This window comes from Suncus etruscus, chromosome 5, assembly GCF_024139225.1.
Source record: "Suncus etruscus isolate mSunEtr1 chromosome 5, mSunEtr1.pri.cur, whole genome shotgun sequence".
NCBI lineage: Eukaryota > Metazoa > Chordata > Mammalia > Eulipotyphla > Soricidae > Suncus > Suncus etruscus.
Genome location: NC_064852.1, coordinates 112817210 through 112960944, shown reverse-complemented (window position 1 = coordinate 112960944; position 143735 = coordinate 112817210). Strand labels below are relative to the sequence as shown.

General features: G+C 46.4%; 1 protein-coding gene and 1 non-coding gene across 2 annotated transcripts; one reads left to right on the top strand and one right to left on the bottom strand.

Annotated features, from left to right (window-relative positions):
- Positions 1-22743: 22743 nt before the first annotated feature.
- On the top strand, positions 22744-142262 carry NRP2 (neuropilin 2). Its single transcript, XM_049773181.1, has 17 exons — positions 22744-23643; positions 38963-39140; positions 60877-61058; positions 68057-68287; positions 69312-69467; positions 70318-70487; positions 73416-73571; positions 89468-89612; positions 91105-91454; positions 93476-93620; positions 97332-97448; positions 100746-100886; positions 111753-112015; positions 113678-113774; positions 114766-114786; positions 139364-139414; positions 141871-142262. The coding sequence occupies exons 1-17, from the start codon at positions 23571-23573 to the stop codon at positions 142173-142175; spliced, it is 2781 nt and encodes a 926-aa protein (XP_049629138.1). The 5' UTR covers positions 22744-23570; the 3' UTR covers positions 142176-142262.
- LOC126010645 (U6 spliceosomal RNA) lies at positions 62093-62199 on the bottom strand. Its single transcript, XR_007496663.1, has one exon. It is a non-coding gene; the product is annotated as a U6 spliceosomal RNA (small nuclear RNA).
- Positions 142263-143735: the final 1473 nt, after the last annotated feature.

Here is a 143735-nt window from a genome sequence, read left to right as displayed (position 1 = left end):
TCCATCAGGGCCTGGGCTTTTGTTTTTGGGTAAATTTTTGATTACAGTTTTAATTTCCTCAATAGTGATGGGGGTGTTTAGATATGCTACCTCTTCTTTATTCAACCGTGGAAGGTTATATGAGTTCAGAAATTTATCCATTTCTTCCAGGTTCTCATATTTAGTGGCATAGAGTTTCTCAAAGTATTCTCTGAATACCCTTTGAATCTCTGCAGTATCTGTAGTGATCTCCCCCTTTTCATTTCTAATACGCGTTATCAAGTTTCTCTCTTTCTTTTGCTTTGTGAGTTTTGCCAATGGTCTATCAATCTTGTTTATTTTTTCAAAGAACCAACTTCTGCTTTCGTTGATCTTTCGGATTGTTTTTTGGGTTTCCACTTCGTTGATTTCTGCTCTCAGCTTTGTTATTTCCTTCTGTCTCCCTATTTTTGGGTCCTTTTGTTGAGCACTTTCTAGTTCTATTAGCTGTGTCATTAAGCTACTCAGGTAAGCTCCTTCTTCCTTCCTGATGTGTGCTTGCAAAGCTATAAATTTTCCTCTCAGTACTGCTTTTGCTGTGTCCCATAAGTTCTGATAGTTTGTGTCTTTATTGTCATTTGTTTCCAGGAACCTTTTGATTTCCTCCTTGATTTCATCTCGGACCCACTGGTTATTGAGTATGAGGCTGTTTAACTTCCAGGTGTTAAATTTTTTCTTCTGTGTCCCTTTGCAGTTCACATCTAACTTCAGAGCCTTGTGGTCAGCAAAGGCAGCCTGCAAAATGTCTATCTTTTTTATTTTATGGAGGTATGTTTTATGTGCCAGCACATGATCTATCCTGGAGAATGATCCATGTACATTGGAAAAGAATGTGTATCCAGGTTTCTGAGGATAGAGTGCCCTATATATATCTACTAGGCCTCTTTCATCCATTTCTCTTTGCAGGTCTAGTATATTTTTGTTGGGTTTCCATTTGGTTGACCTATCAAGTGTTGACAAGCCTGTGTTGAGGTCTCCCACAATTATTGTGTTATTATTGATATCCTTCTTCAGATTTGTCAACAATTGTATTAAATACTTTGCTGGACCCTCATTCGGTGCGTATATGTTTAGGAGAGTGATTTCTTCTTGCTGTACAAATCCCTTGATTAGTACATAATATCCATCTTTGTCCCTTACAACTTTTCTGAGTATAAAGTTTGTGTCATCTGATATTAGTATGGCCACCCCCGCTTTTTTAAGGGTGTTGTTTGCTTGAATGATTTTCCTCCAGCCTTTTATTTTGAGTCTATGTTTATTCTGACTATTCAGGTGAGTTTCTTGTAGACAGCAGAAGGTTGGCTTCAGTTTTTTGATCCATTTCGCCACTCTGTGCCTCTTAACTGGTGCATTTAGTCCATTGACATTGAGAGAAATAATTGTCATGGGATTTATTGCCATCTTTGTGTAGAAGTTTGGTGTGTTTTTTGTTCTGTCTTGTTTTTAGAGTAGATCTTTCAGTTTTTCTTTTAGGGCTGGTTTTGAGTCTGCAAAGATTTTGAGCTGTTGTTTATCTGTGAAGCCGTGTATACATCCGTCAAACCTGAAACTTAGTTTTGCTGGGTGCAATATTCTTGGCGAAGCATTTATTTCATTGAGTTTTGCCACTACGTCCCACCACTGCCTTCTGGCCTTGAGTGTTTCTGGTGACAGGTCTGCTGTAAATTTCAAGGATGCTCCGTGGAATGTAATTTCCCTTTTCGATCTTGCTGCTTGCAGTATTCTATCTCTATCGGTGGGTTTCATCATGGTGACTAGGATGTGTCTTGGGGTGTTTCTACTGGGGTCTTTTTTAGCTGGTACTCTTCGGGCATGCAGGATTTGGTCACATGTTTTCTTTAGCTCTGGTAGTTTCTCTGTGATGATGTTCTTAACCATTGATTCTTCCTGAAGATTTTCTTCTTGGGTCTCTGGAACTCCAATGATTCTGAAGTTGTTTCTGTTGAGCTTATCAAAGACTTCTATTTTCATCTTCTCATATTCTTTGAGTAAATTTTCCATTGTCTGATCATTTGATTTGAGGCTTTTTTCTAATCTCTTCTGCTGTGTAAAGTTGTTATGCATCTCGTCTTCTAAAGCACTAATTCTATCCTCAGCTGCTGTTAACCTGTTGGAAAACTCATCCATTATGTTCTTCAATTCGTCTATTGAGTTTTTCAGACCTGTTATCTGATCTGATATTTCAGTTTGGAGTTTTCTGATTTCTATCTTCATATTCTCTTGATTTTTATTAGTGCTCTGATTTATACTTTCTTTGATATCTGTTAGCAACCTCCATATTTCGTCTCTAAACTCTATTTCTGAAAGACTGCTTAGGTAGTTGGTCGTTGTTGGGTCATCAGAGTTTCCATCTTCATTCTCTATGGTTGAAGTTGGTCTGCGTAGTCTCCCCATTGTCTCGCTTATGCTGTGGGTTTTTCTACGTGTTGTGGTGGTACTCATTGGCGAGGTGGAGTGCGCAGCCGCAAAGCGCAGCGGAGCGGCTGCGCTCCGGCCCCCAAACACTCACCTCAGCCGAGGCAAGCCGTCAGGGGATGCCTGGGGAGGCCCCCAAGTGTCTGCCAAGCAAAGGAAACCAGCACAATCCACAACTCCAACAGAAAACACAGCCTCAGCGAGACACGCCTCAGCCGAGGCAAGCCGTCAGGGGATGCCTGGGGAGGCCCCCAAGTGTCTGCCAAGCAAAGGAAACCAGCACAATCCACAACTCCAACAGAAAACACAGCCTCAGCGAGACACGCCTCAGCCGAGGCAAGCCGTCAGGGGATGCCTGGGGAGGCCCCCAAGTGTCTGCCAAGCAAAGGAAACCAGCACAATCCACAACCCACTTTTCTTTTTGACTCATCTCCAGGCTTTTGTAGAAGCATTAGAACCCTCGAACCTCACTTGCTAGCTGACCTCATTCCCTCACCCAAACTGACTAGCAACTGAAGGTGCTATTTCTACATTCTCCTTCTTCTCAAACTGTGCCCTCTATGTTTATCTGCACAGGGCTATAATAAAACATAGAATGTATTACTTATTCATTTATTCATGCCCTGATTTACTCCTATAAACCATTTGATCTGATTTATTTATTTGGGGGGCACACCCTGCAGTGTTTGGGGGTTACTACTGTTTCTGTATTTAGGAATCACTCCTGGTGGGCTAGGGGACCATAAAGGATGCTGAATATCGAATCCAAATAGGCTGTGAGCAAACAAGCTCCCTAACCATTATGATATTACTCTGGCTCCTTTATCTGATTTTAAGGAATAAAACATAAAAATCTAATATTTGTATTTCCAATGAAGTTTTATTTACTTGCCCTAATTAAGTTATTTTTACTTCTAATGTCATTGTTTATAGTGTTAAATTATATATTACTCAATTGGACATACCAGAGTTTGAGTCGTCAGGCAATCTACCAACACTTCAGCCATAACTTGCTCACTAAGACAGTTTCTTTTCCTTTTTTTTTTTTTTTTTTTTTTTTTGAGGTCACACCCAATGGTTCTGTGGGCCACTCCTGTTTCTACCTTCAGAAATCACTCCTGTAAGGTTCACAGGGGCCACATGGGGTGTTGGGATCAAACTTGGCGGTTGGCCGCTTGCAAAGCAAATGCTGTACCACTGTACTATTGCTCTGAGTCCTAAGAGACATTTCTTTCACAGCATTTGAACAAATTACTAAGAAACTTGATGAAACTTTTTTTTATATACAATAGACCATGAGACACTATGTTTTCTGAATGGTTGGTGAGTTTCCCAATAAAGAGAAGTTTGAGTCAACTTGGCAGCAATAATAATTCATGTAATTTCCCTCCACTGCCACTATCAATTAAAAAACAAAGCTGTGAAGGTGCTTGCCTTGCATGCAGCTAACCCAAGTTTGCTCTAAAATATCCCATATGGTCCTCCAAGTCACTAGGAGTGAACCCTGAGTGCAGAGCCAGAAGTTAAGTCCTGAGCAGCACCAAGTGTGCCCACCCAAAAATAGGTCACTTTCCGTGGCAATACGAAGGATTTTTTTAACATCTTTCAGTCTTCTGCCTTGCTAAAGTTTCCAGGAATGCAAGTTTACTTTCCATTTCTCAGCTTCAAGACCTTCTGAAAACTGCTCCTCTCTTTGTTTCCTCTCTTCAAATCTACAGGATTTCCTCAACCTTCTCCACACTGCCTTCTTCCTAAACTTCCCCTTTTTTGTACTAGTTCATCCTGTTATTTCTGCTTTAAAGATTTGGTCACCATGAATAAGGCACCACTTCCTCACTCTGTTTATATTAGTAATTTAAAGTAAATCAGATATCTCACATTATGTGAGTTTATCTCCAGCCAATGACACCCCTAATCTTACGAATGAAAATTGTGTTCTTCCTACTACCAAAACTCTGAAACCTTCATGTGATGAAAGAATTTCTATCGCTAATAGAATGCCTGACTCAAAGACAGTAAGAGGGTGGGGGAAGAGGGAAATGGGGAACATGGTGGCGAGAAAGTTACACTGATGAAGGGTTAGTGTACATTTGATGACTGAAATCCTATGAAAAATTTTGTAACCGTGGTGCTTAAATAAATTATTTTTAAAAATTATCTAAACAGGCATATACACACCTATGCTCACTACAAAATTGTTTATAATAATAATGATCTGGAAACAAATAAAAAGAATTTCTGTCTTTACAATCTTTGATTACATATAAAAGACTTTTCTGTGGGGCATCCCACATGAACTCCTGAGCACAGTCAGGAATAATTCGTGAGTGCAGAACAGGAAAAATCCCTGAGTGCTGCCAGGTATGGAATTCCCCAAAACAACACAAAACAAAACAAAATAATTTTGTTATTGTTGAGAAAGTTATCCAGTGATTCTCTTTCTAAGTTTTTTAAATGTGTGTGTGAGAAAGAGAGAGGGAGAGAGAGAGGGAGAGAGAGAGGGGGAGAGAGAGAGGGAGAGAGAGAGAGGGAGAGAGAGAGAAAGAGAGAGAGAGAGAGAGAGAAAGAGAGAGAGAGACTAGGAGGTGGTTTTGATTTCTTTTCAGCAGTAGGTAAAATCAACATCATCCATAGCATTTGAACTTAAGATGCTACCCACACACTCATCACTCCTAACCCAAGCCCAAGACCAAGGAGCACTTTTGAAGCCTGATGTCCAATTCTTCCCTAACACTGCTCTGTTTCTTACTGCTCCATGATTTCGTTCCTGGCCTTAGCAAGCCCAGTTCATTTTAGGGAAATAGCACTGGATGGTTACCCTACATTGGTGCTCTAACTTGTCTCCCCAGCAATGCTCTCATGCTCAAGGACACAGATTTATCTCTTTGTACATTGTCTTTCCAGAACCACTTAAAAAAATATCTTCCAAACTTCCACTGCCCAGTCTCCCAGGACTGTGACAAGACACTGTCCCAAAAAAGAGACCCTGTGAGTCCTAGTGCCACTCAGGTATGCAGTGTCTTGGTTTCAACCCAGAAAGGTCATGACCTATGACCCTGAGATGTTTGCCTTCCTGGCCCTGTGTCTAATCCTGCTGTCGGAGGACAAAGGGTACTAACCTATGAATCAACTGGAGCTTTCTTCTAAAGTCAGGCTGACTGTTGGGAAGCTTGTAAGGCCGACCCCCTCTTGAGAGGACACACGTTAAGCTGAGCAAAGGCTGTTGGTTCCAATGTCCCAGGAACACCACAGAAACACAGAAGAGAGGAGGGATGATTTCTAGAGTGGGTGCTCAATTCCAGCTTCCTCATTTCATTTTCTTTTTTAAAAATAAAACTTTGGTGGCTTGCTCTTCAAGTCTTTGTTCTTTCTTGAGTTCAGTCTTTCTCCTTCACTTATTTCCATTCTGAAAAAAACTGTTCTCTCTCAAACACACACTTCTCTCACCTCACCTCTTTTTAAATAAGTTTCAAAAAAAATCTTCTTTTGCAAAAAAAAGTAAAACCCCTGTGTGCTCAGGGGTTTTAATTCTTTCACTGTGCTTAGGGATCATTCCTGGAGATGCCGAGGAAATCATGTGTGGTGCCAGGGATTAGATTTAGTTCAGTGGCATGCAAAGCAAGCACCTACCCTCTGAATTATAATGTGGTCCCTCAGACACCTCATTTTTCTAGAGGAAGAAACAGAACCTTGTGGGACGGTGGAGGAAAACTTGTTTTTTTTTTTTGTTGTTTTTTTTTTTTGGCAGGGCGGGGGTTACACCTGATAGCGCTCAGGGGTTACTCCTGGCTCTATGCTCAGAAATCGCTCCTAGCAGGCTTAGGGGACCATATGGGATGCCGGGATTCGAACCATCGACCTTTTGCATGTAAGGCAAATGCCTTACCTCCATGCTATCTTTCCGGCCCTGGAAAACTTGTTTTCAAAGGAGGTGAATGACCTAACAGAGACTTCTGATTAACGTCGGCCTCTTTAGCTTTACCATTCTCCTTCTTGGGCTGTCTTACTTTTCTATAAATTACAAACCAGCAAGAAAGTATTTATGACTATTTCTAATTTTTAAGAAGTTACATGACAGGAATGACCATTCTGCCTTATTTAGATAGTTCATTTAACTTAGTTTCCAGTGGAACAAATAGGAATAGCATTCACTGGTTCTCCCCATTCAAGTGCACCCTAACTCCTTATTTCTATATGGAGTAGCAGCAACAACAATAGCCTAGTCAGTGCCCAGGAATGACTATCTCTTGCACATCCAGGCCATTCTCACTTTTCTCCTAGTCTAACTTTGTTATCTGTCCTTGTTTGATGTGTTGAGAAAGGAATTGCTCTTGCACAATCGTCTCTCCCCATGAGCAATTAGGTAGCACTAGTAAACACTTAGTCAAGACCATTGTGGGGTGACATGTTTGTACTCCAGTGCTGATGATCATTATTTTTTTCAAAGCTCAGCATTGTGGTAACAGCCACCAGCTTGGCCAGCTGAGGTGAATTTGGAGTTTATCGCAAGATTTCTTTTGGAAACTTTCTCCCCAAGGTCTTTTGCAAACGAGTGAGTGACCACTTGAACAGACTTGGAACAGGGACTCTGAACACGGTTCTGGCATGAGAGTACAGGACTCAGTGTCAGAAGTTTAAAGTTTAATTTCCTGCTCAGCCAACAGCTCTGTGTGCTAAATAAACAGACATCCCTGTTGGTATGGCAGAAAGTGGTCTGTACAGCTCTGTAGTAGGAGACCTCTGTTTACTTTGTAACTGGAATAGGGAAAGAATCTTGTTAGGAACTCTTAACCATCATCCCACCTTCACACATGCCTGTGAGACATCTTTCTCCTCTTTGATCTCTCCAACAATTTTAAAGAGGGGTGTTGTAGTAGTAGTTGTAGTAGCAGCAGCAGCAGCAGCAGCAGTTGTTGTTGTTGTTCTTGTGGTTGTTGTTGGCGGTGATGGCAGTGGTAGTAGTGGTTTGATTAGAGTCATAACCAGTTACCTGATGCTGGACTTTGAGATCACTCCTGCCAGTGCTTGAGTGACCATATGCAATGCCAGGGGTAGAACATGGGTAAGCCAAAAACAAGGTTAAGTGTCTTAACTACCAGACTATCTTTCCTGTTCCAAAAGTTAGACAATTTTGATTTTACCAGCTCTACTGTAATCATAATAATTTGATTAATTAACTTTTAAAAATGATGTTCACTGGATCTGCAGTTTTTCGGACCATATTATTCTTGAACAAAAAGAATCAAAATACAAAGATGATTACAGCTGCCTTTCTGAAGGAATTTCCAAGTGAATATTTTTAAATAGCAGTAGAAGAGACTTTGATTTATTTTTTCTTCACTGTTTTGCAAGGGAACTGAATTACAACTTTGCGTTTGTTTAACTGAAAGCTGCCAGTTCTTGATGTGGGTTGAAGGTCCCATCTCTCAATGATGAACACAATCAACTTTAGCTTAAAAAAATGAGTATTTATTAGCTTATCTTCACATTGTTACAATGATTCTATAAGAGATTCTGCAAGGAGAAAAATGTACAAAACCCTTAATTACTCAGACTACATGACATAGGTTTGCATTTATATGACATATTTGGAGGAAAAAGAAAAAGAAAAAGAAAAAAGAAAAAAGAAGAAAGGGAGGGAGGGAGAATGAAAAAGAAAAGGAAAAACAAAAGAAAAAGAAAAAAATGAAAGAAAAAGGAAAATGAAAAAAAAGAAAGACAACTTCCATGCCTCAGGTAAATTTATAATTCATAGTGGAAATAAAAGTGACAGCTATGCAGATGCAAATAAAAACCATAAAACAATTCAAAGGCCTTTCATGATTTTTTACACTTTCTAATTCTCACAATTTGTGTTCATATGGAAAGTTTGCTTTTACCCAGTTTACCTAAATAATCTGATCATTTTAGAACTGATTATAAGCAACTATGCTTTGGGTAATGTGCTACATAAAACAAAACTCACTGGGATTTTCAATGTGGGGAGCATGTTCTCATTTTACAACGTTGGCTTGATGGGTCAGAGAGATGGTACAGTGAATAGGGCACTTGTCTTTCAAATAGCCAAGTGGGGTTTGTGTGCTAAATGAATAATCCCCAGCAATATGGTACCTGAGAATCTCTCTGAGTGATATCTGTCACTGGTTGGTGTGCCAAGACCAAAACAAAAAATAGAAAATTAATTAACTACTTAAAAACATGGACTTTGGGGCCGGGCGGTGGCGCTAGAGGTAGGGTGCCTGCCTTGCCTGCGCTAGCCTTGGATGGACCGCGGTTCGATCCCCCGGTGTCCCATATGGTCCCTCAAGCCAGGAGCGACTTCTGAGTGCAATAGCCAGGAGTAACCCCTGAGCGTCACCGGGTGTGACCCAAAAACAAAAACAAAAAAAAAACCAAAAACATGGACTTTTTGGGGGGTTGGTGTCATATACCTTTTACATTTTTTATTAATTTAAAGAAAATGTATTGACATAGTTGATCATAATATATTTATTTCCAGATAAGTGAAAGAAGTTATTTTAAAATAGAAAAAAAATAAAATGGAAGAGAAAATAGAAAAAAAAAGTTAGCAAGCTCATTTGTGAAAATTACTGTATCACCAATGAAGTCTAATAGAGTGGCAGCAGGTTTAGTAAGCTCTTGTTATATGTCCATTCTGTTAAGTTGAGGTATTTCTTTAGGAATGACAGCTTCAAACAAATGAGGTTGTCCAGAAATTCAAAGCTACAATACTATGAATTTTAGGAGCATATACTCAGCTGTGGGACTTCCTGGAAGAAGGCCAAGTTTGAATATGGTGACTGAGTTTGTGGGTGTGGTTACAGCTGCCAGGCTTTTCTGGAAGAAGGAAGATGTGGGGAGGATGCCTGCATTTGCTCAAAAAAAAAAAAAAAATCCCGGTACACCAAAAGTGTGGTCAGATGGTCCCTGTAGGGAATCATAGTGGGTCACTGATGAGGCAGGACCAATAGGGAAATGGTGATTCTGAGATGGAGGCAGCAACAATGACTTTGGCAGGATAGGGACTTGATCTGCCCTCTCCTCCCGAAATGGCCAGCTTTCTGCTGTGTGGGCAGTGTAGCTATAATCTTTCACTGCTCAGTTTACATCTCAATCAAGAAAAGAGTGATTTTTTGGAGCTGGCCCGGTTTAAACATGGCGACTGCGTTTGTGGACGCTGTTAAAGCTCAAAATCATGAACATTTTTGATGGTGCCTTCTTTTAGATTATCTACAAAATACTTAGGTTCGCAAAAATTTGATTTTCTAAGTGCTCAAGAGCACTTTTGCATGAACTCAGGGTTCAAACAAAACTTAGGCTACTCTGTAGGACTTTTCTGGTCTGTGTCTGGAGGCTGCTAAAATGGATGTTGGCTTTTCTCTACTCCATCTTTGCTCTTCTTTGCTCTGGGGCAGGCCAGGTGGAGCCAGAGAGAAAAGGTTGGTGTAGCAATCCCAAACTCTGAGTCAATATGCCTGGTCTGGTGGTGGATTTTCAGACCATTAGGGAAATGGACTTGAAAATTAACCCATGGGCAAGTGTTCTGGCCCTGAGAGGGGCTCATTGACTCTCGTCCTTCTTAAGCATAATGAATCATTGATTCCTCAATGAGATCACAGCCTGATTTCTCCCTTTTCTGTGAACTATTATGAAAAAGCTCCAAGCAAAGAGGGACAGAAGACTTGGGTCATCTATTTCTAATCAAAGCTATGGTTTTTTAAATGAGATTGTAGGAACTACTGCTGAAGTCATGACTGACAAAGGAAAACAATCTGAATTAAGAGAGAGAGGAAGAGGGAGGGAGGGAGAGAGAGAGAGAGAGAGAGAGAGAGAGAGAGAGAGAGAGAGAGAGAGAGAGAGAGAGAGAGAATCCCTGTGTTCCATCCCCAGCTCCCCAACAACAACAAAAAAGGAAGAAAGAAAATTTTACAGGTCAATTTTAGGAGGGCAGATTTATGTGAATTCCCCAAGGATAAGAAATAGAAATACTCCCCACTCACTGTCTTCTTTCTGTAACCATACTAAAGGCTTATTGAAGAACAGTTCTTAATGAGAAGAAGGCAGTGTGCCCTACTTGAGACAAGAACATGCTAAGTTCTTTTTTAGAATTCTTACCCGTGTTTCTGAGAATTCTAAGAAAAGGCACTTCCTAGCACCACAAGGACAACATAATTTTGAATCTGGTCTATAAGTCTGGCTGTTGTGAAAACACAATCAATGATTGGCTTGTTGCATTATTCTACAATGTAGTTCAGAAATATCATGTTTACATGAACTTATAAAACAAAATTTACTAAGTGCCAATAATGTGCCTGAAACTGGGTTAACCCCTGGGATTCTCTAGTGAGTAACACACTTCTGTTTATTGAAGAGTAAATAAAGTCAAGCAAAAATTGCTGAATTGCACCCTTGCTCTCACACTGAACAGAATCATGGAATTTGAGCTTACAGAAAATTAGAGGTCATCTAATGTACTGTAAACTATAAAGAGAAATACTATTCTACAGGTTTCCAGAACACCTGTGAGTGTCTATATGAATATGCTATGTATATAAACTAATTCATGGAAACACTATATATTCTTTTGCTCTAGTCTTTGACATTTTTTAAAATGTTAATCACAATCCTACAATCTGATTTAACAAATAAGGAATCACAATGTAAATATTGAAAAATACTTTCAATGTATTTTAATCCTTTCCCTTTAAGCTAGACTGAGACTAGGTTATTAGCTAACGCCAGACTCATGGTCTGTCAAAGGGCTAACCCAGATTTCTCATCTTATAGGTTAATCACATTATCTTAGTTTGTTCTCTTCTCAGACTCACTATCACCATTGAAATAATCTCACCCAGTGTTGACTTATAATTTATCTGCTTCTTTTCTAACAAGGGAAGCTCCTGAGATCAGTGTGCTCAATGATAAACTCCTAATTTTCCGCATGCAAAGCTTGACATAGAGTATGTTAAGTAAATGAATTTTTTTATTTAATGAGTACTCCAAACTTGGCCCCTTCCTTCATATCAAGTGAAAATTTGCCCGAATCATTTGGTGAGGCTTTTGCCTTTTATGAATGAGGAAACAGAACCAGAGACAAAGGATTTAACACATAGGCCTCTACACCATCAACAGCAACAATAACAAAATGCTATCAGTATATATTATTTTTCCTGAGCCCTATTCAAGGCTTTGGTCTTCCTCAGATACATCATCTTACATGATTAACCTAATTATTAGCTGACTTACCCTAGAATATTTCTCTTTCCCAAAGTGCCAGATTTTCCTTTTCGAAAGACTAGGGGAATTCAGTGGTGGAAATGCTGCAGTCTTTGCAGTAAAACCCAGAGTTGGGTATTGCAACAGGAAAATATACTTCAAGATGCATTTAAAGGTCAAAAATTACATTGACTTCTTCTAAATTATGATCAAGACCAATGGGAAATCAAAGTAGAACTGTTTTTGCATCCCAGATTCTTGCCAACTTTAAATCAAGGGAAAACCTCCTTTGTAACATAACTATGGAGGAAGGACTCATAAGAGGAAAGTCGACTGCTTTTGGTTTTCTGGGCAGAGGAATGTTATCAGATAGAATTTGCAATATGAACTTGAGAACTACCTAGAAGCGAAGTAAACTGGGGTGAGGGGGGCCCAAAGAGAGAGTATATCAAAGAGAAGGGAATTGTAGAGAGCATCTGAATTTCAGTTATAGGGAAAGCACCCAATTCTACAAAAAATAACCACTGAAACCATGTCACCACTGACTCAGTTCCTCAAAACTCCAGAGCCCTTTGAGAAAGCCCCAACTTAAGCATTTCTTATTGCTAATGTTCCTCAAACTTCAATAAAAAGCAGCAGGCCCAAAGATGTTGAACTCATCCTAGGCCTTGCTAAATAGATGGTTTTAATCATTGTGAGAGAAAGACTGAGAGCATAGCCTTTAATTTGGAATACAAGTTTTCACTCCATTTTGAGGGACCAGAGCGATGCACTGTGGATAGGGTGTTTACCTTGCATACATCTGACCCGGGATCAATCCCCAGCATCCCATATGGTCCCCCAAGCCTGCCAGGAGTCATTTCTGAGCACAGAGCCAACCCCTGAGTGCTCCTGGGTATGGCCCAAAATCAACAACAAAGTTTTCATTCCACTTCGAGGAGTGGCACTGGGTCAAGGGTTTGGATTGGCCCAACCACTTGCTTTCCTCTGTCTGCATTGCTGCAGCTGGTAACACACAGGATGTTCATACTTTCCATGTTTTTTAGGATGACCCTAGACCAGGGGTCTCAAACTCAATTTACCTAGGTGCCACAGGAGGCAAAGTCTGGGTGAGGCATGGCCGCACACACAAAAAAAGTCCTCAAATGTCATTATTAACAGTTTTAATTATTTCTTCCGAACATGAATAGAACATTGAGTGAAGATCCTGAACAGTTCTTCTGAACATGGCATATTTTGCTTATTCCTTGCTGCCAGAAACTTGACAGTGCTTCTTCTCACAAATCTAAACCATATTTGGTTTTAGAGAGGAAGCAGTTGAGACCCTCAGTATGGCTTGAAGATGATCATCATTAAGTCTAGACCTGTACTTTGACTTATTGAAGTTCAATGTGGAGAATAACTTTTCACATAAATATGTGTTCCCAAAAAGGCACATGGTGTGCTTGAACATTCGGGAAAGGCTCCAGGGAAGCTGGAGGGCAATTCTCTCAAAAATTGCCCATGCATGTCTGCTTTTCCACTAATCTCCCTGAACTTGGCTTTGAGATCAGAGTTGCATTGGTGGTCAATGAGCTCCACTTGAAGCACAGGAGGGGCATCTTGCACATCAAAGAAAAAGGGGTCCACAAAAATTTGGAAAGTGGCTCTTTGCTTTCTGAAGTCTGCAAATCTGTGATCAAATTCCTTCTCTAGCTTAAAAATAGCATCAACATATTTCTCATCACTGAATGGTATGCCTGCATCCACAAGTTCCTTGCATGCTGGGAAATGGCAAAGGTTTGTCTGAGAGAGCTGGGATTTCCATAACACAAGTTTTGTGGAGAATGCTCTCACGTTGTCATAGGTAGCACTGATAAGCTGCCCCGGGCCTTGTAACATCTTGTTTTGTACATTCAGTTTATGTGTAATGTCAACAAGAAAAGCTAAGTCCACGAGCCATTTGTGATCACTCAACTCAGAAACAGCATTCCCATCCTTCTCCATGAAGGCTTTCACTTCTTCTCTCAACTCAAAAAATCTTTTCAGGACATTTCCCCTGCTGAGCCAACGTACCTTGGTGAAATAGTGCACATCTCCATATTCTGACCCCATTTCCTCTAAAAAAAAAAAAGCACGGAACCTCCTGTGCTTTAAGCCCCTGGATCTGATTTGATTGATGCATTTTACAACAATAGACATCACATTGTCACACGGCAGGCATTCACTGCAAAGGGCCTGCTGATGGATAATGCAGTGAAGAGCAATGGCCTTCTCTACACCCTCCTCTTCAAGTTTTTTTGAACAAGTGCCACCAGTCCACTTTTCCTCCCTGCCATCGATGGCGCTCCATTGGTTATTATTCCAACAAACCTCTTCCATGGCAAACCTGCATCCTCAATGGCATCACACAGATGCCCAAATATCTCATTAGCAGTGGTCTGGCCATGCATTGGAATTATTGTGAGCAACTCCTCTGTCAATTCAAAATTGCAGTCAACACCATGGACATAAATTGTGAGCTGCGCGGTGTCTGTTATATCTGTGCCCTCGTCAAGAGCAACTGAGTATGCATCAAAACATTTGTCTTTCTCTCACAGTTGATGATAAATGTCACTTGACATGTCAGAAATGTGCTCTGCCAGTGTTGGCAGAAGGCTGATTTTGCTAAACTGACCTTTCTTTTCCAGACAGATAATACTTGCAGCCTGTAACATGTATTTTTTAACAAACTCTCCTTCTGTGAATGGTTTCCCTGCCTTAGCAATCATCTCACTAACCATGTAACTAGCTTTGACTGATGCGACATTCTCTTTGGTTGCTTTCTTGAAGAAATCTTGTTGCCTAATTAAACATGCTTTAAGACTGGCAACCCACTTGGCTCTCTCATTTCCTTGATATTTTGCACATTCCTCAGCATGTTTAGTTGAATAATGGCATTTCAAGTTGTATTCCTCGTGCACTGCAACTTTCTCTGAGCAAATAAGACATGTGGGGATGCCCCTGTGCTCAACAAAGAAATACTGCGTCTCCCACTTTTCCTGAAATTGTCTGTGCTCGTCATCAATCTCTCTCTTCACTGCAGGCTTTGATGAAGTCATGATGAAGGTATGACAAAATCTAATTCTGTAATAAACTTATCTCCCTTCTCTCCCTTAGGCCTCCGATAATGCAAGGGACCGCTAGCGGGCAGGAGCAGCAGAAATGATGTCTGTGCTAGGCGCAAAGTATTCGCGATTATTCACTTACCGAATATTCGCAATAAAAAATCTCATTAGTAAAAAAAAAAATCACAAAAAATCGCATTAAACATTTGCATATCCTGAACGGAACTGCTCGAGGTATGCGAATGTTTAATGTGATTTTTTTTCTTACTATTGCCATTTTTTTACGATTATTTGGTAAACAAATAATTGCGAATACTAGGATATTTGAAGGCCTGCCGCGGGCCACAAAATGTTGTACGAAGGGCCGCAAACAGCCCGCAGGCCACGAGTTTGAGACCCTTGCCCTAGACAGTTGCTTTAAGTTTTGTTGTCTATGTTAAAGCTGGAAAGAAAATTGTGGTAGTAGAGAAAAGAAGACCAAAAAAGACAACATAGTTGTGCAGTTAAGAAGCCATGTTGGGGCTGGCGAGATGGTGCTAGAAGCAAGGTGTCTGCCTTGCAAGTGCTAGCCAAGGAAAGACAGCGGTTCAATCCCCAGGCGTCCCATATGGTCCCCCCAAGCCAGGGGCAATTTCTGAGCACTTAGCCAGGAATAACCCCTGAGCATCAAACGGGTGTGGCCTGAAAAACCAAAAAAAAAAAAAAAAAGAAGAAGAAGAAGCCTTGTTTTCCTGCATTCTTTTGCATTGCAAAACATCAGGAGCCCCAATTTCCCAAAGGGCTTGTTTTTGCCTAACGCATATGTTGAAGGATGGAGATGTTCTGTAGAAAACCTAGAAAACATTAAAGCAGGAGCTAGATGCTTGAAGGAAGTTAACCTACTGAAACCAGGGAGATTTGCCTTAACTAGCCTGAAAGCACTTTGACTATGGCCAGCTTCAAAAGAAACCCCCTTCTCTCACTGCAGAGCTGTGCCCTGAGAAATAGAATTGTACCTTTATATTCAGGCTAGCTAATGTCTTCCTTGCTCAGATCTAAGAGGATTCTGAGGCATACTGAAAGTGTAGCAGACTGCTTCTCTCCAGCCTTCTAATTCCCACCTCCCCAGGCCCAGCAAACAGGCTATTTGGAACCTGTCTGCTCTGTAAAGAAACTAAGAAGGCTGATCCAGCTGCTAAATGCCTTTTCTGTTCCAAAACACCAGAGCCACCCGCTTTCTGCTAATACTGAGCCAATCCAGTATCTACAGGTTTGCATAAAACTAGAAACAAACAAACGAAAGGAACCTCTAGAATAATCCCTGGCTTTTGCAAATTTCTCCTTTCTTAAAACATACTTCCTATAGTTTTTTTCCAATTCTAACTTCCTTCTCTGTTTCCTTGGGTGACTTCATGCTTTGTCTTGTTTGTTTTGACATTTTCATTTTGCTCTTTTGCTGATCTCTCCTTAGCCTTCCTTTTTTCCTTCCTTTATCTCTTCCTCTAGGATTCGAGGTTTTTTTCCCCTCTGGTAGTTTCTTTTTTAGTCACAGCTGCCCCCTAACGGTTTGTAGGATCATTGCTGCTTTGTGACAGGAAAAAATAAATAAATAAAAAAGCGCGCAGGAAGTAAGTTGGAGGAATCAAGTCCAGAGAGAACATAAAATGTACCTTTACTTTGGCCTTGGAACAGCATCGCCATGTATCTAGGATGACATCCAAGACCTGGGTTGATAAGAAAGGTGAACATTGATGAACACGGTGACCATTGAATGGCTTACTTGGTGCTGTTGAAAAAAAATTTTAATGATATACATGATCCACTTCCTTTTTTTTTTTTTACTTAGAAAATATATCTAAACCAAGTCTGGAGATGGAAACTGAGATGACCTTTACAAATGAGTGCTGGGGTCTCTGCAGAAAGCTAGCTTCATCATATGCCCCTCCTCTGCTGTGCTTTCTGCAAGGTAGGAAGAGTTGATTGACAGCTCAGTAAACTGTGTGGGAGTGAATATGAAGGGAGAGCTAATGACCCTGGTTGGTGTGAATGAAGCCAGCCCCAGAGCATCTTCAATTGCCAAAGGTCAGCCTCATGGCTCCTGCTTTTCCAAAGGGACTCTCAGGCTCAAATTAGCAACTATTGGCTTCCTCATGTAGATGTCTAATTAAGGCCCCAGAAGTCACAGGTTACAAAGCCAAAAACAGCAACTACAACAAAGGACACACAAACCTGTGTGGAAGTTTGAAAGGGTGCCTGTGAATCAAGGAAAAGCAATAGACACTCAGGAAAGAGTCAAGTTACCAAGTAAATGAATGCCTATGGATTTGAGAGCAAATGCATGATTTGGGGGGAGGGGGAATCACACCCGGTGGTGTTCAGGGTGTTCCTGGCTCTGGGCTCAGAATTTGCTCCTATCAGCTCTGGGACCATATGCTGGAATATGAACCGGGTCTGTCCTGTTGTTGGCCACGAGCAAGGCAAAATGCCTTATCACTGTGCTATTGTTCCAGCCCCCAGATGCATGATTTTTATGAAGTCCTATAATGATGAGTAGTAACCCTAGAATTTCTAATCACATCTCTTATACATGCCATAAAATTGCAAATGAGTTTTCCGACTTTGAGATTACCAGTAGAATCTGGATTTTTTTTTTCAGTTTGTTGTGAAGGACTCAGGAATGCCTTTGTAGAAAACAGCTCTCTTCTAGGGGTTATGTCAAGATACCCAAGATTCTCACTCGGAGAACAGGTACCCACCCACTGCCAGTCAGCTGCATCTCTGTCTGAAAAGGGATGATGAGCTTCAATTATTTATTATGGCCATGTAATTCAAACCAGTGTACAGTTGATGAGTCAGGAAAGAAACATTGCCAAAATACAAAACTTCAAGCCAGTGGAAACCCCTCGTTTAGGGGCAGGGAGGTGGATAGTGGAAGAGTATTTATTTGCCTTGCATGTGTGAGGTTCTGAGTTCTCCTCTAGAACCCCCAGAGCAACTTCCAAATCCGAAGCACCAAGCCCAGAGTAGTCCTGAGCAGCAGTGGGTGTGACGCCCCAAACTAACAACTTTGTCCTACTCATCCTTTCTGATTGCTTTAGTGCCAGATACACACCAAATCATTTTCAGTAATGCTTCTGCTGATACTGAGATTCCCTTAGGAGTGACCAAGAAGATAGCCTCAAAGATATAATACATTGGTGAATTTGTAGGGAATTCTGGTGAAAATCTTCCACTCTAGTCTTCCTGTGTTCTCTAACAGAGTTGGTGTTAAAGACATGTGAGCTCTATGTGTCTTTGAAGAACTAAGAAATTATGTTGACTACAATGAAATGCCATTTTCAATTCAGTGACTTTGTCACATGAGACACATTTCAAATGACCAATATCCATGGGAATAGCAAGGTATTGCCACTAGTACAGCAAGTTATCTGGTAGGATGTAGGACTTATGGGCTACCTGGTAATTTTGGAAGCAGTAGTAGCTCCAAGATATACAAGCTCAGGCAATAGAGGAAGGTCTCTCTCTCCTCTTCATCCCAACCAGAGCCAAGTAAGCAACATGGCTTCTTTAACTTCTTTGCTTAGGACCCAGGGATGTTTACATAGAAAAAAATTCTTAAAAAAAGTTATTAGTATATTTCTTTCCTACCCAACTTAGTGTCTGTGTCTGAGAAAGAAACAAGACAATTAAGGGAGCAGGAAATTTCAACACTTCATGGAAATCTATAAGGATTCTGGAAGTGAATTCTACTGCTAGGCAGTGTTCAAATTATTGAAAAGAAAAAAGTCAGTGTTTCAAGGGTAAATTGGGGTGGGGGAGCTATTGACCTGAAAGCTGGACTTCAGCTTTAAACAAAAGAGAGAATAAGAAATGAAGCTTTGCTTCAAAGACAGATGCAGCTAAATATTAACTAGGGCAATGTAGTAAATGACAGATTAAGATGCAATTATGCCTCGACTCGCCCCTTTTCGGGGTGAGAGCTTGTCAATGGAGGACTCAGATAAGGGGAAGGGCCCTGTGACAGGTGGCATTGATCGTGCAAGCAGGCAACTTCGAGAGCTTTTAGATCCTGGACTCCCAGGAGGCGAGACCCAACCGTCTTCCTTCCTTGCACACCTCCTGTATTGCAGTCATGCTTTTGTGAGCATTTAATAAGAATAATGCCAAGGACAGAGATGGAAAAGAGTACCTGCAACCAGCTGCTAGTACCCATAGATGGATGAGTGTGCCTGTGGGGGGAACAAACACCATTCCATAAGTTCTACCACACACGCGCGCACACACACACACACACACACACACACACACACACACACGCACACACGCACGCGCCTCACTCACATTCCTGCAAAATTCCTGCCTGCTTGAGAGATGTTCTATGCTTTTCCAATAGGCAGAGTACTAGTGCTATAAAATAAAGGTCTATGAAATAAAAGCACATTGGGAAGTCCACTACTCTGGCATCTTCGAGGACACCTTGCTGGTGGGTTCCTCCAAATCTCCAAACACCCACTTCCTAATAGAACAGTGCACAATGGTAAAGAAATACATGTCTATGCATCATCCAGATAATGAAGGTTCTGTGGATACACTTGAGAACATAGGCTCCCAGTTACTAAGCCCATGAGCATTGGTGTTCAATGTGTGTTGAAAATACAGGCTCTCTAGCATGACTCTTAGTCCTGAGAAATGTGGATGTCTAGGAAGGTACTACCCAGGGAGTTGCATGTCTCAACTTCCCTCACTAGTTCTGGCATCTTAAGTCTAAGGCCGCCCAGGTCTGGCCAGGTAGTCACTTCCTCTCAGCACCTGTTCTACATCTTTTATCTGGTCCACAGAGTGGACCTGTCACGGGAACAGGTGTAGGATGGGCTCATCTGTTATAACTACCACTAAGGATAAGGAGATAAGATGACCTGGGTGAGTCCAGGAAGCTGCCTGGAATTTCCACTTCCATGGCAAGTTGGTGGGAAGTTTCTGGGGAACAAGCCCATTGTTTCTGTTAATGCCACCAGCCCCTTCAAAGGCAGGCTGCACCCTGAATCAAAGGTGCGGACTAACAAAATAATGACAAAGATGGTGACTGGCTGGTTCCTTGCCCTTCCAAGACTGGTGGAGACCAAACCAAACGCAGCCAAACCCCTGAGATTCTAGTCTAGACAGGTAACCAGAGCCAGGAGATCTGAGCCAGCCCCAGGCTGCAGAATTTCCCTCAAGATTTGTTTTCCAGTAGGTCACATGTTCTGGGACACCGGTTCCCCAAAGCACTGAGAAATCCTAGATTCAACAATGCTGAGCCTTCCCAGGTTGAGCTATGATCTCAACTGTGGTCAGTGTGGCTGCAGGAGACCTGATCTCCCTTGAACTCCTGCCTGGTCTGATGAAGGGCTTGGAGCTCCTGCAAAAGCAACACCTCAGGGACCATTATTTATTGAGTGCTGCCCCCTAGAGGATTCCAAACGGTCTTGCCACTCGCAAACTATAGACGCTTCCTCAGCGGGAAAATAGAACCTCTACCTACCCTTCCTTCTTTCCTTCGCTCCCTGCAAACCAGAGGGCCGAAAAGTCTGCAGCTACCTTGCTGAGGACTTGGGGGAAGTAAAGCAGCTCCCTCTTTAGGACTCCTCTGAGAACTTCAAATCCATAGTTGAGCTTAGAAACAGATCACAAGGTCCAGAACAGGAACCGAAGCTTCTCCTTTTTTAGCTCCAGGACTCTGAAACTAATTGCATGGGATGAGAGCAAAACCAGAAATCTAGTATCGTCATTCTCATGGTTTGGTCTCTATCTCTGTCTCTGTCTCTATCTCTGCCTGTCAGTCTGTCAGTCTGTCTGTCTGACTCTTCTCTCTCTGTCTCTCCTTCCCTCTCTCCACCCACACCACACTTACACAAACACACACACATAAACACACACACACACACACACACACACTTCCTGCTTTTCACCTAAACTCTGGCTAAACCAGGTTTCTCTATGCTGAGCACTTGCCAGAGGATTAGCACCCAGTGGGTGTCAGGGAGAGGTAGGACATCAGGGAAACACTCTGGCCAGTGTGAGTGTTTTTGTCCATTCCAAATCCAGACTGTTTCAGTGGTGTGTGTGTGTGTGTGTGTGTGCACGCGCGATCTGATAGCAACACCTAGACGTGGCATTTGCAATAATACAGCTGTGTCCAGGAGTCCAGGGAAGGGAGAGAGGAAGAAGGAAAGCAGAGAGGGAATGAAAGGAATGAAAAGCCTCCAGGCCTGCCTGAAGAACTGCATCCTGGAAGAACTCACCCACTGGGCCTCTGTGAAATGCCCTTTTAAGCCGGCATCTGAGATTAGCCCTGTGATATGCAGGCTGTGGGTTTATGCAGCACCCTGCACAGGCTTGGCTCAACTCTTTGCAAATCACTTCTGATTCAATTTTGTTTTGGTTATCTCAGTATAAATAACAGTTAAGTGGGAGTTGCAGATTTTTCAAACACTATAAGTGATAAACAAAGCTAATGGTGAGTCCAGATAAGGAGGCAAACCACCCAGAAGAATCCCCAAGAACAAGCAAAGAATAAATGAGAGCGTCAGCTGTGTGTGTTTCTTGTCACTGAAACTTTATTTTTCTTCATCTGCAGAGTGGCAGGAAAGGTATATGCTGGGTGTTATTTAGACTGTTGCTGTTAGTCTTGATGATAAAGTAGTCCTAGGTGCTTAGTGAAGCAAGACAGTCTGGAATCCACAGAACCAACGGCAAACAAAGTTCTAAGTGTTCCCCCCAACTCTTAGTTAGCTGACAGATCCCACATCTAAACAGTTTCCACGGCGGTTTCCATTTGAAAATAGTTGGCATAATGCTCTTTTCTTTCTCTGCACGTTGTGACCCTATTTCCAAGGGTGGGGTATGTGTGATAAGAACAGAAGTAACCCAGGCATGGAGAAGCCTTCAAGTACCTGTTAGCTTTTGAGGCATTCTTGGCTCCAAAAAGTGCTTCTCCTGTATGTGAGAAGTAAGGGTGCTGAGGAGAAGGAAATGCTCTCCAATAGAGGAGAGAGGGAACTGGGGGTGGTGGTGGTGGTGGTGGAGGACACTCAACAAAGGATCTGAGTGGCTTTGCGAGCGAAGGGAGTATTTGGGGGTTGCTAGGGCCTCTGTGGCTGCCCGTGGTGTGTGTGTGTGTGTGTGTGTGTGTGTGTGTGTGTGTGTGTGTGTGTGTGTGTGTGTGTGTTGCTGCGCCGCCGCCACGCACCACCGCCTGCGCCTTGCGAACGCACCCGGCTCCGGGCCGTCAACCCCACGCGCCACCCAACTCCTCCTCCGACAACGCCTTTGCTCCTGGCATTGTGTGCGCTGCTACGTGTGTGGCCACCCGGAACGGGGTGGGTGGGAAGACAACAAGGATCACCCACCCCACCCCGTCACCACCCTTTCCTGCGTAGTCTTCCTCGGGCGGGAGCCACGCGGCCCAAGGCAGCGCGCCCCGGAGGTTGCCCGGCCCGGGGGGCACACGGTTCCCCGGGGCGCACTAGCCGTGCGAGCCCAGGGCTGGAGGGAGGTACGGGATGAGAGAGGGAAGAGGATCAGCTCTAACTTTGCTCCCCCGGGGCCGAGAGCGGGGCTGAAGGGGTTCGTGTGTGTGTGTGTGTGTGTGTGTGTGTGTGTGTGTGTGTGTGTGTGTGTGTGTGTGTGTGTGTGTGTGTGTGTGTGTGTGTGTGTGTGTGTGTGTCGGGGGGTATTCAGCCTTTTAGCCCCGCCCGGCCAGACCCGGCCCTGCCCTGCCCGGGTGCCGCTGCGCTCGCCTGTGCGCCGCGCGTCCCCGCCGCTGCCTCTTTAATCCGGAACACAGAAGGGGCGGGCCCAGAGCCGGCGCGTAATCGGATCGCGGGGCCGCGGCGCTGACATCCACATGCGGCTCGGCCTGAAAAGGGAAGGGGGGAGCCCGCGGGGAAGCAGAGCCGGCGAGCCAGGCACCCGTCTGCCACCCGCGCCCTGCGCTGCTGCCTCGGGCCCGCGGATCTCCGGCGAGGCGCTGGAGGGGAGCGCGGGCGCCCGCGAACTCAGAGAGGGGCTCGCACGCAAGCTCGCTCTCGGCGGTCCCCGCGCACCCGCACCCGCACCCGCGGCATCAGCCGCAGCCGCAGCCACAGCCACAGCCACAGCAGCAGCAGCAACAGCGGCGGCCGCGGCTTCCTTCCACGCATCGCCCAGGCGAGGCAGCCCAGGCGGGTGTAAGCACGGGGAAAGCTCCCGCCCGGGGAAACCCGCCGGGGTAGACGCTGCTCGGTCGCCTCCTCCGAGCGGAGCCGTCCGGCTCTTCGTCCCTTGTGCCCCGGGGATGTTCGTCCCTTTCCGCCTCTGAAATCACACAGCAGCCTGGGGGCCATGGGGGATGCCCCAGGCAAGTCTGGACTTTGATTTTTTTTCTTCTTTTTTTTGAATTTGCTTTTGGCTTTCGGGAAACAGGTGTGATGTTTGTAGGATAAAGGCAAGACTTTGAGGAACTGAGAGGACCTACAGGCGGTTTTTTTAAATTTTATTATTATTATTATTATTATTATTATTATTATTAGTTTTTAAGAGAGGAAACCCGTGCCCTGGTCGCGGCGCGTCTTTGCAGATTTCCAGCGCCACCTTCTTTCCTTCCTTCCTCCTTCCCTGAAGGGTGGGGGATCCAGAGAGACTAAAGGTGAAGACGGACCTCCGCCGGGAGACCGGAGGGAAGCACTCACTATTTGAATCCTTTACCGAACTCACTACACTGTCAAGAAGAACAGACGCGCGAGAGAAAAATAAAACGCACACACACACAAAGACTTAGAATTATCCAAGAAGCCGACAGACAAACCGTGCGCTGGAGAAAACGCCTTTCACGCCGGCATGGAAATGTTCGCTTTCACCTGGCTCAGCTTAGCCATCCACTTTTTAGGACACGGAGTGGGAGGCCAAACAGGTAAGACCTTGCAAGTTGGTTTGGGGTTTATTTTCCTAGTTATTTTCAACATGCTTTTCCCTTTAAAAGGCTACCACTGATGCAGGGATTGGAGGGGACACGCAGAATGGCTTAGAAAAGGGGGTCTCCTGAGGTCCTGAATCATTTAAAGCAAGCCCCTCTGCCTATTCGGCTGCACTACCACTGCCACCGCTGCTAAACACCAACTTTTCTCTCATGTTAAGTGTGTGTGTGTGTGTGTGTGTGTGTGTGTGTGTGTGTGTGTGTGTGTGTTTTGAAACAGACAGATTTTGGCGGTGTTCAGATGTCACATATGGACTGAATCAAAGGTTTAAAAATACTACAAAGCCTTCGCCTTACAGTTTTGGGGAAATTTTTTTCCTGTCTTGAAGCAGAACACATCTCTCTAGGGTTGCTTCAAACCTAGCCAGCGAAATATAAATCATTTGCATTCCCTCCACTTAGCTATATTGAGCAATGTTAACTCAACTGCTGGGGAGAGACCAGAGGGCTAGTAGGGGTTTTCAGTGCTGTGGATTTTTTGCAGGACGTGTAAATCCAGTTCAGTGTCACCAGCTTGGAGCATGCCTGCTGCTGGCTGAGCGAGGGCAGTGGGGCTGGGTGCCTGGTGTTGTCCCCTGCTGCCTTCCAATCTCGAGTGTTTTCGGGAATGAAAATCAAGTGGTCTTTTACAAAATGATGATGATGATGATGATGATAATAATAATAATAATAATAATAATACAAACCTAATTGTGTAGCCCTCCTAGGTCACTCTTGAAAAGCGGTTGGAAACTTTTGAGTGGAATTTGATCGTAACCCACGACCAAAAAAAGGTTGTTTGGACAGACTGCAGAAACAAGATCTACCCAAAGGCCCAGCACAGGCTGGGGCCGGTATCAGTGGGGGGATTGAACTGGTAGGGGCAAGTTCCCAGGGACATGGGGTCTCTGTTTCCCTTACCCACACCATCCTCCTGAGCCAGCCTCCCTGCCTGTAGACTACAGTGTCTGGCATCTCTGTTTCTGAGAGCTGACTACAGGTGAAGGAGGAATGGGAGAACCATCCGTGGGTCAGTGCGGGAAAGAAAAGCCTTTCTTGAGTGTGCGTATGGCCACTCTTCTTCCTGGCTACAAGGCCAAAGTGGCAGGGCCAGTTCTTTGCAGCCTGGCGGGCACCCCTCTCTCACTGCAGCGACCTAGTGGAGCTGAGGAAGGACTTTGACTTGACTAAAGGGGTAGCTTAGCTCCCACTCGGCTGGTTTTTCATCTCTCAAACCATCCACCACGCGCCTGACTGTTAATTTGCTTGGGCAGCAAGAGATAGGAATGTCTTTGCTCCCGAATTCGAATCCGCAGACTGGCCCTGCCTAGCAGGTATTCTAAGTGGTCTTCAGGGCAGCAGCCAAGGGTTTTCCAAAGCCTTGGGTGCTGGAAGGACCCGCTCTTCCTATTCCCTCCGGCCTTAATTCTAAATTCCCAGCTTGAAGAGAAATTAAATTACCTCCCACGGTCCGGGAGGTTGCATAAATTATGGACGTTTGTGTGTGAGTCGCTCTAGTGTGTCAGTCCGTTTGTGCACGCGAGGGGGGTCGCGGGTGAGCGCCCAGGGTTTCTTCTGACATATGCACCCCGGTAGGCACCCCATGGCACGAGCCCACGGTCGTACCCCCTCCCTCAGTTCAGCTTCTGGCGGCTGCAGGGATCAGGGTTGGGGATGCCTCTGACCCAGCTGTTCGCACATCTGTCCCCGAGCTCGGCGCGGACTGAAAAGGTGTGTGTAGGCGACAGCCCCGTGGCTCGGACCCTTTTTGGACTCTCCGCAGAGCCCCGAGCCCTGGTCGGGCTGCGTCACACGAGTCCCTCCCGCAGCCCAAAGAGAGGCGCACGGGGCGCTGGTGGCATGACAGACCACCCCCCGCTTCGGCGCTCCGGGACCCCGAGTATGAGACCTCGGAGTGGCCTCGGGATGGCCTCGGGTCTGGGTCCTGCCCAGGGTGGAGGACTCCAGTGCGCGCCCCAGCCAGGTCGGGCTTTGGAGCCCACTGGCACCCGGGGAACGCGCAAAGGGTGGCAGAGGGCGAGGCCCTGGAGACGTCTGAGTCACCCCAATGCGCGCCCGGGACTGGGGCCAGCTCGGGGGCGGCGACGGGAAACCCTTTCCCAGAACAAGTTCCCGAAAGGATTGGGTGGGGAAACAGAGGATGGTTGTGGGGAGCAACTGAGCGAATAACCGGGCAGCCTCTGTGCGCGGCCCCGCGGGTGTCCACCGAGCTCTCCACTCTCCTCCCCACGCCACGCCGACCCCCCCATTTCCCCCGCCCCGAAAATTGCAGCTCCAACCGCCCGAACTTGGAGGCGGCGCTGGTGGGGGTCCAGCCCCAAGCGCCCCCTCCGGCCTAGCGCGCTCCGCACCGCGCCGCATCGCGCCGCATTCCCAGCGCCGGGTCCCTCGGGAAGCCTGAGCGCCGCGGAGCCCGGAGCCTGGAGCCTGGAGCCTGGGGTGGGTTGCGGGGCTGCGGAACGGGAACACACGCACCCTGCGCGCTCCGCGGGCGCGCCCGAGGAGCCCCAACAGGTGAAGAGCACAGAGCACGCGGGGTGGGGGGACATATCCACGTGTACGCGTGTTTGGGGTATGTGGGAGCTCCCGAGTGCCTCCCCCGCCGCTCGCCAACGCCACCTCCATTTGTTTGGGCTCCACAGTAGAAAGTAGCCTGAGCCACCCATAAACATCCTATTAAGCAAAAAAGAATTCTATGTATAATCTATGAAATATATATATATATATATATATATATATATATTTCTAGAGAAAGCAAACCCGAGGCGCAAGCGTGACCCATCCAAATCCTCCCTCCAGCTTGTCGGCTCCCGAGAAGAAGGATGCCGCCCCCGCCCCGGGAGGAGCCAGGACTGCGCCTTTCATCTTGGGGACCCTCCGGGATTGCGGGGTCCCATCCTTGCCTTGCAGTCTTACTCTGGACTTTCCACCCCCTACCCCAACCTGAGCCAAAGACCGCAGCAGGCTCATCTTCTCAAACTGATTTCTTATTTGTTTATTTATTTATTTATTTATTTATTTTTATTGTGGTTTTTGGTCCACTCCCAGCGGCGCTCAAGTGTTATTCCTGGCTCTGCGCTTAGGAATCACTCCGGGCGGGCTCGGGGGAGCTTGCGGGATGCCAGGGATCGAACCGGCTCGGCTTCCCTCCCCCGCTGTGTTCTCGCTCTGGCCTTCGGCCTGATTTCTTTTTCAAATCAACACAAGTTCCTGGGCGCTCAGGGAGCCATGGAGAGGCCACTGCCCACCCCACCTCCAACCCTGGGACTGCCTTCGTATTTCCCCGGAGGCCCTGGGTGTTATCCCCCGAGGTTCCAGGCAGGTGGTTGTGAGCTTGGAGGGTTATGGGGGTACAGAGAGGGGCAGGACCGCTGAGCTAAAATCCTGGAACCCGCGGGGGGAGAGTGGAATAAGCCCAACGCCGCTCTGGGAACCTCGGGGGCTTGGGGAGCAGTTTTACAGCTGAGTTGGAGGATATGACCCAGCTGTTGAATTTCTCCAGGAAAAGGGAACCCAGCTCTGGGGTCCACGGCTGGTGCTGACTGCCGCTCCTCTGCCTCCTTGCTGTGTGTATCCCCTCCCCTGCATCCTCCTTCCCTTTTCTCGCAGAGCGCAGAGCCCCCTGGCGCCAGTCCTGCCTTCCTTCCGCGCTCGTGCCTGCCCAGAAAATTTAGGTTTGCTGGTCCTCTGGATTTGACTCAGGAAATTATTCAGACCCTGACAATAGGTTTCTTTAGAGGGTGACAACTCCCAGCCCTGATGTTTGCACCTCCAGGACACATCAGAACTTAGATCATAACTTAGGGCCTACAAAAACTCAGAGCCCGTAGCCAGAACCCTCAACACACACACACACACACACACACACACACACACACACACACACGCACACACACACACCCCTTGGATCTCTCTTGGGTTATAAAACACACACACCTTGGATCCCTGCTTGGGTTGTAACACACACACACACACACACACACACACACACACACACACACACACACACACACACACACTTGGATCCCAGCTTGGGTTGTAACCCCATGGATATGGAGACATTGTGGATTCTACCTGTGTCTCCTGGGAGCAGTGATCAGATAAGAGGTGTGAATGGGCTGGAGGCAGCCCTAGGTTCCAACTAGTCCAGAAGGAGAAGGAGAAGCTGGGGTGCGGCTGGCAGGCCTGGGGGCAGGTTCCTGTTTAGCAGGTCTCCTTAGAAGGCGGGAAGGCAAAAGGTTTGAGAGCGAGACTGGAGACTCCTGGTTTTTACACAGACAATCTGCCTCCGGGTTTGGCGCTCCTGCTTGTTTTCATTAGGTGCTGTCAACTTTGCCCCATATGCAGCCTAGTGAAGTTGTTACCAGCTGCCAACAGAGCACATAGTGAAAGAGGTGGTAAGAAGAGGGTGCATGCCCCAGGGTGCTCCAAGGCCAGCCCCTTCTGGCCCCAAATATGGGGGGGCACGTTGCAAATATCTAGGCAGCATCGCAGATTGGGACTTTGGGGTCCTGCTGAGAACCTCAGATTAAGCCCCATAGCACCCAACTGGCAAAGTGAGAAGGTTGGAAGAATCTCAGCTAGGTCCAGACAGGAGCCCTGCTGCCAACCAGGTGGGTCTAATGCATTTGCCACCCAGTGGACATTCTACCCCAGAAAAGATTGTTTTCTGCCTTGGGAGTCAAGAAAAAGCCAAAGTTCCAATGCTGATGATGCCTTTGCCCAGAGAGGTGCATTTGAGGAAGTGTTGGGGAAGGCCCCCCCCCCCCACCAGGGTCTAGGGTTGGGTATCCCGAGGAAGAGACACTAAGTACTACATGGTGCTGATGCTCCCAGCTGGTGTTCTTTATAGAATTTCAATGATCCTTCAAGCTATCACCAGGATGAGGTGCAATTTGGGTGGCCCAAGTGCGAAACCCATTCTGAGTTGACAGACTCATTGGTAAGGAAGTTCCTGAATCGATTTTCAAGCAGCCCTTAAGAGATAGCAATGAGATTTTCTTTTCAAAAAAAACAGAGGAAGAAGAAGAGAGTGTTATCCCTTTTTGGTGTCTTACTTAGACTAACTGGAAAGGACTTTTAGCAAGTGTCCTCTGGGCAAGAATGGATGCTTTTATTAACCTCTGTGAAGCATGTTGTCACCTGACATTCATTAGTTTCTGGATGATCTTCAAGACACACACTCTGACTTAAGACACTAAGCTCACAGTTAGTCTTTGGACTGTACCTTCTTGATCAGGAATTTTAAGTTAACCCATTCCTGGAAGAGAGTGAGGAAGTTTCAAGCTTCAGAACACACGTCACACTCTGGTTGCCTGCATGAGAAATTGAAGCTAAGGGGTTTCCATTTCATTACCTCAATTCGTATACCAGGACAGGGTGGCCTTGTGGTGTGTCTGGACGTTGGGGAGAAAGCATCTTCGGAAGGTTTAGGAAGCTGTCAAGTTTAGATAAGGCTGAGATCCAATCCTAGGGGACCTTGGCTGTATTAATAAGGAGAAATTAATTTTTAACCACTGGGAACATTGCCAAATTATGTGACCTTTGGCAGACCAGCTGTGCTATAAAAATAAATCCCCCATTTCTGAAAATGCTGCTCCTACCCAGTAGAACAATAACAACGTGGCATTTAGGATGGGGAAAGGGGGTGGGGCTTGAGGAAAAGGGGAGCCCTGGGAATTGTCAGCAATAATAATAATTTAAAAAAAAAATCCTGCAATGTGGGGCTGGGGAGATAGCAAGGAGGTAAGGCATTTGCCTTTCATGCAGAAGGTCATTGGTTTGAATCCCGGCATCCCATATGGTCCCCTGTGCCTGCCAGGAGCAATTTCTGAGCATGAAGCCAGGAGTAACCCCTGAGCACTGCCGGGTGTGACCCAAAAACCACACACATAAAAAAAAAAAATCCTGCAATGCAAAGACCTGAGCAACTCTACTCCTCAGTGCCTTTCTTCCCTTACTACTACTACTACTACTACTACTACTACTACTACTACTACTACACACACACACACACACACACACACACACACACACACACTTTTCAAAGTGGGCCAGCATCTGCCTTTCCTGAAATCTTAGTAAATAAGTCCATTACTGAAAAATTTTTGGTGGTGGGGAACTGTCATGAAACTTCCCAGCTTTGGAAACATGAGGGCCAGATGGCCTGAGTTAAAATATATCTTCGGCACTTTTCTGTGTGATCCAGGATACTTCTGGCTCCCTGTACCTCAGTTTCTCTATCTGTCAAAGCACCTGATAAGAACAGTGCCCTCCTAGGCTCCTGGTGGGAAGGTCCAAAACACTAGTTAGTTGAATCTGGAAAATAGCTGCAGATTTGCTTAACTGTTTCCCAGGATTGTAGTCAGCTCTTACCATTGTGATTAAGTTTATGTGATTTCATGAAGATTTGAGGATAAGGAATTATTCCTTCTCATATTCTACTCCACGGAGCTTTAGAAGAAGCATCAGATTAGCTCTCCCCCTGCTGTTTGCTGTTCAGAGGCAGAATTCTCTAGATTTAAGCCTCCTTTTGGCATTTTTTCCCCTTTCCTGTTCTTCAGCTTTGAGTGTTCTCACCTTTCCTTTAAAAAAAAAAAAACTCTTCTGCTTTTCTTTCCCACTTCCATCTTTTATTCCTGAAAATGTATTCAGTGGGAACATTTTACAGAAGAGCTCCTTCCCCAACATCTAATAACTTCTGCTCTGGCATTAAGGCCCCTCTGCAAAAAATAATGTCATCATAAAGACAAAATAACTTTTATCCAGAAAGACACTTAAAATCCCATTTCCCTCTGGGTCTTCATAAGAGTCTGGCTCTAATATGGGGGTGAAGAGGAGAGTGGAGGAAGACAAGGAGTCCTGAAAACAAAGCTCTCAGGCCGTGTTCAGTGGAAAAGAATTCTGGCCCACTGAATGCACCATCCTGGGTTTTCCTGCCTATGGCCTCCACTGATTCGTTGATAACCAGACATCCAGCTCCTAGTCCCTCTGTCAGCGGAGTAGATAAAGGGAATTGCACATTACCAAACTGAGTGGTAATAATAATTGCTTGATAAGGGGGAAAAATAAAACAGATGTGCCCAAAAGGCATCTGGAGGCCTAAAGAAAGTGAAGGGGGGGGGCTTTGGGGGGGGGGGATGAGGAGAGATGAGTGAGCTGAAACTCAGCCAGAGACAATGTGGAACCAGTAAATAGGGTTGTGATTTAGGAATGATTTGGCCTTTCTGCAGCTACTGACAACAAATGGCTAGAACTGGCCATTGAGTGGGGCAAAAGGGGGTGGGTAGAGTCAAGGGGCAAGAAAGCCCTTAGATAATTTCATTTTACCAGTGATAGAACTCCAATGTGGATATCTTCTCTGCACCCAAGGAATCCTAAGAGGCCAAGTTCCTTCAAGTTTTACCTTGACCTTGAGCTCACTGTTATCCCAGAATAGTTATTAACAATCTTGACTCATCACTAAAAAAACATGTGCATTGACTAACAGTAGCTGAGAAGGAAGGAGAGAGAAGAGAAGGACCAGGCTGTCCTGGGACTCTTCTGTCTCCAAGTTCATTGTTAAGTTGTTCAAACCCTACTGACTCACTTTGGGTGGGGGGGAGATTTTGGCTCCCCCTCCCCCGCAAGGTTCTCCAAAGTAGAATCGAATCCGATGCAGGAACTTCTCCCAGTAGGTGATTCAACAGTGTCAGATCATCCTGGGTCCTAACTGACTTACACACACTAGAAGATGCTGAAGAGCATAAGCCTTGGTGGGGAGGAAAAGCTTTATTATTTCTACTGTGGGAAGCCAGGGAAACTATACCAGGGTATAAGAAGGAAGAGGCAGGGAAATAAACACTGGGGTTGTCTGTGTAGAATGTGAGGAGGTTAATAATGTGGGGAAGAACTTGAATTCCGTTCCAGGTCTCAGTGGCCTTGGGTTTCCTCTACTAGGCAATGGGGAGCCATTGATTCCACAAGCTAAGCTTTCGTTAATCAAAATAAATGAAAATATATATTATATTACCTTTATTCTCCCCACTCCTTTGATTTTTCAAGACCTCTGAATTCTTCTATTTCCTTCCCAAAATATCTGCTGAAACGGTCAGGCATTGTAATCCCAGATCTCTCATCAATGGCATCAAAATTGCATTTGTACCAAGGGCTGGAAAAAAGCGGTCATAAATATCGAATTATATATATCAAATTATAAATATCAAATATTATATTGACTGCCCGATTTGAATTGCATTTGTTTATGATCTAAGATGATGAATAATAAGGTTACCTGAAGTTGCAGGACTCGGGTCAGAGGAGGTAATCGCATCAGAGTGACCTTGTAATGATGAAATGATAGTTGGTTTGAGGCATCCTGGTTTCAGAGAAGAGATTTTCCCAAAAAGCCCCATTTCCAAACCCTTAGTGCAGTACTTGAGGTGGTGAACTCATCGGGATGTTTTAAAAGAGGGGGATTTGCCTCATACCAAACTGCCTTTTCTTCCTTTTTTTTTTTCCCCTTTGGTTTTTGGTCCACACCTGGCAATGCTCAGGGGTTACTCCTGGCTCTGTACTCAGCAATCACTCCTTGCAGGCTTAGGGAACCAACTGGGATGCCCTCCCAGTTCTACTATTGCTTTGGCCCCATCAAACTCCTTTTTCCTATCTGCTTTTCCCTCCCTTCGAGTCGCTCTGTCCAGCAACTCTAATTCTGATTTTGAATTTTCTCCTTGCTAAAGTTCCCAGGGCTTTCCATCAGCTCTACCTTCAGGAGTGCATCCTTCCCTGGCCCCCTGGCCCATAAATCGAAGAGATTGCAACCTTCCCAGTTGCCTTAGGAAGTAGTCAACCAGCTGCATTCCTGGCCTGATGGATTGGCTCGTTTCTTCCCTGCTGAAGCCAAGATACAGATTTTATGAGACAGTCTTGTGACAGGCTGAAGTCGTTGTGAATAAAACAAAATCCAGCCTCAGTTCACAGAAATAACTCTTTAAAAGCAGCTCAGTCAGGGATATGTGAGCAAAATTTGGTTCAAACCCCAAGCAAAGAACTTAGCTGATGTGGGCAAAAGATGATCTAGAGGAACTTTCTGGTTTCCCTTTTCTGCTGTTGACATATTCACTCGTAGAACTGTGTATCCTTAATACTTAAACATATGTGGCTGCAGACTAAGAAAGAAAAATGCCAGTAGAGCTAATGTGATTAGAAGAGATATTTGAACTTTGCATAATGCAAGCCCAAAAGAGCCCTGAGTTTTGGGTTCAAGTCTACCCAAAAGAAGAAAGAGGAATAATACCTTAAATGAATGTCTGGAAGGGTGGGGCATCTTTTTGGTTGGTTGCTTTGCTTTGGTGGTGGTGGTGCTAGTTGTCTAATTAGTTGATTTGGTGGTGCTCAGGGCTTGCTCCTGGCTTTATGCTCAGGGATTGCTAGTAGTGTGACACAGGAACAATATGTGGTACTGCAGATAGAATCCTGAATGCAGGGGCCGGTGCAGTGGCACGGAGCGGTAAGGCATCTGCCCTACCGGCACTAGCCTAGGACGGACCGTGGTTTGATCCTCTGGTGTCCCATATAGTCCCCCAAGCCAGGAGCAATTTCTGAGCACATAGCCACGTGTGACCCCTGAGTGTCACCGGGTGTGCCCCCCCCAAAACAAAACAAAACAAAAAAAGAATCCTGAATGCAAGTGCCTTACCCATTGGGCATCTCTCTGGCCCCTAGAGCACCTTTTAAATTAGGGGTTTTAATAGATGAGTAATAGCCCAACCCCTCCTACCCTTGTTATATAAGCTTTGGAAACTGTCATTCCATAGAGGAGAAATAAAACTCAGCAGTTTACTGACAGACTTAGTATTACATAGTTTGCTTGGGATGGGACCAGACTACATTCAAGTTGAAAGTACAAGGTGATAACCTTCTCTTCAGTGGAAAACGTTCTGTCTCTTTGGTTTGTTACTGATAAATTAAAACATTGGCATGGAAATGCTTACCAGATGGGATTATGTTGTGGATAAAGGATGCATGATAAATATGGTGGATCATTTTCAGGAGCAATAAGACTGATTTTCTCTGCCCACTGCCCTCAGGGATGTGTGAAAACTAGAAGTCTTTGGAACCTGCTCTTGCTCATTTTTGTGGGATTTTAGAGTAGAAGGGCCTCTGACATTTGCAGCAAGCCTCAAACTTGTTTTCAGCATGTTCCCTAGGAAAAGTTGGGAGGGACTTTGGAGCCTGACAACACACTCAAGACACTCTTTCTTCCTGCGACCCAGAAGAGCCCCATGGTTATCTGCCTGACTTTTATCTGGAGCTCTGAGGAGAGTTTGTGCAAAGGAAAAACAAACACTTGGTGAAAGGATTTGGAAAACCACACACATACTTCAGTACTCTCATGTTATTACAGTCGAGAAAACCAGGCCCAAAAGGTGATTCCAGGTTAAGAATCTGGTTAATCACTGTACCCCACTTCTTTTGAAAAGAGAGGGGGCACACCTGGCAGTGTTACTACTCCTGCCTCTGTGCTCAGAAGTGATCTCTGGTATTGTTCCAGAGACGATATGTGGTACTGCAGATTCAAACTTGGGTCATGGCCTTTACAGCCTTACCTCCTCCACCCCCTCTTCAGCCCTAAACCCCCAGTTCTTGCTACTGCCACCTCTCAATTCCCTCCTCAACTCCATCCTCCTCCTACTTGTTATCCTAGGCCCACCTTTATCAATTATCTGACTAATCTCCTATTTGCCTGTCTGGTATTGATCATCCCCATTCTGGCCCTATTTTTTACTTCTTTATATGTTATTTTTCTGTTTGGGGCCACACCCATCAGTGCTGAGGGGTTTCTCTTGTCCCTACCCTCAAAAAATTACTCCTGACAAGCTCGGGGGACCATATGGGATTCCAGGATTGAACTGGGTCAGTGGTGGGCAAGGCAAATACCCTCCCTACTATGCTATTATTTTGGCCCCTGTTTGTTTTTGTTCTAAGCACTTTACCCTTCAATGTCTCTAAATCAAACTATATGCATGTTCTTTCACCTGGGGCCTCTAAAGTCTCTGTGCTTTTTGAAGTAGAAGTAGACTATTGTCAACCTGATTTTTAAAAAACTTTCTACTATAATCCCTTAAACATCCTTACTGCAGGACTGGAGCCATAGTATTACAGGGAAGGTTCCGGTCTTGCCCACAGCCAACCGGAGTTCAATTCCCAGTATAGGCCTAGTGGTCTCTGAGCACTGAGCCAGGAGTAAGCCCTCAACACCCTCAGGAGTAGCCTATTAAAAACAAACTAGATTCTTGCTGAAAATGGGAAGATGATTCCAGGGCCAGTGGGTTTGAGCTGGACCCTCTGATCCAGATGTCCATTCTTTCCCCAGAACACTACAGTGGCCTAAGTGCCACCCTCACCAGGCCCTGAAATCAAACCTCTGACCAAGTGTTTGTAAGAGTGGGGTCTGGGTCCCTTGAGCACTGCTGGGAGTCCCCCAACCTTCTTCAATCATTACTCTGTCTAAACTTTCTTTTTTTTTTTTTAGCAAATACTACCCTCGACTTCTAGTCACACGGTATAGTGTTCCTTTAAAAACAACTCCAATTGAATTTCTTTCAAAGGCAAACCAGATTTTTTAAAATTATTTCTCAATACTTCTTAAGAATCAGATCCACCCAGGATCTGTAACATATTGCAATAGGGATGTGTGGAAAGGCATGTTCTGTATGGAGCTGGCAGGAAGCCTTAGAAACACGTGGATGGGCCCTAATCACTGAGATTTGGTTTCAGGCCAAATCTTCCACAGGCTACAGTACTTGGGTCACAAACAAAGCCCTGGCACAGAGCCGGGGTGGGGACAAACAACCTCAAACCCAAAGGCACAGGTAGGGAAAGGGTTTTAGTATAAAATGGGGTCCTGTTATACGTTGGATGAAAATGAATGATTTTAGAACTGAGTGTCCCCCTGAGGTTCAATCAGGACTCAGGAATCTCTTCTTTGGGGTGGTGAGGGTTTTGCCTCTTTGTTTTTGATCTACCTTGAACTGGCCAATCAACTCCTTCTGTTCCCTGACTCTAATACCCACCCTTATCATCTGACCCATTCTGGCCTGGGTTGCCTACTTTGAGAAAAGAGTTTGTCTCAGGTGAAAGGGCTGAATTCAAGCACTGGATATTAAAAAAAAAAGAAGCTTCTCACCAAAAGTAAACTCACCCAACAGGTTCACACTTACTCAGAGACAATTTCCTTTCCTGTGAGAATGGGCCTCTCAGGCATATTTGCCCTGGAGTTCAACCCTCCTTTGACAGGGCTGGACACCTCTGAAAGGACAGAGCATATAGACAGTGGCTCTGGAAAGCTAATAAAGCCCTCCGGAGTCATGGGTGGGAGAGCTCTTTATTCCAAAGTCCAGCTAGTTTCCGTAGGAGTCATGTTTGCATTTCAGAAATTTCAGAAATGAGAGAGTAAGGAGCAAGAAGTGGTGTCCAAGAATGAAATAAGTGTGTCTGCTTTGGAATTTTTTCATGGTTGCACTTCAAGTAATAGCTTCTCTCCAAGCAAAATAGGAACAGATATTCTCGGCTTTTTGTTTTATTTTTCATTGATGGATCTATGTCTGTGAAGGGATGTGTGATGTTTTCCAAGAGGGTGTGAAAGAGAGTAAGGATTAACATGTGGATTTCTAATATGTGTATGATTCCATGTGTGTTCATGTTCCAGGGCTGTTTATATGTATTTCTGAGTGGCAATAGCGGCCCACCAAGAGTTCGAATCTAGAAATGTTTAGCAACTGAAAAGGTTCCTCACCTTCCACCAAAGCCAATTTTTAAATGACTCCCCAGATGTTTTTAATAAATTCCTTGATTTTCTCTAGATAAAAAAAGGGGCACAAGGAGATGTGTTACTCCTGCTTTATTGTTGGTTTGGTTAAATTCATTCTGAAATGTAGAACATCCAGCTAGCTGTCCTTTAGCTAAAGGATACAGGCACAGACTTTTTTTTTTTTTTTTTTTTTTTAAGTTTAAGTGAGGAAATGATTACACCTGGGTGTGGATGAAAACATTCTCTCTTCCTCCGAGGAAGTTTCCTGTCTTTCTTGGCAGGTTTCATGACAAGAAGCTTCATTTTATGGTGGGGGCAGGGAGTTGAATGTGGATATATGATTTTTCTGGAGGAGTCATTGGGGGTGGGGGGATGCTCATATATAGAATTGGGGAAACTCAATTCCGCCATCCTCTTTTCCACTGAGCTCGAAAGGACGGTTGATGTGGGGTGAGTTAGTGATGGGCCCAGGACCTGAGCCTTCTAGAAACTCCAGCTGGTTGGGGAAGAGCAACTTGAGGAAGGGGGAGGAGAGTACCCCACACCTTTCCCCCTACCCATCCCTTTTCCTCTACCCCTTTCCCAGGATACTATCTCTGAGCTGGATTCCAAGCAAGAGCCTGGATCAAGGGCCCAGGATTGGATTTTTGTTGGCAGATGTGCCTAGCATGGGTGGGAGTGCCCCCACAGTGTTTTGAGGAACAGGGGCAGTAGGCTACGATGCAGCCGCCTCCCCCATCCTCTGGCAGGAACTAGTGGTCCATTGTCCTGCTAGACAGGCGGTGTTAGTGCTTGGGGTCATTAGTTAGAGGATGATGAGCCAGAGGAAATCACCGCCTTGGCTTTTGTTTCCCACCAGTAGGAAATGGAACCTGAATCCATTAGATTCTGGGCCTTTCTGGCACTGCTGAGTGCAGCTCTGGGAATGTCTCATATGATCCAGCCTCTTAGGTGTGGCCTGCCCACTTTTCAGCATCTCTGCCAGTCAGGCCAGCAGGTCACCAGAAGCTAAAGCCCTGGAGATGGGCCTGCCAGGGGGCTCAAGGCCGTATGCCTTCAAGTTGGAATAAAAACTGCCAAAATGAGAGCCAGGGAGCAAGTCAGCCGTGCTGCTCAGCGTCATCCATAATTTAGGGCCCGGCTGCCTGGTGCAGATGGTGGGAGGAAGCCCTGATTGATACCACAAGTGCCACGCAGCTTGGGAAGGGCCCCAAAGGGCTTCTGACTCCTTCCCTGATCCTTCTGGTGCCCTCCTATCTCTGTTCCACTGAGGTGTTCTAGCGCACCCCAACCCTAACATTTCACAGGCCCCTCTCCTGGGGATTGCAGAACTGCGTGTTCAAATATAGATGATTCTTCAAATGTCATCACCCTCCCCCGGTTTGTGCCTTTGAAACACCCCCTTTCCTCGGGGGCCCACAAGAAGCTGTTTACCTCCAGCAGAGCAGTTATGAGCAGTTGAAGGGGAGCGGTCTGGAGGAGGTGATGGCAGTCACCAGCTACTGTCCTGCCCTCTGCCTTCACACTGCAAAACAGCAGCACACTCTAGTGGCGGTGGCCAGACATAAGGGCTCAGAGCCCACAAATCGGGGTGGGGTTGGGGTGGGGGTGAGGGTGGGGGGTCAGAATCCCAGAAGCCTCAGCTCAGCACAAAGCACTTTTGTCGAAAGTCTGAGGTCAGAGCCAGTGGAATCTTCAATGCAGATTTTTTTCCACTTGGTGTATAATGAAATAATAAATCAAATTTGTGGTGTATGCGGAATTAAGTGTTTGGAGGTTTTTTTTCTTTCTTTAAAAAATGCTGAAATCACCCTCCAGGGCCTGTTCTGATCCAAAGCTGAAAAAGCTCCTTCCACAGCATGGCTTGTAATTGTTAGCATGCTCTTTTGTGGGTCGGCACCGCAAAACCACTGTTGTCAGATCCCGGAGCCTTGGCTGCTGGCTGGAGACATCAAATCGCACACAGGGCTGAGGAGATCAAACTAGAGATGAAGGTTTGGAGGAGGAGAAGGAGAAAGAAGATGGGACCAGGAGGGAGATGGAAAGGCTGGCGGTCCTGAGCTCGTGTTGTTTTCTTGTTGTTTTGTTTTGTTTGGACCTCAGAGCATGGACTCAGGAATATGTCTGATTGTCTTCTGGGATATTTTCCTTTTCAGGAGGGTGTGTGTAAGAGTGTGAGTGCTTGTGTGTGCTGTGTATTTGTATGTGTGTGGAATGTACTGTGTATGTGATGTGTATGTGTGGTGCATATGTGTGTATATGTTTAGTTGGGTAAGTGGAGACTGTGGGCTGACCTGAGTAATCTCTTGTACTGAATCAAGGCAGGTTAGTCTCCTGCCATAAAAGTCTGGGTCTCAGTTTCCATCAGTCACTAATAGGAAACTGTGGAGGGGAGGGGACACTGGCCGTGGCTGGACCAGATCTGACGTCACTTCCATTGGGGTTCTCTGCCTTCTCTTTTAGATCCACCTTGTGGTGGTCGCTTGAATTCCAAAGACGCAGGCTACATCACCTCCCCAGACTATCCCAAGGAGTACCCACCACACCTGAACTGTGAGTGGATCGTCTATGCACCAGAGCCCAACCAGAAGATCGTCCTCAACTTCAACCCTCACTTCGAAATTGAGAAGCATGACTGCAAGTGAGTCCTGCCCCAGGTCTCCATATATTGGGACCACCACTAGAGCCCCCATTTTGACCTCACACGACAACTTTCCTGTCGAAAGAAATAAGAAATGTAGTAGATGTGGGCCCTAGAGAAAAACATCAAAAGAATTTTCTCTCGAGGCCGGAGAGATAGCACAGCAGCGTTTGCCTTGCAAGCAGCCGATCCAGGACCAAAGGTGGTTGGTTCAAATTCCAGTGTCCCATATGGTTCCCCGTGCCTGCCAGGAGCTATTTCTGAGCAGACAGCCAGAAACCAAAAACCAAAAAAAAAAAAAAAAAAAAAAAAGAATTTTCTCTCACTGGGGAAAGAATGGCTGGGTTGGGCCCATAGGTTAGAGGAAAGAGCCTTTGGGGGCAGAGTGTCAAAATAGCACCCTGGGGCGTGGGCAGGCTGGAGTGATCTCCTCCAATAGTGACAGTGTTTGTCTTGAAACTGACCCAGGATCAACCCCCACCACTCCATATGCTCCACTGATCCCATCAGGAGTGATCTCTGAGTGCAGAACCAGGAGTAAACCCCCGAGCACAGGCAGGTGTGGCTTCCAAATTCAACCCTCCCCACAAGAAAATATTCTCTTTTGAAAAGCTGATCATGAAGGGGCCAGAGTGGTAGCACAGCAAAGAGAGAGCATTTGCCTTGCAAACAGCCGACCAGCGTTCTATCCCCAGCATTTCGAGGGGTCCCCTGAGCATTGCCAGAAATGACCCCTTAACACCACTGAGTGTGAACCCCCCAAAACAAACAAACAAAACAAAAGCTAGTCATGAAGGGGCAGAGGTGGTAGTACAATGGGGGAAGACCCTTGACCTTTGAACACTCTGCCAGGTGTAGCCTCAAAACAAACAAACAAAAATGTTGGTCATGGAAGAGAAACACAAGAGGGCACAAGACACAAAGTGTCGACTGTGATATTCCTATGCCCACAGCTGCCCCCACACATAGGAAGCCTGTCAGCTTCATTAACTAGCAGCCAGACAACCTAGAACAGTTGTCGGGGATCAACCTGTTCTTGGACCAAAAGGCAGTTGGTTTTCTTACAGGAAGAGAGTGGAAAAATCTGAATCTCTGCTCTTGTGAGCTTTAACGTTCCCACGGATTCTTGGCCTCTGCCCCCTTTACATGAGACTCTAGGGTTTGGATTTACTGAACAAGCACCCTTCTCATTGCTTGACAAATATCAATTTTTTTTTCTCACCCAAACCCTGGAAAGTCAGTACGTTATTGACTTCCATGTTGCAGATGAGAAAAACAAAACAGAGAAATGAAATCTCTGCTGTCTCCACACCTCCACCCTACGTGACTGGTCTCAAAAGAGCACCTTGGAAATGTATGGCTCGGACGTTCGAAACTGGCATCTATCTCAACATTCAGGTGTGCTTGTGAAAGGCCAGTTGAAACCAGGGTGCCTGGGAGTGGAGAGGAAAGGTTAGGCAGAATTCTAAAATTGCGTGAGCACTTTTTATTCTACCTAATGGGGCCCATCGCCAAGTCTTTTCCATCACAGAGCAAAAAAAAAAAAGTTATTGGTGTAGGAAAGATTGATCAGTTCCTCCTGAAAATGAGCACCTCCCTGGTGCCAGGGCCCCCATTTTCAGCATGACCTTTCAGCGTGATCTATTCATGGTTGGGCAGTCTGGATATGAGTAAGCCAGTGGTTGCACTGAAGGTTTGAAGGGGGAAGGAGTGAGTCTCCTGCAAGGGGCATCCCTCAGACCAGTGCCGACCCACTGGATCTGTGCTTGGAGATGCCTCTGTACACATAGGACAGTTTTTCCTTGACAAGAACTTGATTCTAGGGAACCGCAGAGCTCCCAAGGGGACCCTCCTATGACACAGAGTCATCTGACAGACTTTGTAAAATCCCAGCTCCCTCTCACCCACTCCATAGTTCCTCTTTTCTGAGTTTCCTGTGTACACAGCACACTTTAACTCTTCCAGCCCCTTCTTTCCCTGTGAGCATGGGTGAAGACCACTCACTTCTTTTTCTAGCTAGTATTTCTCCACAGGCCTCTGACTGCAGAAAGCTGGCAAGAACAAAAACATGATGGTGTCCAGAGAGCCTGGCTCTGTCTGAGCTCTGAGACATTGGACTAAGCACCTCTCTGGACTGAAAGCCAGTTCTGTTCTGCTTGGGCCAGCAAATCTGCCAGCAAAGGTGCTGCAAGGTCTGGTTATGTATATTCATAGCAGCAGAGGGAGAAGGCAGAGAAGACTTGGACAAGGGAGACTTGGGGGTTGTGAATATGTCTTCAAACCTGCCAGAAAAACATGTTTCTGCCTTGAATGGGCTGCCAGGGACCATAGCTTCTCACAGCACTCTGCTGCAGAGATGAGGGTGCTGGCCCTTGGGGGTACAAGGACAGAGACTTACCTTTGGTGAGGAATTGGACCAGTTACATTGGAGGAATTGGAGGCCAGTTACATCCAGGTTATATCCAACTCTCCTTTGGCTCCTTCCTCAGGAGCTTTCTCTGTCTGTCTGTCTGTCTGTCTGTCTGTCTGTCTGTCTGTCTGTCTGTCTCTGTCTCTGTCTCTGTCTCCCTCTCTCCCTCCCTCTCTTTCTTTCTTCCCTCATTCCATCCTCATGGCCTGAGCTGCAAAGGTCGGGAAGGTCAGAAGCAAAAATGCTTCTTCCTGGGATCTATTTCCCCAACTTGTCAGGAAGGTGCTCTTGGGGTCAGACTCAAGTACTTAACCTCCTCCTCAGATCCTCTCCTCCTACCCTTTTCTCCTCCAAACCCCGTTTCTCTCCCATGAGTTTCTTTTTTCTGTTTTGTATTTAGAAAGACACATCCGGTTTACTTCATCTCTCTTTGCAACACACACACACACACACACACACACACACACACACACACACACACACACACACACACACACACCACTGCATCCCTTCCCTTTCTTGTGAAAAGAACAGTTAATCTAATTGAAGGTCCTGGAAGGTCCTTCTCTTTCCTCTTCTCTTCGCTGTCTCTCCTTTTCCTTCCAAGGGATCTCCAGGCTTTGGAAAACCCTTAAAAATATCAAAGGGAATCAGCTTCCTTTCTCCTTTGAATTTCTGTGCATGTTCTGAGTTGGATTGGGGCCTCCAAGCCCATAGGGTGGCTCCGAGAAAATTACCTAAACTATCCTGATGATCAAATACAGAAGCAGCAACTCTGCAGAAAAGAAAAAAATAAAGATAAAAGCAAGTGAAGAATCAATGAGACAGTGTGGGAAGGGACTGAGGTCAGCTGGCCTGGTCCCAAGCTCATCTTCTTTTGCTGGGGTGCAATATTCCTACCCCCAGTATCTAGACAAGGGATCAGATGGAGGTTGATTTGGGGAGCAAAGACTCTCATTCTTTAGCAGGAATCCACCTGAACTTCAAGGTCATTGCTGAAGAAAACCCAGACAGACCTTTTCTTCCAACCATTGCTTGTTCATTTTGTTCCGCTTGAACTTGCCCGTCTGCTTGGAAACTTTCACTCAGCAACCCCAGCCTCTCTGAGTCAGTAGGAGCCCAGGCCCCATCTGTGGGGAGCTCCTGGTCTTGCCCTTTGCCACACTACAGGAATTCAACCCCGCCCCCAGTACCCACAGGCTGCTTGGGGCCTGCTGCCCTCTCACTGCCAGGTCTGTGTGGCCCAGGGACAGAAGGGCAGGCCAGGGGCATTCTGCAAGCGGCTCAGCGCCTTTGTTCCCTGCTGGGGAAGAAAGAAGCTACTGCTGCCTTTGGCTTGAGTCATCATCAGCCGGCAACTGCATGTTTGAGTTTGCGAGGTGCACACACACAGACACACACAAACATAGAGACACATGCACACATACACACACATATATATACAGAGACACACAGAGATTGCCAGAGGCACACAGACATACACACAGATACACACATATACACACAGACAAACTCATACACACAGAAAAACAAATAGACTCACTTAGGCATGTACGTGCACACACAAAGGCACGTGTGCATGTGCACAGACACACAGAGACAGACACGTGTGTGCATGCACACACAGACAATTGTGCATGTGCACGCATAAACACACATGCATACGGTCATACACCCACACAAACTCATCTAAATATGCATACACAGATTCAGAAACATACACACACACTCACATGCATGCCTAGACACACAGACTCATAAAGAGACATGTACCCACACAACATAGACTCACATACCACATGCATACATGCAAAGACACAGATACATGCACACAGACTTACAAACACACATATAGACATATACCCACATACATGCACAGACAGACAGACACACACAGAGACACTTACAGACACAAACTCTCTCTCTCTCACACACACACACACACACACACACACACACACACACACACACACAGTGTTTGCCTTTCTTTCCAGTTCTGAACTGGAAAGTCTGTGCATTTCTGAAAGCACCCACATGCCTATGATACAGGGCCTAGTCATGAAGCCTCAGCCAAGCCTGACACCCCACCCCCGTCCGCCCAGAAATACCAAAAAATAAAAACCATCACATCAGGAATCTGGGTTCTTTCTAGACATGGCCTTTTCCAGATGGGTGTCTCAACAGATGCGTCTCACAAAGTGCAAAACCACTTGGAAGACTTGAAAGAACATTTCTTTGGCTATGAAAATCCATGGGGAAGCTCAAAAGGATTGTGCTGATATGTGAGTTCAGCTAGGTGGCTCAGCCCAAAAGCATTGAGCTCTGTCTTGAGGTGAGTTCCCAGCACTCAGGTGTGACCTTTAGGATTCCAGAGTCCTGTGAAAAATGTCATTTCTGGGGCCCAGTCATGGGCAGCAAGTGCCCCAGGTTCTATTCCTACCATTACCTGGTTTCAGAGCCCCACTTAGTGTGACTGGAGGCTTCCCTCATTGTAGGGCCTCAATTGCGTTTTATCCTTGAGCCTTGTGCAGAACCCCTGATCTTAGTTGACTCAGAACCAACAGTGGGGCTCCCCAAGGCTCCTAATACTCTCCCCCCCCAAAATGGGGGATTTCTAATAAAGCACATGCTGACTCATGAACCACACTTCCCATTGTTCCAAACAGACCCGGTTTGGAACCATTGGGAGTTTTTTGATGATTCAGCTTCTCTGTCCAAACTTTACCATGGAGGCCAGGCCATATCCGGTTTGGATCAGATAGACTTGAATTCCTGTTGCCTTTTTTTGTGTTGGCCAAGCCTGCTTCCTCACCTACACAGCTGTGATCATTAGAATTATTTTTGCAAGATTGCTTGTTTATGTAATGGTGCAAAAAGTTAGCTGCTGGAGCCAAAGCAATAGCAAAGTGGGTAGGGCATTTGCCTTGCATGCGGCCAACCCAGGTTCGAGCCACGGCATCCCAAATAGTCCCCAGAGCCTGCCAGGAGTGATTTCTGAGCAGCAATTCAGGAGTAAACCCTGAACACTGCTGTGTGTGCCCAAAAAAACCAAACACACACATACACACACACTTAGCTGCTGTGTCAGTATCTTTGGGGGGAGCACACCTTGTGGTGCTCAAGGATCACTCCTGAAAATGTTCTGAGGACTGACTACCTGTGGTGACAGGGATTTACACAGGAACCTCTTGCCTGAAGGCAAGTGCCCTAACCCCTATACTATTTGTCTGGCCTTTTGTCAGTATATGTGATCTGTGATCTTGTACATAGGGGGATGGAACATTGGACTCAATGTTCTCCTTCCTGTAGGAGAGCCTTTCCCACTCCATGTCAACCCACTCAGGCCTTTCTCCACTCTTTCATTGGAGCATGAATTGTGCTCCAGAAGGTCTTGCTACCTGTTGAAATGTTTCAAGCCTCAGTGAGTCTGCAGTACTCTCCCTGTGCCAGAGTCTGAGCACCAAAATACAGAGTTTATGGCACACACTGTGCTGTTCAGAGTCCTTGCCTTTCCCTCTACTGCCTTCCTACTGGGAAGTCTACTGCCCTTCCCTCCCTGTTCTTGGCTATAGAACAGCTTGAGATTTGGGGATCTTTGACTGCTAGGCAAGTGAAAGATGACACCCAGCTATTAACCCAAAACAAAGGCATTCCCCCATCTTCCTCTTTCCTTTAAACCTCTCCCTTAGATATATAAAAACCCACCTAGATGACTTCACCCTGCCCCACCTGGTTGAATTTTCTGGGTTAATAAAGAAAAAACAGTTTTGCTTTGGCGCACACAGAGATACCACGAAGTGAAAAGCAAACTGACTCCATGATTCTTTCCTATCTAGCTTAGTTTATTAATTCTTTGCGGCTACACTACCTGCATCAGACCCGTCTGCTTGGGGATGGAAATTGTGTGGTAATTTCACAACGTTGGGATTTATTTTACAGGCAAGGGCCCAGGCTAGGACAAGGGACTCTTAATATCTCCTTAGGACCACAGGAGAGGGTGTTGTTTCTCAATGATGTATCCATCTTCCCCAGTAGAGGCCCTCAGAGAAAAGTAGCAAGGTAGCAGTTTCTCAGATTGATAAACTAACTAAAGTAAATTCAGAGTGTAGACTAGACCTCAATCTCCTGCCCCCAGAAGCACCCTTAATCCTAGCTAAGCCCCCCAAAACAGCCTCACATATGCATGAGCCCATGGGAGTGCCCAGCACACAGGTCTTTCCTGCCTCTCTCCTCCTGGCCACCCACTCTATCCTCCCCTATGCGTCCACTCATTTTTCCTCAATTCCTCCAGCTCTTCTGGGCTGACTCTGAGCCCCCAGAACAATGTGGCTCCCCTGGATCTGCTGGCCTGTGATCTCTTGTGTATAGAGCATGTCCATTCTTCAAGAGCACCAGCCACTCTTGCATTCTCTGCCTCTGTCTTGGGGAGAGTTGAGCGGCTGCCCACAGATGGGGCCACAGGGGGTGTTTTTACATCTGTGATGCCAGGACATTGGTCATCGTGGCAGGGACCTGGCTTGTAAAGCAGTCAGAACTGTCTGTTCACTCATCTCGTGAAGTGACATGTTGACAGGGAGGACAAGGCCAGGTGGAAGACAGATGCCCTCCCAGCCTCTCCAAGAATCACACTGGAGCTTTCACTGCTGCATCCAGAAAGAGATTCAAAACCCCAGTGTTGGCCACAGCATGAGGAAGGCTGAGGAAGGTTATTGTGTTCAGGGCTTTTGTGGACTTTTGCATTTGCAATCAGGAACTCAGTAAAAATTTTGTTCTTGAAGAGCAAGTTACCTTCAAGGGGCCACATGTGGCATAGGCCCTTGAGCCCTGCATGTGGCTTAGCACTTCACATATGTCCTGTTGTCTCACTGAGTCCCTAAAAAACACTCGTGAGATTGTTATTACTGATGACGGAACTTATGAAGTTCCAAGAAATGAAGCCACTAGCCCAAGGTCCCTCCCCGGAAGGGGATTAACCATGATGCCCTCCTTCACAGCCTGTGCTCTTGAAGCACTGTTTGCAGCCTCCACCAAGGACATGTTTGCTGAACTAAGACCTTCGGGGAGCCTGTTGTAGGAGCCCCTCACACTAGGACCCAGCCTAGGCTGGGGAGATCGGGGAAGGCTCCCAGGAGGAGGTGTTGCATACACAGATCACAAAGAAAAAAATAGCTGGCAAAAGAGGGATGTTTGGGGCCGGGCGGTGGCGCTAAAGGTAAGGTGCCTGCCTTACCTGCGCTAGCCTAGGACGGACCGCGGTTCGATCCCCCGGCGTCCCATATGGTCCCCCAAGCCAGGAGCGACTTCTGAGCGCATAGCCAGGAGTAACCCCTGAGCGTCACCGGGTGTGGCCCAAAAACCAAAAAAAAAAAAAAAAAAAAAAGAGGGATGTTTCTGCCTGATGATACAAACAGAACAATGTGCCAGAGTTGAGGATGTTGAACAGGAGGACAGAGATGGTGATGCCTTTGGCAAGTACAGTCTTGATAGGGTCAACCTGGGTCTTGCTGGTCCAGATTTAGTCTTCTCAGGAAGACTACCTATCTGGGTAGGGCTGTTTACTTTTTGTCTGTCTGTTCCCAGCCAGACAACTGTCACCATAGGCAGAGGCAGCTGTGGTCAGGAGCTGAAGGGTCAGTGTAGTGGTTAAGGGACCAGCCTTCCATGAAACTGACCCTAGGTTTGATCCCTGGCACAGGATATGGTCCTTCAAGCCCCATCAGGAGTGGATCCCTAAGCACAGAGCCAGGAATAAGTACTGAGGCAATGCCAGGTGTGGCCCATAAACCACACCCACACCCCAATAAAAGAAAAAAACTGCAGGGAAAATGGGAACCTCTGGAGACTCACTGCAATAGGATTAAGCTCAGGCATCCAAATGTACTTCCCCAGGACTCTTGCTGGATTACTCATGTTCTTTTTCTAGAACTAGGAAGAGGGACCAGAGTGGTAGCACCGCAGATAGGGCATTTGCCTTGATTGTGACTGATCTGGATTTGATTTCCACCATCCCATATGTCCCCCGAGCCTGGCAGGAGCAATTTCTGAGCACAGAGCCAGGAGGAACCCCTGAGTGCTGCCGGGTGTGCCCACCCCCCCCAAAGAAAAAAAAACTGGGAGGAGCTCATCTTTGCCCACCTGGCCTGGTCTGTGCCATCTTGAAAGTGACACACAGTCAAAGGAGTGTTCTCTGTGGTTCATGAGGGGAGACTTTCATGTCAGAGTCATGTGACATTTCTCCATATTCAGAAGTATCAGCCATAGGACTATCCTGCTGCCTGGGTACCCAGGCATGCATTGAAATCCCTGCCTGTTTGCAGCAATCATGTTGGTGACTGAAACGCAGTTAGGTGGGGCCAGGAGCTGCAGAACTTGGTGGGGGTGTGTGTGTGTTCCAGCTGGTAGCTGACCCCTCCCCAGCCAGCCTTGACCCCACACTCCACAGCAGCAGCTACAATCCCTTCCTAGAGAAGTGGGGAAAAACAACAGCAAATTGTTCGTTCCTCCACTCCGCCCATCAGGGTTAAAGAGCAGCCAGAGGATGGTTATTCTTGGCAGTTTGTTTTGAAAAAAGCGTGTTGCAATTCTACTCTTCCCAGTGCAAGCTGCAGCATGGATGCCTCTTCAGAGTGTGATTTCTCTTCTGGTTGAGAAAACCACCGGAGAGTTCCAAGCACAAGGCCCCGCACTGCACCGGGCACCTTCTTGGAGTGAACCTGGCAGTCCCGGAGGGCAACACTTCACCCCATGTAACTCCATGTAATTCTCCTGTCTCATTACACTGAGGGCGTGTCTTGTCTGTCTTCAGAAATTCACTGACAATCCCCCAGGGTGGATGGGATCAAGAGAAGGAACTAGAACAAGTAGAGAACTGAGATTTCTTGAAAGGGGATTTGAACTTGTGATTTCCTAGGAGTCCTGGTGAAAAAATATATAAAACTACCCCCCTCTTTTTTTGTCCTTTCTCTGTAAAGATGGAAACTTTTAGATTATGTAAAACTCAGCAGGAGGAGGCAGAGCAATTGCACAGTGGGGAGAGCGTTTGCCTTGCATGCTGCCAACCCAGGTTTGATTCCCGGTTCCCATTTGTCCCCCACGCCTAGTAGAAGTGATTTCTGAGTGCAGAACCAGGAGTAATCCCGGAGCAACACAGGGTATGACCCAAAAACAAAAAAGAAAAAAGAGATTCAGTAGATAATTTTATTCTATTCTTCTACCTCTTTCTGGATAATCACAGAAATATATATATATACATATATATATATATAAATACATATAATGTGAGCTGTCCTTGTCTTCTAGAAAAGAACACCCATTATGAGATCTAGAACTCAGCTCAGTTGATTGAAGAGTAAAAGGTTGTATCTCTTTTTCATAATCAAAACATTTTTTTTCTAGAAAGAAAATCTCTGAATAAAACATAACTGGGTCAAAATAAGAATTTTTTTAAACGAAATGGGGAGGGGTGAGTTAATTTGTTTTAGATTCTGGAGGGCAGCCAAGGACCTCTGTCTCCCTGGCAAAATAACATCCACGAATCTTTTGTTCTTATTGTTTGTTTGTGTGTTTGTTTGGGGGCCACACCGGCTGCAGTCAGAGGTCACTCCTGACTCTGCACTCAGAGGTCATCCCTGGAAATGTTTAAGGAACCATCTGGGATTCCAGGGATTGAATTTGGGTCAGCCGAGTGCAAGGTAACTGCCCTCCCCACTGTGCTATTGCTCCGGCCTTGTATTTCCTAAGTTCTTGACAAGTGCCAGGTGTTATAACACCATGAACTTGTTCTGTTTTGCTCCAACTACAGAACTTGGGAGCTTGAGGCCATTATTCCTATTTGGCAGATAGGAAGGTTGAGAGGCCTTGGGGGACCACACAGAGATGGGTAAATGGGAAATAGAAACCATCCAGGGCCCATCCCTGGGCTTCTGAATCTCTATCAAGCCCTTTCTGTTGTCAGTGCTAGGAATTTGGGCCACTCTGATTTCTTCAGATATCCCTGACAAGTTTTGTCTCTTCTTTTTCTCTTTGCTTTTCTTCTCCTCTTTCTGTCTTGAGGTCACCTCCAGATGCCAGCAGAATAGTCAAGGAGAGAGGACCTTCCTTCCTTCCTTCCTTCCTTCCTTCCTTCCTTCCTTCCTTCCTTCCTTCCTTCCTTCCTTCCTTCCTTCCTTCCTTCCTTCCTTCCTTCCTTCCTTCCTTCCTTCCTTCCTTTCCCTTTAACTATAAGCTAGAGGTCTGACTCAGTCAATAGCTTCTGTCTCCCTCCCTGTCACCCAGCTCCTACTCTCTGGCCCCTACCTCTTCCACTTTATTCTCTTGCTGAAATCCCAAGATGTGAGGGTTCTTTCATAATGGAGTATCCACGAAAGTAATTGATTCCTTAAACCCAGCCAATTCTCCTGCCTTTAGTGTCAGTGGAGCTGAACCTAAGTGTTGGAGGGTGAGGGAGACATGGAAACAGGCCATGGTTGAACTGTCAGGGACCAGCAGACACACACATCCCAATTGGGGACTGAGGAGGAGGAGAAACAATGCTGTAATAAATAATGGTTTTATGGGAAAAGAGATGGAGTAATTAATATTTCAGTCCAGAATCAGCAGTGGGAAAAAAACACTCAAGAGGTGGAAGCTAAAGTTCTAGGTGGTGGTGCAAGTTTGCAGGGAAGATTTTTGCTTTGTCTCCAGGTAGCCGTTCCTCCCACTCTCCCCCATACATACTCCCCTTTCTCCCATTATCATCATTATTATCATTAAAATAATTACCCTAACAATTACGCTTGATGAGACCTCAGGTTTAGAGAGCACCTTTCACCTGAAAGTTCAAAGTGGTTTATCTGTGTGTCATCCCTGTGGAGAGTAGGAGAGAAGGGGAAGAGAGGATTAGGGACTTGTGGGGTATTCACCACTGGGATCTTCAAGTCTAAGCAGATAGAAGAGAATCAGGCCAAGCTCCAGGCCAGGAAGAGCTGGCTCTACAGTTGGAGGTGTGGACTCTTGTTCTGGGGGTGTCCATGGCCCACCAGACCTCTTCAGTGGAGGCAGCCACACAGCTCATCCCTGGCCCTTCTCTAGCCAGCCAGACAGCAGGTCTTCTGTGGGGCAGATGGGCTGCTCTGTCTGGGGGTGAAGAAAGGTCCTGCAGGGTGTGACTCAGCCCCTCCATCCTGCTCCAAGACTTCCTGCAGTCTCTTCCCTTTTTAGAAGAGCAAGTGTTCTTGTCACATGTTTCTTCCTGGGCTTCTGGACCTCCAGCCAAGACCCCCCAACATTCTGGAACATTCTCTGTTTCCTCTCACTACCCACCCACCTACCTCAGGCAGGTCCTTTGGAACAGAGGAGGCACTTTTGTGACAGGCAAGTGCTTCTTGTTGCACAATGTTGCTGGTCCTTTGGGAAGGCAGCTAAGGAACTGGGCACTGTGACCCCAGGGCTGTGTGTTGGGTAGAAGCAGCTCCAGTTGACTGAACCCCAAGTGCTCCTTTCAGAATCTCCACCTTGGAGGGGCCAGACCTTTCCTGCCGGGGCATTAGTGCAGTTCCAGCATTTCCACTTCCCAGGGGTATTTTTTTTTTTTTTTTGCACTGGTGACAGCAAGTTTGTGCCTAGAGCTAGGGAGAAGCTTCCAGCTCTATAACCTGAAGCTCTGAACAATGAAACCCAAGAACTGAGCTATCTCTCTGCCACTGACCCATCACTCTGCCTGCCTGTTTCTCAGGCCAGTTTCCCCCTTTCTGAGTTTTGTTCTGTAGGCTGGATGCCTGCAAAGGGGAATAGAGAAACAATGATTGGGGAGCCCAGCCCTGAGGAAAAAAAAAACACAAAGGGCTTTTGCTGAGGCAGAGATCAGTTCCCCAGAGCCCAGAACACCTCACTCCCAGCAGGGGCCCATTTGGGGGACAGATGGGGACTTTGCGATTTGCTCTTACAATTAGACCCTCTGGGAGTTGGGGTTCATGCATGCCTGTCCCAGAGGGAGTCCCCTCACCCAGCCATATGCCACGCTGCTGCCAGCTTGCCAGACTTGGGATGGTGCCTCTGAAGACCCTCAATGGGGCCTGCCCAACTCTGAAGAGCAGATATGTGGGGTAACTGACTGAGGTCCAAGGAGTTGACTCACTCGGCCAACTAGCAGGATTCCTGCAGATTCCTGAGTGCAGGCCATGCCAGATCTCTGCTGAGTGGCATCCATGTGGCCTCCTTGCTTCTCTCTTCTCACAACATGGGGCCCTTTTCCTGGCTGCAGAGAGGGAGTACTTGGTAGACCTAGAGAACTCACAGGACAAAGACCCCCAGCGTTGAGCCCAATATAGCCTGTTCCAAAGTCTTCAGCTTCCCAATGCCTCGGGGCCTATCTAGACCTTTCCGTACATGAACACACACATTCCAGGTACATGAACACACAGTTCCACATACACACACATGTTTCAGATACATGAACACACACGTTCCGGGTACATAAACACACTTTCCAGGTACATTAGCACACACATTCCAGGTATATAAACACACACGTTCCAGCTACATAAACACACACATTCCAGATACATAAACACACATTCCATCCCCACTGGTGTCTTGTGTCCCTGGGTTGTTCAGCCTCAGGGATGTGGCTCGCTGGGGAAGTGAGGGGTGGGAAGGAAGCGGGTGGTGTTGAGCTGGAGGGTGAGGGGAGACCTCGTGCCCCCATTCTCCGGGAGCTCATCTGCAGCATGGCTCCTCCTACAAGCTGTCTGGAGCCTTCCTCTCACCGGCAGGCATTCTTGGCAGCTTCTCCTTGAGGAACAATGACTGGGGGCCCCCTACATTGGCCTGGTGCTTCTGTGGAAAAACAAGGAGTGATTATAAATAGCTGTTATTTGTAGTTTCCATTTTCTTTCCTTCAAGGTTTGCTGGAGTCATTCCTTGGGTTTGTTTTGGGTTAGTCTCTTCGCCTGTTTCCTTTGCTGGAAAGGGAACCAGAGTTTTATTTTCCCTTCCCTTTCCAAAGGGCCCCTTTGACCCTTGTGGTGAGGGGATTGCAAATAAGCCCCAAATGCCAGAGATCTTTGTTGGGGAGAAGCAAAAAGAGCACATAGAAAACTGCAGACAGCCCCCTTAAGACAGACACCCATTGTAGACACAAACCAATGTAGCCTGGACCTTGCTTGAGGCCCGGGAGCTGGATAATAGCTAGTAATGGGGAGGAGACTAGTGATCTGGGTAGGGTGGCATGTGTTGACAGAGTATTCCTACCTGCCAGGCTGTGGGTGGAGAGCATTGCCATCTATGCACAGATCATGAGGAGAGATGTTGAGTTTCTGACCGCTATATTCCTCTTGAAACCAACGGGTAGTATTGACACAGCCTGAAACAAAATTTCCAAAATGGAGGAGACTGGAGTGCTGTGAGGGGAGTTAGCAGTATAGGAATTTTAGCTGTTCCTCCTGAGCACTGAGGCTCGAGGACTCCATCTCCTTCCTTCCTGTCCAGTTCCTTTTCATATGTTCAGGTTCCAGAGCATTGTATGTCTTTCTCACTCTTCACCTTCAATTCCCCTGTTTTGACTAGGGAACATGGGTACCAGGAACATTTGCCAAGGCCCCAGGCATGCTGGAAGACAGTCAGCAATGTGTGTTGGATCTAGTCTTTGTCTTTGCTGTCTTTCCAATGGGTAGCACTCGGCTTACTCTCATTTTATAGAGCAAAACTGAGAATGAGGAGTGATAAATGCTTTAGCTAGAGTCAGGCTACTAAGAAGGGTTCAAGTTCAATGTGCCTTGTCAGCAATATCCTAGTCTCCTGACTCTAGCTAGTTTAGAAATACCCCTATAGGCAGATCCATTTCTAATGGTAACTTAAGTCTTGGTTGTTCCTTGGTCACTGGTCCTTTTCCTTGGGAAAATTTCCATACATGCAAACACATAAAACTTCTGCATCAGATTATTGGGTTTTCTTGCCTCCTCAAACATATCTAGGGGCTCTGGAAATACATAATCAAATGAATTTGGACTCTAAATGGTACTTTAAGAACTCATAAATACTCGGGATACTGTTTTTTTGGTTTTTGTTTTTTTTACTCCAAGGGCCATATGTTCACATATGGGTGGTGACGCTCTTATAAAAATACTTTACTTTCAAAAATTAATATGTTATCCCATCTGAACACTTCCAGGCATGAATTCTACTGGGTATCCTGTAACTATGAATTCCAAATATGCTCAGTGCATCTTCTGATGATTTGTCTTTTAATTTTGGCAAGTCTTAGTGGTTTGGGCTGCACAAAACAATGAAGTGAGAGAGTAAGATTTCTGTGAGGTTGGTTCTAAGGGAAACCAGGCGGTTTCTTTCCCCTGGTACCTTCTGCTGTTATCTTGTTGTGACAACCTGGCATTTTCTTTGCTCTCGGGTCTTATTCAGCCATGGGTCAGGGTAGAGATGAGGTCTGTGTGCCCAGGACTGGGACTGCCAGAGTCCAAACCTGCCACTCACCTTTTCTTATCGTCTGACTCTGTGCAGTCACTTACCTGTGAGGTAGTATGCCACGTGTGTGATCTCACAGGGCTCACTGTGCATGCAGAGAGCCTGGAAGGCTGTGATATCTTAGCCAAGGGCTTTAGTTCCTTATAATGCTCAGCAAAGGGAGCTCTTCCCCTTGGCTTACCTGCTTCTTATTCAAGTGTAGCACTAACAAACAAGAAGAGGAGTATTATTCCTTGGAAAACCTTACCTAGGGGAGAGGGGTTGGGGAGGGCAGAGAGATGATACCAGAGGGGTTAAGGTACTTGCCTCACACCCCCTTCAACCTGGCTTGGCGGAGTCCCTGGCACCAACTATTGCTGGAACTCATTTTTGAGTTTGGAATGCTACCTCAGCAAGTGGGAAGCAGGGGCAGGGCTAATCGCGCCCCCCTCCCCCTAATGCCCGGAGCAGCTCCCAAGCACCTTGCCAGGAGTAGCCCCTGAGCATTTTGATTGTGGCCTCGAACCAAATCCCATCTGATGCATCCCAAGTGCTTAACTGGTTTTGAGGTCAAATTGACCAGAGAGGATTCAGCACAACCAGACCTTCTTTCCCCAGAAGCTTCTTTGTTGAGAAGCTGAACATAGCAGTGCTGTTTTCTCTCCTATTCACTGCAGGTTTAAATATGAGGATTAATCAGACACTGTCGATGCCTTTGAGCTTCCTGGAAGAAAGCGCTCCAGGAGGTGATAAATTCTCTGGCCTGGATAATCTACGCATGAAATATGGAACTTTGAAAGTGTGAGAAAAATCTCAAATCACTTTGACAGCATTTTAATTATAGTTGATTTGTTTGCCTCTAATAGTGAAAATGCTGTCAGGCTGATTTGAGATGTTTCCTCCACTCAAAATGTTGTGTTACATGTTTGGGAGTCGGGAGGCAACATTCACATTTCCAGAAGCAACCAGAAAATAGCTTAGCCACCATGCTGGGCACAGAGGTAGAGAGTATCAAACAGACTGAACCCCTCATGCCCTGGTACACATCACAGCACAAGGCCGTCTTCTACTCATGCCCTACCAATTTGACTCCTTCTATTACTGAAGGCCAGTCACAGAAGCTGCTCGGGTGCAAGAACCCAGCAGCTCCCATCATATGAGCATTCTGAAAGGCGAGGCCCCTGCCCTCAAGGTGTCAGTGCCAGAGAAAGACTCCCAACAAAAGAATAGGCAGACAAATTGCCAGTGAGTGGGTGTGAAAATTACCAAAGTAGGTGCCCTGGGTGGTTACTATGAGGAGGTGATACTGACCTATAGGCCTGCAGTGTGAGATGGGGCAAGCACAGGGAAGGCAGGCAGATGCTTGTAGGTACAAGGATTAGCAGGTGCAAACTTCAGGAGTCAGGATGGAACTTTCCATGTGCAAATGTGGTGCTTGAACTGCTTCTGACACAAGCGCATGGCAGGAAACAAGGCCTGCTTGACAGAACTTGTTCTTGCATAACTGATGGGTACAGGTGCCCTCACCTATAAACTCACATCTCATGGAACAGGCCAGGTGCTCTTCCCCAAGCACCCCAGACTTCTGTCTCTCATGTTAAAAAAAAAAATCTCTTTCAGGGCTGGAGCAATTACACAGCAGGGAGGATATTTGCCTAGCACATGGCGAACCTGGGTTCAATCTCTGTCATCCCATATGGTCCTCCAAGCCTACTAGGAGCAATTTAAGCACAGAGTCAGGAGTAACCCTTGTGTACCACTGGGTGTGCCCCCCCAAAAAAAATTCCCTTCCAGGCTATGCAATATGCCTAAGCTCAGCACTGGTTTCCCCTAGTCTTTGGGGTCCTGTGGGAGAACCGTCAAGGGCAGATGGAAGGTGGGGACTTGAAAGCCACTTTCCATGTTTGCCCAGTCTGAGAAGAGCAGAGGTCGCCTCTTCCTGTCCCTCCGGTGAACTCTCACCATTAATTCCATCAGCAAGATTCCTTGCGCCCCAAGTGTGGAGTTTGGGGAGAGGCAGGAAGACTTTGAAGTTGAGGAAGCAAAGAAAGCATTCTCTAGACAGAGGTGGGCATGCAGGAGCCAGATTCTGTGAGGAGAAAAGTGAAGAGGCAGACAAGAAATGATTTTACGGAATTTAAAAAATAATCAAAATAGAGGCGCAGGGAGCAGAGTCCAGGATGGCAGCTTAGGAAAATAGATCAACTAATTAATGGGTGATTTCACACTGTAAAAGAAATTTTTTCATTTAAAAATGATTATCAGTAATGAAACACAAACACAATAGTTACTATATATATATTGGCTGATGTATGTTTCTTTCCCAAAAATGAAAAATAGCTCCTAAGAAGAGAGGCTTTCTGGGCTGTCTTCTTAGAGGCTGCTGGCTATTTAAGTTGAGCAACAAAAGCCACTTTTCTTCTGGGGCCACCAGCATCCTTCGTCTGTGCAAGCTGTTTGCAAAGGAACCTAATAGCCCTGACATTTCTAAGGAGAGTTCCTCGGGCTGTAGCAAACTCAAGAATAAAATATGTTCCCAAATGAATCTGTCCAGCGGGAGGTAATGGGAACTTATGTGGGGAACCAGCATGCCATTTGCAGATGCCCTTTATACAAAAGGCCCTGCCAGAGGGGTTGGTGGGTCACACGGGGTGGTCCCCAGGGCCAAGTCCAATCAGACCCCGAAAGAAGAAAGATTCCAGCCTCCAAGTGGGGACTCTGGGTCATTTTACCCTCAAGCAACTCAGCCTCAGAACTTTTTCTAGATTTTCCAAGAAGTTCAAATGAAAGCTGGCATATTTGCTTCACAAAAGAACTTACATGAGTGGTCCTTTAAGTAATAAGACCAGAGAGAAATTAATTGACAGGAACCTTTTTTCAGAGCTCATTTCTAGGCTGGAGTGATAGGACAGCAAGTGGGATGGTAGGGCATTTGCCTTGCATGCAACCAATCCAGGATAGATCGCCAGCATTTCATATAGTCCCCTGAGCACTGCCAAAGTGATTTCTAAGTGCAGAGCCAAGAGTCAGTCTTAAGTAATGCTGGGTATGCCCCTTAAAACACCATTTCTTCATTCTCTGCTCATGTGGCTATCTGAGAAAGTTTACAGGGTAGTTCTATCTAGCAAATAATGTTCCTGTACTTTGTTGAATGACACAACAAGGATTTGGAATGTTATCTCCAAAAAAGTCCAAGAAAGTGGCAAGTTTAGAGCTTTGGTACTTTGGGGTGTCTGTTTCCCTGCTGATTCTACATTGGTGAGTCCCTGGGTTATCAAATAGCTATATAAAACCCTCCCATTTCTGAGACCATGCTGGATGGCCCTCAGTCCTTCCCAGGCAGCTAGACAGCTGCTATAGTTCTCTATTTTAAAAAAACTACCATGGTGGCCAGAGCAGTGGTGCAGCGGTAAGGTGGTTTGCCTTACATTCGGCTAACCTAGGGCAGACCAAGATTCGATCCCCCAAGCCAGGAGCGATTTCTGAGCGCATAGCCAGGAACCCTTGAAAAATCACCGGGTGTGCCTCCCCCCAAAAGAAGACAAAATAACTACCTAATTTTTTGTACCATAAGATGCACTCCCCTGCCCCAAAGTGCATTTTTGTTTTGTTTTGGGGCCATACCCGGTGACACTTAGGGGTTACTCCTGGCTATGTGCTCAGAAATCGCTACTGGCTTAGGGGAACATATGGGATGCCAGGATTTAAACCACCATCAATCCTGGATCAGCTGCATGCAAGGTAAACACCCTACTATTGTGCTATAATTCTGGCCCCTCAAATATGCATCTGATGGAGCAAATGCCATCTGAAGCTGAAGCCTGACTGACTGCAGGGGAGGAGAGCATCTAAAAACTATGCATATCTATGGTCAGGTGCATCTTACAGAATGAAAAATATGGTATCTTACGAGCCAGAAAAATATTTTAAAGTGATAGCACAGCAGAGAAGGCATTTGCCTTGCACGCCTCCAACTTAGGTAGGATCCCCGGGCCCCATATGGTCCCCAAACCTGTTCAGGAATAATTCCTGAACACTGAGCCAGGAGTAGCCCTTGAGCACTGCTGGGTATATCCCCCCAAAAGAGAGTAAAACTAATTAAGTCCAGTCTCTCCATGTAATATTCCTGCTAATATTTTAGTGTATAGTCTTACAGATGTTTTTCTGTTTACATAGATGCAAAGCACATTTTATGCACATATGTGTTTATAAATGTTCCTACATCTTACAAAATATACTTTTTTAAAATTATGCTTTATGTAAGCTTCAAAGTTTAGAACTGTAGAACCCTTGACTATAGTGGCAGAGTATTTCATTTTATAAATTGACAACAATCACTTGTTAGCACTCTATTATTAGACATGGCTTATCATGCTGTTTATCAACAAAGCATCTTTTCACTTGCATATGCTGTTTTCTGTACACACATACAAAGATGTGTGTATGCCTTTGCACAATTGTCTGATTATTTTCTTAGTGAGCCGTGGGGCTGCTGAAGGAAAGGGCATGTACATATTAACTTTGGTCTTGGCTTGGCCAGGATGCTTCCCTGCATATTTAAACAGCTGTCCATCCCTGTCAATCTGCCTGTCTTCCCACTGGTTTCTGAGCAATGTCGTGTCTCATCCCTGGCTTGGCCTGGCCTCCTTTGAGATGGGTATAACAAGATAGTGAGGACCATACACAAGTGACCAGACACTTTTCTATAGATGACAGGGCTCATTCCCTCTCATAGTCACCCTTTCAGAGCTCAGCTATTTCCATTTTTCTCTCTTTTTTTTTTAATTTTGTTTTTTTTGTCCACACCCAGCAGTGCTTAGGGGTTACTCCTGGCTCTGTGCTCAGAAATAACTCACAGCAGGCTCAGTGAACGATATTGGTGCTGGGGATTAAACATGTGCAAGGCAAACGCCTCCCTGCTATGCTATGTTCTGGCCCCTTTCTCTTATCTGACTCCCCTCTTTTCTGAGAATGGTTCCTTTGCCTGAGGACATCCATCTGAGCTGGATCCCTATCCCAGAGTGTCCACATGACTGACGGGCTCAAGAAGTGGGTCTCAGCTCGAAGCAGTAGGCATCCAGCACACCAGAGGAGCAGGGGACTTGCTCCCTTCCTGAGGAGTTGGGAGGGCAAGGTTCCCCATTTCTGTGCCCTGCAGTGGGGCATTCCTGTTGCTCAAGACAGAGTCACTGTCAGCAGTGCTGACTCCATATAGAATATGGGAAAGAATGTATAGAGGGTTGAGGGAACTTAAGTCTTTCCCATTTGGTGTTTGGGTAAGAGCAAAAATCCCCTTTTGAAATCATCTAACTTTCTCATGCTAAAACCAGAGACCTTTGTGGCCTCTTTCTCTCCTCCCCAACCCTCATCCCCTCTAGGGCCTTTCTCACTCTGGGGCTCCACCGTCCAGACCTCCCAAGGGCCCGCACTATCTTCTCCACACTGTCAGCCCTCTGGGGGCTGAGAATAGACTCACTCTGACCCACGTGTACTTCTCTGATCTGGTTATGTGCAAAGAAAGGGCCGAGCACTCATCTCCTGGGGGTCAATGGAGGCCCCAGCCCACCCCAACCCACCCAGCTAGTGCAGACAGCAGCCCCCACAGCCCTTTAGCTGCAGCTGATGGAAGCAGGTGGCCAAATGGAGGGCTGTGTTTCCAGCTCCTCACCTTACCTGAGAGATTTCGTCCATGTTGTTTTAGCAAGTTGCTGCAAAATGAATGTCCAGGCCTCAAGGGGGATGGGATAGTGTTTAGTAAGTTGTGGCTTTGGGACCTTCAGTGCAAGGGACATAGGGGAGAAGCTTCCCACTTCAGCAGTTACACTGAGGAGAGGGACCCAGGGATCCAGAGAGCAGACACAGGACACAAGGAAGATCACAGAGAACACTCTCAGGCTGAAACTGTGAATCTGCACATGGTGTGTGTTCACCATCACCCAACCTGGGTTTAAGGGCTTTCTGAGACATGTTCTGACCCCATTCCAGGCTAGTTCCCCTGCTCGGGCTTGGGGGCAGAGGGACAGTCTGCTCAGTGGCTTTCCTGTGGTTAAAGTTCTGTGCTCCGGATTTGGTCCCTGAGGATTCACCTCCTGAGTTGGAAAAGATTTGTATTGCCTTATCTCAGATGATGCTGACTCCTTTATAAAGCATGTTGTTGACTAGGCAGTGCTGGGCTCAACTCTGCAGAGTCATTGCAGGGAGGGCTTTGGGCTAGGTTGGCTCTATCACTCATGGAGATAAAGGGGGTTGCTCAAAAGCAAATTGAAATGGGGGCAGGCCAGGAGAATAAATAGCCCTGGGTCACTGTCCCTGGCTTAGTGCCTAGCATCTTGCTCCTCTCCCGTTCTCTCTCCCTCTTTCTCTCTCTGTCCTCTTTCCTTCTCCTCTCTCTCTTATCTCTCTCTACTCTCCTCTCTCTTATCTCTCTTTCTTCTCTCTCTCTCTCAGCATCTCCATCCCAGCAACATGAACTGGATATTATGGTCCTTAAACGATGAAAAACTTAATGTCTAAAGGAATTAAATAACCTGACATGCAATTGAACTTAGAAAAAGGATTCCATGTAAATGAAAAAAAATCAAAATAGGACTGTGGAAGAAAGCAGAAATTGTGCAACAAAATGATGCTATTGTTCTCACAAGTGCAGGAAAATAGTGACAAGACTTTAAGACCCAGCATCCATGGTCGTACTCACACTCTGGGGCTTTATTAAAGCCATGCCAAGTTCCTGTGTCTACATGTTTGAGGCCACACATGTAGCCCTAAAGGTGAACAATCTCAATGTCTAGACATGAAGTCAGGCAGTGTGTGAGCTCAAATCAGCCCAAGGTCCTTGACATGACCTTGACTTTGTCTTGACAACTCTGTTTTCTTTGTGCTACCCTCACTTAGGTATGACTTCATTGAGATCCGGGATGGGGACAGTGAGTCTGCAGACCTGCTGGGGAAACACTGTGGAAACATTGCTCCAGCCACCATCATCTCCTCGGGCTCTGTGCTCTACATAAAGTTTATGTCCGACTACGGCCGGCAAGGAGCAGGCTTCTCCCTACGCTATGAGATCTTCAAGACCGGTCAGTGTGGGTCTGTTGTGTGTGTGTGTCTGGCTCTGGGTCTATATGTAGGCTAGGTTGGTGGGAAGGGGTGCCCTGTGTGCTCCTAGATGAAGCACCAGGGTTTGTGACAATGCTGAGAGTGATGGTTTGATGCCACAGAGCCTGGGAATGGGTTGTTGGAGGGGCAAAGCTCTAGTCCCTACCTTGGCAACTCATCGAGTTGTTGTCATTGAAAGGGTGAGTGAAAGGATGCATGCATGTGCAGATAGACCTTGTGGCCCCCAAAAGTAGGACCATCGATCAATAGACAACATTCTCAGAGTGAAACTCATTTTGTTGTTGTTATGGTTATGATGGTGATGGTGGTTGTGGCTTAAAAGAACACAATGATCTTTGTGAGAAGAGACACAATTTGGTTTAAGTTCCTTGCACTTGCTTCATAATTCAGTATTATCTTTCTTTGTTCATGGTTGAATGTTGTCTTTCTTTGTTCATAGCCGAGTCTTATCTTTCTTTGGGATTCCATGGGCCATCATCATTTTTATGCTTAGATTCTTGAAGGCCCTTACTATGTCTAGCCCGACCATTTCCCAAGTCCCCATAAACTCATGCAGTAGCCTTTTTAATTTTTTTTTTCTGGTTTTTGGGTCACACCCGGCAGTGCACAGGGGTTACTCCTGGCTGTCTGCTCAGAAATAGCTCCTGGCAGGCACGGGGGACCATATGGGACACCAGGATTCAAACCAACCACCTTTGGTCCTGGATCGGCTGCTTGCAAGGCAAACACCGCTGTGCTATCTCTCCGGGCCGCCTTTTTAATTTTTAATGTTTCCCTTGACAGCATCCCCCAACCAGTGGCCAGGGCACCCAGGATCCATTTCTGGTGATCCTCAATCAACTGGCCCCAAAGGTTCAGTGCTCAGGCCCAGTGCATTGTGAGTACTGAACAGGTCCAGGGACTACATCTTCAGTCCTCAGCAGTCTCCAGGGCTGCCCCAATGGGCCTTAGGGGGCCAGGTGGCATTGGGATAAAATGTTGGCTCTTTTTTTTTTTTAATATGGAACGCTTTGCAAATTTGCGTATCATCCTTGTGCAGGGGTCATGCTAATCTTCTCTGTATCGTCCCAATTTTAGTATATGTGCTGCCGAAGCGAGCACAAAAAATGTCGGCTCTTGTATATATAACTCATGCCCCCCCGGCCCCTGAGCTATTCTCCCCAGCCCCTAACATGGTACGTTGAAATTTCGTGAGCCTCCTGGAAATTTTCCTTGTTAATTCATGCTCTCATCTCTAGTCATCACACATCCACTTTTTCAGAGGCTGGACCTCTGAAAACCAATAGAAAGATCACTGAGAAATATGGGGAAAGCTATACTTCTTTTTCATTTTTATTTTTGTTTGTTTATTTGAGAGCCATACCTGGCAGCACTCTTGGCTCTGCACACCCAGAAATCACTCCTGGCAGGCTCAGGGGACCCTATGGGATGCTGGAGATCGAGCCTAGGTTGGCTATATGCAGGACAAATGCCCTCCCTGCTGTGCTATCATTCCAGCCCCCAAGACTACACTTCTGACTTTGACCCGGCTCTGATGATAATCCAGGCCTGAGACTCGGCGGCCCATCTAATGCTGTGACTATGCAGCATCTCCCCTTAGGCACATTAAGCAGCATGTCTTTGCTTCCCCATGCCCGGCCACTCTCCCACTTCAGGGACTCTCAGCCTATCCTGGGTTGGCCCCCTTCTGAAGAGCTAATGTTGCCACTGCTGGACAGAGGCTGGTGAAAGGGAGTGGGGAAGGGGGGGCTGTCTGCCTTGTCATCGGGAGGCCCAAGTCCGGCTCTCGTGGAGTTCAGCGCGAGGGGAACTATTCATATATATTTTCCTTTTCACTAAGTGGTGCTTGAAAGGAAGTGGTAGCTGCTGAAAGCACTTTTTATATCCACCCTGTCTAAATATTTGCCGCATGTGTCTGCCCGTTAACAGGAACATAGAAGGCAATAAAGGGCTGGGACAGAGGAACTGTTGGGAACCAGCACAGGAGCCTGGACAGTCACAAGGCATGAATCCCAGAGGGGTTTGCCTGTGGCCCTCCTATGTGAGATCACAGTAACTGACTATTTACATGGCTAGTGATGCAAAGCTGCATTAACTCATGAGTAGTTGGATTCATAGCCCCTTGTGTTTGGGACAAGATGGTACCACATTCTGCTGAGACGCAATGAGAAACCAAAGAAGTGAATAAACTAGGGTGTTTGCCCCTTGGAGGTGGGGAGACAGAGGCACAGACCCTTGGGCCCAGTAAATGTTGTTGCATGAATGTATGGACATATAGTTAGACACAGCATGAGGAAGTGCTGACAAAAGACATGGTGCACAGGTCTGAAAACAAGATGACAGGAGGTTCTGAGAACTCTGTTAGAGAGCAAGGTACCAGGTCGTAATGCTATTGCTCAACTCCCCTGTACGAATGAGGGAGGAAACTAGGCCCAGAACAATGGGCTCACCTCCCAATTTAGCATCTCACAATAGCTGGTTCCCAAAAGAGTTGGCAAGAAGTCCCCCAAAAAGTGACTCTGAGCTCTATCCATTATCCAAGCAAGAGAAGCAGATAAAGGAGAAATCCTTCCCTAAAGGATCCAGACAACCTGGCCCATCAGAAGATGATCTTCACAAGTCCTGCTCACCCTGCCCCTAACTTCCCCTCACTAAGCATATGTTCTGCCCATCAAAGAGAGCCCACACAGTCCCTGATTCACAAAGACATCAGAAGATGGGGATGGAGCAATAGCATAGCAGTAGGGCGTTTGCCTTGCATGTGGCTGACCTGGGTTTGATCCTCGGCATCTCATATATGTTTCCCTAAGCACCACCAAGAATAATCCCTGAGTGTAGAGCCACTGCCAGGTGCCGAGAGAGAGAGAGAGAGAGAGAGAGAGAGAGAGAGAGAGAGAGAGATCAGAGGAGATTTTCCACCATAGATCTATCAGACTCTGAAAGCCTTTCCACCCTTTTCGTTCTCTGCCTGACTTTAAAATCTCTTCAAATTTTGGGCCCAGGAGATAGCACAGCAGCGGGGCATTTGTCTTACATGTGGCCAACCCAGGAGTGACCCAGTTCAATTCTTGGCATTCCATGTGGTCTCCGAGCTTGCCAGGAGCAATTTCTGAGCACAGAGTCAAGAGTGACCCCTGAGCATCGATGGGTGTGGCCCCAAAACCAATACATAAATAAACTACTTTAAAAAATAAAATAAAATCCCTTCAAATTTGGGCTGTACAGTGGAGTCTTTTCCCTTTTTGGCTGCTTGAAGACAAGAGCGGGCTGGAACGCTGCACTGCAGTTCTGAGGTCAGGACCAAGCGGCAGGTGTGTGGGCTGCCTGGGCTCATTGACTACCTGCCAAGTGGGTTCTGGACCCTAAGGTATGGAACAACCTGCTTTTTGAGACCTGGGTTTGCTCCTGGCAGGAAGGAGGTGGCCGCTACAGTGAGCAGCAGCCCTACCACCTATAGTATTTATCGATGAGGACACGTAACAAAGGGATCTCATGCATTTTTCAGGATCACATCCCATCAAAGAGCAACTCTTTAGGTGATACAAAAAACACCTAGAGGATGGAGCCGGAGCAGTGGTGCAAGTGGTAGGGCGTTTGCCTTACACGCTGCTAACCTAGAATGAACTACAGTTCAGTCCCCCAGCATCCCAGATGGTCTCCCAAGCCAGGAGTGATTTCTAGGTGCATAGCCAGGCGTAACCTCTGAGCATCACTGGGTGTGGCCCCAAAACCAAAAAAACAAAAACAAAACACCTAGAGTTGTGGATGCAGTGTTCCCACCTGAGTAAGGAAGAGCATTCTCATAGATGCACCAGCTTTCTGCACCAGCTTTCCATTGTCAGGGTCCTGGGAGAAACAAACGCCAAGTTTGCATCATCCACAGAAGATGAAAGAAATGTGTGAACAGGCTGAAGAAATCCAAACAAACACAGCTATGTTTGCTAGTCAGATTGATGAAGAGGAAAAAGGAAGGGCTGTAAACACAGACCCACAAATGCTTTCCAGAGGGCACTAGAAGCCTTGGACAGCGAGATGCACTGCTAGAGCTCTGCCACAAAATTATACCCACAGACTTCACCCTATAATTGAGGGGGCGGGTAGGGGGATGTGGCTTCCCTGAATGAAGTGGTTTATAGAAGAATCTCTGTCTGACCAGACCATCCACATATAAAAAGGAGAAACCAAAACAACTCGCTAACTTAAAAGATCTCCTATCACCAAATCATGAGCCTCAGAGAAAGGAATTTTAAAATAACTTAAAAGTAACATTGGAACAAAAACACTGGAGGGGAAATGGATTGGTGGGTGTTTCTGTGTGTTTGTTGAATGCTCTTTCTTTGACCAAACTTTGAGATCAAATTTGCTTTCATAGTGCTTAGTGGCCTTTTGGAGACTGAACAAACTTTTGGGTGATTCACAGGCAGGGAAAAAGTAGTGATCCCCCCTTACTTTCAACTCTCTGATATTAAAGGATAGAGTTCAACTTTTGGGGTTCCCTCAAGCTCAGCTCTGGATAAATCCACCATGTTTTAAGGAGCTTTATGTCTGCAGAATCCTCTTCCGCTTGTGGAATTATTATAAAATTCACAGTGGAAAAATACAGAGTGGGCATTTTTCATACCAGAGGCCTTTGGTATGAGATCACTCACTGCAGCAGAAAACCACCCATTTTGTTCTCTCTCTCTCTCTTCTCTCTCTCTTCTCTCTCTCTCTCTCTCTCTCTCTCTCTCTCTCGTGTTTGTTGACTGAACTTTTTTTTAACACATTTTTTAGCTACTTGATGAACTTTTAGTGAGGTAGCTAGCAATCAAACATTCTTGCCTCCTCAGATGATACCTTCCTTTTCTGGGGTGTCTGCATTTCATAATACCGCAGCCTCCTTTTTATGCACTTTGAGCAGGATCCCAAAGGTGAGAAACCATGATGAGCAGATGCCTGATAAGAATAGATAGGTTTTCTGTTCTGCACAGGACATGCTGAGTTTTCTACCTCATTCAAAATAAGTGTTAGTACAGATAGATATACCCATTCATACTCACCTGTTCAAATGCACTGAGCATTTGTATGTGTGTGCCGAGGGTATGGTGGCAATAGGGAAAGGGAATTCTGTTGATAAAATGGAAAATCCTCTCCCAGACAATGCCAGACTCTAGGACTGGCAATTCCAGGCATTTTGGACCCCCACTCTTCAAGCATCCATCCCCTATGCCCAGACTCACCAAAGAAAGATTCAACCTTCAATTCTTCCAACGGTGCAGGAATTCCCCTCACCTGAGATGAAAATGATAGTAGAGCCAGCTTGGAAAATGCATTGTCTGAAGGCCTTTCAGAGCATGAAGACAAATGGTGAATAAAAAGAATTTCCTCTGGCCTGTGGTTCCCAAGAACTAGGCTTCTCCCCAAGCCAGAAGCTTTAACCTTTGCAGATTTCTTCTCTGCCTAATAGGAGGAACCCTGGGGAATTGAAGGGGGGTGATGGTGGCAGCATCTCTTTAGGAGATATAATCTGTTTGGAGTGTGCATAGTCCCAGAATTACGGGTTCGTTCTGCACCAGGTGCCCAGGGAAGAAGTGTGTACGGTTAACGATAATCTGTGAAGACAGATAATGAAGAAATAAATATATACATGTAGGGTGATGAATGTGTGGGTCCAGATATTGGAAATCCTGCCAGATGCTAAACAGACTTGTCCTTCTCTGCATGGTACCTTTTCCCAGTCAGCCCTTCCTCTGCTTTCCAGAAAGCCACCTTCCACACAGACCCAGAGAGGGTTCTGGCTGCGGATAAAGGCATTGCTGTGGGCTGAGATCCTTGTATTAACATCACGTAGTTGTATTCCTGGGTGATCCCTAGAGGACACTCGCTGCCAGTAAACACCTGGTTTATCGAGTATTTCTGAAAGTTTATCTCCCACCCTCTTCGTTCTCAAAGTGCCTAAAATCCAACCCAAATCCATCTTCTTCTTTTGAATGTTAAAATCTCAACGCCAAGGAATTGGTCTTCCTTGTCTTGCTTTTGCATTTGCTGCAAAGCTCCTGGCTGGCTGCTGGCTCAGGAGCACAGGGACTGGACCATGCAGTTGCAGCCACACTACAGGGCCAGCCAGGGGGTTGCACTCCCCTAGAAAGCAACAGAGGGAGGCTGGAACTCTCCCAGACCCCTATAGTCCCCCCCCTACAAGTTTGCACAGTGCAAAAAGTGGGCGGCATTGAACTGAGGTCACCTCCATGGGTCCCAGGAAGGCAGCCCAGAGCTTTGGAGGGAAGCAAACCCTTCAGACCACAAAAGAACCAGAAGCTTCCAAATGTCAATCCAGACTTTGCTCTGCTCCTGCGGCCTCTCACATCCCGCTGCCCCGCTGTGATCCACCCGCTACAAATGCCAATTGTTAATTGTCTGGCCACTACAGAGCAGCTCGTTTTAATAGAGCCGGGACATGAATGAGACCCCAGCTCCCCTTTGCCCCTCCCCTGAGGCACCTTGGATCTGGGCAGGAGAAGGGGCCATGGAGTTGGCTCTGGTTGCACAATAGGGGCTAGTGTTGGGGTCAGCCATAAATAAGTAGGAACATTGTTTTCCCTGCTGGCAATCAGCAAGCCTTCCTTAAGGATTGAAATAACTTACATTTCTGGAGCAAGCAGCTGAGTAATTGAGAAAGAAGACTCTGTTCCCCCTTTCCAAATGACTCTCTCTCTCTCTCTCTCTCTCTCTCTCTCTCTCTCTCTCTCTCTCTCTGTCTCACCCCACTGTACTCCCTTGCTCTAATATGTCACTTAGCACCAACCATCTATCCTCTCTCATTTCTACCTAAAATGGAGTGAGAATTTGGCTGTGAACAGTATATTGCTCAGGGGGCCCACTCCAGAGGAAACAAAACCCTTGTGAGTGGTGGGGATTTGGGCCCAAACATTTAAATAACCCATGTGATAGCCCTCCAATTGCTCTATTTTCCATACAGGCTCTGAAGATTGCTCTAAAAACTTCACCAGTCCCAACGGGACCATTGAGTCCCCTGGGTTCCCAGAAAAGTACCCGCACAACTTGGACTGCACCTTCACCATCCTGGCCAAGCCCAAGATGGAGATCATTCTGCAGTTCCTGACCTTTGACCTGGAGCATGATCCCTTGCAGATGGGAGAAGGAGATTGCAAGTATGACTGGCTGGACATCTGGGACGGAATCCCTCACGGTGAGTGATGGTTTTTCTGCAAGCATCCTTGTGCCTGTTAATTCCTTAAGTACCAATGAACAGGAGAGCCAAGACTTTTGCATCCCTTAAGGTTCTTCCAGGACCACCAATGATGTTCTCTTAGCCTTCATAGTGTTGATTCCCACATTGCAAGAAGGTATTTTCTGCTTTAAAAATGTTTATTGGAAGAATAATGAGTATTGAGTAGACGCTTGGGCCAGAGTGAGAAAACATCTAGCAGTGCCCCTAAGTTCTCAGCTTTTTTATTAACCGTGACTTGGTGATGACTGACTCTGACCAAATATGATCTTGGACTAAATGGATTGACTTTAAATCTTGGCTCTAACTAAATAACACTTCTGAGACCTAGCACAAGTTACTGAACTAATGTGGAGTTTATTCATAGAAATAGGCTACTGTTTCATCATCATGGTCACTGCTATAATTGTTCAAAAAAATCTTTAATAGAGTCATAGATATCAAAACAGATTGCCCAAGGCAGAAAGGGAGCATGATTTGCAATCGAAGAGCATCAGAGGTCTTGGATGGAGTCTGTCTCAGCCAGGAAACCAATCTTTCACTTTCAGAGTCATTGGAAGAAATTTTCCATTACAAGGGAGATTTGATGGCTAAGCAATTTGGTTTCCTGAGAAAAAGCATAAGATTTAGTCCAAAACCTTGGGTTTAAGTCCTAACTCTCCAATTTCTTAGCTGCATGAACAAGGAAAATTCATGTGAGCTTTTTGAACCTCAATTTCTTCTTCTGTAGCACAGGTCTTGTAATGATAGCTTTTAATGGTGAGCTGTTGGAACAGAATGAAGCCAGGTCAGGGAAAGTGCTTTTAAAAGTGTAGGGAAAATATTAAACATTATTCTGCACCCATATCTTTGGTTTTTTTCCCTTGATCCAAGACCTAAGAACTGATGCTCCAATGGTTTACCCTTATGGGAGGGAAGACTATCTTTAAGTCAGAGTTTGACATTTCTTTTTCTGCTGCCCTCTCTTCTTTTCCTACATGTCCAGTTGGTTCCCTGATCGGCAAGTACTGTGGGACCCAAACCCCCTCTGAACTACGTTCGACCACAGGGATCCTCTCTCTGACCTTCCACACAGACATGGCCGTGGCCAAGGATGGCTTCTCCGCACGCTACTACCTGATCCATCAGGAGCCTCAAGAGAGTGAGTTGATCCTTGGAAACTTGTCCTCTTTCCCCTAGTGTTTGGCTTGTTTTCTTTTTTCTGTTTTGTCAAAGAACACCTGACAATTGAGGGACCCCAAAACCAGAATTACAAATTACACCAATTCTGTAGAGGCCAATACAGTCACAGAATTAAAAAAAAATTACTATAACACATGCCGGTCCTTATCAGACACAAGCACACAAAATACTAGCCCATGTTGGTAATTTTCATGGAAAAGACAGTAAGTAATTAAGCCGACAGTGTAGGTAATAAGAAAGTGACTTCTGGGTCTGTTTGCTTAGATGAGGGTACAGGGAAAATCAAGTGACAGGCTTGTGTCCCTAGCAAAGTCTACCCAAAGACACGTATTTATTGCTTTGTAATGTCTATCCTCTGTGCCAGGACTCATGAGACAGTGGAGTTAAAAAAAGAAAAAAAAGTGCCTCCTGGGTGTTTATTAATAAAGCAGACTTCCCAAGATGTACCAGCCCACCCAGATTCTAATGCAAACAGCCCCCAAGTTCAGTGCCGGTGCCTCAGGAGTCCATAAGCCAGCCATTCTGGTAGTTTAGATTGCCTTTTTGATTTATCTGATGATTTTTTATTTACCCATTGCCTGATTTCTTTCGGGTCCAATTTGGTTTCTTTTGTACCCAGAGGGGTTGTCAAGTTCTATGACTTGACACAGTTGTTTGTTAAGACTCGGGTGTGTAATTAGTTCCTTCAGATGAAGGCGGTACTTGTGTGGACTTGTCTGTTTCTATCAGAGAGCCATGTTCAGGGGAACCCGGGGGTTTGAGGTTGAGAGCCCTAAGTGCCCTTGACTTTCCCCATTGCTCTGTTCCAGGTTTCCAGTGCAATGCCTCCCTGGGAATGGAGTCTGGCCAGATTGCCAACGACCAGATTAGTGCCTCGTCTACCTACCTGGATGGAAGGTGGACCCCTCAACAAGGCCGACTTCGTGGGGATGATAATGGCTGGACCCCCAACTTGGACTCCAGCAAAGAGTATCTCCAGGTAATTACTCAGATGCTGTTGGATGTGGCATGTGGGGATCTCGGTCAGGAACAAAAGTGGTTCCTCCTGGCCTAGGTGGTGAAAGAAACAGCATATCCTGAGCAAACAAGTACTATATACAGGTGAGCTAGACTGAAAGCTGAGGGCTCTGAACACTGTCCCTGCCCTTACAAAGATCATCAGGACTTGACAAAACTGTGGGGCCAGTCTGCTGCTTGCCCTATCTCTGTAGTTCATGGAAGGAGGCTCTATAACCCTCCTGCTGTCTTCTCCCAGGAAAGCATTGAAGACTGGAATGATTTTTAAGGGTACATTATTGAGTTGCTACCTAAACACGATTTCTTCACCTGATCTTTGCTCTCTGTCAGGATGGTTTGGCATTTAGCTTACACAAGAACAGAGGGAAATGCTCATTATACTACCAAGAATAAAACTCTCCCTACCCAGATGCCCACCAGCATCTACTCAGACTAGTGTTTGCTTTGCCTCTGAGTAAGACTCTCAGCCCAAATTGAATGATCCTCCCTGATCTGAAGTCCATCCCCATCTCCTCCCCAGAGATGAGCAGGTTGCAAACTCTGCAGATGCATGGTTTTGTGGCCCTCAGACAAGCCTGTCTCAGTTTGGACTTGGCCTAGTGGCCTACAGTCTGAGAAGACTTTTACAAAATAAAGAGTTGGGGGCCAGAGCGATAGCACAGTGGTAGGGTGTTTGTCTTGCATGCAGCCAACCAGGGATGGACCCAGATTCGATCACTGGTATCCCATATGGTCCCCCAAACCTGCCAGGAGTGATTTCTGAGTGCAGAGCCAGGAGTAACCCCTGAGCACTGCTGGGTGTGGCCATAAATAAATAAATAAATAAATAGCGAATAATAAGAATGGGAGAAGGAATGTTTAGAAACTTCAATAAGTTCCCAAAGGCTATTGGAGCCCAAAATTTATGTCACTCTGTCACTCTCTCTTTCTGCCTCTCCTAAAGTCCTTCTCCTTAAAAGCTTCCAGAATGTTCTCCTTGGTAATCAGCATTCCACAGATAATCCTCCTGGCTTGCAGTACATAAGCCTATATTTTCTCTTTTTGCTCTGCACCTATTTCTCTTACACACCTAAAGTACTGAGCATTTTTTTTTAACACATCAGCATGGTAGGAACATTGAAGAGAGCCCATAACGACCTGGTGCATCCAATTTCACCAGTGTGTGCTGTCAGAATCACACAGAGACTGCCATTAAGAAACAAGGTGACCAGCAAAGGAAGGACATCCAGCAATTTGCAAATGGGTTTGGGGTGAGAGGAGGGGAGGAGTCTCCAACCATTGGCCTTCTTTCTAGGGAGCCAGAGGTCAGCACTTGGTGCATAAACCTAATTGCTTAGTCAGACTCTGCCTGCCCTTTGACCTCTCATGACCTGTGTGACTAAATACACAATGGACGGGGCTGTGGGGAGAGAGAGAGAGAGAGAGAGAGAGAGAGAGAGAGAGAGAGAGAGAGAGAGAGAGAGAGAGAGAGAGAGACTTTCACAACGCCTAAGTGACATGGATTGAAGGGACTGAAGTGGAGAGAAAGTGGATTGGATTGGAATTATCTTCCATCTCTGGGTCTCAAACTCGTGGCCCACTGACCGCAAACGGCCCGCCGTACAACATTTTGTGGCCCTGCCCTAGAGGAATCTTTTTGTTTTGTTTCGTTTTTGTTGTTTGGGTCACACCCCCCAATGTTCAAGGCTTACTACTGACTTTGCACTCAAGGATCACCCCGACTTTGCCTCCTGCGGCTCCCAGGTAAATTGAGTTTGAGACCCCTGCTTAAACAACATCTGTTTTCCTATTCTAATGCAATCCATAGTTGAGTCTGGAGAGCTGTACCAATTCCTTACAGATGAAATGAAAGAAACTAATCCTATTTCAATTAATTCAATTAATTATTCAATGAATCCAATTCAAAAATTGCAAAAAAATTAAGTGGCGGGTGGACAGAGCCATAGCACAACAGGTAGGTGGTAGGGCCTTTCCCTTACATGTGGTCTACCTGGTTTCAATCTCTGGCATCCCATATAGTTCCCTCACTTTCCCCAAGCACCCCACCAGGAGTAAGTCCTGCATGCAGAGCCAGAAGTAACCCCAAGCACTGCCAGGTATGGCCAGAAAAAGAAAAAAAAAGAAAAAGAAAAAGAAAGGCAAAATAGAGAGAATAAAAGAAAAATTACCCAGTTCTAATGTTAAAGGTGTCCACTTGAAGATAAGTAAAGTTTATCTGCCCCATGCAATTGAAGACCTATGCATGTGAATATATCATGGCTGCCTTTGGCAGGTTGAATCAGGCTAATGAGTTTCTTCTCTGATGACAAAGCAGCCTCTGCCCTGGATCTGATGAGTGGCTTCTGGGCCTTCCTTCCTTTCTTCCCTCCTTCCTTCTTTTCTTCTTTCCTTCCCTCCTCTCCTTTCTTTTTTTTTTTTTTTTTTTTTTTTTTGGCTTTTTGGCTTTTTGGCTTTTGGGGCCACAGCCAGCAGTGCTCAGGGATTACTCCTGGCTGTCTGCTCAGAAATAGCTCCTGGCAGGCACGGGGGACCATATGGGACACCGAGATTCGAACCAACCACCTTAGGTCCTGGATCGGCTGCTTGCAAGGCAAACGCCACTGTGCTATCTCTCCGGGCCCTCTCCTCTCCTTTCTTTCCTTCTTCCTTTTCTTTTTTCTTCCTTCCCTTCTCCCTTTTCTTTCTTCTTTCTTCCCTTCTTCCTTTCCTCCTTCCCTCCTTTCTCCCTTCCCTCCGTCCCTCATTCCTTCCCTCCTTCCTTCTTTCTTCCCTCCCTTTTCTTCCTTCTTTCTTTTTATTCTTTTCCATCCATTCATCATTCATCCTTCCTTCCTCCTTTCTTCCTTCCTTCCTTTCTTCCACCCTTTCATTCTTTCTTTCTTCCTTCCAGGTGGACCTGCGATTCCTTACCCTTCTCACTGCCATTGCAACCCAGGGCGCCATTTCCCGGGAAACCCAGAATGGCTACTACGTTAAATCCTACAAGCTGGAAGTCAGCACCAACGGGGAAGACTGGATGGTGTACAGACATGGCAAGAACCACAGGGTAAGCTCCTTTGTCTTCTCTTAGGAAGGAGGGGGTAGGATGGGAGGTTCTGAAAGTCAACTCCAATCCTGGGGTGCAGGCCTATTTCCCAGAGATTTCAATCACAGCAAGAGGTGGGAGACATGAAAATAGTCTTTTTTATGCTAAAGTGATTGAAAAACACCTTCTCTCCACTGCCCTTGAGTCTGAGGAGAAGAGGTGGGAGTGGGGACCTGAGGGTGTGAGAGCCTGCTGACTGCAAATGAGGGAGAAAAGGCTTCCTAGCTGCCACCTCCCAAATGAGTATTTATGGCCCCCAGTCCCTTCTCCATGCTGGGTTAATAATCCCCAAACCCCAGGAATCTGCAGTTTAAGAGTTCCCCAGGTCTGGAAATGAAAGGGGCCCCAATCCTGAAAGGGAGTCCCAATTCCCCGAGAAGAAAAGAAACCCTAAAGAGTGAGGAGAAATTAGGTGTGTCAGGGGTGGGATTAAACTGGCAGCCATGCTTGGTGGCCAGTCACTGGGGTGCCCTTTGTGTGTGGGCTTCCGGAAGGGTGTCATTGTGGGTGATGGGGGGCTTTGGTGGCAATGAGTGATGACATCCGGCCACTCCAGTTTAAGACACTGAGTGTTCTGGACCAGAGCAGGCTGGCAGCTGGCCTGGGTTATCAGGGACCTGCAGCAGATGGAGGCTGCTGCAGGGACATTGGGTGTCTTATTGCAAAGGTCGATTGTCTCTGAAGTCTGTCCACTGTGAACTGGCTCTGAGCTCTGGCAGGATGGGGCTTTCTGCAGAATCCTCCTTCAGCAAATGGGATGGAGCTGGGAAGAAAAGAAACTTCTGGAGAGTGGGAGCTAACCATATCTCTGCTGTGTGGCCAGACTGGAGAAGTGCTTTATGCAAATGGCTTCTCCTCGGCTGACTACACATGCCCAAGGTAGCTTGGCCTTCTCTGGTGCAACTAGAAACCTTGGACCCCTAAATCCTAAACTTTAGGTTTGGCATTATTTCATTTGGGGCGGGGGGGGGGGGGGGGGGATAAATGACCTGAAATGTTAGTGTGTGAGCCACATCCAGTGGTGCTCAGGATTTACTCCTGGCAGTGTTTGGAGGACCATATGGAATGCTAGGGATTGAACTATTGTTGGCAGCCTGTAAGGCAGCTGTCTTACCCACTTGGCTCTCCAGCTCGGAAACCTGAATTTTTAAGTCGTGTCCGTTGTTGTGTTGTTGCAATTTTTATTGTGGTGAAGGGAGTCACACTCGCTGATACTTGAAGGTTATCAGGCTGTTCCTGTCAGTGCCGGAGGGGTGGGGGACTGGTAGCATGTGCTATGAAGAACAAAACTCCAAGTCTTAACTGTACAAAACCCTATGCTTGGCTACTTGACCAGCTGAAACACATACTGGCCCAAAGGAGTCGATTCCTCCTTTTTCCTAATTAAAATTGCCATAGTAACATGACACCATTTATTATTTCGTCTCAGAACCCCCCCCCCTTTGACAATAGAGAGAGTGAAGTATTTAGTGGTTAAAATCTAGAATGGGGGAGGAGATTGGACCAGGCCTGACCTGATATCACCTTTGTTCTACGTTCTCCCAATAGTCCTGAGAGCAGGTTTGCCTGAGCTGGCATCCGGTAAGGGGGTGAACTCTCATCCCACGCATCTCCTTTCCCCACCACCCAGCATCTCAGTGTGAAGCAGACAGCAGCAGCAGGAGGGCTGGTCCAGGGGGAAAAGGAGAAGGTCCACCTGACTGTGTCCCAGGCCAGGTTCAGTGACTAAGCAGCCCCTACCGGAGGGAGGACCGTAGCATAAGCTGATTTTTCAAAGCGCAGATGGCCTGGGATGCTATTTAAAACAGCATTTGTAGGAAATCTTCTTTTGGAAATACCTTAGCGTGGCACAATTTAATAGATGCTGTCCTGCCTGGCTTGGTCCTGGGCACTCACTCTGCAGGAAGATATTCCTAGGAACTCTGTTCCGCTTTCAGCCTCCCCCAACTTTTTACATGGATTATATCATATTCTCACTCTTTTTCTCTATCTCTCTTTCTTACATTTCACTACATTTCTCCCTCTCTCTGTCAACCAAAGGATAATTTGCTTTCAGTTCAAGTAGTGATTATATTTTTATTTTGAGTTTGGGCTTTTTTTTCCAGTGAATTTTTATTGCCCACAGAAAGAACTCTGGGGCTGAGGGAAAAATCCTTTCTCCATTAGAAATCCATCTTCTTGGTCTGAAAAAGGAGAAGAAAAGCTTGCCAGTGAGTCACCACCTGCCTCCCCTATCCTACCCCGGGTGTGACAGGAATGGAGGACCTGGCCCAGCCAGATGCCCCTCCATTAGCAGTGCTCAGACCCAGATGTTGTCTGCATTTCATGTGCAGATTCCATGCCACTCTCTGGACCATTGGGTCGAAAGAGCGGAGTGAGCCGTGCCAAATAGATTTGTCAAGTGTGCTGCCATTTGATTCAGTGCCATGCAGGGGAGATGGGTATAGAGAGGACTTGAGGGCAGCAGGGGGGTGGGAAGAAGAAGCCTCTTCCATGCTGGCTCCTGTCAGTGAGTTTCTCTGTGCCACCACTGAGTAGTGGGCACCATGCCAAGCAAGTGGGTACTAAGTGGGGGGCTTGTAAGTCAGTCAGACAGCCGGGCCTATAGGCACAACCATAACGACATGTGTTCAGAAAGCAGTGTGCTGTCATATGGTGCAGGCCCAGGGTCTGTTTGTGCCCCCACCAAGGTACCATGACATATGACATTGGGGGCAGAAATATGGGGGTTTGGTTTCAATTCTCAGCTCAACACTAACACCAAAATTTGTGTATAGGGAAGATAAGGGACTTGAGAAGCTGGGAGCAAAACAAGATCAAGGTTGCAAAATATTACTGACAACAACTTGGACCCAAGCTGGAGTCCAGACTGGGGGAAATTGAGGCATGAGGAAGGACAAAGGAGCTGCCTCCCCACCCCCACACCAGCCAGAAGCCCCTTCTCCATCTCTTCTCATCTGGCAGATGCTGGTCAAGCTGCCTGGGAGAAAGGTGATCTCATCATTGCCTCCGCTTGGCTCTATGCAACCCCATCATGGTGCCACGTGGGCTGCACAGCCCCAAATCTTGATCCAATTTCCCATGCCACAAAGGGGGGGGTTTAAGATTTTCCTATAGGGCGGGCCTCTTCTCCTGCATATTTATGGGCTAACCACAAGGCAGACGCTCTTCTCCTCTGCCCAATGGAGCCCTGATATTACACAAATTGCTTCACATATATTTCTCCAGAAACCACAAGCAGAAACTACTGCTTTGGGTTTCACCCGCTGCATTAATAACACCCCAGACGTTGGCACGGGGCTGTAAATACAGCAGCTGAAGTTTCATGGGTGTGGATAATAATTATAGAGGCAATTATGCACATCCCCAACTTTGGGAGGAACAGGGAGAAAGTTGGGAGGAACGAAAGTTGCTTTTTCCATGATTTTACCCTGGAGAAAATGGGGACAGTTACTGGGATCAGAGCTGCTGGGACAGAAGCTGTTGCCCTGAAATGCCCAGACACAGCCTTTCTCTCCACTGCTCCTCGTTGAGTGCTTGCAACCTCTTGCTGGCTAATGTAACTCTGCTTCCCTTTGATTTCCTTGCAAGACTTTTCTGAAGGCCTTTGTAAGAAGTTGGGACCAGAAGAGTCTTGAAGGGCTGCCAAATGGGTGTCCATTTTGGGGATGGGAGAGTGAAGACAGTTGAGTTTTAGAATCCCACATAGCCAATGATAGAAAGACATGAAGCTTTAATGTGATGTTTGATGATCTCAGAGAAACCTGAGGTTTTGTCTGTCTTCCACAGTTCAGAACTTTAAGTTTCACAGGACAGCAGAAAGGAAACATTCAGACTCTTACAGAGATATGGGAAACTGGGAGTCCTCCTGGGAGGCAGCTGGTCATCACTTGGGGTCTTTCCCTCTTCTTGGCCATTGTGCGTCCATAGGGACAAAGACTTCCTGGCAGTTCTGTTTCTCAATGAAGAAAGATTTTTGGTTTTTTGGGGAGAAACGCTCCATTCCCTGAGTCCCGATGTTGACAAGCCTTGTCCTTTCAGAGTTTGAGCCCCAGCCTCAACTCCTGAGGACAGAGTTGAAAGCTGTTTCCACTTACTTGAATTTGCAGCATTCCTTCTAACAAACAAACAAACACCCCACTTCAAAACCCAGATGGATTTTCAAAACGAAAACATGTCATTGGAAAAAACTATGAGAATGCCAACCCTGCCATGACACTCATAGCAATAAGGGAGGAGAGGCAAGTCCAAAGCTGACCCCAGAGTCTTGGAGTTGTGTGCATCTCATCTCCAATCTGGGCCTGTACCCTACGTGATCTGGGCTGGTTCTCATTGCCACCTTTGCCCTGATGTTTCCAATTGCCCAAGTACAAGAGTCAGTACCCAAATCCTGTTGACAAAAGCATCTCAGTATTTGCAGATAAGAGGCTTGCTACAGAGCTAATGAATAACTTAGAAGCAACTTGTCCTTTTAAGAAACAGCAAGGACCCCTGGGATATTTTCTTGATTCTTTGAAAACCATAGGTCTGGAAGGGACATAATAGGCCCTTCAAACCTTTACTTCATCTGATGGGCCTTACTTCAGCTGCATCCCATAAGTTCTCCTCATCCTCTTTCTTCTCTTAGGGATGCCAATTATTTTTTATTTTTTATTTTTCTGGCTTTGGCTTTTGGGCCACATCTGATGACACTCAGGGGTTACTCCTGGTTATGTGCTCAGAAATCATTCCTGGCTTGGGAGACCAAAGCTGGGATTCGAACTACTCTCCATCCTGTATCCGTTGTGTGCAAGACAAACGCCCTACCACTGTGCTATCACTTCAGCCCCAGGGATGCCAATTCTTTTTCCAAGAAATAACTAAATTAAAAAAATTTGGGGGGCGAGAGTGATAGCACAGTGGTGGGGCATTTGCCTTGTACACTGCCGACCCAAAATGGACTTGTGTTTGATCCCCCAGCATTCCATATGATCCCCTGAACCTGCCAGGAGTGATTTCTGAGTTCAGAGCCAAGAGTAACCCCTGAGCAGCACCAGGTGTGACCCCAAAAACAAAACATCTTTCTTTTTTTTTATAATTATCTTTTTTAAACACCATGATTACAAATATGATTATAGTTGTATGATTACAGTCATGTAAAGAACACCCCCTTCACCAGTGCAACATTCCCACCACCAATTTCCCAGATCTTCCTCCTCCCCACCCCCCCACACCTGTACTCGAGACAGGCTTTCTACTTCTCTCATTCATTCACATTGTTATGATAGTTTTCAGTGTAGTCATCTCTCCAACTGCACTCATCACTCTATGTGATGAGCTTCATGTCATGAGCTGCACCTACCAGCCCTCATTTCTCTTGTCTCTGAGACACTGTTAAAAATGTTTTTCATTTTTCTTTTCTTTTTTTTTAGGGGGGGGGAGCACACCCGGTGGTGCTCAGGGGTTACTCCTGGCTGTCTGCTCAGAAATAGCTCCTGGCAGGCACGGGGGACCATATGAGACACCGGGATTCGAACCAACCACCTTTGGTTCTGGATCAGCTGCTTGCAAGGCAAACGCCACTGTGCTATCTCTCTGGGCCCCATTTTTCTTAAAACCCATAGATGAGTGAAACCGTTCTGCGTCTTTCTCTCTTCCTCTGACTTACTTCATTCAGAATAATAGATTCCATGTACATCCATGTATAGGAAAATTTCATGACTTCATCTCTCCTGACGGCTGCATAGTATTCCATTGTGTATATGTACCACAGTTTCTTTAGCCACTCATCTGTTGAAGGGCATCTTGGTTGTTTCCAGAGTCTGGCTATTGTAAATAGCACTGCAATGAATATAGGTATAAGGAAGGGATTTTTGTATTGTATTTTTGTGTTCCTCGGGTATATTCCTAGGAGTGGTATAGCTGGATCATATGGAAGCTCAATTTCCAGTTTGTGAAGGAATCTCCATATCGCTTTCCATAAAGGTTGTACTAGATGGCATTACCACCAGCAGTGAAAAAGAGTTTCTTTCTCTCCACATCCCTGCCAGCACTGCTTGTTTTTCTTTTATGTGATGTGTGCCAATCTCAGTGGCGTGAGGTGGTACCTCATAGTAGTTTTGATTTGCATCTCCCTGATGATTAGTGATGTGGAGCATCTTTTCATGTGCCTTTTGGCCATTTGCCTTTCTTCTTTTTCAAAGTGTATGTTCATTTCTTCTCCCCATTTTTTTATGGGGTTAGATGTTTTTTCTTGTATAGTTCTGTCAGTACCTTGTAAATTTTGGATATTAGTTCTTTATCTAATGAGTATTGGGTGAATAATTTCTCCCACTCAGTGGGTGGCCTTTGTATTCTGGGCACTATCTCCTTTGAGATGCAGAAGCTTCTCAGCTTAATATAGTCCCATCTGTTTATCTCTGCTTCCACTTGTTTGGAGAGTGCTGTCTCCTCCTTAAAGATGCCTTTAGTCTCAATGTCCTGGAGTGTTTCACCTACATGTTGTTCTATATACCTTATAGTTTCAAATCTGATATAAAGGTCTTTAATCCATTTGGATTTTTACCTTCGTACATGGTGTTTAGCTGGGGGTCTGAGTTCGCTTTTTTGCAAGTGGCTAACCAGTTGTGCCAACACCACTTGTTGAATAGGCTTTCCTTGCTCCATTTAGAATTTCTTGCCTCTTTATCAAAAACTAGGTGGTTATATGTCTGCGGAACCTTCTCTGAGTACTCAAGCCTATTCCACTGATCTGAGGGTCTGTCTTTATTCTAATGCCATGCTGTTTTTATAACTATTGCTTTGTAATACAGCTTAAAATTGGGGAAAGTAATGCCTCCCATATTCCTTTTCCCAAAGAGTGCTTTAGCTATTCGAGGTTGTTTATAGTTCCAAATGAATTTCAGAAGTGTTTGATCCACTTCTTCGAAGAATGTCATGGGTATCTTTAGAGGAATTGCGTTAAATCTGTACAATGCTTTTGGAAGTATTGCCATTTTAATGATGTTGATCCTGCCAATCCATGAGCAGAGTATGTGTTTCCATTTCCGCGTGTCCTCTCTTCTTTCTTGGAGCAGTGTTTTATAGGTTTTTTTTGTATAGATTCTTCACATCTTTAGTCAGGTGACTCCAAGATATTTGAGTTTGTGTGGCACTAATGTGAATGGGATTGTTCTCTTAATGTCCATTTCTTCCCTATCATTATTAGTGTATAAAAAGGCCATTGATTTTTGTGTGTTAATTTTGTAGCCTGCCACTTTGCTATATGAATCTCTTATTTCTAGATGCTTTTTGGTAGAGTCTTTAGGGTTTTCTAAGTAGAGTATCATGTCATCTGCAAATCTTTTTTTTTTTTTTAATCTTCCAGCATAGGTTTAGGATGGCTTCCCCTCATTCTTCCTGCTGTAGCTATTTTGTTTATGGTTCAGAAGATTGGGACAACAGCTCAAACCATTAGCTCTTAATGGGCCCCAGTGTCCAGAAATCACGTTAGGAGCAGCTCATGTCCACGTGGTTGTGTGTGATCAGCAGAGGGCTGGTGACCTTTCCAAACTCCAGACCCACCCATCCCCACCAGCATGCCTCCCTCCCTGAGCTCTGGGAAGAATCTAGTTCCATATGTACGTAATTAGGTTTATACCTTATCCATTTGCCATGGGATGAGCTCAGACCTTTAGCCTCTCCACTAGGAAGCTCAGGGGAAAATTTCATTAGATGTGAGCATGGAACCTTTTCTTTGTTAGCCTCCCAGGGCTGCCTTCCCCTGGCTCCCGTGGGTGCAGAATTGTTTCTGGGAGCTCAGGCCCACCTCTATGGTATGAAATTCCTTGTACTCCCCAAGCCATGGTGCACAGGAGGCCCAATAGGACAAAGCAGAGGAGGAGGGGTGGAGAAGAACAGGAGAATTTGGCTGGGGAGGCCAAGCACCATGGAAGGTCAAAGTCTCTAGATGAGCTGTAGCTTCCCTGCTGCCCAGAGATGCCACAGAAGAGGACAGTCGTGGTTTGCTGCCAGTGCCCCCTCACTTTTGCTCCTTCCTGGCTCTCTCTTTTAGGAGCTCTCCTGGGTATGTGAGACACAGGGCATGGGGTAAAGACCTGCACACCTGAATGGCTCCTTCTATAATCACTAACACTTGATCTTCCTTGAGCCCTTCCTAGCACTCATGCTGTTCTCCTCCGCCCCACTCTCCCCCAAATCCCTGAGTTGCTCTCCCTCTCCCTGTTGCTTCCCTGCCTCCAGCCCTGAAACCCTAATCCTGTTAGTGCACTGTGTTCTCGCTCATCGTCCCACTGGGGGTAACTTAATCCTATGGTGAATCTAAGGCACAGGCAGATGGGGACTGTGAACACCACCCCCACTCCAAAAGAAGCCAGCCTGTGACATGCTCTTCCTCTATCTCTCCTAAACATCTGCAGAGTTGTTGATGGCAAAAATATTCTTTTTGAAGAGAGGAGGCGTGTGTGCTCCTAACAGAATCATTGAAGAGGAGTGCTCCTAACCAAGCAGTTGTGGTGAAGGAACTCTCTTTACTAGCCCTCTTCCCTACTCACCTTTAAATTATATGCATAGTCATATAAGGATGCACTCTTCCAAAGAGATGTATGTGCTCTAAGATAATGAGGAAGTCATATATTCACACACTAGATACATATATCAAGGCATACACATATAAAACAGATACATATATACATACATGTTGGAGCCAGAAGGTAGGGTTTTTGCCTTGCATGTAGCCAACCAGGATTCGTTCCCCGGCATCCCATATGGTCCCCTGAGCCTGCCAGGAGTAACCTCTGAACACCACTGGTTATGGCTCAAAACACACACACATATATACTTTTTTGGTTTTATATATGTTGACTTGAGGCCCTAAAACAAATATATAATATATATAAGACATATTAGATAGATGGATGGATAGATAGATAGATAGATAGATAGATAGATAGATAGATAGATAGGTAGGTAGGTAGGTAGGCAGGCCTGCAAAACTTCTCACATTCCCTAGAATAAAAGCAGCTAAAAAAGAGAAAAACATAATGGTCTTTGAGGAGAAGAGCAAAATGCCAAGAGTGCTTTACAAACAGGCCCCCAAAATGTCCATTACCTTAACATCGTTTTCCCCAGTGCAAAGTCACCCTATCCCTGGGCCTATTTGGCAGAACCAATTAGTTAAACAGGAGAGCACGCATTGATTAACCATTAATTTTTATGCGTAGCCCTGATGGCAGGCTACTGAGAAAATGTGGCGAAGAGAGCAAGAAAATGTGGAGCACCCCTGGGTGCTACAATGAGGAAAAGCCACCTTGTAATTGTTTCTGGGACAGATTTTGAAGACTGGTGACTACCTTCCCCTCATCTCTGTCTGCGGTCCTGCCACCTCTCTTTTCTGCCTGCTTCGGTCTCCTCCTCCCTGAATGTCTGTGCCAAGTAGATTGAAAAGGAGAACTTTGGATGCAATGAAACATTTATTAGTGGAGAGAAATATTTACTTATAAAAAAAAAACAGAAGAAGAAGAAGAAAAGCACATTTCACACACATTTTCTACCTCGGGCGGCCATAGCTTCGCATTGTCTTTGAAACATCCTCCGCCTGCCTTGTAATCCCTGGAGCTGGCTGCATTTGAGATATTTACAGCAAAATAGAAATCAACTGTAGGTCGCACTGTAGGTAATGAAGAGACAGGCATGTGCAGGCTGAATACTGAAGCCTTGCTGGGTGCAAGGCGACAGACAACCTGCTCCTCCCAGCTGACTCGGGAGAAGGTGAAACAGCTGTATGGTGCCTACCATTCAACCTTGCATCACCCTCACTTTCTGGGTGCCTAGGTGCTGAGGGTGGATTGGCACTTACTGGTTTTTAGCAGAGGGGTGTTGGTGTGGCAGGAAATCCCCATACCCACCTGCCTCTGAAGTTGGGCAGGCAGACCTGTTCTCTGTTGTCTCTGCACATTCTTCCAAGGGCACTTCAGCCCAGAGAGATAATACAGATGGGAAGGGATTGCCTTGCAAGCAGCCAATGCCTTGTCAGTTTCTGCACATGGTCCTGGCGCACCTCCAGGAGAGGTCCCTGAGCATTGAGACAGGAGTAAACCCTGAACATTGGCAAATGTGTCCCATTAATTTCCAGCTTGCCCAGGCCTCAGAGGGAGCTGAGACAGAGACATGGGGCATTTTTAGCCTGGCTGCAGCAGACTCAGGGACTGACTTTGTGACTACAGGTGAGCTATCCCAGGGCCAAGGAGATAACTCCCCCAGAAAAGAAAACTAAGGTACTGAAGAAAGGGTTCACAGGCAAAGATGGCTGGGACCAGAAAAGGGAAGCAGAGCAGAAAAGATGTCCCATAGGTCTGTGTTACTTTTTACAACCTATAGTGATTATTTCCTTTTATTTTTGCAAATAATTTTTCAGTCTGTACCTGGGGTCATATACATGGTCAAATTTTTTTTTATTATTATTTTGGGGCCATACCTGGCAGCATTCAGGATTTGCTCCTGGTTCTGCACTCAGAAGTCATTTATGGCAGACTTTGAGGATCAGACCCAGGTCAGCTGCATGCATGGCATGCCTTACCTGTTGTACTATTGCTCTACCCCTCAAAATATTTTTTTTCTTTTCCTTAACAGTTTGGAGGGTAAGGTGGGATGGGGGGATAGATAGACACCAAACTGGGATGTTGGATTGTGGCCAGTTTAATTGGCAGGTGCCTCCCAGTCCCCCACCAAGAAGTACAAATCAGAAAATCCATGGAGTGCTTCTGTTTTCCGATATGGTCACCCTGAAAATAAAACAGAGGTCATAAGAATCAATTGGGAAGTGATGTTTAGAATGCAATGAGATACCAAATGGAGTATCCAAACGACTTTGAGTCCCAAATTGGTTTTTTTTTTTTTTATTCAGACATGGTTTACAGAGATGTATGCACTTTAAGAGATCTTTATGTGCAATATGGCATACTTCTTAAAACAAATGACTTGGGTTCTTTTTTTCTTTTCCTTTATTTTTTTCTCTCAGTAATCTTGGTGTATACATGCATGCAATGACAGCATAATCAACAACTCTGAAGAACATTAGGGTCACCTTGGATGTTTGTGCTCCTGGGCCTCATTTGGGTGGTAAAGCAACATATTAGCATTTTACTTTTAAAATTAGCAGAAGCGTGCACCGGCTGTGGGATGCAGCTTTTCAGGCAGATGTTCCACTGTGATTATCATGCTTGCTGCAAGCTTGTCTGGGTGTACCATACGCCAGAAAGCCAGAGTTTCCTCAGCATTGGGACCCCTCGCTGGGAAGGAAGTTCAGTTCGGGCCTGGAGGTAGAGCCTGGGATTCAGTGGCTTTCAGACCTCGAGGGCCAGAGAGATGGTCAATGAGTAGGATTCAGTCCACAGCACCACATATGGTCCCCTACTCCCCTGCCAGGAGTGTCCCCTGCACACAGCTGAGTGACACACCAAATAAGAATCCTAACAAAGACCCATTTGCGAATTGTGGTGTAGCTCTAGTGCTAACATCTGCGCTGGGTGTGGTGCAGACGTTGGAGCCAGCAGGGAGGCCTGGAATACGTGAGTGTCTTATCTGCAGGCTGTTATTGACTTGATTTTCCTGAAGAAGAAACCAATAAAGATATCTAAGGTTTATTGATTTGCCTATAGTGATTCCGTCCGTGACTTGGCAGGGAGTATGGAATCAAACCAATTTCCTGGCACCGTTTTCCATGCTTACCTTGCAGTGCCCAGATTGGAAATCAGGCAGCAGCCCTCTCTGAGAATTTGATCAGAAAACCTATGATGGGTGATTCTAAAACCACAGAAACATTGAGAAAGTCATAGCGATGTATAATATATGATAGCATTTCCCAGCTATAAATAGGCAGAGGCAGAAAGAAAAATAGAGACCTTGTAAATCCATCAGGTCAGGAGAAATAGAGGCTGCTTAAATATTTTATTAAAAATGGATTTTCATCAATCGCACTTTGATATCATTGGGCGAGAGACGATCCATAAGGGCTAAGGTGTTGTTCTTCATTGCTCTGTTATTTATCACTTGAACTGTTTTTGAACCAAAAACATCTGCAGGGTATAGTTTCCCCTCAAGGAAAGCTGTCCCCACTGAGCCCCATTTGCAGTATCTGAAAATTCACAGCCTTTGGCCCTTAAGACACTTGGGCTGGAAGGGACAATGAGTAGCCCAAAGGCCCTATTACAAAGTGACCTCCCTGAGAGTAATTCAATTCTCCAGTTAGATGGGTAAAGAAGGTTCTAGACTCTGGGCCTTAGAAAGGACTTGACATAGCAGCTAAGGTAGCCCCTCTCCAAACACAGGAGGAAGAGGAGCAGGGGAGATGGAGGTGTTTGCTGTTTGCTTATACCAAGATTCTCATGAGCAGAGACCATCTCCTGTCTCAGTGGCATTGGGGTTTGGTCCCCATTGTACCCTTACTGGGTGGTGTGTTGAAAATATAATAAAGCAAGAGAGTGTCACCTCAGCAAAAATACCAAAGACTCAAGGTAGGCAGGAATCTGCACTCGGCCAAAGGCAAGTAAGAAACCGAGCAAAAAAGTCATTTCAAAAACAGGAAGGATAACTGGGGGTCACGTTGGCACAACCTCACCTTGGGTTTTAGGGTTCTGGGGCTGGGAGAAAAGCAAACACAATGCAATGGCTGAATATAGAGATACCAGATAGATGCCTCCGATTGGAAAATGGGAGAATGGGGGAGGTCTCCCTGTCAGGCTTTTGCTACTGTTAGTGCAATTTTGGGGAGACTCAGGCAAAACCTGTATCCACATGCAACCACAGAAAAGCTGGGCCTTCCTCAATGTGCCCATATGTGCACTCACATGTGTGTGTGCTCACCCAGACCCACAAGCTACTGTGCTCTCGTTCCTGCCAGCATACCAGATGCCATCCAGAGACACTGAGGGTGCCTGGCAGAGGGGAGAACAGAGATATTTCCTGGCATTGCCTGCTGAGACTGAGCAAGGAAGGGGTTAGAAAAGATAAAACAAGCTTGTAAGGGTTGCTACGATTCTCAGCTGTCCCAGGGTGGGTGTGTACTGGGATTGGCCACTGTGTTTGAGTTCAGAGCCATGAAATACTCCAATGATGTGTTGGCAAGGCAAACCCAACCCCTATAACCCCCATTTTCCATGGTCTTCGCACTCCCATCTATTGATGGGGTCACATATAGCTTCAGTCAACATCCTTGAGGAACAGGCCATAGGGCCCTCCTGCTGCTTTTAGCACCATGGAATTGAACAGTTAGTTCTGCCTCCACAGCTTCCCTACCAAACAGAAGCACATTCAAAAACAAACAGGAAGCTTTTACTCATGCTGACTGCTAGGAACGGGGCAAATGCTTGTTCTCAGGAGCCAGTTCCTCTATCCCTCCATCAGCCTAGAAGCTGAGTAAAGTGCCAAGGAGACTAGACTTCAGTTTTCTATTTCTCTTTTCCAATATCTTGTTGGAAATAAATCTCCCAGAGGTGTAGGAACCTTCTCCGCTTCCCTCTGCACATCTCCCGGGTGTCCTGTCCCCAGCTGCTATTACCTTGCTCTTTCTCCATTCTTGATTTGTCTCAGTGCCCCCTTTGGTAGTGCTCATGAAACAAGCAGATCCAGCCTGGGAAAGGGAAGGGTCCAGCTTCTCTCTATCTGTCTGTGCTCAGACACATTGGCCAGAAGTACTTCTATAATCAGGTTTAGCTCCAAGGACAAGGGAATTAAACTGAGGATGGAGAACACCAATATATAGCTCACTTCCTCCTTCCCTCTGTCCTCAGCAGGCCAATCTCCTCATTTTGTTGCCAAATGTAAGATGTCTCATCCATGCCACCCACCCCAGCCACACTCTCTGGGGTGTGAACATGCTTTTAAGATGCCTCTTAACTTTTGACTCCAGCGAGAGGGTCATTGAAGGCCCAAGGATGACAAATGGTGGGGTCCTAATAAGAGTTTATGGGGGACAAAAGGCCTAATTTGTGATGAGCGCTGAGCTTCTGGAATGTTCTTTGCGGCTGCCAGGAGCATTCTAATGTTGGGTGTGTGTGAACATCACCCAGAGGCCACTCTCCTTCATCCAAGCCCTGCTGGTTGACCTGCGAGCCATGAGCAGAGACTCTGTGGTTGTTTGGAAGAAGATGAGGATCTTTGTGAGCAGCCTGAGCCTATAGCCCCCACATATGGCCAGGGCTTTGTTTCTTCACTTTTATTTATTTTTTTAAATTAATTGCTCTATTTACATGTCATAGTTATGAGGTTGTTCATAATACAGTTAGCTATTTTTTTACAGTTGCAAAGTCGTTCATAATTAAGTTTTAGTCATACAGTGTCCAACACCCTTCACCAGGGCACATTTCCTGCCACTAATGCCCCTAGTTGCCCTCCTGCCCTCCTCTGCATATCTTCTCTCTCTCTCTCTCTCTCTCTCTCTCTCTCTCTCTCTCTCTCTCTCTCTCTCTCTCTCTCTCTCTCTCTCTCTATTTCTCTCTCTCCCTCCTCTTTTTCTTTTTTTTCCTTTTAGGCACCTAGGAACCATGGTTTGCAGTACTATTACTGAAGGGTACCGTGCATATCATTTTCCCTCCTTCCAGCACCCAGTTCTTATCCATAGTAATTAATCTTTCCAACTCTCATTGTCATAGTGGTTTCTTCTTTGCCCTAACTGCACTCCCTACCCTTTGTGGCAAGCTTCCTACCATGAACTATTCCTCCTTAGATGAAGATAGGATACTTCTCTGCCCAGGCTTCTCAGGGAGACTTAGAGAATGTTTCTGACCTCCTAAATGGTATTGTAGACATAACAGTGTTGACATTGTCTCGATCAAAGGTATTTATGTGGACTGGCTTTTTGTGCTTCCCGTCGCAGCCCCGTCAAGGCCCAGACACCTGTGTGTTTTAGGTGTCAAGAACAGAAGCATCCAGTTCCCTTACTCAGAAAAAATTGCTTATACTGCAGAATCAGTTGCAAGCAGACTTACAGGCACTTGGTAGTTACAGCCACAACAAGTCTGAATCCAAAGTGATGGTGAGTGGGTGTTTCTCTCTGCCCTGACTTAGGAACACCAAGAGAAATTTAAAGTACTTCTCTGGCTACTTTTATTTTTTTAAGGGATAGCATTAAGTGAAAAAAGCCAAAGGTCCATCTGGCAGTTATTGATTTGGGCCATCTGGTAAGGCCAGACTGGTGCCTACCACATTGGGTGAAAGCTTCTCCCAAAAGCCTTTCCTCCCAGAAGAGACGCCTGAGTCAGATGGGGTCTGGGATGGCTGGGTTTCAGGATGAAGTTGGGACGAGTGTGAGATGAGACTGGAACAGAATCTGGAGGACTCATCCGCCAGCAGAGCCCAGAGAGTATTGGCTGACATGAGAAATTGATGAATAGTTGGTCCTCTCACCCTCTGGTCATGGTTCAGGAGACCTAAGTCCTCACCAGAAACAAGGCAAAGCACTTTGCAATGATAAAATTCCATTTCCCCCTTGAGAAAGAGAGTTGAGGCTTGCAAGGGAAGGGACATCTACTTTGAGAGCCTTAAAAGGCATTTCCACTTGGGATACGTTTTTTTTTCCTTTTTTCTCTCAGCTTCTCAAAGTGGTTTTCTTTTCAAGATAACTTCTACTGCTTTCTCTCAGCCCAGAGACAAAATTTTCCTTCCTTTCTATAAGAGTTTGGGTGAGGACTCGCTTACAGTTCTTGAGCTAAAAAAGCAGCATGAGAAATTCCAAATAGCTCTTCATGGTCTTTCTGAAAAGGAGGACCCAAGCTGCCAACACATTGATTCTTCACATGCTGGAGGGAAGTAAAATTCACCAGCACTTCACCATGGGGCTGTCCACAGCAGCTGAGCACTGTCATTCCCTGTCTCCATTACAGATCTTCCAGGCCAACACCAACACAATGGAAGTGGTGACCAATAAGCTTCATGCACCACTATTAACAAGGTTCGTCAGGATCCGGCCACAGACCTGGCACTCAGGCATCGCCCTGCGTCTGGAACTCTATGGCTGTCGCATTACAGGTGAGGGGAGAGTTGAGGGCCTTGTGGCCTCCTCCATTTCCACTTCCCAGCACCCTGCAAATTGTAGCATTTTACCTCAAGGACTTCCTGGAAAGGATGGTGCCAGACTGCATATCCTTTCAGAGTTTTCCTTACTTCCATCCACCCAATAAACTCATTAATCTGTCCTTATTTTTTTTACTGACCTTTGCTGCCTTATAGCCTGGTCACCAATGCCTTTTTGACCACCTGCAGAGCTTTTCTCTGCAGAGGGATGATAGGATAAGGCCAAGAGTGAAGATAGGGGCCAAAGTGGTGGTGCAGTGGTAGGGCACTTGCCTTGTATGTGGCTGGCCTAGGATGGACTGATTTGATATCCCAGTGTCTTATATGGTCCCCCAAGCCAGTAGCAGTTTCTGAGCACAGAGCCAGGAGTAACTCCTGATTGTTAGCAGGTATGGCCCAAAAACCAAAATCCACCAAAAAAAGAAAAAGATAAAAAAGAGTGAAGATGGCTTTTTTTGGCTGAACTGAAGCCGAGACTTTGGCTTCAGTCTCATCCACAAAATAAAGCTTAAAAATAAAGCTTAAAAAAAAAAGACTTAAAAAAAAAAAAGAGTGAAGATGGCTCAGTCACAGAGTGGGAGACCTGGGCTTAATTCCTCAATAAGGTGCTAGGAAACTGACTCCAGTGATGGGGTATCAGAAAGGACTCCTTTTTGGAAGGAAAGCCAGGTGCTTTGGGAAGGAGTGGCCAAGGGAATCCCATGACCGTGGACGATAGCTTCAAACTTGGAGGTTAGCATTTCTGATGGGGCAAAGATAGGATTTCTCTGAAATAGAGTGCAAGGAAATGAGAATTGCATATGGGGAAACTAGACTTTAGGCTGGGGAAGCACTGAGAAAGCCAGAACAAGTCCTGGTGGAGCAGGAGCGATAGCACAGCTGGGAGGGCATTTGCCTTGCATGCAGCCAATCCAGGTTTGACTCCCAGCATGCCACAGGGTCTCCCAAGCATGCCAGCAGTGACCCTTGCGTGCAGAGTCAGGAGTAATGCCTGAGCTTCGCTGTGTGTGGACTCAGGAATATGTACATTCCCTGAAACAATGCTCAGCTGAGCCCCCCTCTATCACTGTGGGATATAGGGTGTTCTGGTATCATTGATCAGAATGGAAGCAGGAGAGACTGCGGTAAATTGGGCACTGTGCAGTGAACTTTTAGAGCTCAGAGAAGAGACAAATATGGCTACTTAGCCTCCTTGACTACTAGGTAAACTGAGGCACACAGCAATTCTATCTGGGGACACAGGTCCTAAATAAGCCCATGTCAGTGCAAACATGTACTCAGACAGTCTGCACCCTGGCCAGAGCTGACCATGGTCTTGCAGATCAAGTTCTTCCCATGGTTGGGCACCCTGTCTCCCAAGACCTGTCCCGCCTGCTTTTCCACATGATCCTTGGGGTGCCATCTCCCCAGCGGCATGCAAACTCATGTCCCCCCTGCTTGCCCACAGATGCCCCGTGCTCCAATATGCTGGGGATGCAGTCGGGTCTCATCACCGACTCCCAGATCTCAGCATCCTCCACCCGCGAGTATCTCTGGAGCCCCAGTGTCGCCCGCCTGGTCAGCAGCCGCTCGGGCTGGTTCCCCCGGATTCCACAGGCCACGCCGGGTGAGGAGTGGCTGCAGATAGACCTGGGAGCACCCAAGACTGTGAAAGGGGTCATCATCCAGGGTGCCCGCGGGGGAGACAGCATCACCGCTGTGGAAGGCCGGGCATTCGTGCGCAAATTCAAGGTGGCCTACAGCCTCAACGGCCAGGACTGGGAATCCATCCTGGATCCTAGAACCCAGCAGCCCAAGGTAAGTGGTTCCTGGGAGGCCTGGGGCCCATCCTCCCCATAGGAAGAGTGGGTTGGGGGTGTCAATCTTCTTCTCATCTCATACAGTCCCCCACTAGTCCCAGAAAGCAGTAGGGCCAACTGCACCCAAGACCAGCTTTCAACCTCAAGTTCCATCTTGATCCTTATACTATATCTAGAAGGTTCTTCCTATCTTCTCCCACATCATAGATGGGGACTTTGACAGTCACAAGGTAGCCAGGGCCTCACAGGTCACAACAGGGCTCAGGTACTGTATCTAAGGAGACTCCCCCTGCCATTACCTGTTAGATTAACCAGTTTCCATCCTATTCAGGAAATGCTTGTTACTCATTGCACGGAAGCACCTTTGGATGGAAGCATCCTTTGAATTGGTCTTTTACCCTACCTGTTCTCTGCCTCAGAGTGTGGTGTCAGCTTATTTTCCCAGTTACCTGTTGAGGTTGCAGTTTGTTTCCTACTCTCGTCCTTTCAAGTAGTCTGTGTTGGATATGAGGAGAAGCTTACAGTCTTATCATGCACTGGTGTCTGAGTTTTTCATTTGTGAGAATCCTGCTTCTGACAAAGCATAGTGGGACTCAGAGTTTTTTGGCAGAGTTACCATTTGCAGAAGCAGAAGCATATTGTTTTCCTCTAATGAGATTATCAACAACCCGTTAATTAGCAATTTTTACCCAAATGGGTGAATTAATTGTTACTGGTTATTCCAACACAGACCTAGATGTTAGCCCCCACTCACCTCTGCCTTCCCAAGATGTTATTGCCCCCTTGGAACCTCTTCCAGGTTAGTCTAGAAATCTGGACAGGTATCCCAAGAGTATGTGGGTTTTAAAGGCTTAATTCTAGAAATGAAGGAGCAGCATCCCCAAAACAATACTCCTTCTGAATGTGGCCAGACTGCTTCAGGTTCTCCTAGCCCCGTTGGTACCAAGACCTCTGTTTTTCCCCTTTTGTTGAGCAGTTGTTCTGTCCCGAACACTTATACTTTCACAGTGACTCGGGACAATTCCCAAGCACAATTCCAGACTGGAGTGGCCCCATGCTCAGTAACCATTTTCCAAGGATGGAGTGGTTTTTGGACCAAGGGTTCTGGACAGAGAGGTGTGTATGGGGACTGACCCTTGCTCCTCCAGACCCATCCAGGGTCCTGGGAAGGGCTGTAGTCTTAGCCTGGTTGTATCTCTGGCTTTTTCACCGTGCTCCCCTTTTAGAATTGAGGACTCAAACCATCCTACCTAATGAACTGTTCTTGCAGCCTTCTGGATGCACATCATACACAGCGCTGGGCTGTGCCCACACCAGCAGTTCCTTAAGACATGGTACTGGGGGAAGTGCACCATTCGCATCAGTTAGGTGAAGTCAGTACTTTAGGTGAAGTCTCTCAATCAGTACTTAGAAGATCTGAAACACCTCTGCTGATTTTCAGCCAACCTGGCAGTGGTTCAGGGAGAGAGTCTCTACCATGCTGAGAATCTCCGGGGTCACCCAACAGTGCATGAGTCTGGGCATTCTGAAGACTTTCAGGGCACTGCTGAGGACAAGGATGAGCCTAGAGGTCAGGCAATCTTTTCAGATTTTTGTGATCTGAAAAGCAGCAGCCAAGTGTGTCTTCTCCGTGGAGATATGAGCCCTGGGGTGAAACCCATTTTCCTAATTAGCAGGCAATGACCTGTCAGGCAGGGGACCCAGACTCCCGTTCTTCTCTGGTCTTCTCATGCACATTTAAAGTCTGGTTTCCCAGCCCTTGGTCTCAGTACTTGGATGGAAGAGATAATCCAACAAAGGCCCCTTCCACCCAACTTTTCATTTTCTCATTTTAGGGTCCCTTGTCACCTTCCACTTGACTCAAAGTCATTTGGAACCGAGCTTGCATGAATGATACAGGCCAGTCCCCGAGAGTTGACCCTGAGCTGTGTTCTGAGAGAAGTGGGGAGAAAGGGAGAAAAGGAGAGAGGGAGATGGTCTCACCCCCAGAAAGGACTGAGTGCCCTGTATTCCCTACAGCTGTTTGAAGGGAACATGCACTATGATACCCCTGACATCCGAAGGTTCGATCCTATTCCCGCCCAGTTCGTGAGAGTGTACCCTGAGAGGTGGTCCCCAGCGGGGATTGGGATGCGGCTGGAAGTCCTGGGCTGTGACTGGACAGGTAAGGCCTCCTACTCCTCGCCCCAGCTCCCCACCACTTGCTCATTCCCAGGCTGCCTGTGAGGGGCTAAGCCAGACCCTCAAACAACAGGGTGCTCTGGGGGTGCCATCATCCTCCCAAAGAAGCTCTATCCCTTAAGCACCCCCTTACAACCCACCCAACACCCTTCTACCTGCTCCTCAAACCCCCAACTCCTGGTACACTGCTGCCTCTGGTCTTGGCAATTCCTCAAGATCTACATTGTTGGGGGGTTTTTTGTTTGTTTTATTTATTTTATTTGTTATTTTTTCAAAGGGATCATTTCAGTCCCCCACCCCGAGTCTCTCAAAAACAAATCCTAACCACACACCACCCACCCAAATTCAATTAGACCCTGATCTTCAGACCAGAGGGCTGTGGCTGTTGATTTAGGGAAGAGAAGGAAAAAAAAAAAAACCCTCATGATAATAAAGTAATCGGTTTATGTCTGAATCTGGCCTCCAGATGTCCCTGGCGGAGACCTCATTTTCGTGTGGAAGCCACATCTGTAAAAGGCATCTTTCTCCTCAGGAGGGATGAATGCTCAAGAGCAAAGGGGTTGGGGTTCTTCTGAAAGGGCAGCAGGAGCAGGGAAGCCTCTACCCCCAGGCGGCCTGGCTAGACAGAGGTGTCCCAGGAGCAGACCTGCCCTTTCTGGGTCCCTGGAAAGGGTCTGCCCTGAGGAAAGGGTCTAGTTGGCATTCCTGCCCCCTGCCCTCTGCAGAGCTGGCACTAGCCTATCCTGGTGCTTTCCTCGCTGCCTGCCAAAGTTACTGTAGAGTCCAGCCCAGGGACTCAAGATGTTTCTGACTAGTGCCTATAAAGTTCAAGCAGTTTTTTCATGACTGGAAAAATTTCACATGCACACATATGTTCATGTGTGTGTGTGCAGTAGAGCATTCTTAGGCCTGCACCCCTCAGACAGACTGGTGTGGTTAGGTTCTGATTCAGCATAACCCCAGCCATGTGACTTTAGCCCCTCTACTTTTAGGGTATCTTAGCTGAGAAAGTGGGGAAGATGATCACCAGCTAGATTCCCCTCTGGGTTGTAAGAAACAATTCAGTGAAATAATGAAGATATAGTTCTGACTGGAGATACTGTATAAAGAAATAACTATACTGACTCTGAAGAAACTTGTTGTCATACATAAATATTTGAGTGGGGGGTCCCCAATGTTGTGCTCTGAGCAAGCTCTGATTCTTAGAAAAATGCAACTCATGACTCACTACATGAATTTATCCAACTCCTAAAGAGATGGGGACAGAGAGCTTAGGGAAAAACACTGATCTAAGCCAGCTTTTTTGCACAAGTGGGGAGACTGAGTCCCAAAGAGAGGAAGTTCCTCTCTGGCTGGCTGGTTTCCACCTCCCTCCTGCCCTGTGCTGAGTATTTCATCTCCCACCTGTTCTGACCCAACACTAGAGCCAGTGGGGCAGTTACTACTGGCCTCTCCCAAACCCTGATGGTACCCTGAACCCTACTTGTCCCAAATGGAACTGTACTAGTGATGGCTACGAACAGGTTTCTCATTTCAAAGTCACACTTGGTCACTCCTTGGAAGATCTGAGTTGGGGTTCACTCCCCTCCTTCCCTTTGAAGTCCTGGACATCTGGTTTCAATTGAGGATGAGTAAGGTTGTTTGACGGCCAGTTGCCTCTGAGAGTCCAGGCCCAACCCAGTGGACTGCAAGTCCAGCTGCTGTTTCCTCCCTCTCTTCACACGCTCTGCCCTCCCTCTGCCTGGCTGGGCCCCTGCATCCCTGCATGGAGAGATTTCTCCACCACCACCACCTGGTTGCTCTTTCTACAACCAAATGTTTTGGAAAACTCTTCCTAGAGAGACCCTGTGGGTGCATTGACTTTTCCAATTCACGTTTGTTTCTGCTTCTCATCCTTGGCTTCACATCTTCATTCCTCCTCAAGAAGGAGACCAGGAGAAATCATGGTAAATCATTCGACAAGATGCTTCCCTTGTTTGTCGTCTTTGTTTGTGTTTCAAATGACTTCTTTTTGCTTGGCCACCCAGAATGTGCTTTACAATTGAGTCGGAGGCTCAGTGACACAGCAACAAATCTGAACTTACAAATGACAATGCTTAGAGGTTATTTGCTGGGAGTGAGAGGCAGACAGGGCAGAGGGAAGTAGGAGAGGTTCTCTGCATCATATTTAATAGCAGAAAGGTGACAAGCAGAGCATGGAGAAGCAATTCTGTATCTTTAGCAATTCCTTCCTTGTGTTTGTGGCTTTATTAAATGCTACCCTGAAGTGGGAGCTGACAAAGGTGCCTAATCACACACCCAGGAGCACCCAGGAGCAGGTGTAAGAAACAACCACAATTCGGAGGCACTGGGGGTGGCTCTGGGAGGTTCCCACCCTGCCACAGGGGGCTTATACCCTAATTTGCCAGAACCCGTACTACCGCACCCAAGGCCTGACTCACACCTTCATTCATTTCCTCAACAGTTGTTGGATGAATGACAGGAGTGAGTAAATAAGTGAATGGATGAGTGAATGAATCATCTGGGACTCAGGACAAACTGGATACCTGGCCCCACCAGGTGGGGTTGGGTGTTTATTGTGAAATGGCTGAGAAGTCTGCAGATTTACTAGAAAGATCTCTAGCTACATAGAGGGGAAAGCATTTACTTTTGCAACACCTTGGCCATTTGACTATGTCTGCTGAGGGTCTCTATATAAGTGGGTTCACTTCATTCATTCCATTCTGGGTCCCTTGTGCTGCCTCCACTCTCACACATTATGCTCCCTGACTCCCATACAGCCTCCCTGTTTGCTCTGGAAGCATTAACTTTCCCACACCCTGACCCAGAGGCTCTGCCCAAAATGACTTTTACCCTGTGGAGTCTAAGACCTTTAGAATCCACATCCCCTTCCATTTATTTATACTCTGGTGTATACAAACCACCAAGTCTGGATTTCGCCTCCCGAGTCCTCTGGCTTCATTCAAAGCTTTTGCCAAGAGACACTGACCAGCCAGTCTCAAGATTAGGGAGCCTTAGTTCACATATTTCCAGCTTTTGAGGCCAAAGCAATATTATACATGGCCAACCCCGGTTCAATCTCTGGCATCCTATAGGGTCCCCTGAGCCTGCCATGAGTAATTCTTGAGTGCAGAGCCAGGAAGAACCCCTGAGCACTGCCAAGTTTGGCCCCTCCCCAAAAATAAATAAATAAAAACGAGGACACAGCAGGGAGTTTGCTTTGCACACAATCCATCCAGGTTTGATTGCTGGCATTCCATAGGGTCTCCCAAGCCTGCCAGGAGTATTTCATGAGCACAGGGCCAGGAGTAATCCCTGAGCAACCCCACATATGCCCCGCCACGTCCAAAGTTTCAGATTCTCTTCTTCCTTGGTCATTGTGTCCCTGTCTAGCATCAGAGATGAACCCCAAATCCTATCTTCCCCCCAGGAGGGCATTTTCACAGAGATCTTGTAAAATCTTTCTGATAGGTACTATTCATTTGGGGATGGGAACAGGATGCTCAGGGCATGGGCAAGCCTGTCCCAAGGTGGGTCATTCTGTCACAGGTCACCATAGCCTCTGAGTTTGGATGGCCATCTCAGTTCCTTCCTGTGTCTTCCTTGATCCTCCCACTCAGAGCAGAGACTTTCTGTCACAGGGCTCTTTCTGGTCTGCTATGGCACTTACCACCCTTCTGTTGCTTTTGCACAGACTCCAAACCCACTGTGGAGACCCTAGGACCCACCATGAAGAGCGAGGAGACCACCACACTCTACCCCATTGATGAGGAGACCACAGAATGTGGGGAGAACTGCAGCTTTGAGGAGGGTGAGCAGCATGACTTTGCATCCGGGAGGCTCTGGGGTGCTGAACCCCAGAGGAAAGGGGAGAGGGACCTAGGGACCCTTTGGGGAAAAGGCAATTACTAGGGGGTTGGAACAGTGACTGTGTATAATCAGACTTGAAACTTTTCTGATACTGGAGTAAGATTCCAGCCCCAGTGGGCAACCACTAGTTAAAATCACCATTCACTGTTGATGTAGCCATTAATCTGCTGAAATAATGACACTCACACTCCCCAAAAGAACTTCTTTGGGGGGGGGGTTATTCTCCTCTTCTAGCCCCTCTCCTCATCCTTGGAATCCTCAGACAGGTGAAGTTCTACCTGCTAAGTGCTGAGCTATGGGTCTCCCATATGCTTGGGCACATCAGCCTTTCATCACATTGTAAAATCAATCCCCATGCTGTATTTCCAACCCCAAGTGGATGGGTCTAAAGCAGGGTAGCCGTGAAAGTTAATAAACCAAGCCAGTCAGGAGAGAATCATAGAATCTGGTTGGCTTCTCACTTTGTGGTCTTCCTGTACACACCAAATCAAAACCAAAACTAAAACAGGTGGCTGGCTGAAGGTCAAATAAGTGACAAAGATACCTATATCAAGCTACTCCAGTCTAGGTGGACATTTGCATATCAAAGGTATAGGTGAAAAGGAAAGTGGAAGTTGGGCAATGCCTTTGTTTTGGGTAAAAACAGGGTATCATCTAACATCTAACATCTGATGACTTGGTCAGGGAAGCAAAACAAGGGGGTAACTTTATTGCCTGGTTTACATCTTTCCTCACCACTCCAACCCTGAAGGCACCTCCCTGTGTTAACGTCTTTACCATCCTACAAAGCTGAATTCCTTTTTTGCCATCAGTTTCCTCCTGCTTCCATTATATCTGCTAAGCTTCTCTCAGTTAACTCCAAGTTAGACATCCAAAGGAGATAAAGAGTCCTCATTGGCAGAGCCTCAAAGTCCAGCACTTTTAAAATAATTCTTTTAAAGACTCTACTGACTGAGGTTAGCAAATGTGAGCTCTTTCCCTAAGAAACCACACATTTGGGAACACCTGGCATTTTTGGCTAGAATTGAAAGCTTCACAGCCTCCATTTACACTAAATTACTGATCATTATTAAATTTTCATTAAACAAAATGAGGGGAGATTGGCAAAGAGATCTGGGAAGGGCTGGAGACCCGTAGAGGCAGCAACCAGTCACTCAGCAGATCATGGGAGGAGCAGGGCCAAGCTCTGGTCTCTGGGTTCGACCACTTATCAGTGGGAGGAGGAAAAGGAGAAAGGATCCGTGGCTCCAGAATACTACAGAGAGTGATGGGAGGGGAGCCAAGAAGAAATGCTAAAGTTGTGGGGCCACAGAGGGATAATTTAACGCACATGCTTTTAAGAATGTGCTTTTGTATGTTGTGTGGGTGGGGTGGACAGCGGTCTTGGTCAGGGTTAGTTGACTACAGAATTTGACATTTTAATGAACTTGGCTTTTTTTTTTTTTAATGAAAGAAAGAGACTTGGGGAATCTTACAAAATACGTTGAAAATGGTTCAAAAGCCAGAAAGAGAATGAATGCAGAGGGAATGGATCTGCAGTATTGGATTAGCAGGCTTAGTTTGGTGGAGGGCAGGGAGGAGGGGCGTTCTGCGTAACAGACCCTCCAAAAGCAAATTTCAAGGTTCTGCTGCAAACGTCCACAAGTTTCATCTCATTTTCCCATTTTAGAGAAGTGGGCGGTTTTCATTTGAAGTTGCTTTGGTGGTTTCTCTCTTTTTCCCTCTGTTTTCCTTTTGCAAAAAGATCTTTTGGTGGAATTTGGTTCCTGGGATACTGTGTGCATGTAAACATCAGAAAGGAATTAAGGTCTATTGAATTACTCCCTAGTTTTCAATGGAAAAAATAGAAATCCCGAAATTGTGGGGAAGAGAGCAGAATGAGAGCACAAGGCTGACTTTTCCAAGCCACAGGTTGATGCTTCTGTAATAGATCCCATGTGTTTCTCCTCCGTATGGGAGGACTTTGGCCAAGACTGGGCAAACAGTCTACGTTCTCCAGAGGAGGGGAGGCCCAAATCCCGCCTTTGTGTCCCTGGGCTGGCTTCTTGCTACCACCATCCCAGTTTGGAGCAGTGTGGTTCAGTAATGCTGCTCCCTGTGGACTCCCAAAATGGTAGAACTGTGTTCAGAACCTCGGCCCTCCAGACCATCCTTCCTGAGAACCCTACGAAGGAAAGTGAGAAGGCTTGCGGGCCGCCGGTGAAATACCACTACTCTGATCATTTTTTCACTGACTCGGTGAGGTGGGAGGCGGGGGTAAGGGCGAGCCCCAAGGGGCTCTCGCTTCTGGCGCCAAGCGCCCAGCCGCCGGGGGTGGGGGGGGAGTGAGAAGGCTAAAGACTCCTCTTCCTCACTCCTCCCAACACCCACCAGTCTTTTCTGCCTTCATAGCCTCAACTGACAAGCACCCAATCCTGGGCTACTGTTCCCTCATTCCCCTATCTCATGCACACTCTCCTTCATCTTTGGTGTTCACTCATACTGGACTTTGAGACCTGGGTGGCACCTCAAAAAGTTCTGCAGTCCAGTCCCCTCAGTGAAACAGCCCTACCGCTGGAACAAAACGCCAGGTAGTTAGATCTCCAGTTCGAATGCATTCTGGGCCCCTGGGCTGGAGGGCCATATACAGTTATTCTCCCTCACAGAGCAGTGATCTCAGCAACCAACCAATCTGGCACCTTTGTTTACCTGGTGGTGCCTCCCCAGGTGGATGAAGAACTGAGCAGACTGAGGTGACCAGTAGTGAACAAGTCTTCCTTGTTTGCTGAGGTCACTTTGTCCTCCCTGACCAGCATCTCCCCAGCCTTTCAGCTTCTTTGGCTGTGAATGAACTGTTCCATCCCTTGTGAGAGTGAAGTCGACAGGAGTCAGCCTTCCACTGAGGCTCTGATAGGACCCTCTTCTCTGGCCCAGATGAAACAGCTACTTCCATGTTTGTATGCTGTCCAGGATGGGCAAAAGAGGCCAAGGAGAGCAGAGCCATATGGTGGCCCCATTTATAACCACTTACCAAAGGAACGATCGCAAACTCAAGATTCATGCCTGAGGAGGACACTTGAGGCCATCTCCAATGCCAACAGGAGTTAAAGGAAGAAATAAAAGGGACCCTTTCTTCTCCAGCCATCACTTAGATTTTGCCAGCTACAGAAAGAACCCATGGGAATTGCTGTTCTTGGGAACTTGTTTCATGTGCTTCTCTTTGGGCTTCCCCTGACCCACTTCCTTCTTACATTTTTAGACAAAGATTTGCAACTACCTTCAGGATTCAACTGCAAGTTTGACTTCCCAGAGGAGCCCTGTGGGTGGATGTACGACCATGCCAAGTGGCTCAGGAGCACCTGGACCAGCCCCTCCAGCCCCAATGGTGGCACGTTTCCAGGTAAGTCAGTGTGAGGTAATTAAGTGAAAGCTTTTAGGCTCTCTTGGACCCTTCACAAGTCTCTCTTCCTCCTACCACATAGAACAATCCTCTGCCTTTTTCTCTTGTGATCACAGTGCAGTCTGGAAGGGGGAGAGAAAGAAGGAGGAAAGATAAAAGAAAAAGCTAGAAACAGGCCCTGAGAGGTGCTCAGAGGTGGGCTCAGGTTACTTCTCTCTTGCCTCATCACTAGCACTGGCTGTTCCCATCCATTACAAGCCAGGCAGTGACCTAAGGGGTTCAGAAGGGTAGACAAGGCATCATTCTGAGCTTTCTCAGAGGCTGATGGAGTTTTAGTAATCAAGCAAGGATAGAGACTGAGATACTGTCAAAATGCGGGGGTGCCTGACCCTTGGTCCCAAGGAGAGGATGGCTGCCAATCCTTCAAGTAAAGTGAGGCCATTCTTTGGGCTTCTGGGGGCTGAATTTTAGATGTCTGGCCTGACAAAGAGTCAACAGTTGGCCTTTCTAAGGTAGTGCTAGTAGAGCTGGTGTGGTTGCTCTCTCTGAGGTTACATTCTTTCTCAGTGGTGAGTATTTAATCTTCAGCTCTCTGGGGAGATTAAAAAAAAATCTGCTTGATAATATTTGCCACTTCACTGAGGTAAAGTTTAAGATGCCAAGATGGTGCCATTGGGGCAGCCCTAAGAAAAGTGGTGGTATTGGGGGCAAGCCCTGAGGAAAGTGGTGGTCAGGGCAGCCATGAGAAGAGTCATGGCCTGACTTTCAGTGTTGGTTTTTTCCCCCCTTGGGAAACCTGGATACCAGTGAAATGTCTTAAACTAGAGAGGAAGTGAAGACTTGGACGAATTGATCACCATTAGTGTTTCATAGGATTTCTTTCATGTTACCTTCTTTAGTTTAATTTTTGATCATCATGGCGTGAAACAACTGGTGTCTCAAATTCCAGAACACTTCAGGATCTCACGCATCCATCGTTACTGTTTACTCCCTCACACTTCTCATTAGCTTTGGGTTTTCTCACATCCTTGTACTGAGCAAGGATTTAGAGGAAGGGAAATTTAATTCTGAAAATGAGAAATAGCTCAAACTTGAAAGGAGGGAAGGGTCCCCTGTTTTGCAGGGGTCCTGCTGGGTCTCCACCCAAGGACCGTCCCCTGAGGACTGTGGTAGGCAGACCCCAGGAGAGCAGTGAGGATTGACATCCCCACACAGCCCACAGCCCTTTCCCAGAGGCCCACATTGTCTGCTCTAGAGAAAAACATTTTCATATTTCAAGTGTTTATCTCTTCAGCTTTGGAGTGCTCTGAGAGATTAATATCTGAAGATCACCATAGCCCCGGGCAACAGGAGAGAACACTTACCCTCATCCCAGCCTTAATCACCCTCCCCCCCTTCCTCCACTGCAATAATGTTTAATTAATATAATGAGCCTCCTGCATGTTGAAAAAAAAATACTTATTTTTATAACCCAGCCTGGATTTTTCATTTCATTTCCGCCCCTTTGAGACTTGGCCCAATTAATTGGTTGTTTTGCCCAGCCCCCTCCCTTAAAAAAAAAGAATCTAAACATAAAGTAGAATTTGTGGGGTACATACCCTGTGTGTAGGAAGAGTACTATTATAGAGTCACAGGCTAGGTGTGTGTGCATGAGCTCTTATTTCTTTCTAAAAATGTGAGTTTTTTTATGCTTTACTATGTATGGAGCTGTGTCTGTGTTTGCAGATTTTAAGTTGCAGCTTGTAAATAGGCTTTTGGAGTATGTGGTGCATATTTGACATGTGAATTGGGGTGTGTGTGTATGTATGTGATTTGTGTTTTCATAGAGTGTGTGTGAGAAGTGTGTGTGTGTGTGTGTGTGTGTGTGTGTGTGTGTGTGTGTGTGTGTGTGTGTGAATAAAGAAACCCTGCCTCTAGAACTTTATCTGGCTCTGATTCAGTATCTACCTTTCAGTTCTTTCTAATAATAACAGCCCCCAACTTCCGTTTTTCCCAGCAGTTTTTCCAAAAGTATCTGAGAGCCCCAAAGCCCTCAGTTAGCACATGATCTTCCAGAGAATGGAAGTCTTTTCCACGGGGCTCTGGTTTTGGCTACCGTCCCTCAGTCTCCCCTTTCCCCAGTGCCCACCCTCACCTGTCAGGCTGTGACCCTGACTACTGGTGGGGAATTCTAGTACTTGTCCTCATTCTGGCTAATTCATCGCCCCCCCCCCCCCCGAGGTTGGGGAGGGCCTTTCAAAGTCAGCGCACAGTGGGCTCAATTCCAACGTTAGGCTTAATGCATGGGGACAGAAAGAAAATTAAGGCCATAAGGAACTGCTCGATCTAATGTTACTTCTCCCTTAAGATATTGAGAAAGAAAACAATTATTTTCCCTTTTTCAGAAGAATCCCTGAAGTTGAGCAAAGTGGCACTTACAACCAGTCTCTGTCAAGTAAAACCATAATAGTCTTCTCCCGGTCCTGCCCTTTCTCCTCAGATGACTTTCAAAATCATCTGCTGGTTTTCCCGGTTCCCATTTCTCCTACCAGCCTGGATGCTGGGCTTTAAGTGAGAGAGGATAGAAAGTGCTTTCTGTTCAGGGTGGTCCTTTCTTCTTTAAAAAAGAAAAAAAGAGAATGGGGCCCTGCAGGAGCAGTTTGGGGAAAGGAAACAGCTGTGCTTGCTTAGAGGCAGGGCAAATGCTAATGGCTCGGTCACTGGCCCTACCAGACCCAATCTGAGAACTGTCTGCAGCACCCACACTTGGCCCCTCCACAAAGCAAAGGTCAGTCTGCTCTGGGCCAGAAGTGTGCCACCTGCTTGTCAGTCTGATTAGAGACCAAACAGGCCTAATTAATTTAAGAGCAGGCGTCTCCTGAGAAGGGGGAGAGATGGAAGAAAAAAAAAAGGAGACAAGCAGAAGCGTCCATGTTGAAATACCACACAGGGGCTACTTGAAGTGTCTGTGGAAACTACTTACATTCCTGAGATGGTTTCTGATTGAGTTGTCTTCTCGTGTTTTCAGTTTTTGCTTTTCCTTTTAAGTAAGCAATGAGTTGTGTGCTTTTGGCGAGCTGGCCAATGAGACACCCACTGGTTTTATTCCACTGCTTTTGTTTTTCAAGCTAGTTTTTCAAGCCACTCAGATTGTCTTTCTGAGCTCTTTGCTTGTGGCTCAAAAGCTCTGTGTGTGTGTGTGTTTGTGTCTGTGTGTGTCTGTGTGTGTCTGTGTCTGTGTGTGTGTGTGTTTTCTTAACAGTCCTAGGGGATACTGTTCAAAATTCAGTGACCCCTGGGGGCTCAGAGGACTCTTCTTCCATGTTCCAGAGACCACTTTGCCTTTTCTTTGTAGCATAATGACTCAAGAAAAGCATTTCCCCAATGAGAGCCTCTGTGTTTTCAATAGACATCATCAAGTGCATTGATCATAATACAGAGTTAGGAAGCTCACATTCATGTCTGTAGTGCTAGCATGAGGCTGTTATCTAGAACTGCATTGTTTTCCATGGCAGCTTCAGTTATGTATGACTTTTGATTTAGTTTAATTCTTTAAAATTAAGAACAGATCAGATTTCAGCTCCTCCATCATGCAAGATGCATTTCAAGTTCTTAATAGCCCACTGTGTTAAAGGAAACAGATAATGAACATATCCTCATGACGAAATGTTGGCTTGGTCAGCTCTGCTGAGTGCCTTTATGCTGTTAGCATGAGAGTTTCTCACCTCCAGGGGCCCTGCTGATATTGCTGTTCCTAATTCAGTGCCAACAAGGAATCAAGACATTGAAGGCACATGGCTTCATTGATCCTGTGGCAATGTTCAACAACTGGTGAATTTGTCATATACCTTTCCATCTCTGTAAGCAACCAGAGAATAAGCAAGTTTTCAAGAATGCAGTGATTTCACTAAATCAGAAATGAACTCTCAAGTAAATACAAAAAAATACCAACACTAAAAAGTGTTATTTTTGTCAGGAATGAAACAAGAAGATTAGACACCAAAATTATTATATTAACTTCAGAATGTGTGCATGTATGTCTCCCTAAATGTGCTCTCTAGACATTTGAGAAGATCTTGTAATATATGATTATCACCTTCATTTTAATGGCAGGTTATGGGAACAATAGACAGGAAAGAAGCAGAGCATACTTAGAATTAGGCATTCTTTTTTTTTTCCTTTGGTTTTTGGGTCACATCCAGCAGTGCTCAGGGCTTACTCCTGGCTCTATGCTCAGAAATCACTTCTGGCAGGCTCCGGGGACCATATGGGATGCCGGGATTCTAACCACCATCCTTCTGTATGCAAAGCAAACGCCATACCTCCATGCTATCTCTCTGGCCCCAGAATTATGCATTCTTTTTTAGGGAAGGGCTGCTCCCATAAATGTATCTATTGCGTTGAGAAATCCCAACCTGTACCCTGCATCAAAGAAAGTTAAGTGGGAGTAAACCAAGCTTCTCAAAGATTTTACACATGGTAGCTCTTCCATCAAGTGTCAATGTAGACTTCTTAACTTTCCATGGAGACTATTGTGATGCCATTTGGGGCATTATTAATAGACTCCAGTAGGGTGAAGAACTGGAGTGCGGATTCTCTGTGGGATGAAGTCAAGATGGTCTGGTAGAGATAGATGGTTATTGAGATTTCCAAGAAAATAATGGATGAGTGAACTTGCTTGCTATGAGCTTGATTTTTGGTGATGAATGAGCAGTGACTATGAATAAAAGCAACACTCTGAACTCAGAAAATCTTCCCTGTAGGTGAGATCCTGGATGGGCATTAGCTTAAATGGCTTCAGAAAGAGATTGTGGTTTTGCTGGGGCTTGGCTGCCATTGAGAACAACAGGTCAGGAGCCTCTGGAGCTTAGACAGAGATAATTAAAGACAAGGAACAGTCTGGCTAAAAGGAAGAGAAAATTCAAGGCATCGATTCAATTGGAAAGGATAAGCCCTACTTTTAGGACAACAGGAAAATATTATTGGCTCTGTAGAGAAAATCAACAGGATAGAAACTACTCCTTTCCTTTCAGTCATGATCTGTTGAGTTTTTCAACTCTAGAATTCACCTTAACACAGATGCAGGAGGATGACAAGATGGGCCTTGATTGCAGAAACTTCTTGAACATGGACATACGTAGAAGCAGATTTCAGTAGACTACTACAGTGGCCAGATCCACAGCCTCAAATTGTCTCCAAAATGCTCAATTATTCATCTGGAAACATGTAGCTGACACCACCAAAGTCAATCATTTGACTTCACTAGCTGTTGCTTTGAGAATCTTAGCAAAGAAAAAAAAAAAAAGACCTTGGGAGGCTGGTGGGGGGGGTTTGACTCACATCTTAGTCATGACCCCGACAGTGAGTCCCTCTCCTCACTGCTACACTTTTCACTCCTCACTTCTTTCAGATGGTTGTTCTAGTAGGAAGGTCCAATGCTAGCCAGGAGAATTGTGTGTTGGACAGATGGTGTGTTTGGCTTTGCAGTAACCGAGAAGATGAAACTGGTGATTTATTTCAGGGTTTTCGAAGGTGCAGACACAGTTGATTCTGTTGCTGCTGCCCCAACCTTTGTCACACACTCACACAACACTTTGACAGCTGGAGCCAGATGCAGTGGTAACTCACCAGGTGAGATGTCAGGAGACCCTTTCTAGAAACAACAGCAAGTTAAAATGCCTGAGTGACCCTGTCCTCTGCCCTTCCTCTCCACTCCATGGAAATCCTGTTGTCCATCCCCAAGGGATGGTTTTTCCTGTTTTCATGGGCAACAACAGATGTTTTACATCAAGGATCTAACTGGCTGCTTCCCCAGTATGTCAGATTCAGGAGAGGGGGGGAATCTATCTCCGCTACAGATTTCTTCATTCTTTTTCAGCAATTGAATACATTTCCTTGCGCCCTCTCTCTTCTGCTTGGAAGCTATCTGTTGCCAGCATCACTACATTCAGCTGAAGAGACCAAGATGGTCTTCAGAAGCAGGGTTGGCAGTTGGTCAGGTTCCATGTTCTCGCCACTTCTTAACCATCCAAAAGACTCCTCCTTGAGTCTTAGTAAATTAGTCAACTCTCAGTCCATGCCATGGCAACCCTTTCTTTGCTGTCTTGAGTTATCAGCAGCTGCTGTGTGTGCTTCAAACTACTCTGTTGGACAGTGGGAGGACACCATCAGAATGTTCCAGAAGCACTGATAGCCCATATGACCCACTCAGCTCATATGCAGGTGCCATGACTCAAAAAAGATCTGAGGCTCTCCCTTCAGAGAAGGGTTAGTGGGGATCTAACCCCCTAAAGGCCTGGAATGTGCATATGTCAAGGGTTGTGTTTCCTGAGGAAGTGAACGAACAGAGCCTCTTCATTCCTCATGCCTCAAAGCTTTTCTCAGTCAGAGGACAGAAACTGGCTGTGCTCCATCAGAGCTACAAGGAGGACATGTGTCTACATGACAGCACACCAACTTAAAACCAATGGACTATCAGATGTTCCTGACAGCCAGGGCCATGACCCCGAAAATACACGGTCGCCATGGCCTATAGAAGCCCCTTCCCCAGAGAGCTGAGAGCAAAGCACAGACAGCTGTTGGCTTTGCGCTTACTGCGCTTTCTGGGCCTGCTAGGGCTGCCCTGCTTGGCTATATCCTGAGACCCCCCATGCATGAGGGCATTATTTTGTTTCAGCCATTGAAGAATGGCAGGAAAGACATGTTATCATGAGCAGCCTGATGTCTGAGGTTAGAACCAGCAAGAACTTTCTTATGCCAGGAAACGTTGTTACTTCTTTAGAGCCATGCCTGACCTCCTTTAGGATCCCTGATTGGCCTTCCCAGACTCTGGGTGCTTTGGGGCCTTGCTTCCTCCTCAACTAACATATAGACACACTCAGGAGGTAGATGTGTCCAGTAGCATAACAGCATGTGGCTTTTCTTGAGTTCTGTCGAGTTCCTTTGGATTCCTCGCTACGAAGCACACTGCTTTCCATCACTCCTTGCTCTTAAGTTCTCATCTTACTCCCCTGCAGATCTGCTTTATTTCATGCAGTCTACAGATGGATAGACAGAGGCTCTGAAAGGTTAGGGAGCCTCAGGTCTGATGCCAGCCCTGAGGAGAAACATGTACTAACAACTTTCCTCAGTCCTTATCCTTTCATTGCTAACAGTGGTTTCTAAGACCACTTCGGTTCTTGGGCCCTCCATATCTTTAGGAGTTTCAGATGGAGAAAAGAGGTGGCCAGAGCAATAACACAACAGATAGGTTACTTACTTGCATAGTTTTCTCAGGTTTGCTCCCCCGGTACCCCCTGTAAACCCCTCCAGGAATGATCCCTGAATGAAGAGCCAGAAATAAGCCCTGAGCACTGCAAGGTGTGACCCAAAAACAAAAAACAAAAAAGCATTTTTAAAGAGGAAAGAATCACTTCCTAACAACTAGATTTTTAAGAGATAAGGACCTGGGAGAAGGCATGTACCCAATCTTCCACCCCCCCCCAAGCCCCCCAGTTTAATGTCTGGCATGGCCTCGCCTTCTCCTACACCCCCCGCCCCCCCCCCCCCCCCCGCTGAGCAGTTCCTGGTGTTCTACTTTAAATTGGGCCTCACTCAGTGACATGTGGGGACATTTTGCCTCAGAGCATCCCCCCTGACTGGTGTCTACTGCTAGCTCCTCACATTTACATATCATCTTTCTTCCCCTGAGCTCCTAGCACTTAGCAGACAAGTGGGGCACAAATGATTTAGCTCAGTGAAAGGCAGGGGCCTGCTTGTCTTGAGATTCTGCAAACTAGTGGATTAGCTCAGACATCCGCGCTGAATTACGATCCTTCAGCTGCTCGTGCTTAGCACGCCACCGGCATTAACTCCCCGGTCTTCCAGAGGACCTTTAAATCATGCCTAGTGATCAGCGTCTTTTGAGGGGGGAGCAGAGAGGGACGCCAGGAGAGGCTGTCGGCAGCACTTCGGGCCTTCTTGGGTCTGAAGTTTTGGTCACAGGATGAGTCACCAGAACAGCCCCAGATGAAAATCCAGTCACCCGCCAGTTCCTGACACATTCCCACACATTTCACTTACTAAATTCTAACCATGATGCTGTGATTCCCCAGCCGCTTAAGAATGTAAATTCACACAAGTGACAGTCTTTTCTGCCAAGCAATTTTCAGGCCGTGAGTGGGGCTTTTATTTGTGAAACTGTGAAGGAAGAAGGCTGAATATTAAGTCCCTGAAAATCTGGTTTCTGTTGTCCATGAGGGAGGAAGAACAAGGGCTGAGAAACAGTGGGAACATTTCTGTGTGTTTGGGATCACATGGGAACAGCCTATGTGTTGGGGGCACAGGGGATAGTAGAGGTGGTGGTTGACTAGTAACTCACTCTATTTTACTTTGAGCACCTCACCTCTGACCTGGGCTGCTGATGTGGGGGAAGATACATGCATTTGTGGGCAGGTCAGAAGCTAACTCAGTCTCCCTCAGTCCTTGGTTCTAATATGGCACCTCAGGTCACTCCTTACCCTTGGGTTTGTCATCGAGTCATTTGTTGGCACTGAATTGGCTGGAGGAGGGCCATACAGGTGGAACTACCAAGGAACAGCCGCAGATGTAATATTCACCATCTATGTAACAGAGTAGTTCTTACTCTCCTCTTCCCTTTCTCTCCCTCTCTCTCTCTCACCAACAGTAAGAGACAATGAGACAGTTCAATGGTAGTACAAGGCAGTGGTGATAATCTCCCGACATGCATGAAAAATGGCCTCAAGTCTTTTAAGAAACAAGGTCAAATCTGTGGTCCAGAAAGGAGATACTTCAGTGGCTGAGGGAGGAGGGAAATTAATGTTGCATGTGTCAGAAGAGCTAGCAGGTGAAATAGATGGCTAAGAAAAGATGAAGAGGGGTTATAGATAACAGGGAAGGGAGCAGGACCCCATGGAGACAGACAGCATGGAACAGGGTCTGATCAGGAACATAGATTCAAGGACTTGGAGCAAGGTAACTGGGACTCAGTTACAGTGAAGAACTTACTGCACAAAGGGAGGAAACGTCAAGTCCCATTTCCTGATGCTCCTGTCTGGGCCCTCTACCTGGCAAGAAAACTCAGTCTAGCTTCTGTTTCTTCCTTGCCTGAGTCAGAGAAGACCCAGGTCACAAGCCTACAGTGAGATTGAATGAAATAACAGTCACGAGGTGCTCCTAACCTAGAAATCAGAATGTAATAGGACATCGTGATTACCATCAATAGTAATAAGTAATAGAAATAAGGCCAGATTGGAGCATCTTCTGTATAGAGGTGCTTAGTGTGTCTGATTCTGACACCTCTGGCCCTGCCCTCTGGGGGATTGCCCTCATTCCAATTCTCTGATAGACAATGGTCTGAGTATCTAAGCTGTCCTCAGCCTTGAAGAAGGGTATCTGCGACTGTTTCTGAGCACAACAAATATGGTGTCAGGCTTAACCTCATTAGGAAGGTGATGTTAGGAGAAGGAACAACAAGCCATGGGCTGGATCCACAGCATCCCCAGGAGCCCTCTCTGGCCTCCCCCTGATAAGCCCAGGTTGTTTGCAGGCCCTGTGGATCAAAAAGCTCTGTGATGGGTCTAAAGACATGGTGGCTGGGGGGGGGGGGGGAGGGAGGGATAAGGCACTTGCCTTATATGTGGCTAACCATGGTTCCATCCTCAACACTGTGCATTGTCCCCTGAGCACCAGCAAGGGTCACACCTGAACACAGAACCAGGAATGCCCAGGTGTGATTCAATCTCCCTCCCACCCCACACAGGAAGAAATAGAAGGAAAAGAAGAGGAGAAGGAGAAGGAGGAGGATGGGGAGGGGGAGAAGAAGAAGAAAGAGAAGAAGAAGATGATGAAAATAATCTTCCTGGACCATGGTGCCAACACTGTCATCTTGCAGAAATGTTCTGCTTGGGATAGTTCAGAGCCAAAGATAGCCAGATTCCCCCTCAAATGCCTCCTCCTCTCACACATGAGGCCAGGCTTCTCCCACATAATAGGACATGCAGGTGCAGTTTCTCAACACCTGTGTGTGGGGGTAAGGCTTGTGTGTGCCAGCACCTAGGGACAGAGGTACCTTATCTCACAGACTGTTCCAAACCTTTGGGTGGAGAGTCATGTTTTCCTAACACGGATCTTTTCACTGCCACTCTATGGCCTTCATGAGCAGTGATCCAGTGTCCTTGTCCTTTATTGTGTGGGTCAGCTTCTTTGCAGAAGGCCAAGCTCAGGGCTTTCCTGGTGAGGCACATGGAAGTGGGCTGACGCCTCCCACCCCAAATCCCTTCTGCTCAGTCGTCGGACCATGTTTTGCTTGAGTCATCGCTGGGCTTGGAAGTCATAGGCAACAGAGCCCAGGGTCCTTCAGTTGTGCCAGAAGAGAGGATGGATTTGTTTTTCTTTCATCTTGATCAGGATCCAGCTGGAATGACAGAAAATTCAGAGCAGACCCACCTGGCCACAACCTTCCCATCTGACAATTAAGTCCCACACCCCGAAACAGCTCCCTTTGATTTCTGTTTATTAAATAGCATTTGCCCTTTTGGGACACCAGTGATATTATACATGGAGGGTCTATCCTTCTAGAATCTAGGGGGAGAGAAGGAGAAGGCAAGCTCTGGTTCAAGCACCCAAAATCTATCACTGATTGCACCAAACCCCCCATGAGAAAGGTGTGCAAAGAGGAAGGCAGAGAAACAGGCAGGAGAGACAGACAGTTTCGAGATGTAAAAAAAAAAGCTTCCAACATTGTGATTCTAAACGATTTCTGAGCACAAGAAAAGGAGCCTACTAAAGATGTCCAGTTTCTGGTCCCAGTTGCTCTATTCCCCTCCCAACAGTTGAGCTTCCCAAAAATTCATCGCGAACCCTTGTGACTTTGTCCCCCCTCCCCAGATGACCGGAATTTCCTACGGCTGCAGAGTGAGAGCCCACGCGAGGGCCAGTACGCCCGCCTCATCAGCCCACCCGTGCACCTGCCCCAGAGCCCCGTGTGCCTGGAATTCCAGTACCAAGCCACGGGCAGCCGTGGGGTGGCGCTCCAGGTGGTGCGTGAAGCCAGCCAGGAAAGCAAACTCCTCTGGGTGATCCGAGAAGATCAGGGCAGCGAGTGGAGACACGGACGGGTCACCCTGCCCAGCTACGACCTGGAGTATCAGGTGCGATGAGGCCAGGGGGTGAGGCCCATTCTCCCGCACCCAGTGGTGGGGATGTGTGGTTCCGTGTTTGCAGGGGGGCCAAGCTCATCCATCATTAAGGAACACAGTTAACGCCGCTGTTTTCATTGTATTCTGCAGGTTTCCGTGGCAACCGAACACCACTCTTATTTGTTATTCACAATGTGCCCGGCTCTCCACCCAGACTTGGGTCTTTGTTCCTCCTCTTGCCTTTTCTATTGCTGAAATCTTCTCCAACAAATGGTTCTTCTCTGCCTTTTGAGTTTTTAGATGGAGTTTTAGGGTGGGGTGCTCACCATGAGACACAAAACCCAGAAGGAAAAGAACCCAAACAAGCCCTTCACGTGCAAGGGGAGAGTCCCTCCGACTGTGTGGGAGGGCAGGGGGACAGGACAGGGTGAGAGACAGGCCATCCACCCTGCCCCAGCATGGTGCTGTGCTCTGTGGCCAGTAGACTGGAGAGGTGGCCATGAGTGGCTTCTGCCCCCTGGAGCTGCAGAGCAGAGCTGCTTCTATTTCTGCCCCACAGCCGAAAACTGAGACATTCATGGGTGCACAGCTGACTAAAAGGGTAGAAATAGCCACGTGTGGGGGGTGGGGGTGGGGGGAGGAATGAGAAGCAGTTCAGGCATTAACCTGTTCCTCCACATGCCAGAGGACATCTGCTGGTTTGCACATTTGCTAGTTTGCAGAGAGGACCTGGGAAAAGCAAGGAGTGAGCCCTGTGTGCCTGTTGGGGTCACTCTACAAGGTGTCAAAACACAGGAGATCACACACCCTCAGCATGTCCCCTGTGTCCCCAATTTTAAACTGAGTGTCCTGGATAAGAAACATGTTGGGGCCCTTTGGCTTTACCCCTCCACAATAGCATCTCCAGCCATGGGGTCTTGTCCAACCAGGTTTTCTAACAGTCCTTGTTGCCTGGACCTTGGAGCTGCTCAGAAAACTCAGGATAAATAATATCCTCTAGGGGCCAGAACGATAGCACAGCAGATGTTTGTCTTGCTCTCGGCTGACCCAGGTTTGATCCCTGGCATCCCATAGGGTCCCCTGAGCCTGTCAGCCTGCCAGAAGTAATTTCTGAGCACAGAAGTATGACTGAGCACTGCCAGGTATGACCCCAAACAACAACAACAATGATGATGATGATGATGATACCCTCTCTTGATTGGAATAACCAGGCCATAATCCACACCCACTCCTGCCAAGGCCTTTCAAACTTGTGGCCTTTCCTTCTTGCCTCACTCCCACCTGCTGAGTCCACCTTGACGTTAAATAACCTGCATTGGTCATATGAAAGGTTTATAAAAAACCCCATCTTAAGAATTGCTAAAGAAATTTCAACCTTCCTGTAAAAAGACCTTCACTGTGGTCCTTTTGATCAATACTTGCTAGTTACCAGACAACTATCCATCACCTTGTTCGATGTATTTTTATTCCCTCAACCATGCATTTGCTTGGAACCAACTCTTACTACATGAAGATTTCAAATACCTAAGCCATGTGGTCAACATATGAGAACCAGGTGTACTCACTCACACTCAGACATACACATTTGATAGGAGTTAATGGGAGCTTAGGAAATCTTAATTCTTAGGAAATTTTAGCCCAGCTAACTTTGGCTCCCATTCTTTTGGCTTCTAGATTGTGTTCGAAGGTGTGATAGGCAAAGGACATTCAGGAGAAATTTCCATCGATGACATTCGGATCAGCACCGACGTCCCATTGGAGAACTGTATGGGTACGTGGGTTTCTGTCTCTCTGTAACTCCTGCACTAAGACACCCGGGGTTGCACACTAGGTGAAAGGAGTGTCAGGGTATCAAGGCCTCGCCCTCTTAATCCAGATTTTAGCAAAGAAAATGCCAGAGGACAAGAACAACTGCCAGTCTAAATTGCTTGCTAGAAAAGTTGGGCAGACTTCATGGAAGCCCTAGGCTCATGTACAAAATAGCACATATGTTGTATCAGAGTGATCATACAGCTAGCCCAAAGAGCTCCTTCCTATGATGGAATTGCAGGCCAACCATTGTTATAGAAAGCAGGCATTTAAGTTCAAACTCATACATCTTGCCCCAAGAATCCTGGGTGTGAGATATATAATCCTGCTAGTTGTGGAATAAAGCCTTGCCAGCCAGAGGGTGGCTAGGACAGAGAGGCCATCATTCCTGTACCTGTGAACACGAGCGCTAAGAATCCAGCCCACCTGAGATGGAGGTCTGATACCCCAGTGACTCTGACCATCTCGAGACATTCCCTGGAATGAGAGGAGAAGGGACAGTCCTTATTGGTCCTGCTCTCATCCTCCAAGGGACAGTAATAAATGCAAGTGCTTGACTTGGTGTGGGGTCCCAGGGGTAAGGGTGGAGGTGGGGGATATATGTGCCTGATGATGTCAAAAGCATCTGGGACCACCATAGGCCCTTTCAGACCCCTCAGGCCCATGGGCATCAGAGTCGTCCTGACTCTGAGAAAGTCATCAGTGGTGAGTGACTGATTATACTGCTTTGGGGATCTGTTACTCTATAAAGGACCTTTTGTTCCCAAGCAATTTGTCCACCCGCCCGGCCCCCCACAAGGATGATGTATTAGTCACAGTTTAGAGCCTGTGGAGAGGGTGAGACACTCCCCATAGGATATGACCTCCCCCACCCTCCCCCCAAAAATCATTCTCTTCACAGATTCCTTCTTCCTCTTCTCTAATTCCATTTTATTTCTTTTCTTCTTTTCCAGAACCCATCTCAGCTTTTGCAGGTGAGAATTTTAAAGGTAAAATAAAACCACGTTTCTCTAATTTTTTGCATGCTTCTTCCTTTCCCCCATGTGATTGATGTGAATTTGGTGGAGGGTCTCAACTTCTAATGTGATGAATGTTTTGAAGAGAAAATGAGCGCCGTACCTTGCTGCCGCTAGATGGCACCAACCACCCCGGTAGAGGCGGAGGAAAGGGGGCCGGAGTTTCCTGGAGTCTCTTGTTTAATTAAAGTTTAGAAACCTATAATAGAGACAAATAGGATACAGATAAACCTTTCAGCCTTGCATTGTCCAATGGGGAGCAATGAGGCTGAAAATGCAGGAGTGGTGAGAAAGGAGAGGCTGCGGGGAGAATGAACAACAGCAATAGGAAAAAAAAATTCCCGTAGTAAATTAAAAGTGAAATGAGGTGGCAATGATTTATTTCAACCTGAAGATGGTTTTCTTGCCGTGGCAGGGTACCGAGGCAGCCGTCTCTATGAACTCTCAGTGAGGTACAGAGACAGGCAGTTTGGGAGAGAAGAAAAAAGGTGAAGAAAATGTGGAAGAAAGAAGGAAGGAGGCAGGGAGGGAGGGAAGGAAAGAAAATGCAGGTACCTTTCTAAGCAAATGGTGTCAGAGAGGGACAGAGAGGGTGGAGCTGTGCACTCTGAACTCAGAACCAAAGGCTGAAGAGGTAGATGGTGAGTAGGGAGCTTGTTTGGCATGTGGCTAATCTATGTTTGATCCAGCCTTGAGCACAAGAGCCAGGAATAAGCCTTGCGCACTGCCAGGGGTGGCCCCCAAAGCAAGACGATAAAATAAATGAGAATAATGTCAAGCACCAGGTTGAAAAGCAAAAAAGGACTTGTTCCCCCTGGCAAAGTTCTAGAAGCTCGAAGAGCACCTGGTAGACTGGTGTCTTGCAGGAGCTGGGAAAAGGGCTGGAATCTTAGCTCAAAGTGTGTGTGGTCTGCTTTGCATCGAGGGAGAACTCGCATTGGATGTTTTTTTGCAGTGTAGGCAAAAGACTAATATCCACCCAGGTTCCCAGAGCAGAGTTCCTGCAAGTGCTTTGCTCCAGTCAGCCTGTGTGGACACGGGCTCTCAGAGACTCTGGGCCCCACACAGGGCTAAGGTGAGGGCTTTCTCAGAAGCATGGATCTGCTCCCTGTTTTGAGAGTAGCTGCGCCTTATTTTCCCTGGCTAGCCTTTGCCCAGTAGGTGACAGCTCTCCCGAAATAAGGGAAGCCGTTCTGGGTGCTGAAATTGAGTCTAAGCTGTGCTCATCAATCTATCCCACTCCTGGCTTGGAGGAGATGGATTCCACTTGGCCACCTCAATGCCCTCTGTGCTTCCAAATCATCTGAGCTAATTGGCCACTCATCGCCCTCTAGCTCTAAGACCAGAGATGAGGAGAGAGGCCCCATAGAGATAGATGGTCAGACTGATCCCAAATATCTCTGCTGCCTTTATTCCCCTGCCTTGGCTCTCTGAGGTCCTAGAGCCTTCAGGGTCTAAGGCTGTGTTTCTGTTGGGAGAGTAAAGCCTGGGTCCCTAGGACTTGAGATCCAGGCTCCCAGGCAAGGCTGGTTCTAGGCCAGCAGCAGCCATCAGAGCAGAGCGGGCACAGGCAAGGGCCACGCCTCACAAACCCAGTGGCTAAGTGCTTTGCTTCCATCAGAGCATAAACAAGCCAGGGCATATGTGGTCCCCTGGAGGTGGTGTTTACTGGGAGACTTCACAGTCCAGTCATGTTCTCGCGCAAGAAATATATAAATAAAACATGCGAGCCTCACTGTTCATTTAGCCAAAGTAAACATGCAGCTTAGTGCCTTGAAGGTAAGAATTTCCAGCATGCTTCCTCAACAGGGCCGCATTGCTGGTTAAGCAAAGGCAGTGCTGAATGGGTGCACCATGGACTGGCCCAGCCTGGGGTTTGCTGTCTTGCCAGGTGATGAGCACTGTGGTAGGAGAAAACCAAGGCTTGGGGGAATAGAGCACTGGGTCAGGCAACGTGGAGTTACAAGCATGATCAAAATGAACAGGGTCTATTTTTATGCTGTTGGCAGGTCTAATGTGAAATTATAAGGTGGTAGCTTGCGAATCCCAGGGGGTACAGGATTGAGGGGTCTAGGGGAGTCCAGCGAGTCTCAGTACTATGCATTGCATTTTGAGTTAAGCCAACTTTCCATGTGGGCAAAGCAAAACCATTCATGTTAGGGACTCTGATAGTCTCTTGTTTTCTCTATGTCAGAGTGTGAATGTCTTGGGGTTCAGTGTGTCTTTTGACACAAGAGAAACAGAGACATCTAGTGGGGGCAGAGAGGGTGAGGCCCTTGCTGGGGAAGCCACACTCAGAGCAACCATAGGTGGCTTCAATTCTACTGAGGCTGCTTTCCTGACTGGAGATGGGAGCATTGTCCGCTGGAATGCAGAGGGGAATCTTGAAGGACACGCAGAAAGCCTGGTCTCTGGGCCTGAGCTCATTTGAGAGTTGTGGTCTTTTGTACTTTGGAGAATTTCACTTCCTGTCTCCAATGGTTTTTTGCTGTGAAATGTTGTGTCATCATTCACATTGCCTTATGTTCTCTGCTTGGTTATCTAGAGTTGGGGGACTAAGGTGTATAAGGAGGAATGAGGAAACATACCCTATGTTAACAGGGACCCAGAGAAGGGGGACCTGGCTGCCATGATGAGTCATAGTTTAACCTATGTAACCCAGTTGTGCTTTTTATTCATTCATTTATTCATTCATTTGGCAACAGCCATCCACTGAGTGCTTCATGTCTCTTGTTCTACCTCTGAGCGTTAAGAAATGAAAAAACTGCGGAAGGAAAGGCAAAAAAAAAAAAAAGTGAAAAGTGGTGTTAATTAAGGTGATGGATTATTTTCTTTTAACCAATCCTTTAAAAAATAAAATTAAATTAAAAAGGAAGGGGAAAAGCCAGTAAAAATAGAGGGAGCTTCTTAGCAGAGCTCTTGGCTGTTTGAGTTGCTCACTGTGGAGATATTGGTTCTTGTTCAGGTTGGAGGCTGTATGGGCTTTGAAAAAAGGGGAACAGAGATGCACAGGGGCTGGTGTGTGGTGTATTCTGGGTTAGGGACAGGGTCCCAGGCATGGGCACGCTTGTGGGAAGAGGGAGCATTCGGCGCTACTGTGAGCCTTCCTGTCTGTTCATCGTGGCCACTGCCAGTTTTTTTTTTTTATTTAAGTATCGTGGTTACAGAATTATTCATGGCTGAGTTTCAGTCAATGTCCAACACTCTTCACCAGTGCACCGCCACCATTGTCCCCAATATCCCTCCCCTCTTCACCCCTGCCTGCCTCTGGGCAGACATTTCAACACTCTTACTCTTTCTCCCTCCCTCCTTACCTCCTTCCCTCCTTTCCTCCCTTCCTCCCCCCTCTATCTATCTCTTCCCTTTTCTACCCTTTTGATGCTTTGGCTTGTACTACTATGAATAGAGGGGTATCAAGCATATCATTTTATCTTCTTTCAGCACCCTGTTTTTGTCTAGTGTGATCAGTTCCAACTATCATTGTCATAGTGAAACCTTCTCTGCCCTAACTGCAATCCCTGTTCTTTGTTGCACTGTGGATTTTATACTCACACCCATCACTTGGGTTTCAATTATGCAGCCCTCAGGCATTTCCACCCAGAAAAAGAAGGTGGAAGAGGAAGCAGAGCTGTATCCCAAGAGAGAAGCCCACCTAAGTTGGGGTAGTGGCCCAGCTGACTGAAGGTCCTGTTTTTTTTAGCTCTCTCAATTAGGTGCCCACTGCTCTATGGCCCATCTCCTATGACCCATCTATGGCCTACCTACCTCCTGGTCCATATCTTCTTTTCTGTCTCCTCAGCCTAGACAGAAACCATGCTAGCCAGTTCATGAGCCCAGCGCAGAACATCACCTATTGGTGCACCACAACTGACCTCTCTTGCCTCCTCCTTCCTCCCAGAGCTCTCTCCTTGAAGAGCCTCTACAAGGAATCTTTTTTTCTTGCTAAAGGGCAGAGACCTTTTCCTTCTCCAGAGGCTGTTGGCCCTCCTCCCTGCCCTGCTCTCCACCTCTCCAGCTGCTGGCGAAGTCAGGTATTGCTGAGCTGAAGCTCAGGATTATATGTGTGCCCTGCAGGGCTGAAGGGACACAGAGGTTGGTCTCGGTAGCATTCTCGGTGTCCACAGCCTCTCCTGTCCCCATGACCTAGTACCACACCTGCTAACATCACCCAAACAGATGCTCTTGACTTTTCTCTAAGGGACAAGCAATTATTTTGTGTTGTCTTTGCTCTCCCCAAGGAAGGCAAGACTGCCCTGCCTTGCAAAGACCCCTGACTTTCATTCAAATATCTGTTTCTTATTATCTCACACAATTAGAAAACTTGCTGGTGAATTAGGGGTTGGAAATGGATAAAACATCATTCAGGAATGGCCCCTCTTTCAGGGGGCGGGGAGAAGCTTCATTAAAGAAGTGGTAGAATTCTGAAGCTGAAATAGGAAGGGTCCAACCAGCCTCACCCCTGCCCTGGACATAGCTGGAGACACCAGGCAGCAAACCTGGGTCTTTCATTGCAAATCACAGACCAACCCATCCACCTCTTAATATAGGTAGCAATGCCCTAACAGAACAGAACTACTGCTCCTTCTCCTTCTCCTCTTCCTTCTTTCCTGCTCTTTCTCCTTTTTCTCTCTTCTTCTTCTTCTTCTTCTTCTTCTTCTTCTTCTTCTTCTTCTTCTTCTTCTTCTTCTTCTTCTTCTTCTTCTTCTTCTTCTTCCTTCTTCTTCTTCCTTCTTCTTCTTTTTCTTCTTCTTCTTCCTTCTTCTTCTTTCTCCTTCTACTTCTTTCTCCTTCTGCTGCTTCTCCTCCTTCTACTTCTTTTTCTTCTCTTTCTCCTCCTGCTTCTTCTCCTCCTCCTTCTCCTCCTCCTCCTCCTGCTCTTCCTCTTTCTCCTCCTCCTCCTCCTCCTTTTTATTTTGGCAATTTTATGTAAAGGCAAGGTATATCCTGGAAAAATCTATCAATTTCCAAGAATACATGTTTGACGAAGTTTGCACATTAAAGGTATTTTCTGGGAACTGAGAAGGCAGATTTAATGCAACCCTCCAATCCAGTCTCCCTGTCTGCCTCATCCCTCACTCTTTCCCCAACCATCATCTTTCTTTTTGCTTTCTTTTTTAATCACTTTACTTAAATACTATGGTTACAAAGTTGCTCATGATTGAGTTTCAGTCATAGGATGTATAATGCCCTTCCCTGGCATGTTTCCTGCCACCAGTATCCTCTGTTTTCATCCCAGCCTTCCCCCACTTCTGTCTCTGGGGCAGACATTTAAATTCTTGCTTTCTCTCCCATCTGTCCTTTTAGACACTGTGGTTTTCACTATATTTTACTGAAGGTGTATCAAACATATCACTTTATCTCCTTTTAGCACCAATTCTTGGCCAGAATGATCATATCTGAGTATCATTGCTACCTTAACTGCACACCCCTACAATGTGAGACAAGCTTCCTACCATGGACGGGTCCTCCTGGCCAACATCTCTATTTTTCCCTGGATATCATTACCACACTACCTTTTATTTTTGTTTTATATCCTACAAATGAGTGGAATTATTCTACATCTGTCCCTCTCCCTCTGCCACATTGCCCGCTGTCAACATCATGCTCTCCAGATCCAACTTCTTTCTCAGGGCTGCCCTGTTTCCTGAGTTGCGCTGTGCAAGGCCTTCACATGACACAGTGGATCAAGCACCTTCCATCCTCCCACTATACACCCACCTCCTTTCATGCTAGCAGCCCTTGAATGCTGCCACCCCTAAAACCACCCCAGCAGAACTGTGGGGGTGCCTTGGGGAAAAGCATTGTGAGAAACTCTCTCTGCCCATAGCAGACCACCCAGAAGTGGCTGGTGGAGAACTTGTCAAGTTGGTCCTTCCTTTTCCACTATCTTCCAAGTAGAGGCTCAAAGTCAAGCTGTTTACTTCCTCATTTCTACAAGCAGAGTTCAATGGTACTATCTCAGGAGCCAGTAGGATGTCCCCCAAATGGCTTTTGTCTCCAAAATTGTTATCCAAATTGGTCCTTTGGGGTCAGGGGAGGGGGCTTAGCACTTTGTAGGACCCCAAGGGGATCATTTTTTCCCCAAAAGCAGAGCTCACATTTCAAAGCAGAGCACACACTGAGGTCAGGCTGAAAAACTATGTCTCCTCACTTTTGAAGTTGTCCCTCCCTAGGGGGACAGACTAGAAATAGAATAAGGTGCTCAGGATGCCCTAGCCCTGGTAACTCAGCCCTGGAGATGGTCATCAAGCCCCCCCCCCCAATTTGGGGGAAATAAAGTGACTCATCCTGGGACAGGGGTGGGCAATAGCCATGTGGTGGTCAATATGTGCTGGATGCCACCACATGAGGGCACACAGTAATTCTGGTGGTCCCCTCTTTCCTTTCTACTCTCTGGGGCTGTTGCTGCCCTCTGTGGAGCCCAAAGAGAAAATAAGACAAACCTGAGTTCCTGCTGGTGTGTGTGTGGAGGGGAGTAATAGCTGGTGATGTTCCCTGCAGTCCAGGAAACCAGTCTTTGGCACATCTTGGGAGCCCACATCAGATCCATAGCAGGTGGTTGCCAGGCAGCCGATACTCTGGGTGACCCGAGTAAGTCAACAGTCACTCGTAAACAGGCCTTTTCCAGGAGCCATTTCAGCATCCTGCACCTCTCTCTCCCCTGCTTCTCTGCATAGACTTTTTCACCTGCTCTCCAAAAAGGAGCTGTGTGCTTTCTCAACGAGGAGCACAGGGAGACAGAAACAGGTTGGGGTGCTGGCAAATTGTACAGGTGGCCATGAGAGGGAGAGTGTGGGAATGGAAGAGTGAAGGTTTGGTGGGGTCTAAGATTCTGGGGACCCAGCCCCAGAAATGGTGGAGATGCTACCAACATGAACACGAGGAGGTGCTTTCCTCCAACACCAATGAGCCCTAAACCCCTACAGAAAGGAACCCCTAGAACAAGAAGAGCCCATGAAAGAGAGGTAGGCAGGCTTTGAATGTTTCCAGGAACGATGTTCTCACTTCCCTGGCAGTGCCCAGCCTTTGCCCTACTCTAAGGGAGGGTTCCGGTGGATCTTCTGGAAAGGGGAGTGGGCAGGCACTGGCACGGATTGGGGGTAGCTCCAGCCTCTGCATAATAGGCAGGCACCCAGAAAGGCCTTTTCTGTGCATGCCTGGAGGAGAAAAGTGCAGGGGGGTTAGTCCTGCAAGAGTCCTACAGGGGGGGAGGCATGAAGTGATGAATGAGTCCTAGAGGGGTATTCTAGAGAGGTCTTCGGCCAAAGGAGCCCCCCAGGGGTGACTAAAGAAAGCAACAGCCCCTCCACTCATGGCTCTGCTCCTGAAGTAGCCCAGAAATGCCAAGGATCCCTCTTTCTGGCCACCGCCAGCTGATTTGAGCAGCAGCCAGGGAGTACTCTTTCAGGGGTTAAGCATACATCATCTTTTCAGAAGGAAAGATCATGCCTGTCTTGGGCAGGCTCCAAATTCCCAGTCCCATTCTGGGCCAGATTCTCATCGGATGTAAATCTCGGGAAGAATCAAGTTGTAGCACTGTTTTTGCATCAAGTGGGACTCCAGCCAGCCTTTCCCCAGAGTCACGCTGGGCTGCTATCGACTCCCTCATCTCCATGGCAACCAGAGGCTGGCCAGTGAGCGAGGCTGCCTTGAAAATCCTCTACTCGCTTCCCTTCCTCTCCTGTTTTGTCTGTGATTAAGAGTGATGCCCCTCCCTGGGCTTTCACTCACTCACTCCTGCTGTCACACATCCACTCATTCTGTGCCCACAGTCTGGGTTGCCACATTTCTTGGAATCTGCTTTTGAAATCCTCCATCTAATACAAAAAAAATAAAAAAGAAATAAAATGAGTTAGTCATGACTTGACAGGGGTAATTGACCTGTTTCGACAAGACCAAGTTGATTTCAGTGGGCATGGAACTTTAGCAAGCCCAAGTGGGATTTATCTTCAAGCCTCACCAGCCTGATCAATTCGTGGTTGGAGAAGGTTGACCAAATATCGTATTTCCATACATTTGGAGAACCGGCCTTAATAATTCCAGAAAACACCTCAGCATCACTTTTATCTGTGTGTTCTTCTGCATGTGGGGCGGAGGGTGCAAGTTAGGATGCCCCATATATTCTAGAATAGTTAATCTTTCTCAGATGGAAGAACTAACCCTGTGATCAGATAACTCAAAGTAAGATCCATCCTTACAACTTACCTACCAGAGAATCACGGTGTATTAAACTTCTCTAGGCCTCTGTTTCCACACCTCTTAAATGGGTCCGAACACACCTCCCTCAGAAGGTGAACAGGGCAGAATAAATACCAATCATGCAAAAGTGCTTGGCACTTTTGGAACTAAATACCCAAACCATCTGCATCCCTGCCCCTTTCCCCCAATCGATTCCAAAGCATGTATGTGTTTCTCTTTTTTTTTATTTTTTTATTAATTTTTTTGGATTAGTTTGCATGCTCTCAGCCTAGCAACACTCTTCTGTGTCTTTCCACCAGGGGGCACCCTGCTGCCAGGGACCGAGCCCACAGTGGACACGGTGCCCGTACAGCCCATCCCAGCCTACTGGTATTACGTTATGGCCGCCGGGGGCGCCGTGCTGGTGTTGGTGTCCGTCGCGCTGGCCCTGGTGCTCCACTACCACCGGTTCCGCTATGCGGCCAAGAAGACCGATCACTCCATCACCTACAAAACCTCCCACTACACCAACGGGGCCCCCCTGGCCGTGGAGCCCACCCTAACCATTAAACTAGAGCAAGACCGCAGCTCACACTGCTGAGGCTGGAGCCCGGACAACACCCAAACGAGAAAGACTGCCAACACGTTGCCTCGATTTTGCACTTTTGATCCTCGCCTAGTCTCTGTGACCTTGCAGACAAGCCCAAAGTGCTCTCTGGGGTCCCTGCCTCAGCAGGCTCTCTTGGGTCCCAACCCTAGTGCTCTCTGGGGTCCTGACCCCAGTGCGCTCACATCCATCCCCATCATTCTCCCTGGGTTTCTTTGTGTTTGTTTGTTTGTTTGTTTGTTTAGTTGGTTGGTTGTTTGGTTTCTTTTGTCCATTCCCAACCACCCGGTCCCACTCTAATGCTGCATCTCGGAATAAGAGAAGAGACCCTTCCCTGAGCACTTCACAGCTCAAGACCCAGCCAGCTTCCTTCCCTACTTGGGTCCCTGTTTCCTTCCCTCGCCTTACCCTGTTTGCCCCTTCCCCCCTGATGGCGCTGTGCCAGGAGACTCGAGGGGAAACGTGGATCTGTGTGTCTGTACATACTATACATTTTGTGTGTGACTAGTTTGTGTGTGTGTGTGTGTGTGTGTGTGTGTGTGAATGTGCGCGCGTGCATGAGTGGGAAGAGAGACTGGTTGGTTCATTGTCGGAGGGAGTGTGTGGGTGTGTGCAGAAAAGGCTCCCTTTGATTCTTGTGTTACTTCTCCGGGGGGCACATTTTACGAGAAAAATAATATACTGTACTAGTTTTGTTTACTTGGAGAAGAGATTGATGCTTTTTGTTGCCTTATCTAGCTGTGGCTGGGTTTCTCTTGGCTACCATTGTCATCTCCAGGAACCTAAAAGCTCAGGGCCACGTGAATTGTTCCATGGCCCTTCCCATCCCTGTCCCCTGCTCCCCCCAGGCAGGTTCCCCCACGCACTCAGATGTGACCCCTTGTCATGTCTCCTGCTGTGCTGAAAGTGACATACGGTCACAGCCATTGGGTGCTTGTGGAACCCTCTCTCCTTGGATCCCTGAAGCGAATTTGTCTCATGTTGCCTTATAAAAGAGAAGCTCATTCTGAATGTTTAGCTTTTATCAGTTAAGTCCAACCTTGGAGTAAGTCATAACGAGTACCCAATCCGATGCAGGAAAGGAAGCCAAGGCAAATCACCTGTTGAACTTGTGAGGAGGAAGTGGGAGAGAGAAGGATAGAAAAAGGGACAGCAAAATATTGAATATTGTCTCCTCTTGGGGTGAGGAATAAGAAGGTTCAAAACTATCTCTCTGACATCATCCTGGTCATTGTGATTCTGTTTGTACATTGTATGAGGGGGGTCATGAGGTCCCCTTAGGGGTGTTTCTGTTTGCCTGGACCTCCCACTGAAGGCTGCCCATTGCCCTCCCTACGTCCCATGGGAGAATAAAAGCCATCTTGGGTTCATGTACGCATGTGCTACCCCTGAAAGCATTCTTGGCACTGATGAGCAGGTCCTCCTAGGCATCTCCAGATAGAGCCAGTGCTACCCCTGTGCCCTCTGAGCAACACAGGGAGTAAGAGGTAGGTGACCCATCACCCAAGGTGGCACAAAGGGCCGGTTCAATTCTTGAAGTCACTTCCTGTGACAGAAAACTTGTCTTAATAAGTGGTTGGGTATGTCCTGGGGCTCAGCCCGAGCTGTTTATCCTTCACCTTCCTGCTCCCAATTCCCAGGGTGAAGTCTCTGAGTCTCTCCAAAGATGGTTGCCTGGCTGTGTAAGCCTCCAGGTAACCTTCTGAAAACAAAATAAGAAGGTGGTAATTTTGTCTTTTTTTTTCTTGGCTGCATGGGAGAGAGAGATTTTGAATGTTCTTTCTGAAGATGCACCCACGTCCCTCTGACAGAAACAATGGTGCTCTCCGACACTTACTCCCTTTCAAAGAGCTATTTTCTGACTCCATTCCAGTGGCCCTGCCAAGAAAAGAAAAGATGAAAGGCTAGAAAATAAGATTTCAAAGGGGACCCTGGCCCAGCTGAAGATGGAGGAACAAGGGACTGATGTGAGAGCTTGCATATCCACTAGTCCCCAAGGGCTTTTCATCTCCACTCTCCACTACACACACATTCTCGAAATGATTGTCAACTCTGTAGATACCCATGGAGGCATGATACCAGGAAATCCCACTGGAAAAGGCAGCCAGTGTGGCAACTGGCTGTGCTGCTTGTATCCCTTGAGGATTTCCCTTCTTTAAGAGGATTTTGTCATTTGGCTGCATCTTTATCTAATACCTTGGCATCATACTATATCATGATATAGCTGACAATATGTGAGAGTACTCAATGCTATGTGAAACCCATAATGCACTTCAGCTGGGGAGAAACCTCTCTCTCTTCCTCTCTCTCTTCTCTCTCTACCCCCTTGCCTCTCTTTTTCTCTCATCTCATCTTTAGCTCACTTCCTTTCTCTCCTCTCCTCTGCCCTGCCCTCTCTGCTCTTTTCAACCCCAGCGACTTTCAGAGTATTATCTAGGTTCTTTGCTTCAAGGGCAGCTCTTCAAAAAAAATGGCATATCTTGCAGTGTGCAAAAGCAAAATTCTGTATTTCCCAGAGGGAGGAAAGGCTCACTCTCTTCTAAGAAAAATAGACAGGGCAGGTGAATGCATGTTTGCATGTGTTTAGGTTGCTTCTCAGAAGATAAAGAGGTGATCACAACATTTAAATTATGAAGCAAGGGAGGAACAGATGAATTAAAGGTCTGGCTTGAGCTGGTTACCTTTTTGCCTTAGAGAGTTCATGTGAACAGCTCCAGGAAGGAAACCCTCTCTGGGGATGTATAGTCTCTTCCTTGCTACTAATGCTACTATCCCCAAATTGCTGATGAAGACAGGAAAGCCAAAGGCTAGGGCACTATGCTACTGCCATTGACAGATAGGAGCCTGAAAAGAGTAAGTGATCTTTTCCTGGCCCCACATTTTGGAGATTTAAGTCCAGAATAGGATGGAAAATCCAGTAACATTCCTGAGGCTCACAATGCCACCTTTATATATATTTTAAAAAAATTAATTATAAGAATAGCCTTCTTTACAATGAATCTGACAGGCAAGCAAACATTGAAATCACCCAAAATTACCAAAGAACAACATCCAAGAAAACACAAGCTTACTTCCTAGCCTCATCCCCTCTCCCTGTAACTGTGACATCTCTTGCATTGCTCAGTTGCCTGTGTCAAAAATCACTCGTGGACGTTGGATAAAAACTATTTGCAAATGTATTGTGTGGAATGTAATAAAAAATATTTTTATACAAACATCTGGGCTTTTCTTCCCCCAGTGGGCCACTGAGCACAGAGTTGACTTGCAGGCATTAATCAAATGGTTTGCCCCATGCCCTCTGAGCTGCAGGGCATTTGGGTGGTAAAAATGGTGGTTTGTTTTTTTTTTCTTGAGGCCGAATGCCAGTGTTTCCTTTGCTGACGTTTATTATTGCTTGTTAGCAGTTTCATCCAATTTGTGCAGCTGAGCCAACTTTTATGATTGGTGTGGGATTTTGCAAAAGTTGCTAAGTGCTAAATCGCTCTATGTGATTCCACAAAATTTCTCTTGATGGCAAATCCCGGGAGATGAGCCTCTACTTTCAAAGAATCCCTAGGGGGTGGGGGAAGGTAGGTGGGGCTTCGAAGCTGAATCCCACACTTGGCGCTATAGATCGAGATAACTCCCTTCGGTGAAGAAAGGAACATGGCAGCACACGGCTAAGAAATTATGGCTTCTGTGGGGGAACATTGGTCCCCAACGCATGAGGGTTTTCTCAAACAACATGGGCACTTCCAGCATATTCAGAGCTCTAGGATGGTCCTTTACTTTAGAGCGAGTATTGAACACAAACAATCCCATGAATAGTGGAAACCTGGACGTAGCTACATGCTAGGAATAGAGGAACTTGGGGGAAAGCATATTCAATAGCCAGAACATGTCTGACAGTCTATTCCTTTGGGTAACTAGTGCTCTTGCTACATGAGATAAATATTTCTGTTAGAGGAGGGTGGGATGGGAGGTAAGGGTTGGCCTCAAAAATATGACCTCCCTGCTTTTCAGAGTTTCTAGAAAAGGTGAAGGAAGGAGTTTCCATGGTCCCTATGAAAAGAAGATGGGGGGGGGGGGGGTAATCAGGATATTCGTCTACTCAAAGTCTTCAGGGGCCCGTGAACTCTCGTCAAAGGTCCTGAGTAAAGGGACACCCAACTTTGGCCTTTTTCCTACTTTCGTTCCTCTCTCAACCGAGATCCAGGAGGACACACTTTAACAGCAATAAAGCCTATGTAGTGTTAAAAGTAAACAGGATTCTGATTAGCAATACATGAGAGCACATCTGTAGGTACAGATGGCAAGGTACAGATATGACTCCTGCAGTCTACTCTGCAGAGTAGTCCTACAGCGCTCTCTGTAGGACAACAGACTACAGTGCCCTCTATATGAGAATAGACTACAGCGCCCTCTATAGGAAAATAAACGATAGCACCCTCTATTGGAGAAAAGGCTGCAGTACCCTCTATATAAAATAGACTACAGTGCTCTCTGCAGGATAGTAGACTACAGCACCCTCTTTAGGATAATAAACTACAGAGCCCTCTTCGGAGCATAGACTGCAGCGCCCTCTGCAGGAGAATAGACTTCAGAGCCCTCTGAAAAATAAACTACAGCGCCCTCTGCAGGTGAACAGACTGCAACCCCTCTGTAGGTGACTAGGCCACAACATCCTCTATAGCTAAATAATCACAGCACCCCCTGCAGAATAGACTACAGCACCCTCTGCAGAACAGAGCAGGGCGCATGATGGGAGCATGTTTTGTTACTTCCATTGCTAAGATTTCCTGAGAGCTACTAGTTCCCCCTTTGTAAAGGTTGAAATTCATAAAGGTTGAAACTCCATAGTATTCATTTCATACAATGACCTATGCTCAGCCAGCATCTTATTGAGCTGGCTGGCACCAAATTTCAAGCTGAATTATTAATCAGATCTCTTATGTGTCCTTAGCCTTCCTATCTATGAAGACAACTTTGAGAGTTTCCTCACTGATTTTCCCCTCCTTGATTCAAGTCCCAATAATATCTCTCGCCCTTACACAGGCAAAGGTACTTCAGGCCCTAAATCTGAAATGGGGACCATGTCATCAGCATGGTTATTTCAAACCTCACCCAAGAATAACTGTTAGAGACCATGTATTTCCATGAATCACAAATAACAGAAGTCAAACCAAAATTATTTTGTTCTGTTACCTAACTGCCCCTTTATAATGGTTTCTATGAGCATTTTGCCATTGAAACCAGAGACCAGCCATCCTCCTTCTCCAGATTGCCAAACCCCAACTCATACATAAGGCTCTGTTTGAGTCCCACATGTCTCTTTTGCCCAACTCTTCAGTTTTCAGCCAGTGTGGTCGTTCTGTCATCTTTGATGAAAAGAGCTTCATCTCTCAGTTTGATTTGTCTGCCTGTGGGCGCCGTAGCTGAGCCAGACTGCAGATCTGAGGTGTGCTGGGCTTTTTCTCTCTTAAATTGTGTTCAGTGCTGGGCTCGCCACAGCCATAAATTTGCGTTTAATCATTCATTGATAGGTCCAAGAAAATACCAAACACATCCAATGAGCACCAAAGGAGGGAAGAGGGGAAACTTGGTGAAGGTACTTAACCCCAGTGAGGGATGATGGGCCTCACAGAAATAAATTCAAAGCTAGAAAGTGTGTAGGATTGAATCAAACCTGACCTCCAATCCTGTGCACCACGGTCTGTCTAGAAACCAGCTGAATTCATAACTCGCTGCATTCTTTGAAGCAGTGGGGTTGCACTCACTGAGCGGTGGAGTCCCCAAACCACAGCACCAGAGTTATGGGATTTGGGGACCTGCCAAAGTGCTCTGGAGCAAGAGAGTATCCAGGTGTCTGGAGGCAACAGTCAAACCATGTTTGCTTCAGCTCAAGTGAGCAAGCACAGAATGTGGGTAAATTCATGGTTTGGGAGTTTTTCTCAGAGCTCCAAGGCCCTCACACACATACACAAACACACACATCCCTATCTCCGAACTGAAGTCCCACTAGCATCAGCTCAAGGAATAGAAACAAGTCACTTGAAACTTCAACAACACATGTGTGACTGGCAGGAACAGGGGCTGGGAAGTGCCTTTTCCTGATGGAATAGGGGCCATTGAGATAGAAGATGGTTGGAGGGTATTGGAGTTACAGTAGCTGGCTGCATTTTTTATCTTTTTAAATTAACACATGACACTAGCACATTCTCAAAAAAAATGCAAATGGAACAGAAAAGTGAGTATTTCATTGCCAAGAGTTTTCACCCTCCTGGGAACAGAGGTGCAAGGGCCAGCAGAGAGAAAGAGAAAGAATGGGCGAGAAAGAGAGAAAGTTTTAAATGTCTCTTTGCAGTCCTCCTTTTCTGTCTTTTCAAACTCACCTGTGCATGTCCTAGGGCATAGATAAGTTAGGGGGTTGGTTTGCTCTGCATTAATTACATTGGCTCCCATGTTTGGCTGACTCACTTCTCTCCACTTGGCATCATCTCGAGGCTACCTGAGAACAGGCTGGCAGACAGGGCACAGCCTTTTCTGATGGTGCCTAACACTCCCTGGCAAACTGGCATTTAGAAACTCTCATTTAACATTTGGTGGTGGGAAATGTGCAGTGGGAGAGGGATGGATGTTGGACATTATACGACTGAAATTCAATCGTGAACAACTTTGTAACTACCTCACAGTGATTCAATTTAAGAATGGAATTATTTTATTCATAAAAAAAGAAAAAAGAAACTTTTACTTAGAAGCTGTCCTGGGCTTATTTTACTTTGCCACTATGAAACACAAAGAATGTGATCTTATGTGCATGTTTGTCAATGCTATAGTAGTGATGTGGTGTTTACTGTATCTTCATCACAACCTCCAATGACTAAAGTTGCCCTTTAAAACAAACCTGACCCCACTGGAAAAGGCTACCACCCTGGAGATGCCTCAGTTATCTCCCTGCTCCGTGGACTCAGGCTCCAAACTCTCAATCTAAGCAATAACAAAATGGGTGAGGATATTTGCCTTGCACAAGGCTGACCTGGGCAATCCTCAGATGCCATAAAGTCCCCTGAGCCTGCCAGGAATAACCTCTGAGCACCGAGAAAGGAGTAACCCCCTGAATATGGCCAGGTGACCCCAAAGCAATGATAGACAGAGAGAGAGAGAGAGATAGATGATAGATAGATAGATAGATAGATAGATAGATAGATAGATAGATAGATAGATAGATAGATAGATAGATAGATAAAATTTAAAAAGAAAGTGGACCTGATGCTTGCAAGAGGGATTGGGGGCAACTTTAGCTCCAGGTAACTTCACGGGACCTTCTCTAAACTGTCCATGTGTGAACAATTCTGACCTTCTAAAAGTTTCTGCTCACCAGGGCTGAGGCCACAGTGGCCCAAAGTGAGTTCTCAAGCTGGTTCAACAGCAAATCCCCATTCTTCATGATTAATGAGTTCCTCTTGGCTTCTTCAAAGAGTGCCTTGCTGTTATTTATTTATGTTTCCTCCTAAAAATTTCATGTGAAAAACATCCTTTAAGGTCAGTGCACAGTTCCATTCTGCACACAAAAATAGTCTCATAACCACACTTAGGTCTACAGGCTGCAGAAATTTAGTCCTATGGCCTGGGTCTCTAGCCCTGACCTGTGAGGATCAGACTTTCTGGACTGCAGTTGGAAAGGGTATCTCCCCAGAATCCTTTAGTAGAGGGTCAGAGGGAAAAACCCAGCAACAAGACTGATGTTCGATGGGTCATTTCTATGTTTTCTATGTTATTCACCCCACAAAAGCCAGCATAGAAGAAGCCATTGGCCTCTTTGTTCAGAACATTTCACATCTCCAAGAATGATGCTACTCCTACTGGGTGCTCCAACACTGAGCTCTAAAAATATGGCACTTAATATGTAAAATAAATCCCCACGTTGTATTTTCAATCTCACATGTTGCGTTTCCACCCCCAGACGGATGAGTCTGATGAAGGTAGATTAGGAGCAAAGAATTAATAAACCAAGGCAGTCAGGAGAGAGTCATGAAGTCAGTTTTCTTCTCGCCTCGTGGTCCCTCAGTGCATCAAAGCTAGACTGACCTTTCTTTATTCTCCCAGAACAAATTCAACCAGGTGGGGAGGGTAAAGTGATCCAGTAAAGTGATCCCTTTCCATAACAAAGGGATAGGTTTAAAGAATGAGGAAGATTGAGGAACACCTTTGTTTTGGGTTAATAGCTGGGTATCACCTTAAATTGAACTATGAACATAAGAAATTGAAATATGAACATAATCTTGTCCCTGACTGAATACTAACTTGGAAGACTTTCCCTGACCTGCTGGTGTCTCAGACTGCTAACTCTCAGACACTGACACTGGGCTTGGGGAAGTGACTTGGAAAAGAAAACCGTGGGATGTGAGATCTAAGAACTCTTCCAACCCACATCTCTGTGCCTGGTTGTGTCTTTACTGTGTACATAGGCACAGTTGAACCTTTCCTGTTCAGGATAGCAGATGCCCTGACCATGTAGGGATAAGATGAGACTGTCAGGGTTCCAGTCAGTCCCATCAGTGGAAGAAGATGGCTGTCCAGAAGTCTGATTCTCCAGTGGAAGCACTTGGGTCAAATTTAGATCCATTGAGCAGTTCCAAGTAGAAACTGGAGGTGAACAGACTCAAGTGGGGGCATTTAGTCTGGTGGAAAGAAGGAGTCTAAGTTTTACACTGAATATTATTTTTTGTTTGTTTGTTTGTTTTAGGCAGATTTTATTGTCTGTTTTTAAGTTTGGAGGCTACACCCAGCAGTGCTTAGAACTGAGTCCTGATGAGCCCCGGGCCATATTAAGTGCTAGGGATTGAGTCCTTTTCAGGGGTGTGCAAGGCCGATGTCTTACCTGTTGTAGCCTCTCTCTCTAGCCCCAAATGAGATGCTCTGAAGGTGGGTGTGTATTAATTCTTGATTATTTCTCACTTATTTAGGTGTCCAGGTTGTGTCTCTGCAGGGATCAAAGCAAAATAGCTGAGATAAATTTCCTAAGGCTGCCTCCATCTGAACAACCCTATGATTTAGCTGGCTTGGGGATATGGGAACTTGTAATCCAATTAAACCAGGGTTCCAAGTGGCCAAGTACATCTCCCGATAAATCACCCCCCCCAAGAGGGTTGTGCAGGAGGCTTCCTTAAGGGCTGCTGCCCAGGTGTCCATGACTGACTGCGTTTCCCTCCCTGCCTTCCTCCCCTTCTGCCTCGTTCACATATAAGCCCTAGCGCCTGTACCCAGGGAAATGAATGACTTCAATTATTTCCTGTGGCTGAACCTCTCTTCCATCCTACCTTTCCAGGCTGGGTGCAGTTTGGTGGGTTAAGTGGATGTGCTGAGGTTGGCTCTGCAGAAATCTTATCGGGAGTGTTGGGAAATTGAGGACTCACAACCTCGGGCACAATTTACCCAGGTATCAGTCTCTAGATCACCATTTAGTGAGACTGGTCCCTAGGCCATAGCAGGGAGCATCTGTCACATGGCTACAATGGCTCATGTTTACCTATTCCCTGTCCCTTTCCCTCTCCTTCTCCCCTTGCTATCCCCTGTTCCTGGCCCTGGCCCTGGCCCTGTCCTGCTTCCAGGTCTCCTCCCTCACCCTCATCCATGGACACTAGTTCCAGGGAGCTCCTGGAAGTCAGGTCAGACCTGGTGGGAGCAGACTATCAGGACTAGGCAAGTGTCACACAGCCCTTTTCTTAGGTGTCTCTGTCCCCAATAGTCAATACCCTCTTAAAAGCCCTCATTCGAATCCCCCTCATTGTCTTCATGCTTTCTTACATGGAAAAGGTAACAGTCTCTGCCAGGCAGATGAGTGGTTCACTCTGTATGGTGACAATTGAAAAGACTCAGGTAGTGGAGCAGTCTCAGAGTTAGGGGAGTAACAGGACTAAGATGAGAAACAAGCAACTGGCTCCTCGGCAGTGCTCCTAATAGAGTGCTCCCAATCCAGTGTTCTCAGCCCACAGCATTCAGCACCATACTCCCAATGGAGTGTCTGAGCCCCGTGTTTCTCTATCCTGGGCTCCCAGTACAGGGCCCTAAGCCTGTTTCTCAGCATTTATTTACATCTGCCTGTCAACCTTAGCACACACCTAACAGATATCTGTTCCTTGAGCAGGCTTGGCTTCAAGCCAACTTCTTTCTCTTCAGTCAGAGTTGGCCCAAAAGGGGCTCAGAGAGACACACCACAGCCGCTAGTGTCCTAAAATGACCTGAGGACGAGTAGCGCAGGGCAGGGAAGGATGGGGGAGCTGTGGGAATTTTTCAGCTGGATGTGGAAAGAGGGGTGTAACCAGGGAGGAAGGGTAATGATCTTCCTGCAACTTCTTTGACAGAGAGAAAGGCAACAGGCCAGTGTTGCGCTGAGCCTCTCCCAGGGCTGATCCTTCCCTAGCACTGACCCTCTTCCAGTTGTATTTTGAAGAAAAAAGGAAAACAGAAGAGAAATGAAAAGTTTGCAGTACCCTGTACAGAAAAGCAAACTAGCTCCTCTGCAGAAGGGAAAGGGGGAAGAGATAGAGGAAAGGTGTGTGTGTGTGTGTGTGTGTGTGTGTGTGTGTGTGTGTGTGTGTGTGTGTGTGTGAGAGAGAGAGAGAGGGGGGGGGGGAGGGAAGGAGGGAGGGAGGAGGAGAAGACAGGAAGGGAGGAAAGACAGCAGAGCATTAAGCCCTCAACCCAGCTCAGCAGGGAATTTCCTGGTACAGGTGGGCTGTGGGGTGTTTCCCCACAGAGCCTGTGTGGTCTCCTCTGCCAGGCATTGTGCCAGACCCCCGGAGTGGATGCTCCCCTGACGAAATCCGCTAGTGAGGGCCACAGCCGCCCTATTCCTACTGTGCTGCTGGAATTCCAGAGAGGCTGTTGTGTGTAGTTGGGCCAGGCTCAGGCTGGCCACAGGGTGGTAGAATGTTTCATAAGTGTGTTCAAGCTTTCTCTCTCTCCTGCTTGGTCTGAAAAATTGGGCTTACGGGAGAAAGCAGAGACCTGCTGCCATGGGGTCTTGAATCTCAATCTGAGCCTGAGCTGGCTCTGCAGAACTGGGGGTTAGAAGCTCTGTTTGCTTTTGTTTTTTTGCACAGTGGCTACTCCATTCTCTGAAGCCACACACTCCTCTCCACCCATTGGAGTATCGGCTTCTTCCCCTCCTTTAGCAGCTTCCAACTGCTCCTAAACACACTGAAGATCATGTAGGAAGGGCTGCTGGTGAGGCCAGGTCATCTCTGTAAATTTGGAGCTGCTAGCAATGTATTCAAGGTGAAACTCAGTGCTAAGCCATGTGGAAGGAGGTTCTGGCACCCTGTTGGGAAGCACTTGAATTAATCACACAGATAAATCTCACATACACACACACACACACACACACACACACACACACACACACCCCACACACCCCTACCTGTATCAGTCTCCTGCTCCTCACTCCCCACTTTCAAGCTGTGTCCATCCATCCACAAACCCACTTCCTGTGCCCATGCAGAATGCCCCCACCCCGCCTTCTCCACCTTCTCTCATGCAATATCTGCTTCCCAACCTCCACAGTGCCCTGTATGACTGCCAGGCACTGAGGAAGCCATTGTGGGGGTAAGTCAGTTCATGACTTCTGCCCTTGACCAAAGAGGCAACATCAGCCAAGCTCTGTCTGGGTTAAGCCTACCAGGCAAAATGGAGGCCTCTGATTTCAGCTCACCTTGTTTTCATATTCATGAGACAACCTTTCTAGTCTTCATGAAGTCTGAGGGTCCACTAGAGTGTGTCCCCAGGTCATGAGGTTCCCAGTGAAGGCTGTTAGTAGGGTAGTGGTGCTAGATGGTAGTTGCAGAACTTACTCTCTCGACTTCTAAGAATTGGGGGTGAGGCTGGTCATGGACTCTCCTATACCCTGGTGCAGCCCTGAGAAACAGGACTCATGTTTAACCAGCAGACTATTTGAGATGAGGTTGACTATGGGATGCCAAGGATAAGTAAAAACTGAGTGAAGTCAGGTGGGTACTGAGATCCATTTCTTTTTTGGGGGGGTTGTTTTGGGGCTACACCTGATGGTGCTCAGGAGTTACTCCTGACTCTGCACTCAGAGGTTATTCCTGGCAGGTTCGGGGACCATATGGGATGCCAGGGATCCAACCTGGGTCAGTTGCATGCTGCATGCAAGCCAATCGCCCTCCCGCTGTGCTATTCTGACCCAGGCTCTTCTCTACTGTGGCTCCTTTCCTGCTCTGTTTCCAGCTCACCCTGAGCAACTCTTCCACTTACTGTGACAGTCCTTGATGACCTCTTCAAAAATTTTCCTCATTAAAAATAAACAGGACTGGGGCAATGATACAGAGGATAAGGTACTTACGGGTACTTGCCTTGCATGTGGCTAATGGGTTCAATCCCTGGTCTCTGTATGGTTCTCTGCCAGGAGTCATTCCTGAGAGCAGAGCACTGCCTGGCATAAACTGGAAACAAAAACAAAATGCCTAAATGGGAACCCAAAATCCAGGTCCCTGATCCTCTTCCTTTTGCCTTTTGCCTGGATGTTTCAACTTGATTTCCCACTTGTGGCTTGGCCTACACGGCCTCCTCTTTTCCCTCATCTTAATGCCTCTGCCACCTGTGGCTTTTTTCTTGCAAGAACTATAGGTGGGAGAGGCAGCTGCCACCCCTGCCGCCACCCAGCTTTTTAACAAAAAACACGCAGGCCTGAAAGGCCTGAACAAAAAGGAAAGTGGCCTTTCCACAAAGGCCAGACTCCTGGAAATACAAGCTGTGAATTGGACACAGACAACAAGAATATTAGCAAGAAGCCAGAGAAAATTGCTATCCAAATAAATTGTTCTTTGTACAAATGTTCTGTTCATTGGGGTGCTTCCCCATTTGAGCCTTTTCTTTACTTTAAGGCTTGGTGAGCAGATGTGCTTGGAAAATGTTGATTAACTTCTCCCTTTTGTTCAACCCCTTCCCACTCATCCGACTCTTGGGAGTAGAAAATCTACAAAGCGCCTCTAAAATGTGTGTCTTCACCTCAAGGAGTCTTGGATTCTCCAGGTGTGGATATCTCAGCCACATCTGGGTGATTGATCCCATAGAACCTCAGAAATGGCTCTTCTCTTTGAGGGCATCTTACCCAGTCATCCACCTCCTGGTACAAAAATATCCTCTTTGGTTTTTCTTGCCTTTCAGGATCAATGCCACACACTTCCCCTCCCATTTGCAGCCATGATCACTCGTGTCTGAGTGCTTGTCCCTGAGGGTGTGAGATGGAGCAGAATGACATTCCGGTTCCAAGAATTTGTCACATCCTTGGCAGAAACAGCAAACCCTAAAAGCAAAAACAGCATTTGGCCCAAAACTCGTTGGCAGAGGCCCCATTCTTTTCACCCTCTGCTGACTCGCATATTCTTTTCCAGTTCTATTCAGTTCTGCATCTTTTAACCATGAAGGTGTTAAGACATGGGAGCATCCAATCAAAGCCATTAATTATTGGAAATAGATGCTTTTCTCCATATTTGTTTGCTTGTTTATATAGAGTTAGAATGAAGCTCTATGTTGACATTGTTAGGCTCAATGTGATCCCCAGAACATAAAACACCTGCCTTTTTGTGGATTCTTGTCTTCATAACAAGGTAGCAACCCACCTTACATGGCCTAGAGAATCATATAAGGAGGGAATATGGGTGTGGCAGGGCTTGCCTGACACTTATGTACCATTTGCATGTCATAAGCATGTCAGGAACAGGCTGGACTTAAGTGGTGCATTGGTGCATCAATCCTTTCAAAGGGTGTCTTGATACATTGATGTGTGTGACCAAGGAGATGAGAAAGGTGATGTTATTGGAGCTGCAACATAGTCTGTCTAAAGCTCAACTTTGCAAATTGTGGTGCTTGAATAAAAGTTTGGGTTTTTTGGTTTTTTTTTTTTAATTAAAAGCAAATAGCAGAGTGGTTAGAGCATTTGCCGTGCATATGACACCCGGCATCCCATATGGTCCCCCAAGTGAGAGGATTAACTTCTGAGTTCAGAGCCAGGGTAAACCCTGAATGCTGCCAGGTGTGGCCCCAAAACAAAACCAAACAAAAATTAAAAGCACTTGGGCTGGGAATGACAATGATTTTTTTTTTTTGTGGGCCACACCCGGCGGTGCTCAGGGGATACTCCTGGCTCTCTGCTCTGAAATAGCTCCTGGCAGGCACGGGGGACCATATGGGACACCGGGATTCGAACCAACCACCTTTGGTCCTGGATCGGCTGCTTGCAAGGCAAACGCCGCTGTGCTATCTCTCCGGGCCCGATGATGATTTTTAACATGATTAACATCACTACTTTAGTTAGTTAGTTAGTTAGTTAGTTAGTTAGTTAGTTAGTTAGTTAGTTAGTTAGTTAGTTTGTTTATTTAAAGCTTGATTTCAAGTATAGCCTTGCTGGATCAATCTTCAGTTCAGATCATGGTCAAGTCCTTCTTCCCTGAGATGTTGTATGGAGGAAGGAGAAGTTCTGGCTGGCTTGAAGTTAGACTCTTTCCCTTACTCTCATTTGACACGTTAGAGCTTTGGAATTTGGGGGCTTTGTTTACAGCCTTGGTTTTTGAATACCCAGATACGGTGCTGGTGTCAAAGTAGTTTGCTGACTTTGGGATTGGATAAATTTCCTAACAGGTTACATGAATGCTCTGGTACCATCTTGTTGTCAGCTAGAACAGGAATAATTAATTTATGAAACAGGAAAAAGTAAGACTTTATTCTTCACATATTTGAGATACATGTATAGGTACATATATAAACAAATAGTATAGCTAATGCTCTACCATTTAGTCAGGTAATTTTTTTTTTTTTATTTTTGGGTCAAACTCAGTGATGTTCAGGGTTTACTTCTGGCTCTACATTCATGGATCACTCTTGGCAGTGCTCAGAAGACAATATGGGATAATGGGGATAAGGTTCTGGGATTTGAACCCAGATTGGCCATGTTCAAGGAAATCACCCTACCCACTGGGCTATTGCTCCAGCCCTAGACAGGTGAATTTTTTATTGGCTCTGATTTTAACATGGACATTGTAGTGAGTAGAGAGCCTATTACCACTCCCCCAAAATTGTCATAAAAAAGAGGAAAAGATGGACAGCAATAATACCAGAGAAAATTCAAAGTAAATTAACTTATCTCTGTTCATGTCTAGGCTAGTCAGATTAGCTGCTGATGCATTAGTACTAACTTATATGAAGCCATAAGAAGAGTAGACAGGGAAAAGTGATCTGAGTCCAGATGCACAGAGGTGGATGGGCATTATGACGTTCTTCCCACTTCTGCTTGTACTTTAAAACATGCAATAATGAAACATGACTTCCCAATATTTTCAGACATTTATTTGATATTCATGGGAGAACAATTCTCATAACTAGATGCAGGTATATAAGGATGGGGCAATAGGTCACACTAACTGAGCATTGCAGTCATGGCAACTGTGGATAATTTTAAGATGCCATTGAAGTTCTTGGGGTGAAACTCAGACCCAATTGGCAATGCGCAACAGTGGTTACAAAGACCAAGGGAGAATTTTCTTAGCTCTCAAGACTTTTCTTATTGCTCTGTTTCTCTGATTGTTGAAAGTAAAAAACCATCTAAAGAAGAAGAAATCAGATATGTACCAAATAATCTAGAAGTAGATGTGGTGCCCTGACTTCCCACCATATTGGGAAATCATCCTCAGAAAGTTGACCTCTATATTTGTGATACAATTTTTATAACCAATTTGTTTTCTTTTATTATAGTGGATATCCCAGAAATACATGGGAGAGATGGTTATGATGATGACATTGATGGTGAGTATTGCAGATAATAATGAGATTCAAGTTTGTTTGTAAAGACATCAATAATAACAACAACAAAAAACAATGCCCAGGGTGTTCGGAGGTTAGAATATATAGAAATACAAGTGCAAAGAATGCAAAAAGGAAAGAAGAAAGCATCCATTACTCCATCAGGGCCAAATTGAGAAATTTAGAAAGTTTATTGAGTTACCTCTGCCTACAATAAAAAAAGATTCCTGACTTTGGGTTACTTTCAACATCAATAGACTTTACCCTTTAAATAAACCCTTTAAAAGTGAAAGTCAGGTTCCCCTGTATGTGTTTGAGCCCTTTGACCTCCTTCCCATGGGGCTGAGCAAAGGAATATAACCAGAATTTTGTCTCAGGCCTGCTCACTATGGTTCGCTGCCTTGGAGAATCCTTTCTCACACTACCCCAATCTGGGGAAAGACTTAGGTTTCTTTTCCCCACTGCCCCTCTTGGGTTTTCAGGTTTGTTCTAATTTCTCTTCTCCCACATCAAAGACACATATTTCCAGAGGACATAGCCAAAGTCCTGACTAGAGGCTGGACCCTTGAGCAAACACATAAATGGGATTGTTTTTCTCCACCTCAGGGCACTGCAGGTTTCTCTAGAATTCCCAGAGGGCCAGGGTTGATCTCCAAGCTACTCAATACTGAGGTTCAACTCAAAGGACAGCTTTAAAGCAAGATTGATGCCCTTATGAAGAGCCGTTTATAGAGCAGCTGCTTTTAACCTGCCCTTACTCAAACATTTCAAGTGTCGTTATAGAAACAGAGTGACTAACCCAAACAGCACCTTGTTAACTGCATACAGACGCTCCCTGCTAAACCCACTCGAATGCTCCTTTTATGGACAAAGCCGCTCTCCTGGCCTCCATGGAGAAGCTGCTGTAGATCAAATAGCAGCAGTGCTATGAGGACAAAGGGAGGGAGGAACGAGCCGGCCCCAAGATTGATGTCTATTGCCGCTTAAATGCTGGCGAACTCCAGGACCTTGAGTGATTATGTGGTCACCTAATTTTTTACCATCTGTTTTCTCCCCCTGTTAAAAGATGTGTTTATGTGAGAAAGAGAGAGAAAAAGAGATACAGAGAAAGAAGAGAGAGACAGAGAAACAGAATCATACTACCTTCCTCATAGAATTATTAGGCAAGATCAAAGCTCTGGATGTGGCTTTAGAACCACAGTTAAAAATGCGGAGCCAAAGCGGTGGTGCAAGTGGTAAGGCATCTGCCTTGCCTGCGTTAGACAAGGACAGACCATGGTTTGAGCCTCCAGCATCCCATATGGTCCCCCGAGCCAGGAGAGATTTCTGAGACAGGAGAAACCCTTGGGAGTCTCCTGCTGTGGCCAGAAAAAAAAGCTAAAAAAAAAAAGACATTATTTTACCCAGGTTTCTATAACTAATTTCATAGATTGGATGGTTTAAACAGCAGAAATTAATGGTCTTACTATCCCAGAGACTGAAAACCCAGAACCAAAATTTCCATTATCCTCTGAAGGGTTGATTCCATCAGAGGATAATAGGAGAAGGTTCTTTTGTAAGCCTCTCTCCCTGGTTGTCTCCATGTTCTCCTGACATGTAAAATCTATCTGTCCCATCCTAAAGACACCTATCCTATGAGTTCAGGGCCACCCCAAAAACCCCAGGAAAGACACTTCCTGCAAATAACTGAGTTATAGGGTTCTGAATTGAAATAGAGGAATCCAGGTCAGAGTAGGATTGGGGTGTGGGCATCTACCAGTCTTTTCACAGAAAAGGCAAGATCTGTGTAGAGTGAGGTCTGGTGGGCCCAGACACATCTGCTGTTTGGCTCGAGGGTGGGAGGCTAAATTGAGCAATTGGTCACATGAAAATAGTTCCAGCCTTGCTTTGGATTTCACTTAGAGTGGTTGGAAATAGGCATTGAGGCATCTGAGAAAGGAGATTCACAATTCAGGGTCCCCTTGAGTGCTCTGAAGGCCCCCCAACCTTCTCTTCAATGAATCACAATATTTTGATATCAGCTATCAAATCATTACCCACTTATGCTAACACCACTTTACAGAGGCTAAATTAATGCAGCCCTTCTCTCCATCTAGAGATTTTTAATGTCTTTTTGGGGGGCATACTTAGTGGACCTCAGCGATTACTCCTGGCTCTGCACTTGGAGATTACTCCTGAAAGGCTTGGAGGACTCTATGGGATGCTGGGTTTCAAACCCAGGTTGGCCTCATGCAAGGCAAATGCCCTCCCCACTGTGCTCCAGCCCCACAGAGCTCCATTTTATCAGCATGTACTCTGTCTCCTATTCAAACCAGAGGTGAATAGCTTGTCCCAGGGTTATCTGGAGAGACTTTAGCAGGGCTAGGCCAGAGAAGCCAGTCCACCATCTGCTCTGTACTCCCCTACTTGTTTCCCAAGGAAAGTAATACCTGACACCTCCCTTGTGCTTTGTGTTCCAGATGAGTATGATGTCGACTGGAACAATGTGTCTACCCCAACTTCAGGAGCTGGTGCCGCTTCAGCTGACCAGGAGAAGAACTGGCTGTACACACTTGATCCCATCCTCATCACCATCATTGCCATGAGCTCGCTAGGTGTCCTCCTGGGGGCCACGTGTGCGGGTCTCTTGCTCTACTGCACCTGCTCCTACTCGGGACTCAGCTCCCGAAGCTGCACCACCCTGGAGAACTACAACTTTGAGCTCTATGATGGCCTCAAGCACAAGGTGAAGATGAACCACCAGAAGTGCTGCTCCGAGGCCTGACAGGTGAAACCCCAGTCCCATTGGACGTCACATTCCTGCCAGAGGGCCAAATGGATGGGGACTCATTCTTCCCTTTGGAAACTGAATTGTCATAGTCTCCATCAAATGGATCCAGAACCCTCCCCAGATGAGGACAGGACAGGCAGGTGAACAGAGGGAGAAGGGGGCAGTTGTTTCTGCCTCTAAGCCCTCAATTTCAGAATTGGACCACGGTGGCCAAGTTGTCTTGGGACAAAGGCGAGCACTTATCTCTTGGGGAACCACAATTCTGTTTCGTTCGTGAGTCTGTTGTTACTCTTTTATTTCTTCGGTCTGTGAGCTGCTTTGAAAGGCAGAAGAGGAGAAAGATATTTGCAGACCGTTCAGTGATCCTCTCTCTTTATCGTCAATAGTTGGAAAGCAAAGAGTATTTCCTGACTTTCCAGCTCTCTATTAAAAAATGAAAATAAGAACAAACAAACAAACAAATTCACCCGGCTATTTTGTCCTCAGCCCTTGAGTCCTCCGAAGAGAGACGGGACTGACTGACTGTGGCCTGGACTCTTCCAGCCAAGCCTACAAGCTGCCGCTTCCAGTCCTAGCATTTACGTAGGATGTTGTTGCCTTGAACTTTTTTTTTTTAATCCAGGGGAAAAATGCCATTTTTAGGGTCAGCACGAACAGCTCTTTCTATCTGTGACCAATGTCAGCGCATAGAAACATTTGTATGTGTTAGAGAGGACAGGCCTTAACATGATTCATGAAGAGGAGCCACTCACTAACTTGAGTCTTGAATTGGGGGCTGTGAAGCCACTTCTCTGGGGGGGGTCTCTTGTATGGTTTTGCGTTTGCTTTTTCTCTGCCTCTGGTTCTTCTCAAACATACACACAGGCATGCATACACATATAGGCCTATGGAGGAATATCCACTCACACACTTGTATACACATGGGTGTGCCTATCTCCACCATCTGCATTTTTATTATTGTAAACACACCTATCCACAAGCATGTGTGCACACATACACACATGGGCATCTATGTGAACACACACTGGTATACTGGTCAGATCTCTTGGCCCGAGGAAATTCTCTTGTTTGCTCTTCTCCAAGATTGGTGGCTCCCTTATCTCTATCTCTCAGCCATTGCTGATCAACAGTGAATGGAAGAGAAGGAAAAAGACACCCAATGTCTATGATCATGGAATGGCTGAGGCCAACTCAAATCCACCAGTAAACATGGAGTCCTCCTCAGGGTCCCGGCCTTTCAGGGATATCAGCTTTGGTGTCTGTGAGTCCCTCCAGGAGCTTTATGAACCAAGCACCAACCGCACTGATACCCACACAGAGATTTGCTTCTTATACATCCACACCAATTTCTGTATTTTTTATTAAGTGCCTTGAAAACATGAAGAAAAGGTGTATTTCTATGTAGACATCAGTAATTATTATCCTCCAAGTTAAGGCATTCCTCCTCCCCCTGACCCCCAATGGCTCCCCGAAACTCCCCACTGATCCTGCTAAGTGGTTGTCATAGCCCTGGATTTCCTAGAAGGGGAATCAGAAGTAAAAGGAAACTGTGTG

Bases quoted from the DNA above. Each gene is read 5' to 3' on its own strand.
- NRP2 (XM_049773181.1), top strand. From the start codon at position 23,571: ATGGAAATGTTCGCTTTCACCTGGCTCAGCTTAGCCATCCACTTTTTA. The intron at 68,288-69,311 runs GTGAGTGATGGT...CTACATGTCCAG, and splicing joins CTGGGACGGAATCCCTCACG to TTGGTTCCCTGATCGGCAAG. The intron at 70,488-73,415 runs GTAATTACTCAG...TCTTCCTTCCAG, and splicing joins CCAGCAAAGAGTATCTCCAG to GTGGACCTGCGATTCCTTAC.